This window comes from Carex rostrata, chromosome 14 (assembly GCF_964058835.1).
Source record: "Carex rostrata chromosome 14, lpCarRost1.2, whole genome shotgun sequence".
Lineage (NCBI taxonomy): Eukaryota > Viridiplantae > Streptophyta > Magnoliopsida > Poales > Cyperaceae > Carex > Carex rostrata.
The window spans coordinates 3010993-3124976 of record NC_135931.1 but is presented as its reverse complement, the minus strand read 5'-3'; the positions used below and the strand labels follow the sequence as shown (position 1 = coordinate 3124976).

The 113984-nt window shown below is 36.5% G+C and overlaps 13 protein-coding genes, 1 long non-coding RNA gene and 1 pseudogene across 20 annotated transcripts in view; 9 read left to right on the top strand and 6 right to left on the bottom strand.

The window, feature by feature from the left end:
• Nucleotides 1-4452: 4452 nt before the first annotated feature.
• LOC144565640 (uncharacterized) lies at nt 4453-5082 on the top strand. The gene is made up of 2 exons (XR_013514925.1): nt 4453-4644; nt 4806-5082. It is a non-coding gene; the product is annotated as an uncharacterized LOC144565640 (long non-coding RNA).
• A 647-nt stretch (nt 5083-5729) lies between these two features.
• Nucleotides 5730-6610, bottom strand: LOC144565351 (putative gamma-glutamylcyclotransferase At3g02910 pseudogene; annotated as a pseudogene). Its single transcript, XR_013514877.1, has one exon. The product of XR_013514877.1 is annotated as a putative gamma-glutamylcyclotransferase At3g02910 pseudogene (transcript).
• Nucleotides 6611-7493: 883 nt separating this feature from the next.
• Nucleotides 7494-10101, bottom strand: PCB2 (NAD(P)-binding Rossmann-fold superfamily protein). Its single transcript, XM_078315082.1, has 3 exons — nt 9490-10101; nt 8651-8943; nt 7494-8146 (listed from the first exon to the last, which is right to left on the bottom strand). Exons 1-3 carry the CDS (start codon nt 9941-9943, stop codon nt 7652-7654), a joined length of 1242 nt encoding a protein of 413 aa, XP_078171208.1. The 5' UTR covers nt 9944-10101; the 3' UTR covers nt 7494-7651.
• A 1245-nt stretch (nt 10102-11346) lies between these two features.
• On the bottom strand, nt 11347-13370 carry LOC144565349 (zinc finger protein CONSTANS-LIKE 13-like). Its single transcript, XM_078315080.1, has 4 exons — nt 12774-13370; nt 12371-12583; nt 11671-11945; nt 11347-11470 (listed from the first exon to the last, which is right to left on the bottom strand). Exons 1-4 carry the CDS (start codon nt 13284-13286, stop codon nt 11380-11382), a joined length of 1092 nt encoding a protein of 363 aa, XP_078171206.1. The 5' UTR covers nt 13287-13370; the 3' UTR covers nt 11347-11379.
• Nucleotides 13371-22063: 8693 nt separating this feature from the next.
• Nucleotides 22064-28453, top strand: LOC144565348 (Vps51/Vps67 family (components of vesicular transport) protein). Its single transcript, XM_078315079.1, has 18 exons — nt 22064-22375; nt 22502-22804; nt 22901-22999; nt 23083-23160; nt 23291-23368; nt 23562-23636; nt 23851-23951; nt 24058-24125; nt 24720-24793; nt 24876-24942; nt 25034-25149; nt 25262-25540; nt 25630-25746; nt 25864-25935; nt 26038-26088; nt 26630-26872; nt 27382-27561; nt 28088-28453. Exons 1-18 carry the CDS (start codon nt 22166-22168, stop codon nt 28205-28207), a joined length of 2331 nt encoding a protein of 776 aa, XP_078171205.1. The 5' UTR covers nt 22064-22165; the 3' UTR covers nt 28208-28453.
• A 2464-nt stretch (nt 28454-30917) lies between these two features.
• Nucleotides 30918-33890, bottom strand: LOC144565347 (BAT2 domain protein). The gene is made up of 9 exons (XM_078315078.1): nt 33549-33890; nt 33202-33375; nt 32943-33040; nt 32708-32798; nt 32416-32625; nt 31911-32170; nt 31729-31819; nt 31433-31652; nt 30918-31339 (listed from the first exon to the last, which is right to left on the bottom strand). Exons 1-9 carry the CDS (start codon nt 33735-33737, stop codon nt 31155-31157), a joined length of 1518 nt encoding a protein of 505 aa, XP_078171204.1. The 5' UTR covers nt 33738-33890; the 3' UTR covers nt 30918-31154.
• Nucleotides 33891-34218: 328 nt separating this feature from the next.
• On the top strand, nt 34219-38231 carry LOC144565158 (Transducin/WD40 repeat-like superfamily protein). Its single transcript, XM_078314831.1, has 12 exons — nt 34219-34534; nt 35034-35161; nt 35253-35326; nt 35421-35503; nt 35593-35699; nt 35782-35930; nt 36040-36087; nt 36198-36250; nt 36349-36433; nt 36524-36590; nt 37163-37282; nt 37875-38231. Exons 1-12 carry the CDS (start codon nt 34281-34283, stop codon nt 37931-37933), a joined length of 1227 nt encoding a protein of 408 aa, XP_078170957.1. The 5' UTR covers nt 34219-34280; the 3' UTR covers nt 37934-38231.
• Nucleotides 38232-39657: 1426 nt separating this feature from the next.
• Nucleotides 39658-42135, bottom strand: LOC144565338 (Pentatricopeptide repeat (PPR-like) superfamily protein). Its single transcript, XM_078315064.1, has one exon. The coding sequence runs from the start codon at nt 42066-42068 to the stop codon at nt 39813-39815; it is 2256 nt and encodes a 751-aa protein (XP_078171190.1). The 5' UTR covers nt 42069-42135; the 3' UTR covers nt 39658-39812.
• A 773-nt stretch (nt 42136-42908) lies between these two features.
• Nucleotides 42909-46765, top strand: LOC144565545 (uncharacterized). The gene is made up of 6 exons (XM_078315334.1): nt 42909-43615; nt 43687-44116; nt 44222-44474; nt 45052-45138; nt 45251-46210; nt 46260-46765. Exons 1-6 carry the CDS (start codon nt 42909-42911, stop codon nt 46763-46765), a joined length of 2943 nt encoding a protein of 980 aa, XP_078171460.1.
• Nucleotides 46766-53546: 6781 nt separating this feature from the next.
• LOC144565000 (uncharacterized) lies at nt 53547-68515 on the top strand. 6 transcript variants are annotated; one of them, XM_078314613.1, is made up of 19 exons: nt 53547-53886; nt 54026-58853; nt 58950-59138; nt 59227-59341; nt 59422-60466; nt 60642-61092; nt 61728-61781; nt 61862-64565; nt 64678-64791; nt 64931-65061; nt 65212-65304; nt 65419-65691; nt 65800-66262; nt 66449-66524; nt 66696-66832; nt 67494-67554; nt 67848-67969; nt 68142-68392; nt 68423-68515. In XM_078314613.1, exons 1-15 carry the CDS (start codon nt 53606-53608, stop codon nt 66793-66795), a joined length of 10917 nt encoding a protein of 3638 aa, XP_078170739.1. In that variant the 5' UTR covers nt 53547-53605; the 3' UTR covers nt 66796-66832; nt 67494-67554; nt 67848-67969; nt 68142-68392; nt 68423-68515. The 6 variants fall into 6 exon arrangements, with proteins under 6 accessions (XP_078170739.1, XP_078170735.1, XP_078170738.1 ...); XM_078314609.1 differs by having other exon boundaries at nt 67494-67608; XM_078314612.1 differs by having other exon boundaries at nt 67494-67608; nt 68083-68392.
• Nucleotides 68516-71708: 3193 nt separating this feature from the next.
• On the top strand, nt 71709-73517 carry LOC144565543 (uncharacterized; the record flags this gene model as incomplete). The annotated part of the gene is made up of 3 exons (XM_078315333.1): nt 71709-72221; nt 72633-73141; nt 73256-73517. Coding segments are annotated over 3 exons (1098 nt in total), but the record flags the coding sequence as incomplete, so codon positions are not given.
• A 1239-nt stretch (nt 73518-74756) lies between these two features.
• LOC144565311 (protein JINGUBANG-like) lies at nt 74757-76551 on the top strand. The gene has a single exon (XM_078315033.1). It carries the CDS (start codon nt 74882-74884, stop codon nt 76283-76285), a length of 1404 nt encoding a protein of 467 aa, XP_078171159.1. The 5' UTR covers nt 74757-74881; the 3' UTR covers nt 76286-76551.
• Nucleotides 76552-91059: 14508 nt separating this feature from the next.
• On the top strand, nt 91060-94037 carry LOC144565157 (BTB/POZ domain-containing protein At5g66560-like). The gene is made up of 4 exons (XM_078314830.1): nt 91060-91402; nt 91498-91567; nt 91709-93079; nt 93232-94037. The coding sequence occupies exons 1-4, from the start codon at nt 91362-91364 to the stop codon at nt 93781-93783; spliced, it is 2034 nt and encodes a 677-aa protein (XP_078170956.1). The 5' UTR covers nt 91060-91361; the 3' UTR covers nt 93784-94037.
• Nucleotides 94038-106859: 12822 nt separating this feature from the next.
• On the top strand, nt 106860-108683 carry LOC144565606 (uncharacterized). The gene is made up of 5 exons (XM_078315403.1): nt 106860-107505; nt 107629-107706; nt 107799-107898; nt 108023-108153; nt 108248-108683. The coding sequence occupies exons 1-5, from the start codon at nt 107158-107160 to the stop codon at nt 108464-108466; spliced, it is 876 nt and encodes a 291-aa protein (XP_078171529.1). The 5' UTR covers nt 106860-107157; the 3' UTR covers nt 108467-108683.
• A 5154-nt stretch (nt 108684-113837) lies between these two features.
• LOC144565156 (exocyst complex component SEC3A-like) overlaps nt 113838-113984 on the bottom strand; it is a 7224-nt gene continuing 7077 nt past the window's right edge. Inside the window, exon 23 of the mRNA XM_078314829.1 lies at nt 113838-113984. This exon is cut by the window's right edge and continues 625 nt beyond it. The gene's annotated coding sequence lies outside the window, so the exon portion shown is untranslated.

Below are 113984 nucleotides of genomic sequence, written 5' to 3'. Positions count from 1 at the left end.
AATATTGACAGAGTCAGTTTGACTTCATACAGTGCATTAGTTGTATCTTTTTATTATATTTTAATTAGTTGTGTGTTGCATAAAATAAAAATAGTTCTGTCAATTTCTTCATCTATATGAACCGAGGAAAAAAAATGACAATCCAAGCGTTCTTTCATTGCCATTAACCTTTCTCTCACATTATATCTGTGACAAAGAAAGCCATTGTCTTTTTATTGCTCTGTATATTCCCGTTGTCACATCGAAACGCTAATATACAAAGCAACATATTACACAAACCGTCAAATCTTAAGAATTAGGTTTCGGAAAATCGTCGCCTCGTCGGTATTTCTTCCAACGCGTCTTTGATTCTAATCGAAAGACATCATCTTTTGTAAGCAATGAGGAATCCAAATTGGTGACTTCAAAGAAAAGCTACCGAGAGGGTGCTGCGTGGCTCCTGGATGCTAATGTTAGGAGAAAAATAATTATCTTTTGACATAAAAAAAACAAGGGTAAATTTTCGGAGAGATCACTAAATTTTGTTATTTGTTACAAATTGGTCACTGAACTTTCATTTGTTCATCACTAGCCATTGTACTTTGAACTTATTCTAATTAAGTCCCTCTGTTACTTTTTCTATCCAAACGCTTAACGGAATCCAACGTGGACTCCAACTCACCATATATAATAACTTGTGTACATTTTTTTTAGACGTAAAATATTTTCATCCACAAACCCCGTTTTCTCTCTTGTGTTTTATTTTCTCCCACTCTTCGTTTCCTCTACCTCTCTTTCCTATTCATATAAGTTGCTCTTTTTTTTAGTAAACGACGGGCTCCCAAAGCCACAACACATTCAATTGACTTTCTTCATCAGCTTTGTCAGTTCATCTTTTTGCTATTTGTTTGTACAAATTAGTTGTTTGACTATCTTAATACTTTGTATTGTACCTACCAGCTGGTTAATATTGCTTAAAATAAAACCTCAATTAGCCTTGATCTCTGATAAAATACGAAATAATAAGTAAAGAATGATCCAAACTCTGTTGCATTAATTAAGGCTAGACTGGCTCAAGCAGTTTACACTTTGGATAACAATTAATTGGGAACATGGGGATAAATTATGGAGATAATTGCTAGAATAGAAGGAAATTAATATAGATTAATATGATGATCGGAGTTAGAAAATAGAGCTTGAATTATTTGACCATGCAAAATTTTCTGAATTCAAGGGTCTGAATAACAGGGAGGCATTAAACACTATTTATATTTTTATGTAATCCAAGAATAGTTTTTATTTTTGTTCTTTTCGTAGCAATCAGGTAGGTAGTTTTTACTGTTTTTTATTATGCTGTAATGTATTTTTTTTAATGCATATACCTACTGCTTTTAAAAAAATAAAAACAAAAAATGCAAACTCAAGTTTAATGAATATCCAAATCCTATTGACTTTTAAGTGCAATTTGAAATTTATTTTAAAACTCAAAATTAAATAATATTTATTTAAATATTAATGGTTTTTAACTGTATGATTTATAGAGCTAATTGTGAATTAATTCTTTTGATTCAGTTTCTACATAGATGCTCATTATTCCCTGCCTCAGAAAATCAAATACAATATATATTGGATATGAGCTGTGCTTGGCATCAATGCACTTTGCGCAAGCAATTAAATCATTTTCCGTTTGAGCTATGCATGATGACCATTCATTCCTCAAATTCAACAGTTCAATTTCTTTAATATATATAGAAACTGTAATAGAGAATGAATGGGTATTTTAATTATCATAAATGCACAGATTTATATGTGTTAATGTTATTTGTCTATAAATAACACATGATACTTGAAGAGCTTATCATCTAATAATCTATTCAATAATTTACATTCTCTTGCTCTTCATGTTAGCTCTATAATTCATAAATTCAATTTTTATTCTCCCACAAACAAATATTTTTTTTATAGAAAACATATTATTCTGCTATCATTATTGAAAGAAGCTACATCAATCTCTACCACGGTTGCGCCCGCAAGCAGAGGAATACTGGCGTAACTTGGGGGCAATCTTAACCGATTATTCATGCGCTTAGGACAGGAAGTTGTCTTAGATCTGCATTTTGCAGCTTAACGTTTTAATTATATTCTTGATTATATTTTTTTAATATAATTTTATTTATTGATTGATCAAAATTCAGATTTAAAACTAATTGGTTAGTTAATATTTTTCCAACAACTACTGATTTATATGTTTTGTGTTATGGCTTTGGAGGTCTGTTGTTTAAAAGAAAAAATGCAAGTTATTGGAAGAAAGAAACAGGGAAGAGAAGATAGAAGAAATGAAGAGTGGGAGAATGGAAAACGCAAGAGAGAGAGGGGTTTGGTGGATGAAAGTATTTTATGTCCCAAAAAAAATGTACACAAAATATTACGCATTATGAGTTGGAGTCCACGTCAAATTCCGTTAAGTTTTTGGATGAAAAAACTAACGGAGGGACTTAATTGGAACAAATACAAAGTTAAATGACAAGTGAAAGACAAATGAAAGTTGAGTAACCAATTCGTGACAAAGAACAAAGTTTAGTGACCTCTCAAGAAATTTACCTAAAAAACAATTACATAGGAGCATCTACATCCATGATACTATTAGAGTTTCTAATTTAATGTGATAGCTTTCAATTCATTTTCATAAATGTGGAAGAGTTTTTTATTTAAAAACTATGCAGTAAAGTTTCTTATTAAGAAATTATTTATAAACTCTATGCTAATCAAATAATTAGCTCAAATTATTTTTCTTTTTTAATTTGTTGCTGACGTGACTTAATAGAGACTTTAAAATTAATTTCAGAAATGTGAGAATTAGAAACTTTAGAGACCTTAATTTCTAAAAAATAATTAACAATTATTTAGAAACTCATTTGAATTGCTGAAATGTGGATATCTAGTTGTAAACATGTAATTAAAAAAAAAAACTATTTTTCCTTTCCTTTCGCAGTTACTCTCACAATAACTTGTAATACATGATGCCAAATCATTAAAATTTAGATTCGTCTTTAGGACAAGTTCTTATGAAAAATTTCCATTGTTTTAAATTTTAGTGACAATTAATATTATTTTAGTATTGAGTATTATCGGAAACGAACTGCGGGTTTAGTGAAGTAACACAAGTCTTCGTTTCTCTTCAGAGACACATGTTTAATTTTCAAAAATAGCATCTAAAAAATATTAGAGTTTATAAAAAAATGCTATAAAAAGTAGAACATTTGATTCCTATATAAATTAACAATTCTAATTAATTATTTTGGTAATTCAACCAATTCGTTGGTTGTTATCAACTAGCTTTTGGAGACTCATTCATGGAAAAATGTTTATGTTTATCTACTTATCTTTTAATGTACTTTGTATATTATTTATAATAAAAACGGTGGCATTTTTTCAAAATAATTTTAAAACAAACTCACATGTTGCTAATTGGTACTTAATTAGATCAAACAAAATGGCACCAACAATAAAAAGAAAATTAACATTATGACTGATTCCAAAACTAATAAGATAATTAACATCCTTATCATTGTCACTTTCACTTTCTAGAAAACTTGGTGCAAATAGGGATGTTCATCAGTTCGGTTCGGTTAAAACCAAACCGAACTAGGCAAACCAAAGTTATAATTATGTTTTAAAAATAGAACCGAACCGAACCGAATTAACATTGCAACTGAACCGAACCGAACCAAAGTTTTATTTCAGTTTGTTCGGTTCAAACCGAAATATATTAATTTGTTTATTTAAAACAATTGACTTATAATAAACCGAAGTATATTAAGAAATAAACCGGGGTATTAAGAAATAAATTAAGATATTAAGAAATAAACCGAAGTATTTAAAGCAATTGATTAAGAAATAAACCGGAGTATTAAGAAATAAACCGAGGCGGTCCGGATCAAATTCATAATATATAAAAGTTCGGTTATTTCGGTTTTGAAATTTTTCAAACCGAACCGAACAGAAGTTATAATTCAGTTTTAAAAAGAAAACCGAACCGAACCATTAAACCGAAAAAACCCAACCGTTTGATCCGAACTAATTCGGTTCAGTTCGGTTCAAAACTGAATAAACCGGACCCAATGAACACCCTAGGTGCAATTAGCTAATTTGAAATTAAAATGCATCTTAAAGTCTGTGCTTCAGCTCATACAATTTGATGTAATGCCCTTTCCCTGACAAGCATAATCATCCAATCTACTGTTAACACCTACTCAATTATAACTAGGGGCAAATTAGGACGCAATTAAGTACGACTATTAAGTAATTCTTCCCCATATGTTACCGACAAACAATTCAATATTCTAGAATGTGGATTGAGGGACAGGTAAGAAGATAAGATGCAGACACTTTTGGACTGTTAGTTGAATTCAAATACACATTTTTTATCACCTTCTATTTAAACCTCACACCTCATGAGTATCAGAGAGAATCAAAGCAAACTATTGTTACAAAATACTTGATTAGCAGAGAGACTGGTACAAAGAAAAAGAGCGAGAGAGAGAGAATGGGGCCAGGAGGACCAGGAGGACCTGGTGGTTGGGGTCCGGGACCAGGTGGACCTGGAGGACCTGGCGGTCCTGGTGGAATGGGACCTGGCGGCCCTTGCGGTTGCATTGGATCATGGTAAAGTTAAAAAAATAAATACAAAACAAATGTACATTTTTTTTTCTGATTAATTATTCTGTTACAGAACAAGTAGTTATAACAGTACTGTTATTCTCTCATGTGCATAATTTTAATTACTCAAATGTTATATTTCTCAGTGTTTTCTTTTTCTTTTTCAGCTGTCAGTTCTTGTGCTGCTGTTGGTTGTTCCAGGCTTGTTGTGGACCATGTTTTGGTGGAGGCCCACCAGGCCCATTTTAAAATAGGATTTGATCTGCTATAAAATTTCGTATTATACTAGGAGTATTTTTTTGCCGAAAAAATAAAATAAGTTTGGTCAGTGTTGATATGACTTGCTTAAATTCTGATTCAGAATAAATGTCTTGTGCTTGTTTGATGCCTTAAAATATTGTACTGTAAATTATATATACATTTTTTTTTTCTTTGTCGACTGTATATGTCAAAACCTGCATGAATATTAGTGGATTTCGTGAATTTTTTATTTAGACTGAATTGATCCGAATTTAAACTCAAAAATTAAGTTGTTGATTGACGCTAATCCTTCAGTGCCACTCAAAATACTCGCAAATGTCTATCCATTACAGCATCATTCATGCATAATCAATTAATCATATAGATCATGTTTGATTGCTGCTTAAATTTAATGAGGATCAAATTACTTAATCAATCTTATTTTTTATATTTTACATCTTAATAGTTTAAATCATAACTGAAATTAATTTGTCTGGAGTAACTCAGAGAGGTGAAACAACTTAAGATTAATTAAAATTCTCTATTTTACTTTTATTTTATTTTTTATTTGACAACTTATATGTACAGTAAAAAAATTATTTCTCTCCTAATCGACAACTAAACATGGAAAATAAATCTGTTGTAATCTCGTTGATTTTTTTCGAAATGCATGCATGAAAACTTATTTTTCCGATAACGTTTTTGAGATCCGTGCACGGAAAAGTTTGAACGATTGATATCGGAGATTTCAGGATCCTGTGATTCCGAGAGGAATTTCAGTAGATTTGGACTCCTAAACATGACCATAACTATTGCAAAGAACAGGAAAAGGTAATTTCAAAACCCAAATAGCAATTAACAGCACAGATTTTCTTAAAAGGACATTTTACCCTCTAATCTTTAGGAAGAATCAAGCAAGCATACGAGAAGAAAAAAAACAAATTGATTTGTTTATATCTGCCCTCGAATCATAGTTTTTTTTTTTTTTTTTTTTTTTTTTTTTTGAAACCAAATCATCAATCTGTCAAACCGAGAGAAGTTCGAATGATCTGTCCCAGAGTTCCAATGTCCTGCGTCCTATCCTCAGGCTTAACGTACTCCAGAGCCATCTCGCTCGTATACTCCCCAATTCCTTTCTCCCCGCTCCGCCTCCACATCACCTCCGCATAGCTCCTGTGCGCGAAATACGCCTCCACCTCCATATCCGCCCCATCCTTCGTTTTCACCGCCACAGGACGGCGTTCGTAGTGGCCAACGGATACCCCCTCTAAGTCGTCGAGGGCAGAGAGGGCGCGAGGGGAGACTGAGATGAGTTCGCCTGAAATGAAGTTGGATCCAGCGATGGAGGGGAGGGGGATGAGAAAGGGCACTGAGAGAGGGCCTATGATGAGAGGGTAAGGGATGGTGGTGGTGGCGGTGGATGGTGAAAGAAAGGAGACATCACCGGAGAGTATGAAGTCGGAGAAGATGTGGTAGTTAGGGAAACCCTTTTTCAAGGTGCCATAGATGAAGAGAATCGTTTGCTTCTGATGTCGATCTGTCTCCATTAGTATCCCTTTCTCTCTCCCTTCTCTCTCTCTTCTCTCTCTCCCTCTCTCAAGTTATCTCGACATAAGCAAGCAGCCCCAATTTGGGGGTGATTGGTTGGAATGGTTGCTCTGTCCCCCGCTGGGAAAGGAAATGAATGGTTTGTTTCCCGAATCCTAAAGCAGCCTAGGAGTGGGATTAAGTGTAACTTCTTTTTTTGGAGAGAGAGAACAGAGAGTTCAGATCCAGTGAAACCAAAAGTTGGGTTGCACCTAAACTGGTTTTTTTTTTTTTTTTTTTTTTTTTGGGAAATGATATTTACTAGCGTTGTATTTTGTCGGAATTTGTCTATCAATTCCTATTTTGATAACTACGAATTTTATATAAATGTTATATTTGTAGATAGTTTATATTTGCAGAGAGAGGCGACGAGGTGTGTTGAAGATCAACAAAATAAAACCACAAATTGATATGCTATTTTAAAAAAAAAATTTACACAAATTGAAAAGGATATTTATTATCTTCTAAACTTTACACTAAGAATCATGATGAAAATTGTCAGAACGATTATTAACTGGCCTCTTATTTTCTACATGTATCGGTCTCTTAGCAATACAAATACGAAAATAAATCTGCTGTAATTCTTGGGGAATTACAGACCCTGTAATCCCAATCCGAACCGTTAGTCTTTCTTGAGATTTATGCATGAAAACTTGTTTTTTTTAGATCTGTGCAGAAAATATTTGAACCGTTGATATTGGAATTTCAGGGCCATGTAATTCCAGAAGGAATTACTTCCGGAATTACAGCAGATTCGGACTCTACAAATACGGTTTCCATGTTCAAACTTGTTTAGTACCTGAGCTTGGTAGCTTGTCAGAAATTTGAAATTTTGATAAGATCTCTCAAAACGTGGTGGAGACGTTCAAATAAGTCCAAGTTGAGGCGCTTTTGGTATGGAGTATCAATCTATAATTTTACAGCTTAGTTTCATTTTTATTTTCTGTGTTATACTTATTTCAATCACTTGAAAACTGTTTAGGCTTCCATGTAATTAATACACATGAACCAGATTATATAAACTAGAGTTTCAAAAGTGGAAAGTTATCTACAGATATGCCAGTATGCACACTAAAGATGTTTTACACTTTACACAGTAGAAGTATAAAAACCGAAATTTTGCTCATCACTAAATTCAATTTTAATTTCTGGTGGTGGTGATACAATAATCAACCAAATTAAGCTGTTAAAAAATTGTTTGCTCTCCCAACTCTTGGCCAGCCATCCCTTCTCGTATAACCTTCGCAAAGAAGTCCTCTAATGTATCCTTCCCGTAACTCGGTGTTTTGTCAGCACTATACTCTCCTGTCACCGGGTCCCACACCAGCATACTTTCAGCTGCATAATACCTTCCAATGCGGCCAAACTCTGCTGCATCCTCCAAACCAGGAAATATCTTTGCAAGAAATTCAAATATACCAATAACAAAATCCATGATTTCAATTGGTACTTTCAGAAACTTTGGCTCTTTACCAAGGATTTGGAAGAGTAACTGTCCTTGTTCTAGTGGGGTTAAAGCTTTGCCGGGCCCACCAATTGGTAAGATTTTGCATGATTTATCTTCATCCATAACACAATCAGCAATGAAGGAGGCGAGGTCTTCTTCGCTTATGGGCTTGCACGCACATAGCTTCCCATCTCCGAACATAACATAGGGTTTTCCATCCTTAACGATCTCCACCTACAAAAACAAATGGCTTTGGAATTATTTTATCTTTTGTTCGGGTCTACCTCTGTTGAGAACCAATGGCTCTGAAATTTCAAGCTGTTTATGAAAATTTCTTCCTAATTTTCTACTTTCAATAATTACACACTCATATAACTTCCCACATTGCTGATAGCATAACTGTGAGAAAGTTGATTAGTAATATGAACTTGGTGGATTTGAATAATAAATTTCTCTTGTGCATTTATTCTAAACCCATGAGTTGCTTTACAAGCTCGTGTTCATTGTAGATTTTCCTTTTTTAGTATAATGCAGTGCACATAGTGTAGCAAGGTTAAACAATCTTCAACCAAAAAAAGAAGGTTAAAGCAATATGTCCATATTTTCAACCTCCCGTTGGTTTATTACTATATTGGGTCCATTCCTGCTTCAGGTACATTGATATCAATTAATTGTGCCTGAACCAGCTATATATAAATCCTTAAATTAATACAGGCATGATAAAGTAACGGCGTGTACCTGACCACCGAGGCTTTTGAAGAAAGCTGTAGGCCGAACAATACTGTATGTGAAACTCGGGTCAGCCTCAGATGTTGCTTGCAACTCCGCCTCGAATTTGAGCTTTGCACGCTGGAATTCAAGGAGGGGTTTTTGAACGCAGATTGCGGAGAGCAACACGAAATGGTTTGCTCCATTCTGCCGTGCCGCTGTTAACGTATTCTTAGTTGCCTCATAGTCGACTTTCCACGAGTCCTTGATGCCACCATTTCTGCTAGCGAGACAGCAGACAGTAGCATCAATATGGGAGATACCTGTAATTGTGTGAGTTTATCTTTAAGATTTAGTGATGTAAACAAACTATAATTATTCTTTTTCTATTGAAGGGCTCCGGTACACCCCCACCATCTTTTAGATGCTATTCTCGAGAATTGAACTTGTGTTTCTCTACGGAGAGATGGAGCTTGCGCCATTGCGCTAAGCCCTCGGTTCAAACAACTATAATTATTGTTTCATCATACTTCTTACTTTTGGTGATCTCCCCTCTCTAGGGACTTGTCAAGAATATGACTAAAGTGCTCACAGGAATCAAATAACGTATCAAGGAAAAGTATATCATATCTTAATCTTGCCTGGTCAGGTGCTCAGGCACATAGGGATAAACAAGAACTGGAATCCACCAGTAAAATCTATTTGCTTTAGTAGGGTCAACTTTTTTGTAAAAATACGTAATATGTGTCTTAATTAAATTACAGTTTATGATTTTAGTTTGTGCTTGATTTGGCATTTATTTTGCAATCCTACATTTAAACCAAAGCAAAAGCTGACAGATCAGAATAACACACTTGACAATTGGTTACCTTCTAGAGAGGCAAGGTCACGGCTAAGGGTATCCGGATCGGTAACATCAGAGAAACAAACTGTGGCGCCAGATAGGCGGCGAAGCGTGTCGTCACGGCTTTCACGGCCGCGGATGCCGCTTCGCTCGCGTGCGACAGCAATCACACGGTGGCCACGCCTGACAAGCTCACGAACGACAACGCGGCCAATGTAGCCGGTAGCGCCGGTGACGAGTACTGTAACTTCGTGGGGTGGTTTTGTTCGAAAGGAAGTGGAGGGCTGGGTTTGGGAGGAAGAAGAGGTGGAGCAGTGGATTGGGAAGTACGATGGTTTGGAATTGGAGCGGGATAGGGATAAGGATTTGAGGTTGTTGAGTTTTGATTTAGAGGGATGGAGGGAATGGGAAGGGGGGAGAGACCGTGGGGAAGGGGAGGGGAGGGTAAGGGAACGGGGGAGAAGGGAGGAGAAGGACATAGGAGGTGAATGTGGCGGTGCTGCTGTGGATGGATTGGTGAGGTGGTTCGCCGGAGTATGTGGGAGCAGAAGAGCTCTGGAGGTGGGAGAGTGAGGTGTTGTTATTTGTGTTTTGTGGTCGTTGTGGATTGAGAAAATCCGAGAAATCTCAAATCCGGTTCGTGCGGAGTGCGTATCCTCTGAGATAGCGCATGGGGCAGTATTATTTAAGCTTTGAGATTCGTTCAGAAGTATTTGAACGGTTGAGATTTTGCAAAAAGTCACGCAAAATTTGAGATATCTCAGAGGATGCGAATTCGTTCGTGCGTATAGTGGTAAAGATATTGACAGCGAAGGTTTGGCTTAATGCAGCGCACAAATAACTCTGTAACACAGGAAGCGGTTATGAAACATTTCTCCACTCCACCTCCAAATCTTTCAAAATTAACCATGCACGTTTCTAGAAAGAGGGGACATGTTTTTCAAATTTAAAAAGGGTATAAAAGGGGTAGATGATTAGGAAATTTAGGCAGAAGCTTTGAGAAGATGGCGAGATGAAGGTTCGCCCTCTTTATTATTTCCTCTTACTCTCTTTATCATTTTTTTTTCTGTCATAATAACTTGTTAAGTTTTTCTTAAATTGATTTGTTTGGATTGAAGTTTTTGTCGTGATCGATTGCATGCTACTTTGTATACTTGCTTTAATTTCGAATATATTCAGTCCGTCTAAACGTGGCCACGCCTAGAAGAGATCCACATAAGAATTGACATAAGCAAGCTTGCCAGAGATTCATTAATGATTATAACAACTTGGGATATTTAAGTCAATATTCGAAATAATGAGGCTTAAAAACTCCTGAAAAACCATTATTCGAATGCTACATACTTTAGCTTGAAACGGTGTTCACTAAGAGGATTGATTAAAACCTTAAAGGTATTATTTATCAATATAATTTGTAAAACAAGAATAATAAAAAAAGACTATTAGGCCATGATGACAGAACATTTGTTTAAAAAAATTACATGATCACATTCACCAACTCCAAAACACTATTACAACTCAACAAAAATATTTCGTCCACATAATACAAGCATATCTTGTATAAACTTATTTCTATCAACTATTTATACAAAAAAAAGGAACTTATAGCCAAAATAATACAACATGTACTACATATTTCTGTGGTAAAATATTACACAAAGAGTAGTATTTAAGGAGTTCAGATCCAGTGAAGTAACACAAATCTTTGGGTTTTAAATCGGGACCGTCCGATTCGAATCCGTGATAATCTATCTGAAGTGGAGCACACACATCCTAAGAGATGAATTTGAATCGCGAAGCAATCTCGAGCGACGGATTCAAATCGGACGGTCTCGATCCAAAACTCAAAGATTGGGTTACTTTAGGGATCCGGACCCGTATGTAAGTGCCTTTGGGATGTTATGCTCAACTTTTGTTACTTATCTGCTTTTGCAAACCTACCCTTTACCCTTAACCTGCCATCAGCACGAACCTTCCTCGACTCATACCGGACCAACTTATCATATCTGCAATATATTAAGTCAAATTATCAATAAAAATACACAAAGAAAGGTGCCACTTTAACAATAGTACAGAAACAGATGGTACCGGTAGTAACCATTCAATTCATAGTGGCACCAGGCATCATATTCCAACAGGTTATAAATCTGATGAGGAAGAAACATTGTGTAATTCAACTGGCAAACAAAATTTTTGTTGAACTCACCTTCTTGCCTTCCTCTTTTCTTTATACCGGGAAATAACAGAGTTCCGATCTGCACAAACAAAATTGGGGCCATTTTTGACCGGTAACACGTGTATAACCTCACTGCTAGTTTTCTGGGAGCTATTCTCCTGACTAGTACTCGGACAAATCTCTGCCATCTCAACAAAATTCGAAAGGTTAGCCTCAGGTGTGCTCACTAGATATTGTTCACAAGAAATCTCCATACTGTCTGTATCAATCGTGGCATTTGAATTGGTCGAAAACCATTTCTCGTCCTGCAAGGCAAACCGATGAATTTGTCTTCAACCAATGGTATCACATAATTGAAGATAAAATTCTTGAGTTTGACAAGAATTAGTTGCTGGACCTTATACTGGTAATGGTATGCAACGGCAGGTACCAGTAACAGCAGACAAGGACTGTATGACAGGTTTTTGTACAATTCTGGTTCAGTCCACACTCTACAAGGTAATATCTTTTCATGTTTGTTCTTAGATACTTATATGTTTAACTGTACCATGTAAGGGAAAATAGTACCAACTCAGTATGGAATTGAGGGTCAAGCAGTTACGGTTTCATAACTGAGATTGAGTTGAGAAAGATTAAATTCAACTAAAGCTTATTTACACAATCAACCAATAATTGGCTTCATGGAGGCTAATTTGAGAAAATTTGTTACATTGAGAAACCAGTATCCTACCTCACAGGAAGGAACTATGATGTTTGAATTGTCACGAGTTGTATCAGAACAAAAATTTTCCTCTAACTGAGAATAGTTCAGATCCCAGTTTAACATTTCAGGCAGCGGTTCTATGTCCTCACTGAAATCACCAACAAAGGTATCAGTATTGATTAATTCCCTCAACTGGCGAAAAATCTCAAGGTTGTGTCTTCCAACAGGTGAGTTTCGGTTCTGCATAAGAAAAAAAAGAAGAAGATATATACTAAGTTTAATTATCAAAATTAAATAACCAACGTGAAAGTTTAATTTGTGGTTATAGTTTGCTAAACTGACAATTACACACAACCTAAATTTAGACATTTCAAAGCAGGCAGTTAGAAAATTGGGGAAATAGATATGATAAAAATATTAAAATCAATACCTTAATCAAAGGAGCAGTCTCTAGAGCATGAAATCCATGGCAAGTAGTAGGAACAATCAAATCCTCAAGCCTAAACACCTTCTCCATCTCCCACCTACCCTCTGCCCCCACCAACCCCTTGTCTCTCCCCTTCTCACAATCCTCTATCCCAACACCAACAAGTGCTGCCATCTCAGCGGCCGAGGGACACCCCGCATACCCCTCCACCCCCCTCCTTTCATGTCCTACATAATCACCACCATGCCTATCAAAATCGCAGTTGGAGCAAAGGAAGCCAAGGCAAGAGCAAGCAACAGTTGCAGGGGCCGCAGAGCAAATGTTACAGAGGATCGAGCGGGTATGGCGAGACGAGACGGTGTTGGCTGTGTGCACTTCCCGGTCACAGCGGAGGCAGAGACTCGCCGTGTCGGCGCGGCAGTAGACTACCGCAAGTCTGTCGGTGCAGAAGTCACATGAGGTTTGCATTGGCTTTGATGGTGCAAGTGTACCAGGAGGTTCTTCTTCTTGACCCATTTTTCTTCTCTTATGTTTCTAATCTGTACTCTGTTTTTAGGGAAGAGGAGAGGTCAGAGGAGACGTGGTATTCGTATGAAAGTTGGGTTGGGAACTGGTGGTCCCGTGAGAAAAGTAATTGCGGGCCGAGAGGTAACGATCAAGTGACAGAGTCGGGGATTGGTTCCAGAAATGGGGAAGCGTATCCTCTGCGGAGGTTTTAAGCTGTGCGGTGATTTTGATCTGATCCGTTCGTTTCGAATCGGACGGACCAGATCAGATCTTGTCCGAATTTTAAAAAACTCAAAATTTAGTGAACCCTTAATCCAGACCGTCCGATCCGAAACGAACGGACCAGATCAAAACGACCGCACAGCTCCGCAGGTTAAACCTCCGCAGAGGATAGCGTTTCCCAGAAATGAAGAGGAGCGATAGCATAAGAGGTCCGTCTCCTCTACAATTCCTTCTGTAGTAGAATTAATGGTGCTAAATTTTCAAACTCAAAAAGGCCAGAGCCCAGAAGACCCTGAATTACTGGATAATGATATCCGTATACAACTTGTTAGAATACTAATATGATGTACTGTTATAATAAAATGTTATGGCAATTTGAAGGTGTTTTTTTAAGAAATTATAGAGGTTGGAAATTTTGTGATTATTATTAGATTTGGTTGTTGGGGTGAAAACAGAGTGGATACGGAGCGGATAGTGGTAAAATTATATTTATATTTTTTTTTTGAATACGGATACAGAGTGGATATTAGACAAACACAGATACGGATTCGGATTAGATCAGATATTTATTAAAATAATATAAAAATTTTAAAATTTCGTAATATTTATCTAATTATAATGATGAATAATATAATTTTTTCATAATATATATTAAAATATATGGTATATATTTACTATTTGAGTATGGATAATTGAAACGTAAAATCATATCAGTATTCTTATTCACACTAATATTTGAATATCAGATATTCACATTTAAGATTTTGAATACGGATCAGATATTATCCATACCGTTTTCACCCCTACTTGGTGGTCATGCAAGCTATGAAATGTGAATAAATTCAACGAATTTTTTAAAAAACTATAAATAAAAAATAAAAATTTATCAAATCAACTTAATTGCTTTGATTTCTATAAAAATCATAAAAAATCGAGATGCTATTTCAATCCGAAATTTTATTTTTTCAGGACCGAAATGTCATTTCGGCCCGAGTCATTTTCACATATTTTGTTGGGTAAAACTTGTGAAAACACCTCGAACCAAAATGACATATCAGTTTTGAAAAAAAAAAATCGGACCGAAATGACATTTCGGTTCTTATAGTTTTTGTAAAAACCAAAACAATCAAGTTAGTTTGGTAAAAAAAAAATTATTTATGGTTTATAAAAAAAATTATAATTCTAACTTGCCCCTCAAGTCACACTATAATGGCCTATTCTATTGGCCGAGTAACCAGATTGATTCTAGAGGAAAATCTGATTAAGGTGCCCTTGGCCGAGAATGAAGTGTGAACAGGCAGATACTGATGTACTTTTCAACTTAAAAACCATAAATTGCTTTGATAAATAGCACAAAAAGGACTGCTCAAAAGCACAACAAAGCTTCGTACATCGTGGGTCCTGCTGCCTCGACACGGGTAGGTTCTGATTCTCACTAAATTGTGTTGCCAAGCTGTGCAGATATTTATCAAATCAAAACAGTGACCGGAGGAGATATTTTCAGTATAGCGCCACTTTTTGAAGTCGGTGTTTTTTGTTTTTGTTTTTTCCACTAGTACCACGCGTGGATATTTTTTGTTTTTGCTACAGTGTCATTTAGATTTTTTTTTTTTTTTTTTTTTTGAGTAAAGATATTATTTTTCAGAATTGAAATTGTGTTTCTTTCAAGAGGGTTTCATTGTCTCTTATCTTTCATATTTCATCATATCCATATTTTATATTTTTATTTTTAAAATTTTAATTATCGATTCGAACCATTTAACATGATATCCATGTTAAAATATGATTAGAGATGAAATTTTTTACTATTTTTTAAGATAGAAAATTATTATTTTTTGAACGGTTCAAAAACAGTAATTTTGTACTTATCTTAAAATATAGTAAATAATTTCTAAAAAAATATAAAATTTAATCTCCATACATATTTTAGTATAAATATTATGTTGAGCGGCTTGAATCAACAATTTGAACTTTGAAAATAAAGATATAAAATATGAGATATGATGAGGTATGAAATATGAAGTATTGAAACCCTCCTCTTTCTTTATAAAGAGATAATAATTTGCACCACTATATTAAGCAAGAGCGGATCCATAATTATGAAGAAAAAAATAATAAATAGAATTCAAACAGTGAATTGATTTCAAACCTATTAACTAATTATCTAATTATGTATTAGATAAAAAATAATATTCTAATTTGCAATTTTTAATGTTTTGACTTTAATTTATTAATCAAAATTAAAAAAATTATTATAATTTTAATTTTAATTACAAATCAAAATTTCGGAATGAGACAAATAAAATTCTAAAAGGCAAAGTTGATCGGTAAGGTCACTGTTTTAGAACAACAGTTAATATATTTCAGTGAGATATGAACATGAGAAAGTTCAGCAATTATAAGGGAAATTTTAGATATATCTTTTGCGAATCTTAAAATTATATATTATTTTATTAAAAAACTAATAATAACATATTTAAACTTCTAAGTTTTAAAAACTCACAAACTTATTGAATTATTTTTTTTTAATAAAATTGAAAGTCAAGAAACCCAACTACTTAATATCCATAAATGATTATTCCTTTCGGATTTCAAACCTGCGACCTCTTACACAAAAAACTATTAAATTAACCTTTTTTTTATTAAAAGGTATTTAAATACGTGAAGTGCTAATTTTATCCTTTATTACAACTAAAAAATAAACGTAACATGTGTAAGAGAAATGTGTGGTTTTTTTTTTACTTAGTCAGTTTGTGAGAATAAATTGTTCATTTTGTTTACACACAAGAGTATGTCAAAATACTACTGTGTATGCATCTCACGTAGAAAATAAACTACTTGTCCGCACAAACTGATTAACTAAAAGACCTAACATTTCTCACACACATGCTACATATTAAATAAAGAATAACATGAGATAAATTTAAAATATGGTTTAATAGAAAAGACAGTAAATTAGATAAATTTGTGAGTGTTTTAAATTTTTATAGGTTAAATATATGAATTTTAGAAGAAGAAATATATAATTTTGAGATTTTTAAAAAAGAGAGGGATCCAATTACATCTTTTTGGTGATACCGAATTAAACTCTCCATTTTCAAAGTTTTCAAATTCCAAACAGTCGATCCAAACCGTTCAACATAATGGATATGTTAAAATGTGCTTGCAGATCAAATTTTACATTTTTTGAAATTTTTTTACTATTTATTAAGTATTTAACAAAATCGCTATATTCATACCGTTGAATTTTTGTACCCATCTTAATAAATAGTAAAAAAATTCTGAAAAATGTAAAATTTGATCTGCAAGCACATTTTAATATATCCATCAAGTTGAACGGTTTGGATCGACTGTTTGGACTTTGTAAATATAGGGTGTAATTCAGTGTCACCAAAAAAGAATATTATTGAATCTCTCTTCTTTAAAAAAATATACATGAAAATAGGTTGTTAATCCAACCAAACATACTCTTGGTGGCGACATATATAACGACATCGCTATCTATCGTGAAGAAGTGCATCGGGATATTAAAAAATACGCCAAACGGGAAGCATGCAGCACGAACTGTCAAAAGAGATGCTCCAAAGTCGAAAGCCTTCGAGTGGATGGTCTAAACTTCCTTTGTCCATAGTTTTGTTTACTTTATTATTTTATTCAGCCACTGAATGCATTACCGGCTAAAATTACAAAGAAAGCACCGTCTAATATTTTTTTAATAAACAGTAGAAAATAAAGACAAAAATGAAGACATCGAATCCTCCTCAATTTCTCATCAAGGAAAAAATTGTTACAAATTGTTAATTCTCTTGTTTGAAGACACAATACAAATTGTTACTTCGTGTTCATTTTCCAAAGATTTCAAATGTGCTTTTAATTCTCTTGTTATTTTTATTTTCTTTTAACTAATGCTCAACTGTTTTGAGCACGTTTCGGTTTCCTGTAATATGTAGGTACAAATCTTGTAGCTATAATTATCAATCAAATTCAAATGTGAACATGATCCATATTTTTCCTTAAAAAAAAGTTAGAATATGACCTATTGTAGATGGAAACACAAGGTGGAATAAGAGCAGTTTTAATGACAAATGAATAATTCGGATTTGGTTCGGTGGGGTTAAAAATTTGTGATTCGAGAATAATTTTGATATATTTCAGAAATAATTCGGTACCACAAAGAAGCAATAAAAAAAAACCCTAAAAATATTAAAAATATATTTTCATATTTATTCGCGAATAATTCATGGTTTGTGTTTTTATTTGCTTTTTATTTGGTGTTTGGTTCGAAAACATCGGAAAAACAAATTAAACGCGAATAATTCACGAATTAATTGCGTAGCTAGTTACTATTAGAACATCTTCATCCAGCTTGTAAATAAATTATAAATAATGATGCGGCACTTACAATTTCAATTACAGAAATACAAAACACTTACTAATCTAGTCATCTTGTTAATTTAACAATTTTGGATATATAATACATTATTTTACAATTGTTTTTGCAAATAGTGTAACTGTATGAGCATCTCAATTCCTACAAACAAAAAAATACCACTCTCCTTGCTAATTCCGAGAATTAATTATTTTTTGCCACGTCAAGAAAATTGAAATTATAAAGATGAAAAATATTTAAAAATATATATAAAAAAACACTAGATTATTGATATAACAAATCAATTTTATTTTTATAATGAGGAGTATTCAAATGTCTTCACTATTGGTGTCTTCAGTATACCTCTATTTTTTAAAATTTAATAACTTAAATGTCAAAAAAATCGTTAGATGTGATCTATATCATGTTCACATAAAAGGTTATGATATTTTAACTTTATTTTAATTGTTATCAAGAGTTTGAAAAATATATTGATGTTATTTATTTCTAAATATTGATTCTTCAACTTATTAATTTATATATAATATAAAATTGAAAGCAGTACTTTTATTTTTATGTGCAAAAACAATATACATTAAATCTAAATTTATTTTGACATTAAATTTTAGAAGCTCGATTTGAGACAGAGCCACCTCAACCAGTGAATTTTGCACCAATAACTTTTTGAGCTATCGCACGTCTTCTTGACTAGTCAAGGTGAGGACTGATTTGGCCGCCATTTTTATTAATACTCCAAAAAAAAAAAAAATTTAATGCTCCTGCCATCTATTTTTTTTCAAAACTGTCCCGACCATCAGACCCACGGACGGCCCAAATCCTCTAGCGGACCGCCCGAGCCAGGGGTGGTCCACTAGGGACCAGACTGCCTGGGGGTCGGGCGGTCCTTTTTTTTTTTTTTTTTTTTTAGAGATATCTATATTTTGATTTAAATAATTTTGTGAAGAAAAAATTTTCTTGTATGCCAAAAACCAAGACATTTGATATATTTATGAGTGAGATGTCGTAACTCTTCATAACTTTAATTTGATTTGTCAGTTGGATATCACAAGTCTAAAGATAACACTAATTAAGGACTTGGCCTTGATTCTTAATAATTTATTTTATTCAAATATACACAAGAAAATATGGTTAGATTGCATCAATAATGTCAACTTTTTTTTTTTAGAGAATAATTGGATTATTTGATTATTGTCAACATGTACCATTTGTTCGGAGATAGGCAAACCAACACAATAAATAGTAAATGCATCTTAAAATAATTATATGAATAATTCTTGAATAATCTTAGGCTTTTGACTAAACAAAATACCGATCGTTGTACGTCTACCGTGGAATGAAAACTTAAACATAGTTTTTGAGGCACTAAACGATTTTTTTTTGAAATTATGATGCTTCGAATACCCAGGGGTAACCCTCGGGGTGATATTCGGATTCGTCTCGTCCCCCCTTTCCGAAAAGTAGTCATACGCGCAAATTCGACTTTCCTAGCCAAAGTTATGGCTGTTTAAATTTTTTTCGAAAGCTAAACTTTGGAAATTCATAACTAACTGTAGAAAAATTCAAATAAATTGAAACTTATGTCAATTCTGTGTATTTTTGAATGCTCTACATACTGGTGTAATCACTTTTGCAGCTTGTGCATGGACAGAGGTCTGAAAATGCTATAGCTTTGACAGTCTGAAAACGCTATAGCGTGCTATTGAGTGTGGAATTTAGATCCTAGATACCTGAGGTTCAATTATAAAATCCGAATCATGTTTTTAACTTGGCAAGCATCTTGAAACAGACTCTTATATTTTCTTAAGACATTGAATTTATTTTAACTGAGAATTAATTTGGACAGTCTATATAAATTGCATCTCAGGTCCCATAAGATACGGATTCTTTGAGTGTGGTGTTCCGGTTTGCTCTTTTATTTTTTTGAGTGGTGATTTGATGAAAGTAAAACGTTGATTTGACAAAAGTTAAAACAATGCATGTGAGCTGCAGATTTGATTCACATGCGCATATCCTATATAAATCGTAGTAAAGAGTTACAACAGTTTAGATTGGTTTAACTTGTAAATGCATCACTTGCCAAGTAGATTGGTTCAATAGTTTAGATTACTAATGAGGTCATTTCGATAGATTTTGAAGTTAAGCTCACCTGTTCTTTAATGAGCTTAAAAAACACTTTAGTTGTACTCATATTTTATTATATATTCACAACATCAAAAATAATATATTTAATTAAAATTGTTAGATAACAATCTTTATTATTTTTCTAAATATAAATAACAGATTATAACATTTCAAATTCGTTTAGATGACAACGAAAACTTGTAAAAATTTAATGTGTGAATAATTGCAAGATGTTAATTTTTCAAATTATTATTTGCTGCATTGTAATTTTTTGTAATTTTGTGTACAAGTGACTAAGTGTACATAGACTAATTTTAATCACATCTTATAATTTTAATTCGAATTACTTTTATTAAAAATTTAAAATATAGAGGCATGATGAAAACATGAAAAAATAATAATAGATGAGGAGGGTTCAAATGCCTCCATTTTTTTTGCCTCCATCATGCCTCCATTTTTAAAAACTTAAATAACTCAAAATTTAAATTATAAATGTTAAAATAAAACCGTCAGATGCGATCTATGTTATTTTCTCTATATGCTCATAAAATATTATCACATTTCAATTTTGTTTTTATGTGAATTAATAAGTTGAAAAATCAACATCTAAAAATTATCCACATTAGTATATTTTTTTACAATTTTTTGATGACAACCAAAATAAAGTTGAAATGTCGTAATATTTTACATGTGCATAGATAAAATGATGTAGATCATATCCAACGGTTTTATTTTGATTTTTAAGTTTCAAATTTTTAATTATTAAAGTTTTTAAAAATATATGCATAATGAAGACAAAAAATAGAAGCATTTGAATCATCTCATAATAGATTATCCCATTACTACTTCTTGCGATTGTTTACATTTTTATCATGAATTGAAATTTCTGACACTGGATCAATCAAACCAAACTTAAAAGTTTAATTAGGTCGTACGTCTCATGTTTGTTTTTGCTCAAACAACCGTCAATAATGATAAAATCTTCGAGCATACAAATTTATATGTAGCTTATTTATTCTACATTGTCCAACTACAACCGCAATTAACTTTATCGTAAAAAATATATGTAGCGTAACAAATTATACTAGAACATGAAATTTCGTCAGAATAGTGTCAGTTTTTTTTTTTTGTAAATACCAGAAATAAAAAAGAGGAGAGTTAAAATGTATAATTGGTTTTGTAATCTAATTATATTTTATATTTTATCTTTGTTTTCAAAGTTTAAACAGTCGATTCCAATTGCTTAATATAATCTACATATTAAAATATATTTAGAGATCAAATTTTATATTTTTTGAAAATCTTTTTACTATTTATTTAGATAGATACAAAATCATTACTTTTGAACCATAAAAAAAATAATTTTGTACATATTTAAAAAATAGTAAAATAAATTAAAAAAAAAAGAAAATTTGATCTCTAAACACATTTAATATTAATACTGTATTAAATAATTTGAATTGAATGTTTTAATTTTAAAAATAAAAATAGAGATGTAAAATATAATTGAATACAAAACTAATACACATTAGCTCTATTCAATAAAAAATGAGTATCCGAGGGAATTCACATCTTCTCCAATATTGCATAGGGAAATCTGCACCATTCTTTTTAACTTTGCACGAATCTCAAACTCTAATAATACTGACTTTTGCACAAGCCCGAATCTCAAACCGTAAAATGAGGCCCATATTGGAGAGGAATCGAACCCATCCGACGGGGCGGTCAAATTAATTTATCGTCAGATAGAAATTAAAAAAGATGAAGATTAATTACCATACCAGAAGAAAAAAAAAAGAGAGCTCCGCGGGATCACGACCTCCCGAGACTATCTTCTCTGGAATGAAATCTGCTCCTTTTCTTGAGAAAAGGAGGACCCTCCTATTCTCCAATCCGAACCGTTTAAAATCGATCAAACGGCTTCAATTACATCTGATTAATTTGTGCTTTGAGATTCGTGCCATGTTAAAAAGAAATTGAAGCCGTTTAATCGATGTTGAACGGTTCGGATTAGAGAATAGGAGGGTCCTCCTTTTCTCAAGAAAAGGAGCAGATTGGCTTCCATCTTCTCTGATCTGCAGAGCAGTGCGAGGAAGACCGGACGAGTACGCCGATTAGACCCGAGAGAACTCCAGAAATTTAGCAAAAGAGACCAATGGCGGGAGTCAGTGCTCCTTCTCCAATGGACGAGAAAGCAAAGAGAACTCGGGATCTGCTTGCAAGCTTCTACACCAACAACAGCAATACTGGCTCCGGCGCTCTTTCCTCACCAGCGACGGCCTCTAACCTCACTCCTCGGACAGCCTCCTCCCTCGATTCCATCAACTCCTCTTCATTCGATCCTAGCTCCTACATGTCCCTCCTCGTTAGCAATTGCTTCCTCACTAAATTTTAATACAATAGCAAATTTCCAATTCCAATCCCAATTGCGTTTGCGTTTGCAGTTCCGATTATCTGCTGAGATCTACATTTAACTGTGATGAAAATGCAGGTTCAGAAGTCCAATTTGGAAAACCTCCTGCAGAAGCATGTTCAGATGGCGGCTGAGATCAAGAATCTTGATACGGACCTCCAGATGCTTGTCTATGAGAATTACAACAAGTTCATCAGCGCAACTGATACTATCAAGAGGATGAAATCTAACATTAATGGAATGGAGACCAATATGGAGCAGCTCCTTGCTAAGATCACATCTGTTCAGTCGAAAAGTGATTCGGTGAATACTTCCTTGTTTGAGAAGAGGGGGCATATTGAGAAGTTGCACAGGAGTAGAAATCTTCTCAGAAAAGTTCAAGTAAATTGCTTGATCTTTACTTAACATCCATTGCAAAAAACAGCTTTCTGTATTTGTGGAATCTTATATCAAATTCTCCCCTTTACAAAATTACAGTTCATCTATGACCTGCCATCTCGTTTGAACAAATGCATCAAGGCTGAAGCATATGCTGATGCAGTGAGGTTTTTCACTGGAGCAAAGCCAATTTTCGAGGTATTGATGTCTGCCAATTACAATTCACTAAGTGTTACTGTGAATTTATTTCATGGCTAATTTAGATCCAAATGACTTTAAAGGCATACGGCGATTCATCCTTCCAAGAATGCAAGAGAGCATCTGAGGAAGCAATTAATACAGTAATCCAGAACCTTCAGGTAATTTGAATAGTTGCATTGTCGTTGTTTCAAACAGCTGACCAATTCATCTTTTCACGCCTTGCTCGAGTAGTCAAAACTCTGTACTGTTCTGAACTTCGAGTTTAAAATGATCGCCTTCCTCTTGCAGGGAAAGCTCTATTCAGATTCTGAACCTATTGAAGCAAGGGCAGAAGCAGTAGTACTTCTCAAACAGCTCAACTTTCCGGTTTGTGTTCTTTTTTGCCCCTCTTAAAATCATAGAAGTTTGGAATTTTATTTGAAGGAGGTAATGATCAAAGACACATTTGGAAAGGAAATAAATAGGATATATATATATTTTCAAGGTAGCTCTTTCAACTGTAGCATAGAAATTCATAGATACAGGTTTTTTCTCTTGTGTGCTTTGTTTAAAAATTCAGGTCGACAATCTAAAGACAAGCTTATTGGAGAAGTTAGAAGACTGTCTCTTAAAACTAGAGGATGAGTCTAAAGATGTAAGACATACTATTATTAATCTGTTTTGTGTTTCACATAATTACTTTGTATCCTTTTTTTTTTTACTCTGTAAAAATATTAAGCAAGCCTTCGTAGAGACATAAATGCAAGAAATGGGCTACAACAGAGAGTTGGAAAATAAAATTCACTTATTTTCTGAAACAACTAATATTTGTTGCTGTTAACACATGCTGCTCTCTTGACATGGAATAGGTATCAGTTGGCGAGATTTCAAAGACGTTCCGTGCTTATCTTATAATATTCCCTGATTCAGAGCAAAGACTCATCGAACTTGCGCAGGGTTTGTTTTCCAGGTTATTTAATTAAATTTATACTTCTCTTCCTCCCCATCCTTAGCGATGTTCTCAGAACAAGGATTAAATCCTAATGCTGCGGTGTCTTTTCTTTTTGTGCTTAAAGGCGTTATGATGCAGCACGGGATCAATTAAAGAAAAGAATGCCATCGGTTGATCTGCTTGAATTGCTCAGTAAGTATTTTGTAATGTGACAAAACTGTTAGATATTTTATCTTTCCTCATTTCTGATTATTGTAATCAGTTCTCGAGGACAAAATAGTGCTTAGTATGATTGGAATATTGTTTCTTTCTTTCTTTTTCCTTAAGAAATTACACCCGAGATTTGACATCTATTCAGCTAATACCCAATATTTCTTGGTCATGCAACCAACTTTTAAACTTTTATAATGTGCAAATAACACCAAGCATTTAGATTATGATGAACAGAGTATATTCCATTGAATAAAGATCCTGAAAGTCAAACAAAGATGATTTATATGTTGATTTTCCGCTGTGTCTACTGGTTACAAATGTGGTTCATCAAGATGAAAATGTTAGGGGCATTTTTTTCATTTCTTAAGAACCTGATTTTGTTTAAGAGCTTGTTATTGCAAATAATTTTATGCATGTTGGTTAGATGGATGTGGGATTTTGCTTCGCAGATGCAGTAAAACTGTGGAAAGTACTTTGTAACCTGCAACAGATTCATCTTTGTTTGTTATTTTACTAACACAAAAGAAATAGATTGGACTTATGTTTTTCTTATTCCTTGTTGAATGAATCCAGGAACAATCTGGGAAGATGTGACTGCTATAGATCAAGTTCTTCCCGAGGCTGCTCTGCCAGCATTCTCTCTAGAGGTTTCATTGGCTCTCTCATTTTAGTCTCCCTTATTATTAGTTTCACAATGCTCTTAGTTAATTGGATGCTTTGCTATGTCAGTCTATGTGTAGCATCATCAAGCAGCATATTTTAATTGCATTCTCTCATCTTCAACATGAAATATCAGGTTCACTTTCCTATTCTTCTGTCAGTTTCTTGCTATTCCACTGAAACCTAGATCAAATTTATTTTGAAATCTTTCCTTTTTGACTGCGCAGATGCGGTGGCTGGAAGTCAGTCTAAGTCAAATGAAGGCAAGGAGGAGCGTGATCTGCAAATTGTATTAGAGAATGGCAAGAAAGTAGTAATGCAGGGTAGTTTGGATCTTTTAGTGGTATGTCTCTTTCTTTCTAAGAAGTTACTATTGATATCCTTGCTAATTTGAATCTCATCTGATACCTTTCCACTATTCTTGAATTTGTCATGGTTCTGTATATTAAAAATAGGAATTTCAGCAGTTCTTTGATGAGAAGCTGGAGTTGCTGCCGAAGTTAAAAGAGCTGATAACAGATTGGGTGCAAGAGGGTTTCCAAGAATTTTTTCAAAATCTTGAGAAGCATTTTCTTATACTTTCTGGTAGCAGCACCAATAATGGCCCTCTTGGAGAATCAAGTGCTTCCGACCACCTAACACAATCACCAGACAAGCTGCCAACTGGACTTGTACTGGTGATGTCTCAGCTTGCTGTTTTTATAGAACAAAATGTCATTCCTAAAATCACCGAGGTAAGTGGGTTCATCTTACATTGCTGATCATAAGAAGCATTGTTTTTTCCACGGAGTTGATATTCATATTTATTTGTTCTGGAATGCAGGAAATAGCTGCTTCATTTTCTGGTGGTGGTGTTCGTGCATATGAATATGGGCCAGCATTTATACCTGGAGAGATCTGCCGATTGTTCCGCTCTGCTGGCGAGAAACTCTTACATCTTGTATGCTATTTCTACTCCATAGTTCTTACACAAGAGTATTAGATGCATGCTGCGTTTTGTATGCCTGTACTTTTGATAAATTGTTTTCTTATTTTTTGTTTTCATTTTTTGGATCAGTATATAAATATGAAGACTCGGAAGATTTCGGTATTACTGAATAAAAGGTTCACTACTCCAAACTGGATCAAGGTACTTCGGCACTAATCTGAAGAACATTTTATTTCAACTCATACATTAACTTATTCTGTCATATTATTATTCGTTTTATATTACTATTCTCTTGACTCATAGCATAAGGAGCCACGGGAAGTCCACATGTTTGTTGATCTTCTGCTTCAAGAGGTAAGTATACCGGATGCATATTTCTTTAGTGAAACTTGATTTACTTTTGGGCTGTCTTGCAAGGGACATCTGACCTTTGCTATCTGCAGCTGACACTGAATATTTCTCATTCTTTGAAAGCTACTTGCAAATGTAATCTATCCTTCAGTTCAGATGATAGAATATCACTGAAATTTTAACATTTTTGGCCCTACTAAACACACTCACGATAAATAGAAATTTAGGTAAAATTAATGCACATGGTATTGTGGTGGGACAGTGAGTTATGAGTTTATTTGTTCCTTTCCAAGAGCAATTTGGTGAATTCAAATTTAGAAAAAATAAATCAAGGGCACTTTATTCATTTTTTTGTTTACTTGACTTTTATTTATTTAAACATCTTCTGGGATGCGCAAATAGCCAAGGTGTTAGCTGCAAATGTGAGGAATATTAGGTTATGGTCCGTTTTGCTATTGCAGTAAAACATTGCTTTGATTTTGTCATGTTTCTTTCTTATCTTTACTGTATTGGTTCTATCATATATGCCTGCTGCATTTTACAGTTGGAAGGTGTAGGAATTGAAGTAAAACAGATCCTTCCATGTGGTGTAGTAAAAAGGCATCGACACTCAGATAGCGCAGGTACAGCCAGCACCAACTCTTCACGTAGCCATCCCAATGTCACGCGTGAAGATAAGCTGGCAAGCTCAAACACACAGCGTGCCAGAAGCCAGTTTCTGGAAAATCACTTGGCCAAGTTGTTTGAGCAGAAAATGGAGATCTTCACCAAAGTTGAATACACACAGGCAAGTTGTTCAAAATGAAATGGCCATGATTTATTTGTCAAAGGACAAGGCCATCCATTCTTCTTTGTATAAAAGCTAACGATTTCTAATTTTTGTACATAATGAACATGGAATAATCTACGGAATGTTTTGCTTGAACAAATCATCCTTTTAAAAAGGCCATATACTTATTTATGATTTTCTCTTTAGGAAATTGAGGTTGAGTTTGTAAGTGATCCAGAGAATAAAAAATAGCTACAATGCAAGAAACTAAATTTAGAGGGAAAAGTCTTTCTTATCGGCCCCAACATGAAGTCTGAATGTGTTTGGAAATATTGAGATTGTCAAATGAGGAATAGTGATAGTCTTTTATTTTCCTTGGCTGCCAGTTAGTGCCAGTGGTTTTTACCAATATCCAAAATCACTAGTATTCTTTTGAAATACTGATCTATAGTTGGGTCTTTTAGAAGAGTATAATGTTGGTCACATTTTATAGGCTACACACCCTATACTAACAAATGCGCTTGCAGGAGTCTGTTATAGCGACGGTGATAAAATTATGCTTGAAGAGCTTACAAGAATTTGTGAGGCTACAAACATTGAACAGAAGTGGGTATCAACAGATCCAATTGGATATGGAGTTTCTCAAGGCACCTCTTAAGCAGCTTGTAGATGATGATGATGGCGCCATTGACTTTCTCCTCAAAGAGGCATGCATGCCCTTTTTAGTTTGACTCTTTTACGAGTTATTCTGGACGTTTTGCAAAATAATTCCCAGTATTTTCCAAATTTGCAGCAAACATGCTGCATGTTTCACCATCTGAAGTAACAACCAACCATTAAATTGATAGCCAAGTTAATAGATGACTTTTTATACTACTGAGTTTTCATTTTGCATCAACCAAAACAGTTTAATTATAAAATTCTTCCTCAGTTATAACCTTTAACCATAAGATATCTAAGCTTTGAAGCAAACATAGTGGACCATCCTTGTTTGATTTTAGATTAATTCATATTGAAGGGAAAAAAAATGGAAAAAGTGCAAGTTGCTGACACTTAAACAGAATGTACATTATTTCACGTAGATGTCGTTTGAGAAAATATGAAATAGAAAATCAGTTGCAAATGAAGAATGTTTGTTGCAATTTGCAAGGGGATCCCAGAATAGTTTATCCTTTTGTCTCATCAATCATTGATTTTTCATTAAAATTTGATCTTGTTTACTCATGTGCGCAGGTGAACAATGCTGCTCATGAGAGATGTCTAGACCCGATTCCTTTGGAAGCTCCTATATTAGACAAACTCATTAGTGCCAAGATGGCCAAGAACAGAGACCACTCAGCCATTCCACTCTAATTGCCCCACGTCATTAATTCTGTTTATTTGAAATTGTAATTTTTGTTTTTGTTTCTTCTTATATAATATAGTAATGTTCGCAGATGAGTTGCAAGATGAGGAATGCGTTAAATTGCTTTCTATTATTGCCTTTTGAGATGCCATACTAATATACTATACATGAAACGTGGTGTGTTCTTGTTCTTTTAAAAAAAATAGGTGGCATGTCTTGATTCAGGCACATAATATGACAGGATGTCATCAAAATATTTTGTTTTTATGTGTAATATGTCAAAAATGACGGAGAGAAGACACATCACGTCGTGATAATGTTGTGACGTGGCAATGTTAAATTGCTTATTGAAGAAGAAATATTAGAAAAAAAATATAAAAAATTGTCAAAAAGATTATGTGCTCCCCGCGAGTGTACCGATTTTTTTATTAATAGAAAAAAAATAAAATAAAACATCAAAATACGGAAGTATTGTTGAATTTTTTCGAAAAATATGTAGGATGGGTCGTGTTAACCCGTCCCACCGGACGGGTCCAATTAACCCGTCCGGGTTAATCCCCCTAATTCTCTCATAATCAAATTCCCGAAAAAAAAAAAAATGTCCGGACGGGTTTAGAGGACCCGTCCCACACTTTATTACCCCGTCCCCTCCCTCTTTCCTTTCGCTTTCGGATATTTTTTTTTTTTAAAGTGTGGGATGGGTCCTCTAAACCTGTCCGGGTTTTTTTTTTTTTTTTTTTTAAAGTGTGGGATGGGTTCTCTAAACCGTCCGGATTTTTCTTTTTTTTTTTTTTTTTGCGGGAATTTGACTAAGAGGAAATTAGGAGGGTTAATCCGGACGGGTTAATTGAACCCGTCCGGTGGGACGGGTTAACACGACCCATCCTACCTATTTTTTGAAAAATTCCAACAATACTCCCGTATTTCGATATTTTATTTATTTATTTTCTATTAATAAAAAAAATCGGCGCGAGTGTATGGGTCCAGATCCCCTAAAGTAACCCAATTTTTGAGTTTTAGATCGAGACTGTCTGATTTGAATCTGTCGCTTGAAATCACATCAAAATTCAGATTCATTGTTAGAATGTGTGCGCTTCACTTCAAATGAATTATCATAGATTCAAATCAGACAGTCCAGATCTAAAATCCAACTTTCGGGATACTTCCGAACTCGCGAGTGTATAGGATTGTCGCAACAGATGCACTGATTCTAATTTCTAAAAACAACAGTTAATTTAAAATCTATCATCGGATCAAGATCTGGATATTGTCAAGGGTATATTGTGACGTTTCACATGTGTTGTGACAAAATTACTTTTATAAATGCGATACGCGACTACCTGATGTCTCTCACTCTCACTCTCACGTGTCATTCCAATACTACAATGACTCGTTTGACAAGTCGGTTCAGCTGTCATGTCATTTTATTTTTTGTGCTAAAGAAAACACGTCATGCAAAATGATCCGATACACAAGTTAGATAACAAACATGAATATTGTGCCGTTTCGTGAGTAATCCGTCTTCTGAGTAGAACTGTAAATGTGACATGTTTACAGGCAGTGAATTGTAAATGTGCCATGTTGTGTACTTGTGTTATGTCGTTTTTTCAATCAGTATTATGTTCGAAAACACTGAGATTCAGCACAACATGTCTACGGACACAACACCTCTAAGCACGTTGTGTCATGCTCATCTCGGCCACCCCTCTCTCCTCTACGCCTCGTCCCCACCTGTCTTGTTCCGGCTCCCAAGACCGCAACACTCGCTCCCAACTCCACTCTTTTCTTCTCCCTTTCTCCTTTTTCCTATCTTTTACTTTTTTTTCTTGAGCTTTCCAAAAACAGGAGGGATACAACCTGAGAGTTCGGCTGAAAAATAAAATATGAAGTTTTTTAATTTAGCCTCTGACAAAAACATATTATCATCAAACATGAATTTTTTTTTTTTTTTTTTTTTTTTTTTTTTTTTTTTTTTTTTTTTTTACCGATTATACATTTATACTTAACTATTTTAATTTTCTTATAGACATGTCCTGTGTCCAAACGTGTTTAGTTCGATGTCTTAGACATGCCATGTTGTGTCGAGCTAAAATTCGCTAAAATTCACTAAAATAAACACAATCCTTGTTACAACACAGCACTGAAATGTCTTGACACGACAGTTCTAACACCATGTGTCATGTTCACTGTACTCGAGTTCGCGCATACAGTGCCATGTTTACATGTTTCGTACTTCTTGTTATTCACTATTACCCACAAGATCATCCTCTGAAATATCAAATAACTTTATAAATACTTCGTCGCATGGAATTTCAGGGAAAATGCTACTCCGGCCGCTAGCTTAACTGTATGTGTATGTCACAAGTTACACCCGTTCAACCAGAAGCGGACTTACATTGAATGTATGGGATCAATTGATTCCTTTATTATTATTTTTTTTTGTATTTTATATGATTTTTCTATGTAATTTAGAAAAAAAATGTCGAGCTATTGTAAAACTGATTCTCATTCACAGAGAAATTTTTATATGATTGACCCATATATATTTGATCAGCATATTACAAAAGTCTTGCTCCGTCCGTTCAAACTGAAAAGGATAGAGCCATTTTATAACTAAAACTTTAAATAACAAGCAGAGGTTCCAGCAGAGTATTGTAGCCAAAATTGAATTAGTTAATTGCACTACGTTTGTTATTAACTCTAGCAAAGCACTTCGTATTTGCCATGATACTTACAATGATCCTGCTTTCAAATAACACAACTTTGCAAACTGTCACTGTAATTGGAAAACCACATGTACAGTTCAGATACCTTTAAACAGAAATATGGCACAAAATACCCAAGTATTCCAAACACACGATTTCTTCACAAGATCACCTGGTGTTAGACAAGCTAGAAATTCAAACAAATAAGGACATATTGCTACTAATATACTATTGTAAAATTATCGAAAAATCAAGCAGGGGACATTGATGTTGAGAGGACAACAAAAGACAGATGGTGAAGCGCATCCTGGATCTTGCCAAGGGCATTGGTTTGGTCTGATCTCAGCTGATTCGAAATTTCATTTGCCTTGGTCTGTACTGCCTTCTGCTCAGGGTGCTCATTTGCTATATATCCCTCTATTATGTCAGAGATGACTGAAAGGAGACATTTTCAATAACAAAGAAAAGATACTAGATTGGCATTTTAGATAAATAAAATGAATAAAAATTAAGAGCTGGAGCCAGTACCAGTGATGAAGCTGGCAGAAACCTTCAAAACATCAGAAGACATGAACTGGGCCTTTGATCTAATTATCTTAGCTTTTGACACCAAATCCTCTGGCCATTCAATCTTGATATCTTCTTCGTCTGCTTCTTCAACCTTTGCTTTGTTTCCACTTTTTGATATAACTGATTTGCCCAACAATAGGAGTTGAGACACAGCAAGACAGCATAGTTCTGACAGCCGCTGCATGAGGACGAATTATATTAAAATGGCTAATTAATTTGAACTGCACAATTGAAACAAATCATCCACCACATACATGGACTCCCTCTGAGTGGATATTCTCTAGCTTATTAGTAGTTTTTTGAATAATTTCCTTTGCAGCAAGCCCACCTAGACCAGACGTGAACCTGCATAAAAACCAGGCTTTCACAAGTTAATTTGAAGGAAATCAAATGATTTGCACTTATATGAAGTGGAAATAAAGTACTAATCACCAACCCTGCAGCCATACTAGCAGCCTTGGTCACACTAGACTCACATAGTTTCCTAATCTCAATATCACCAATACTGTCAACAGCTTCAACCTTCTTCCCTTTACCAGTAGAGTCTTGTCCATTTCCCTCTATTTGCATCTCCAGATTGAAAACCTCTTGAATTTCTTTTAGTTTTGCCTCGTAAAATAGTTTCTGCTCAGATAATAGTTTGCCCTTCCTCCTGTTAAACAATACTGCATAGTGACTTGACAACGCTTCCAGTTCCTAGCATCACAAAATGGAAAAAAAATGTAACCATTTGACAAGGTTGAATATAAAAAATAACTGGTACCTCCTTTTGTAAATGTTTAAAAATATTTGATGCAGCAATGTCCCCTAATTAATAAAGGCAACTGACAACTGTGTGAAGAAGCTACTCTCTTGAAGTGAAAGAGGACACAGAAAGGTTGCGCATAAATTTCTTAGTTGTACAGTTTAGCATAAAAGAAATAAGATGGGGAGGGGGGGACCTCAAGCTGATCAGGACCACCATATATGTAGAAGCATCGGTCAAAAGTAACATCCTCCTCAAGTTGCTCTTCATCAATATGTGAATGATCAACCTCTCCTTCAGAGTTGTTCTCCACTTGAAGACCAGTTTCTTCAATAAGCAAATCCATTGTCTCTTTTCCAACCCGTTCCAACACTTCCATTCCCTTTGCTGTCAATGACTTCCCTGTCTGAAAACAAAATTCAAATTCAAATTTGACCTCAAGATACTGAAGGAAATTGAAAAGCATCATTTAATCAAGCAAACAGCACCTCAATGAGAGATGGTGCAAGTGTAGATGCGTTCACTGGGAGGCCTCCTTGTTGAATGTTTCCAGCAAGGTTTGAAGCTGAATCCTCCAATCTAATTGTTTAGAGAAAAAAAATAAGTGAACCATTTCTATGTCTTACACACATAGACAAAAAATAAAAAAAAGGTAGAAGTAGAACTAAGATATTAAATCAGAATAAATCAATGTGATAAAAAGCATGGTTGAAACAAGAGTACTTTTGGACAAGGAGGGTACTGCCCTTCCAGGCATTGCCTAGTGCAGTCCATGTTCCAGAGGCCAAGCTCTCCACTGAGGTATCGATTACTTTTAAGCCCTGCAGTTTGCATTTTTAATTAAATGAAGTGCATTTTCAAATTAAAGTAAGAATAGCATCAATCAAACAATGGATTCTATTATGTATACCTGATGCAGAGACATTGACTGCATCTTGCAATTGAACAAGTTGAAAAGCATATTTAAGAAAGATAAACATACCTGGCCAAGGATGGAATCCTGGCTAGCATTTTCCAGTTTTTCAAGAGCAGCCTTGCGAAGCCTATCCTTCTCTTCATCCGTTTCATCCTCTTCCTTGTCTTTCTCTTTCTCTTTCTTTGCTTCTGTAGTTTCTGTCTGGATCTCATCTATTGCACTCTTGGCAACTGCTACAGCCTGCTCCAAATCAATTGTCCCTTGTTACTTAATTAATTAACCACATCAAATAACTTGCAAAAAAACTGAAGGCCAATAACTTGTTCTACTGATCAAGCCAGATAGCCAAAGACGAGGAAAAGAATTATCAATGTATGTTTCAAAAACAACAGAAAGGTAACAAAGGGGTTTACATTGCGTGAGATCTCTTCCGCAGCTTTGTGGAGATCAGAGAAGATGGAGAAACCCCACCCTCCCCATCCTCCTCCTCCTGCCTCACTCTTCGCCTGAGGCTGAGGTGTCGCTTTGTCATCCACCTCTGCGCTACCATCGGCAGCATTTGAAAGATCGGGATTCGTTCTCTTCCCATCTCCTTCCTCCATTTTATGGTTTACTAGATCGGTCTACTTCCAATCTAAATCGGGTTGAGTGCTCCGGCAATCCTCGCCTGAGAAGTTTCAGATCTTCCCTTCAAAGTTCAATTTTCACTCTAACAGTCTAACCTAACATCCTTCACCACGTCGCAACAACTGGCCCAATCGCTTTACTTTAAGGCTTTAACTTGCAGGCTTCGTTAGTACTTTGAAGCCCATATTTAGGCCCAATACAATTCGAGCCCATTTGAACTTGGTCTGATATTCCCAAGCCTATAATCTATCTAGTTAGCCCGAAAGCAGAGGTCCCTTGCGAGTGCGTATCCCTGAGATATCTCATATTTTGCATGACCTACGTGTCTGGTGTCTATTCGGGGATAGCGCGGGGGCCAGTATTGTTTGAGCTTTGAGATTCGTGCATAACGGTTGAGATTTTCCAAAAAGTCACGCAAATTATGAGATATCTCAGAGGATGCGAATTCCTCCCTTGCTCCCTTCTTCTCTTCCTCAATATTGAGAGAGAGATTGGGTTTATGGTTTTTGCTATCAGCAATGGAGGAGGAGCAAACATCAATAGCAATAGAAACGGAAGAGAAGGAAGCCAGCGGGGACGAGAGCGTTGCGTTAACAGAAGAATCACCATTTAGGTTCGATGCGACACCTCTTCGTCTGTACCATTTCGCACATCAGTTCCGTAGCAGTGGGGCCAACAACAACAATAATTTTCTCAAAGGAGTGAAGTGGTCGCCTGATGGATCTTGCTTCCTCACCTGCTCGGATGATAACTCTCTCCGCCTCTTCTACCTGTTCGTATCTTTCTTTTCCTCTCTCTTTTCTTGTGCTTTGGCTAATAGAATTCTAACGTCTGTTATATTTGCAAAATGACGCCCAAAAGCTTTGGGGGTTTATGCAAATTATACCCAAATTCTAGGTTCCGGGTCTGCTTCTTCCCAATAGCTTCTTTCTCTTGCAAGAACTAAGATAGAATTTAGATATTCTAAAATGTTCATGAAATGGCATAGTTAAGCCTTGTGGACACACACACACAATTTGTTAGAGATATTTGACTGACTAATATTGAAAGCAAAGCGACGAAATTTAGAAGTTCGTGCTCCTGAATATTCCAGGGGCAATATAGTCATTTTGTTATAAGATAACTCAGCTTTGGTAGTTGAGTCACAACTGGATTAATGCCAATATAGGGTTTGCCATGCAAAGAAAGCACTTGCGTTCTTCATTTTGATCCTTCTCAATTAAACTTGCTAAATGTTGACCTCTCTGCTCTGTACCCTCTACTAAGGCTAGACCTGAAGATGCTTGTACCACTGAGCACACTTCAACAGCTTCCTCTGATTCCTATGGCGCTGGACTTATAGTAAATGAAGGTGAATCTGTTTATGACTACTGTTGGTACCCCTACATGTCGGCATCAGGTATGATCTTTATCCAAATAATTCACTTCTTGATTTTGTTCAAGTGTTCTACTACTTGAGAAGCATAATACGTTATTAAAATAATATGCAGACCCGACAGGTTGCGTCTTTGCAAGTACTAGCCGAGATCATCCTATTCATCTTTGGGATTGCATTACTGGTCAGGTTTGTCTACTGCTCTTATCTTCAACCTCTATTGAATGACTATCATATGTGCCAAACTGTCTGTTTTCTTTCTTAACGAAGTATAATGGTGCAGCTTAGGTGTACCTACAGGGCATATGATGCCGTTGACGAGATCACTGCTGCACTTTCTGTTTCATTCAACTCTTCTGCTACTAAGTACTAACCTTTCTTCCTCTTTCTCCTCGATTTTTACATTTGCCGTTTCATTGGTTTGATACCAAGTACATGTCTTTGTTGCTTGCTAGACTTTTTGCTGGATACAACAAAAAGATGAGAGTATTTGATGTGCACCGTCCTGGTAGAGAATATGCAGAGTATTCTTTGAGTAAAGATGAAGATGGTGCATCAGCAGGTCTGTACATTGGATGCTGTTGTGATAGCAGTTAATTTTTAAATTAGGAAACAATTATCAGAAAACTGTTTGTACCTGACAGGTTTGGTGTCATCAATCTGCTTTGCTCCTGCTCAGGCTCAGAGCAGTATGTTTGCACTAGGTTCATACAACCAGACAACTACTGTCTATGAAGAGAACTCCATGGAGCCTTTATATATACTACATGGCCAACAAGGTGGAGTTACCCAGGTTTGGTACTTTGATGTTTACAAGTAATAATGTGATCTGTCCTCGTGAATTATTTTGTTAGTTCCCTTAAAAAATCAGAACTGGACTTGCTAATGTTTTGAATTGTCAGGTTCTTTTCTCTAAAGATGGGAACTATTTATATACTGGAGGAAGAAAGGTATTTTGTAATTCTTTTTTGCTCCATGTTAATTCTGTGTTTGCAATAATTTAAGGCTATATTCAACCTTTAGAACCTGATAATGACATGACATCTCTTTTTCTCCCTAGGATCCATATATACTTTGTTGGGATATTCGAAACACAGGGACTATTCTCTATAAGTAAGTCTAATTCCTTTCAATTTTTCTATTGTTTATGCCACCTTGATTGGTGAATATGAGACTTGACCTTTAGTAACCTTGTAAATATGTACGAGTAGGTTGTACAGATCGTCAGAAAATACAAATCAGAGAATATCGTTTGATATTGAGCCTTCTGGGAGATACCTAGGCACTGGTGGTCAGGTACAAGTACTACCTTTTTGTTGCTGAAACTTTTTCCTATTTTGTTTCAATTTTGTTTTGAGTCTTAAGCTTGGTAATGCACAACAACAGGATGGTCTTGTCCACATATATGATCTTCAAACTGGTCAGTGGGTCTCTGGCATTCAAGCTGCAGCTGGTAATTTTTTAGGTTTTTCGAAAACTTTTTCCAATATGTTACCAGAATTTGCAAATTAACACCCAGCATTTGTCATATTTGAACGTAGCACCGTTCATCTTTGAATTGTTGCACAACCCCGATCAGTGAAACAAGTCTTTAGTAGAAAGAAGTGACTAATTGTTCGTACCATCTGGCAGTGACTCAACTTGTTCATGCAAATTCATGAAATTTGGAAACCGACATTTAAGTTCGCTCTGCTTGGTTTTTAGTTTAATTTGGCCTTGGAAAGAAATTGGTTGGGAAGGTATGGTGAATCATTTCATATTTAACTGGTTATTGTCACATGATATGTCTAGGCCAACAATTCCATGCTCATTGCAAGTATTTCAAAAATGTCGATTATCAGTGGCAGCTATTCTAACATTAGATGATTAGATACTGTTATTTTTTGTGTTGACTTTTATGAATTTGGAGGTACTATGGGATCACTGCTTTTCACAGAAACAAATATTAGTATAAGACACTTTTAATTTTTTATCACTACCCCCCTCCCTCCCCTCCCCCCCTTCCCCCTCTTCTGTCTTTTTCAGATACAGTCAATGGGTTGTCCTTCCACCCGTATCTGCCACTGGCAGCATCATCGTCCGGTCACAGAAGGTTTGGCACGACAGATGATGATGATGACTCTGAGGGAAGTTTCAGTTTAGCTGGTAAGAATATTTTTCCTTCTCTTGCATTATATTAACTGCAACCTATGTTTTATTCTCATCGAGTATTACTTTGCAGTTTCTAAAAAAAAGGAAAATATAAGTGACATTCCCCCTCCCCCCACAAAAGAAAAAAAAATCATTAGTATCTGCAAACCGTTCATGGTTTGTGGCTAACACAAAGTACCATTGTATCAAACTAACTAGCCAATAGGGGAAAAAATGTAGCACATTACCACTTTTGGCCAGAGTTCACTGAACTCAACGTGCTTTTAAATGTTTAGACTTTGTGAAGTTCTTCAAATTCCTTCCTTTTCTCTTGTTCTTCAATTATTTCTTTAAAACCCTAACCTTGATGAGAATAAACTTGTTTAAATTATTTTCAACAAAGATAATTGAACAGGCAAAATTGTCCAGGGAAGAGCTTTTTAGAAAAGAAAAATCGTCTCATTCATACTTGTCCATTCTAAAATGGGTCTCTTTTGCAAGTACCAAAACCATGCTTCTTCTGCCAAAGAATACTAATTCTGATTTTGTTCTTTTATGTATTTATTTTTGAAAAAAAAGGATCTAATGTTAGTGTGCCTAATGTTAGGTGATGAAAATTGTTGCTCTGTCTGGAGGTTTTCTTCCACCCAAGAAGTGTTGGGATGATGGCTTCATATAAGAATTAACAATTGGTTTTTATTCTACATTTAATTATTGGCAGCATTAGTGAATTACCTCCAAAAAGACTTTTGAGTGCACTTCAGGAATTAAATTGAAGTTCTTTTCTTCTAATCTTATTCAAATCTAATGCTATTGAAATCTGCCTTTTGCATTTCTTTTATAGAATTTAGGTGATTTTTTTTTTCAGATATGGCAATGTTAAAGCTCTTGCTTAGAGTTAGGATTGGTAAATTAGATATTTATCACCCAAAATTGTGCGCATGATATGTCTGCTACTAACAAATGTGGCAACAATGAAACTCTGGAAACAGATCACAGATGCACACAAACGAAGACAGAAGGATACAATATGGTTTTAAATGTTGTTCGGATAATTCTAACATATATCCAACTCTTATATTATATATATTTCTGAAAAATAAATTTATAGATGTGGTTTTAATTATTTAGATAACGTTCATCAAATTTGGCTCGTTGTGGAAAGACATTTAGTCTTTCTTCAAATGATTTAAAATTAATGATTTTATGATATAAAATAACTACTTCAATTTTAAATCAACTCAATTTAGTACATGTCGTATTTAAATAATAAAGAATGTATTTGCAATTTTATTAATTTAAAGTGTGAGGCTATGGTAATATGCATAATACGGAGTGACTCCTGTTATAAATTCATCTCTATATTTCAAGTTCAAACAGTCAATCCGATCCGTTAAACTTAAACATTATCTTCATATGAAAATGTACTTAGAGATCAAATTTACATTTTTCTATAAATAGACAGCAAATCACTACCTTTGGATAGTCCAAAATGTTTAGATCAAAAAATTTCTACCTATCTAAAAAAATTTACAAAAATCTTAAAAATATAAAATTTGGTCTCCAAGTACTTTTTAATATGAAAATAATTCATAGTACGGGTCTAATATGCATATTACCATAGCCTCACTCTGATTTAAATAATATTTTCCAAATATGCATACTACTAGGATTGAATATATCATAAAAGTTGAATGTACACTAAAATTACTTTCTTTTTATTTTTCATTCTTAAAACAAACTGACAAGTTCTAGAATAACTGCTGACACAATTGCAACCAACCGCATTACGAATATGCAGACGTTATCAGAAAATGACCAGTGCCTCCTTAGCAAAAAAGTAAATAAGTAGAATATAGAATTAAAAGGAGGATGTCTCAGCCAGCAAAAAAAAAAGAAAGGAGTAAATTACCACAGCACTACAGAGCATTTTCATGATGTACAATGAAAAATTAAAGTATAATTTAGCAGCAAATTTAGCATGAAAATGAAAAGGGAAAGGCAAAGACTTATATTGAATTTTAGCAGGGTATCCACAGAATTTCAACTCAAATAGGTTCTGTAGAAACTAAGCACAAATTGCAGTTTTTTTGTGAATATTCTTATCTCAGTACAAAATTTGGGCCGACATCATCTATGATCTAGAATCTTGGAGTTCCTAAAATGCCAAGCAGGTTATCTTATAATACAGAGAATTAAACAATGCACTATACTTCTACAATCTTTAGTTCTTAGCAAGTGAGGCAAATAGTGTAATTATGAGAATGGGGCGGTAGCGCAGTTGGCTAGGAAAAAGTCCCAAGACCATTACATACCTAAAGGCCGAGAGTTCGAGCCCCTCTCGCGAGTCTGCAGCCTCTGTGAAGCTTTTAAAAAAAAACAGAGGCAAATAGCCTAATTATTGTTGTTTCTAATCCAATTTATATGTCCAACAATAATACAACAATCTTACAGTGAGGTCATTTGTCAATTTGGCTATCCTCCCTGGTTATCCATTTCCTTTTCATTGGTTTACCTTTTGAGGTCTTTCCCTGAAGTATCAATGTCAATGACCTGTACTTGTTTTTCTCTGGTCACCCTCAGATTCTGAAAGGCAATCCTGCACTGTCTCATCAGAGAGCCCAAGGACTTGCTCTAAGTTTCCTTCACTATAATCAAAATCAACAAAGAAATTGTGGATCTCTTGTTCAGCCGCGAAACCAGCCTCTTTCATCTCTTCAAACAAGATTCTTGCCTCAGGAACTCTCTTCCTCCTTAGGAGGCCCATAATCAGCACATTGTAACCGCTCTCACTGAGCTTGAATCCTTTGTTTGTCATCTCAGCATGAAGATACCATGCCTCCTTCATGTTCCTTGACTTACAATGACCCCTGATCAATATTTCATAGGTATTCTCATCGGGTGCCACCCCTTCAGAGCACATCCCCCTGTAGATATCAGTTGCCTCCTTCATATTCTTTTGGATGCAATACTGCTTCATGAGAGAGTTGTAGGTAGTGGAGATTGGTTTTACGTGCTTATCTACCATCCATTCCAGGAGCCGTCTCCCATCTTCTACCATACCCAACAAGCAAAAGCCATTCATCAGGACATTAAATGTAACTATAGTAGGTTGAATTCCTTTCTCAAGCATTTCCTGCAGTAAACCATGGGCCTTCTTAATTTCTCCAAATTTACAATAAGTATCTATTACAGTAGTATAAGTGTAGACATCAGGTTTTATCCCTGCCATCTCCATGTCCCCCATTGTTTTCATCGCTTGTTCTAGGTTGCCAGATTTACAAAATCCATTGATCAATGAGTTATAGGTGCACGGGTTTAATGCAAGTCCCTTTCTGCACATCTCATGCAAAAGCTCATTTGCCGTGTCCAGCTCACCTTGCTTGCACAGCCCATCAGACAGAGCAGTGTATGTCACCACATTGGGCTGCACACCCATTTCGAGCATTTTATTGTGCATATTAAAGGCTTCTTGTAGCCTTCCTTGTTTGCAATAGCCATCAATAAGACATGTATAAGTAACCTCATCGGCAATCAGCCCCTTTCTATGCATTTCTTTAAGGAGATGAAGTGCACCATCCATCTTCCCTTGCAGACAAAACCCACGGATCAATGTGGTAAAGGTGACTGCATCAGGCTCTAGACTTTTGTTTTTCATATCATCGAGCATGTTATAGGCTGAATATAGGTCACCAATTTCACAAAATCCTTGAATTAAAGTGGTGTATACTACTACATCTGGAGTGATGCCCCAGTTTATCATACCCATGAGAATCTTCCTGGCATCAATCAGTCTTCCATTCTTGCAAAGGAGGTTCACGAAACTGGTATACGTGAAGGTGTTGGGCTTTAACCTCTTGTTAGACATTTCATCGAACAACTCATGGGCACTGCTTAGCTCACCAAGTGAGCAGTATCCATCAATGAGAGTGCTATAAGTAATGACATCTGGGAAAACCCCACCTTTCTTCTCCATATCAACAAACACTGTACGTGCATCAGCGACCTTCCCCGACCGGCATAGCCCGTGGATTACAATGTTATATGATTTGGTGTTCCATCGGAAGTCACTTGCCTCAGGGAGCTCCTTGAATAAACACAGCATTTTATCAATCGGAAGGCGGCAGAGAAGTGCATTGCAAGCATCGTTGGAGATGAGGATGTTATATTTAAGCAGCTGGTGAAAGAGCGCTTCCGCATGGTCAAGGTTTCCAGTGTCAACAAGAGCATGGAACAGGAGGTCAAACAACGAGGGATGGGAACACCAATTCTTGTATGTGTAAATAACGAGGTGGATGAAATGTGGGGGAGGAGGAAGGAGGTGAAGGCCCTGACGTAAGAGGCGTCGGGCCTCAGGAAGCTCGTGGTTAGTGAATGCAATACAGGCGGAGATGGCAATGGCTTCAGCTAGGGAGCGGTGGTAGTGGTGGTTGCGGCGGGGTCGTTTGAGAGAGCGAAACCAGTTGAGGAGGGAGAGCACAAGAGGGAGGTGGGACCGCAGTGAGGGGAGGACCCACAGGAGGTGATCGGCGCGGATTGTGGGGGCGAAAGGGGAAAGCACACAACCAAAGGAGGTTGGGTCGCTTGATGGATAGTGGTGATGCTGACGGAGGGCGGAGGTGAGGTCTTGGACGAACTCGGCGTCGCGCACGGAGGTGATCTTCTTTGGAGAGTAGTCAGGGAATGGCCTGATTGCACCGCTACTGATTTTGTCTCTAGATGGGGAATATGTAGAGAGCAAAACGGAAAGGGGGCGGGAGGAGTAGGAGCGGATCTTCTTCGCCGCGCTCAGAAATAGCATCGCACCATTGCGATGGCGTTGATAGTACGACTGTACGAGTCGCCGTAGTGGCTCTTTCAGCTGAATCAGGGATAGCCGGTCTACACTGAACCGCGAGTCCAGGCGTATAAGCGGATTCAAGGCTGATTTTTTTATTAATAGAAAATAAATAAATAAAATATCGAAATAGAGGATCTTTTCTGAATTTTTTTGAGATATAATTAAGTAGACCGGAATCAATTATCTCGTCTCTTAAATAGGATTAAATATCCTGTCTCGTTTAATCTTACGCCAAATCAACCTTAATCAATTTAGTGGCGGAAAAAAAAAACATAATTTGCAAGATAGTACTGTAGAGAATCTAAATTTATGGTATACAATATTGAGAATATTTGATAGAATTCTTGTGACAGATCTGTTGTGAGCTGTATAGGAAAGTAATTTAGGTTGAGAATATTTGATAGAATGATTAGGGAAAGATATATACGGTGACCAGCTTAGGAAAGGATGCTTGGGTATTTGTATAAATGATAAAGATTGTAATTGCGAAATAGACAGAAAAATTCAGAAAGTTATTTTCCATCTTTATGATTTTTTCATGGTATCAGAGCACAGAGTTGATTGGTTGTATTGATTGCTAATGGCTATGCCGAAGGTAATCTAAATACACCATCTATTCCGTTCTAGTTGTTGCGACAGCCGGTACAATCTTCTCCACCTTAGTACTTAGTATTGCGCAAGAATCCTAGGTTAGTTGTAGAGATGGATGAAACGGCAAAGAAAGACAAGACATAGCTACCTGTCAAGAAAATTATTGATAGTACCTCTCCTTTTTATCTCAATTCATCAGATAATCCAGGTATGATGATAAGCTCATATGTTTTAAAGGGAGAAAATTATGATATGTGGGTGAAGGCGATGAGAAACGCTTTGCGTGCCAAGAATAAGCTTGGGTTTATTGATGGTACAGTATCACAGCCAAAACTGGAAGAACCTGAAGCAGATTTATGGGAAATCTGCAATTCAATGTTGGTATCATGGATGTTTAATTCTATCGATTCTGCACTTCAACCAAGTGTGGCCTATTTTGAGACTGCAAAGGAGCTTTGGGACGATCTAAGAGAACATTTTTCTGTTGGTAACGCACCGCGTATCTATCAGTTGAAGGCTGATATTGCTGCAGCGAAACAACAGGGACAGTCAATTGTGGCTTATTATACACGTCTCAAGTCCATGTGGGACGAGCTCAGCAGCTACTCACGTGTTCCAGTTTGCAAGTGTGGCGGTTGCAAATGTAATGTGACCACTGAACTCTTCAAGCAAAGAGAAGATGAAAAGGTTCATCAATTTCTAATGGGTCTAGATGACTCGGTTTTTGGGACAGTGAGAACAAATATATTGAGTATGGATCCATTGCCAAATTTGAGTAAAATTTACTCAATGGTGGTGCAAGAGGAGCGGCACAGATCTGTGGCACGAGGTAAAGAAGAGAGAAGTGAGGCTGTAGGTTTTGTTGTGCATCTCAACAAGACCGAGTTCAGTCAACAGAAGGGCGGATCTGGTGAGAGGTACACATGTAAACACTGTGGAAAATCTGGACATGATGTGTCTCGGTGCTTTGAAATAATTGGGTATCCAGAAGGTTGGGGCCGCGGAGGACGCGGTGGTCGAGGAGGACGTGGCAGTGGTGGAGGAGGAAGAGGACGAGGCCGTGTATAGCAAATGCAGTGCAAGGAAGTGTTGCTGACTCACAGGATAACAATGGAATTGATTCTCGATCCCAACAAATACCAGGTTTATCAGAAGCACAAGTGCAGCAAATAATGACCATTTTAGCCAATTTTAGTGTCTCCAATTCAGGTGCTTCAAGTGAAAAATTGAATGGTAAGGTTTCTAATCTCAAATGGATACTTGACAGTGGTGCATCTCACCATATGACTGGTGACTTTGAGTGCTTATGGCACGTTTATAAAGTGCCACCATCATCCGTTGAACTCCCAAATGGGGCACGGACTATGGCTGAACAAGAAGGATTAGTGTTTTTGGAGGGAGGAATTTCTCTCAAAAGAGTATTATATGTGCCATCTTTAAATTGCAACCTTATCTCACTTAGTAAATTGATTAGAGATAGTGGTTGCTTTGTTACATTTACTAATGAGCTATGTATTATACAGGACCGCAATTCGAGGATGCTGATTGGTGTGGGTGAGTTAAGAGATGGAGTATACTACTATCATTCGGTGGCATCAGCACGAGCATGTCATATGAGTAAGAATGAAGATTTTGTGTTGTGGCACCAACGCATGGGGCATCCTTCGACTCAGATAACATCTCTTTTTTCTGGTGTTAAGTATGATAGTTGTGTTTTGAAAAGGGCATGTGATATTTGCTTGAAAGCTAAACAGACAAGAGATGTATTTCCTACAAGTTTGAATAAAACACTTGAACCTTTTGAATTGATACATTGTTATATTTGGGGTCCATATCGTGTTGCTTCCCATTGTGGTGCACATTATTTTTTAACAGTTGTTGATGATTTTACCCGTGTTGTTTGGGTGTATTTGATGGCACAGAAAAGTGAAACGGGTGATTTGCTAAAATCTTTTTGTAAAATGGTGAGGACTCAATATACAAAATCAGTCAAGTGCATTAGAAGTGATAATGGTTATGAATTCAAATCTAGTTTATTAAAACAGTTTTATGCTAAAAATGGAATTTTGCATCAAACCTCGTGTATGAGTACACCTCAACAAAATGGAAGAGTTGAGAGAAAACACCGTCATATCCTTAATATTGCACGAGCCCTACGATTTCAGTCACATCTGCCACTTGAGTTTTGGGGTGAATGTGTTCTCACTGCTGCCTATTTGATAAATAGAACACCCACTCCATTGCTAAAGAATAAAACTCCTTATGAATTGTTGTTTGGGAAACCCCCCCTCATATGCTCCTGTGCGGGTTTTTGGTTGTTTATGTTATGTTTCTCATAAGTCAGCAACTTTAGATAAGTTTGAAAGTAGGAGTAGGAAGGGTGTGTTTGTTGGATACCCGTTTGGGAAGAAAGGTTGGCGTGTTTATGACCTTGAGACTTGTGAGTTTATTGTTTCTCGAGATGTGGTGTTTTGTGAAAATGAGTTTCCTTTTTGCTCCAAAAAGATAACATGAAGCATCTGGTTCACCCCAGGTTTTTCAATGGGGTTTAGTAACTGGTGCACATGACACTGATGATGAAATTTATTGTCTTGGAAAGGATTGTAATTTGGAAGCAAGGGGGAGTGGTAGTGAGAACAGTAGCATGGATGGTAATAAGAATGGTGGAACCAGTGATATAGTAGATGTGATTGTAGAAGTACAAGGTGATGAGGATACCCAGATAACTGGCACTGTACCGGTCACCCAGGCAGAAATGCCTGAACTTGGAAAACGTTCAAGGCAGCCCCCAACCCGACTTCAAGACTACATATGCTACACTACTCGTTATGATACATCTCATACTCACCTCACATCAGTCAGCTCCTCAGGTACTCCCTATCCTATAGCTCATTATGTAAATTGTAATAATTTTTCTATGGCACATAGAAGATTTTTGGCTGCAGTGACTAAAGAAAAGGAGCCAGAGCATTTTGGAGAGGCCATAAAGAACACAAATTGGTGTGATGCAATGCAAGCTGAAATAGAAGCACTTGAAAGAAATAAAACATGGACCGTTGAGGAGTTGCTGCAAGGAAAAATAACAATTGGTTGTAAGTGGGTGTATCGTATCAAATACAATTCAGATGGAAGACTTGAACGATACAAAGCTCGTTTGGTTGCTCTTGGCAATTGTCAAGTTGAAGGAATCAATAACAATGAGACATTTGCTCCCATTGCAAAGATCGTCAGAGTGCGTACATTTCTAGCAGTTGTAGTTGCTAAAGGTTGGGAGTTGCATCAGATGGATGTGCATAATGCATTTTTGCATGGTGACTTGCATGAGGAAGTGTATATGCGGTTGCCACCAGGTTTTGCCTCATCTCATCCTGGAAAGGTGTGCCGACTCAGAAAATTGCTCTATGGGTTGTGTCAAGCTCCACGCATGTGGTTTTCGAAATTAACCGCAACACTTGAGGCTTATGGATTTGTTCAATCAAAGGCAGATTATTCTCTCTTTGCTTATAACAAAGGTGATGCTTTTCTTACCGTCTTAGTGTGTTGATGACTTAGTTATTGCAGGCAATGATGGTGCAGCAATAAAAAGATTCAAAGAATATTTGAGTAACACTTTTCACATGAAGGACTTGGGAGTGCTCAAATATTTTTTGGGTATCGAGATAGCAAGAGGACCAAATGGTTTGTTTCTAAGTCAGTGCAAATATACACTTGACATATTGGCCGAGTGTGGGCTTCTTGGTGCTAAACCTGCAGCAACTCCACTTGAGCAAAATCATCATTTGTCTACAGCAACTGGTGATTTGATGACGGATCCTGAGAAATATCGACGCTTAGTTGGGCGACTCATTTATCTGACTATCACACGGCTTGAGTTGTGTTATTCGGTACATATTTTGGCTCAGTTTATGCAAGCTCCACTTCAAGCGCATTATGATGCTGCACTTCGAGTCTTGAGGTTTTTGAAAGGCAATCCAGGTGTAGACACCCAAAATTGTACAATCTTGAAAGAAAATATTATATTCGCACCAAACACGAGTTCTAAAATCAATGATGAATCAAGGATATAATATTCATGCTTCTACAGAAATGTATGCTTTATAATTCAATTTTTAGTTAATATCTCAATCACATTTGGTTTGTTTATTTTTATCCATGGTCTTGAGGTGAATTCTAGTAGTAAATATATCATCTCATAAAATTAAGATAAAACCTAATGGGAAAAATATATTTAGTCTTTGCGAAAACTTCATGACACTACAATGCATATTTTATTTATGGTAATATCATACCAATATACTATAGTCACATTAATAAGAAAATTATAAATTGAGCTATAGTAATATCATATCTATTGCTGCAAGAAAATCGTTAGTTAAACTGCAATGACATTGTATCGGAATACTACAGTCACATTAATTATTCCACGCACTATATTGCACTACAATTCGTGAATTCAAAACAAACAAAAGTATGTCAAAATTGCTTGTTTCCAACTATGATGCAAAATTGAAAACTATAAAAATAATCTACCGTGATAACCATCAATATATATATAACGGATATGATGATTTGTAACACCTAGAATCAATTTTTTCAAGACAGTGGTATAGACGAAATTACTTCATATTGTAAACTTCAGATATTTATCTCAAGATCTCGTATAATAGGGGCATAGTATCAAGTCTCAACATTCACATGGAGTCAATAGACAAAATAGATAGATTGCAATGGTTTAGATGAAATCCACACGATACCTATTGTCATATTTTACTACATCTAAGTACTTGTGTAATTCATCCATGTGGTAATAGTGTATGAAACTATTCACCTACTATTCATGGAGAAACTATCCAAATTAGTAAAAATATGTGCAACTATTTACCTCATTCTCTTTTACCACATGGGACTTAAATATTATGTGTGAATCATGAGAATATGCACTAGTGGCCAACTATGGACTTCAATAAATGCATTGTTTCATGCTACACGGTGTTCTCTAGTCTCTATTCCCAAACTTGCATTCATGCTATGAACTACATTCATTTAAGTTGAGTTTGATCATGATATATTGAATCCAAGGCAATGCTTACACCTATTATCCGGGTCAATTTTTAATATAGCTAGACTCCATGTGAATTCTAATTATTTACTAAAATTTTAGATATATTTCATAATAAATAGATCAAGAGAAGAGGATGATTAGGGAAAAATTCTAGTTTTTTTAAGCTTTAGTGCACCAACACTCATTAAACAAACTACTAATATACCATATAACAATATATGTACTAATATATCACTACACGGTATATGGCCATATATACAACCATAGAGAATAAGCAACCTGACAACTTGATTCTTACTACAAACCATGTCAGGGCTTGAGTAAAACTTTAAGAAATGTGAATGCTATGAGAAAAGTGAAATCTTTGACTTTGTAGCAAATGGACAAAAATTACTTAGTTGGCATTTTCCTCCTTGTAAAAGTAAAAATGTATAGATGGCAGTAAAAAAACATGAAAATGCATGTAACTAAGCCTAAGTTGCATAAGCTCATAAAAATATATATATAATAAAATAATAATAATAATAATAATAAAAAGAGAGAGAGAGAGAGTTGAATATATTCTGATTAGATTTTCGGCAACAATTATTGTCAAAATAAGAAATTATTTTATTTTTCTAATGTTGTGCAAAACAAACTTGTAAGCAAAAACATATGAGTAACACATCCAATAGGAGCCTGATATATGTACGAAAGACAAAGCGTGCACTTCACTTGAAAATATACATGGTACAACAAAATGCATGACACCCCAAATATAGCAACTATTCAACGTCCATTTAGGATCATTTATGTACATGTGCATGAATGAATAGCCACTATAGTAACTATTGCATGCTAAAAATAAAATCAATCAAATCAGGTGGCGAGAATCTTGCTGCCATGTCCATTATTTGCATTTGCATTTTGAGATCATAAGTCCAAAGTTGGCTTAATATTAAGTTAAATCAATTAAAGCACCTGGAGACAAATTTATTTTATCTTTTAAGTATCACTTTATGAGACAACTAACATCCAAACTATGTTCAATGTAGGAGGGAAAACAAATATAAAGCATGTTGGAACGTTGGAAGCTACAGGAAGATATCAAGTAGCTATATATAGTCCTTCATATCCATACTTCAACTCGACGGCTGATAAGTGCAAAGAGAGCCTAGCAAAGAAAAAAAAATAAGTTGAAATCAGCCCCAAAAATAGAGTAACAAAAAAAAAAAAGTCAGATTTTTAGAAGCATTTTAGTAAAGAGCTTAGTGTCATGAGTTAAAAAAAAATGGGAGACATGATAAATATGTTTTCTCATTAATCAAGTCCTCAAATTGCAAAAAAAGGCAGCCATTCTGACAATTAAGACGATGATCTGCGCATCTTGAAAATTTCTATTTTTAATTCTCCTTTAGCTATTTCGACTTCTTTTTTCCTTGTTTTATTGTTATGTTTTGTTTACTTCATTTTGTAATTTGCACTATTGTGGAAATATATTTTTTGAAAGCTACAAATTAGTAAAGACCGGTTTTCTTGCTGGTGAGTGTGGTGCCTAACACCTTCCACATTCATAACCAAGACACGAACCCATTAGTCATAAGTTAAAATAACTTGTATTTCCCGTTTTCTAACGGGTGGCTACTCCGAGTAAAATTTATATTGAACTTAAGAGGTCGAGTTGAGCGTCAGTCTCGTAGCATGGTTGCTACACCAGGGCAAGGCATTCTCCTTCAAGCTGATAGTGATCTACAGTTATATGGATATTGTGACTCGGATTGGACTAGTTGTCCATTAACTCGACGATCCCTAACTGGGTATTTTGTGATTCTTGGTCGATCTCCTATCTCTTGGAAAACCAAGAAACAACATACAGTGTCCAGATCATCTGCAGAAGCAGAGTATCGGTCCATGGCAACTTTAGCATGTGAGTTAACCTGGCTCAAATCCTTTCTTCAGTTTCTTGGTGTTTCACATACACGACCCATACAGATGTTCTGTGATAGTCAAGCTGCTCTTTATATAGCAGCTAATCCTATGTTCCACGAGAGGACAAAGCATATTGAAGTAGACTGTCATTATGTACGTGATCAGATTCGTGCTGGTTACATTGCTACTTCTCATGTTCGATCCTCAGAACAATTGGCGGATATGTTTACAAAAGCTCTTGGTAAGCAGCAATTTGGTTATTTGCTGGGCAAGTTGGGCATTTGTGATTTGCATGCTCCAACTTGAGAGGGAGTGTAGAGAATCTAAATTTATGGTATACAATATTGAGAATATTTGATAGAATTCTTATGACATATCTATTGTGAGCTGTATAGGAAAGTAATTTAGGTTGAGAATATTTGATAGAATGATTAGGGAAAGATATATACGGTGACCAGCTTAGGAAAGGGTGCTTGGGTATTTGTATAAATGATGAAGATTGTAATTGCGAAATAAACAGAAAAATTCAGAAAGTTATTTTCCATCTTTATGATTTTTTCAGACTCGTCCGAAAAAAAAAAAAATTTGTGGGACGGTAAAAGAAATCCCGTTTCGCGGCTTAGACTGATGTTGCCATTTGGACTGCTCTTGCTGGTACACATTAATTTTCTTACATCGTAGGCTTTACAATTTCAAAGATGTTTGACCAGATGTGGTACTTGATTTTTGTAAACCAGGTGTCGGCCAGAGATGGGAGAGCTTGTGGAAATCCAATAAGTACCACAACCTAGTGCGCTGGTTTTTTTGTTTTTACCCTGGATGGGTATGCTTATACCGTCAGTTTTTTTTTTCACCGCTAACACAACAAGAATGAGACACTTTTCGCGAGGATAAAAAAGTGACTTTTTGCGACGGACTACTCTCATTGTTCAGCTTTTTCTTTTTGCGACGGTACTTTTTGCGACGGACGACCGTCGTAAAAGCGTTTTTTCTCTCGCAAAAAGTGTCTACTTTGTTGTAGTGTAAGTTGATTAAGGTGTAGATTATCAGCGATATAAATTGGATGGGATATTTAGTCTCGTCCCTTGGACGGAGTAATTACTCCTGGTCTATCTATATCTCGAAAAAATTCATAAACGATCTCCTAATTCGATATTTTATTTATTTATTTTCTATTATTAAAAAAATCGGGGAAGGATCCGATAAATCACAGGCCGCATCCCGAATGGAATGGTTTATCCCGTCCAGTTACAGTGTTCTGTAAGATGGTCATGTCGTGCGAATAGTCACATCACAAAACACGCGGGTCACATCACAGAACCAACACGTACACGTGATGTCCGTAACGTATTTGGTCATGGCGTGGTTTTTTATATCCTTAAACCCAAGCATATAAAATAAATAATTATCATTAAATTAAACTTGTGATATTTTTTCGTAAAGAAACGAAGCTCGTATCATGACACTACTATTACATGTATTCTCCGTAATACTATATTTTAGTTTGTTAGAGATATTTGTTGACGATGTCGCGAGCATGAAGTATGTATTGTTGTTATTTTCTGGTGATATATATATATTTTACTCTCCTTTTTGTTTTATTTATTTATTTTGCATAAGCATCCGCATTCCTTGCGTTTGGAACGTGATAGTAACCAAGATCAGATTTTTCAATCTTATTAATTTTTAGAAATGTCATATTTTGGAACAGAACGATGTTGTGCTGACAATGGATGCCGAGAGATTTGCACAAAATAAGGCATGTTGAAAACAGAGCTGGTAAGTTTTGCCGTGGGCGCAGTTTAGTGTAATCTTGGATTTATATTGCGTGCTAATAAATATTATAAAAAGTAGGGGTGTTAATGGAAGGATTTTATTATATATATTGTATTCGAAAAAAAATGAATATATATGGATAAGAATTATTATTTATTAGCTCATCAGGTATGGCGGTATGTAGCTTCATGGGTACTGATACGGATATCGGTATATATAGAAATTTAATATTTATACGGAATGAGGCATACGATTTTATCTATAATTCAATATGTATGATACAAACTTTGTTTTTTTTTTAATTTTTTTTTCTTCATTTCTCTTGCTTTGAAAATGTTTTATTGGAAGAACAAATAGAGATGTCAATAACATCATTTTATCTATTTATCCGATTTGTTTCATATTCGATAAGACATATATAAGTATAATCTTTTATCGTTAACTTATTAGGTATATGTATAAATAAAGATTTTTTTTTTCAATGGTTTATTAAGTATGAGTATCCACTTGATCTGTATCTTACTTATTGACGTTCCTACATAAAAGACATCCGTACCCTTGTTTCCCTGTGCGCAAGTAGTCGGACTGTTTTAGTTGCGGATTTAAATTGTTGCGATATTTTGATTTTAATCGAATTCAAATAAAACATTTATTTGGGATAAAACGTTCGATTTTTAAAATTATTTAGTTGAGTTTGATATAAATTATGGTAGTTTACTTCTAATTTTACGATTCTAGTCTGACCACTAAAAGATAAAAAAAAATGTAATGTAGGTAATACTAGACACATTATTATAAATTATCAACTTAGTATTGACATTATTAGTTACGAATTGAATTTTTTGTACCAAATATTATTTAACCGAATTAAAGTTTAGTTTATTCAATTAAAGTGTAAGTCGTTTGATTGGATTATTCATATTATTTGAGATATGTCTATGCAAATTAAATAAAAAGTTGGTTTAAATAATTTTTTAAATTCAGTACATCTGTACCAAATATAATAGAGTTTAAAAAATGAGGAGAGGCACTACATAAGAGTTATCTTTGACAATAAAAAAAAAATAAAAAATAAAGAAATAAAATGAGAGGTATGTTATTAGACACATAGCTAGTCTAACATTCAAATTTCATATATTTAAGCACTGTTTTTTATTTTTATTCTTTTTAAGCATGTATCAAGAATAATCAATTTCGGATCGCATAAGTTTGAAGATACTTGAAGTATTCTGAAATATATGTCAATTATTATTATATTCCATAAACACTCATGCGCAATAAAATTACATGATAGTTTAAAATAAACAAATAGTTGTCTTTCAAAAAAAAAATAGTTTCATTAACGTATAAAGAATTTGCTATGTGTTCACACAAAACTAATGTTAGAAATATTTTTTATTGAAAATAATTTATATTAAAATATACAGTTACACACGTTTTTTTGATAAATATATGTAGAAGTTACAAATATATTGTTAAAAACAAGTAACTTATAAAATAAACAAATCCGTTAAAGAAAACTAACAACTGAATGCATAAAACTTCAAGAATATGTTTGATTGCAAAATAAAAATAGCTAGAATAATTTTTTTTTTATAAAATAGACAAATTTAATTTTTTTGTAAGAATAAGTTATTCTAATAAAATAAAATTTTGAATTCCTACTTTATATATACGATCCCAATCAAACATATAACAAGGTTACTCGTCCGAATAACCTTGAATTTTTTTTTATAGATCATAATTAGAAAAAATATTTTTATGAAACTAACATGATTATTTTTTTTAACAAAAATCATAAGAACTGAAATGCCATCTCAATTCCGATATTTTTTTGGGACCGAAATGACAATTCAATCTCAGGTATTTTTATAATTTTTCAACATATTTTTTTCTCGAAATCTGTGAAATGACAATTTGATAAAAAAAAAAAACTAAAGTAACATTTTAATTCTTATGATTTATATATAAAAAAAAAGTGATCATGTTGTTTCATAATTTTTTTTTTCTAATTATGGTTTATAAAAAGAAATCAATAACCTATTATCACTACAACCAAATATGTTTGGGCCTGATGGGCCCCGATTGTCAGACGACGCCGTTCTCTATACCATCGGAGACAGCGACTTACGGAAAGAGAGCGGGATAGGACAACAGAACAATGCAAAAACCCCATCATCACCAGCACCACCTCCGGCACCCTCGTCCGCCGCACCAGCAACAGAACCTCCACCAACAGTTAGTTTCTCTTCTCTCCGCAGCCTCCGCAGTCGATTCAACCTCTGGTCCCTCAGCTGCGCACGAGGGGCCAGCGAGCGATGCTGCCAGAGTAGCGGCGCTCGAGTCTCTTCAACGCACCACCGCCTTCCCTCCGAACTCCCTCCTCCTACCTCCATCCGCTCCTTTCCTCGCGCAGGGCCTCTCCCCTCTCTTCTCGGACCAGTAAACACTTCTTTCTTGATTTCTTTAATTTTCGCTTTCAGCTACCATCATTTCGATGGTATGTATCTGCTAATGCACCTTTGTCTGAAAATAAATAACGGATAGTAGATGATTAATTTTGTAATGAATGGTTTGTCAGGTCGTATGCTGTCAGTCGTGCGGCTGTAGTAGCATATGGAACTTTGTGTGGTGTTTTGTGCTCTCCACTTGTCAATCAGGGCCAGCCATATCCGGCTGGAGGTGGACTCCCAGATGGATTTGTGGCATGGGCTCTTCCTTTGTTGCGGGACCCTGGTAATGCTCCAGTGGCTGAGCTGGCTTTGGAGGGCCTCAGAGCGATGCTCTCTGCTGGGGACCCTGCCGGATTGGACCGCTTCATCCATCCAATTGTCAGAGCTTGCCAAGATGTTCTCGAAGATGATAGAACCTCTCTTGGCTTACTGCGCCAGCTTCTTGGCTTTCTCTCCCTCTTATCTGTGAAATTTGTGCACAGCTTTCGGCCCCACTTTGCAGATATAGTTGACGTCCTCCTGGGGTGGGCATTCGTTCCTGACCTATCTGATTCTGACCGGGGCCTTATAATGGATACCTTCTTCCAGTTCCAGGGGCACTGGCTCAGTAGCCTCCCTTTCTCTCTTGGGCTTCTCTCCAAGTTTCTAGGAGATATGGAGGTACTTGGTGGGCCTAGCTCTTCCTCTGGGGCTAGATTGTTAGCTCTCTTGTCATGCTTCTCTACATTGCTTGGAGTCATGGCCTCTGCTGCAGTTACTGATGCCCGCCTACTTGATCAGATGGTGGGACCGCTCCAGAGCATAACTCCTCGCCTTTTGAGGTGCATGTCAGCGATGTTTGGTTCTGATGTGGTAGGGCGGTCCAAGTGGATGGCCGCGTCATGGCAATGTGTGATTCTGCTGGCACAAATACTGCGTGAAAGGTTTGCTGGGTTCTATGAAATGGCTGTAAATATTGTGTCCCATTGTTTGGCAGGAGCAGTTCCGTCATTTCAGCTGGAAGCGGTGCTCAAGAGCAACGTGCGTATTCTGTCCCTACAAGGCGTTGTGCTCCTCCCTTCTTCTGTAAAAGCACTGCTGCAGATTCATAGACCTATTTCTCAGCTGCGGCTGCATCCAAACAACTTAATTGTTTCTGGTTCTGTGACTACTTATCTTTTCTTTCTCCAGCATGGATCTGACGGGGTGGTTTCTCAGGCAATATCTTGCTTGTTGGAAGAGCTAGAACTGTTAAAGGAATTGCTTGATAAAATTTACGGTCGGTACAAAGATGTTGGTGCTCTTTCCTTGCAGATGAGCAAAGATAAACATAGCGACACAATTTATTCCGAGCAGGAGCTTCTTTCCTTAATTAATTTTGATTTGAAGATTTTGTTAACTTCTATCAACGTTGGTGCTGCTGAGAGCCTGCCTGACCAGATAACTATTGACATGATTAGGTATGCAAGAGCTACTAGGTTTGCATCGTTTCTTCTTGATAAGTTTACTCCATTTAGTATGCCGTTAAGTGGTTCCCCTGAACTGCAGTTGAACATTTTCAAAACACTGAGAAAGATTAGTGAGGTTGAGCTTTTAAGCAATTGCATGGTTTGTAAAGCCTCACAGAAGGGGGGTGCTACTGATGGAGCAAGTCCTAGGGAAGGAGCCTACATTGATCTGAGAAAGATATACATGGATAGATATGGAATATTTCTCGCTAATGCCCTTCATAGCTCTCAGCCGCTGGCTTTAAAACTGGAAGCTCTAGACTGGGTCCACTCAGTTGGTCCGCTGTTTTTAACCCTCAAAGAGAAGCTTCCTGGTACTTGTGAAACATGTGATAATCCTAGATTTCCTAGTCTTGGGCTCTTTGCAGTATTGGATTTGGCATATGATTTGGAAACCAAAGCAAGATACGAGGCTGCATCTTCATTAGAAGCTCTTTTGTTGTCAGGGCTTGTTAATCCTTCACTTTACCCTGCAACAGCGCAGGTTGCTCTTGATAAGCTTGGGGATCCAGATAGTTCCGTAAGAGATAAATTTCTAAAGGTGACGTCTATTGTTCTTCCTGCAACAGTTCATACCTGTGGTTTGCTTCACCAAACAGCTCAAAGCTTCGGCAGGAAAAGTTCATTAGTTAGTATGGTCCACCAGCACTGCATGAACTGGCGGCATGTTCTTGCCGTGAAGCAATCAACTAGGAATTTCCACTCGCAACAGTTTGTTACAATCTTGAGTTACATCGCTAACAGGTGGAAGCTGCCTCTCTCATCTTGGGTGCAGCGCACGGTATTCAGTTGCCGAGCCAGAAGTGATGTTCTCTTGAGCCAACAAGATGCAATTACAGATGCCAAAGCAAGTGAAGAACTCTTGCAGGATGCCAAGATGGTCTCTTCTATGATTGATAGAATATGTCCAGTTAGCAACTTGGCTGCAATTTGGTGGTGCATTCATGAGGCAGCCAGGCATTCCATTCATCTCCGTCTTCGAACTAACCTAGGTGGTCCTGCTCAGACTTTTGCAGCTTTTGAACGCATGCTCTTGGATGTGCCAAATTTGCTCAGCTTAGATGCTAATAAGCAAGCAGACACCAATTTAATTGGCTCAGCATCGGAGATTAGCTTGTTGCCGATGCGGCTTCTGCTGGATTTTGTGGAGTCTTTGAAGAAAAATATCTATAATGCTTATGAAGGGTCCTTTCTCCTGCCTAGCCCAGCCAAGCCAAGCACTGTGTTCTTTCGAGCAAACAAGAAGGTATGTGAGGAGTGGTTCTCCCGTATATGTGACCCAATGCTGAATGCGAGCTTGGTTTTGCATTGCAAAGATGCCACCTTTCATTACTGTGGTATAAAATTAACGGATATTAGAAACACAGTACTGTCTTCCTTCAAGGAAAAATCTCATGAGGGAATCTCCATTCTCAGAGACAACAGCAGGCTAGGGGCTGATGTGTTGAAGTTTTTGCGACATGCTGCATTGGCTTTGTGCCAGAGTCATGAGGCTGATGCTCTTTTTGGGCTTCAGAAATGGGCAGAAGTGTCCTTTTCATCTTTGTTTGGAATCGGTGTTAGCCCATTTTCATGGATTTCTGGGCTTGCATACCAGGCTGAGGGTCGGTACGAGATGGCTGCTGCATATTACTCCCACCTTCTCCAGTCAGAAGAGGTGCTCAGCTCCATTGACTCTGAAGGAATCCAGTTTATGGTTTCACGTGCGATCGAGTGTTATACATCCCTGTCTGATTGGAAGTGCCTTGAGAACTGGCTCACTGAGCTACAGACCCTCCGTTCTGTTCATGCTGGCAAACCCTATTCTGGTGCATTAACCACTGCTGGGAAAGAAATGAATGCCATCTATGCACTAGCACGTTTTGATGAGGAAGACTATACTGCAGCCTGGACTTACCTTGATCTGTTACCCAAGAGTAGCTCTGAGCTTACGCTTGATTCTAAGGTTGCACTGGAGAGGAGTGAACAGATGTTAATACGCTCAATGCTCCATGATAGTAGTGAAAGGGGTGGTAGTAAAGAGGATGTTATAGAAAAAGCCAGGCTGGTGTTGCATGAAGCCTTATCTGTGGCCCCACTTGATGGCATAACAACTGAGGCTGCTGCATATGCAGCCCAGCTTCATTGCATCTCTACCTTTGAGGAAGTCACCAAATCTGATGGCCAAAACAAACCTAATAACCAGCCAGCATCCATTGTAGGCTCAGTTAATCAGTTAATCTCAATGGAGCGGACACACCAGGAATGTGGAATGTGGATGAAGGTGCTAAGGGTTTACCGTTTTCTACAACCGACATCTCTGCCAACGCTTAATCTCAGCCAGAAGCTACTTGGATTGGCAAGGAAGCAGGGGAATTTCATGTTGGCTCATCGAATGAAAAACTACCTCCTAAATCATTCTTTGATGAGCTCCCAAGCTCAAGGGAAGGAGCAGGAATTGTTGCATTTGACCACACAGTATGAAAGCATCCTCCTAAATTATGCAGAAGGTAACAGTGGAGAGGCATTGACCCAACTCTGGTTGTTTGTCAGTCCTGACATGCTGTCAGGCATAGGCTGCTTAAATTCTTTTAGTTCAAGTACCACAGGTGCTGATGTGAAGGCTAAGGCCTGTCTGAAACTCTCTGCTTGGCTGTGCCAAGAGAGCTCCATCAACTTTACTAGCAGCATCCTTTCAAAGATAACTGAAGATTACAATGCTTCATCCGGTCTTGTGCCTGAAGCACGAAAACTGTTTCCCGACAATTTGAATTGCCATGCGATATTACAAGAAGTAAGTGGTATTGCGGCCAAAACTGCCACCCGCCTCTGTCCCACATTGGGAAAGACTTGGCTTTCTTATGCATCCTGGTGTTTTGCACTTGCTAGAAGCTCCTGTTCTGCTCCTGGTCCTGTTTTATCTGCTTGTTCTTTGTCTCCTGTTCTTGAACCAGAGCTTTCCTTGGCTAGTCATCACTTGACAGAGGAAGAGGTGTTTAAGGTTGAGACCATAGTACGAAAGATTCACAGAGAGACAGTTCAGCCAGTTAGTTTGTTGGTTATGCAAGTAGTTTCTCTATTGCAACGTGTGGCAGGAGCTCCTGGGTGTGAAGCCCGTGACAGTGGAGAAACCCTCTCTTCTTTGCTATCTTCTCAGCTACGAGCTCTTTTTTGTACTGTCAACTCTTCAGTTGAGAAAGATGAGATGTTAGGTTCTGTGGTTCATGAGCTTGTTGAAATATGGTGGTCTCTGAGGCAAAGGAGGGTCTCACTATTTAGGCACGCTGCCAGTGGATACTTTCAGTACCTCTCTTATTCCTCTGTGAAACCTGATTCTATTAATGAACAGGAAGACTTCTCGAGGGGAAAAGCTAAAAGCAACACTCTCACGGCTGTACTCAACCTTCTACACATAATTCTAAACTATGGGTTGGAGTTGAGAGAAGCACTCGGTTCTGGTCTTTCAACTGTTCCGATACTTCCTTGGCAGGTATGTCTAATGTCTTCTTTTCCATTTGCTTAATAATTAAATTTGTAGACGAAGAGAATATTGATAATTTATTTTGCTATTTATTTACCGGGACAGGAAATAATACCTCAGCTATTTGCTCGTCTAAGGTCGCATCCAGAAACAGTGGTGAGGAAACAGCTCAAGGGACTGTTGATGATGCTAGGCAAGCTGTCTCCTTGTTCTATTGTGTATCCTACTTTGGTTAATATTAATTCTTCTGAAGGGAACCCAACTGATGAGCTTCAACACATATTGGATTTGCTGGTATATTAACGTGTCCTATTGTATTCCCAAAGTCCAGTGCTTAATATTTGTTTTGGTTATAATTCTTGGCGTCTGAATTCTATTGCAGGTGAAGCATTATCCCAAATTGGTTGAAGATGTTAGACTTGTGATTGATGAGCTTGGGATGATAACTGTCCTTTGGGAGGAACAGTGGCTAAGCACTCTTCAGGATCTTCATTCAGGTATGATTAGTTTATAAAAATAAAATTTTCCGCTTAATTTGTTAAAACCAATAGCTATTTCTGTTAATAATCCATTGCAGATGTGATGAGGCGAATCAATGTGTTAAAGGAGGAAGCTGCACGTATTGCTGCAAATCCTACCCTTAGCCTCGCTGAAAAGAGCAAGATAAACACAGCCAAGTACTCGGCTATGATGGCTCCTGTGATTGTGGCATTAGAACGTCGCCTGGCAACCACTTCTCGTGAACCAAGGACCCCTCATGAAGCATGGTTTCGTAAAGAGTATGGAGAGCAGTTGGCTTTGGCAATCTCAGCGCTAAAAGCCCCGCCTTCTTCCTCAACAGCATTGGGAGAGGTCTGGCGGCAATTCGAGGCTATTACCACTTCTCTTATGACTCATCACCGCAAGTCATCTGTCTCAATGAGTGCAGTTGCCCCAAATCTGAAACATATATCCTCCTCGGAGATTCCAATGCCTGGCTTTGAGAAGCAAATTACAACGGATGCCCCTAGTACTGTTACAGTCGCTTCCTTCTGTGAGCAGGTCATAGTGCTATCGACTAAGACAAAGCCTAAGAAGCTTGTTCTGCAAGGATCAGATGGTCAGAAATATACATACCTTCTGAAAGGCCGTGAGGATCTGCGCCTTGATGCGCGCATAATGCAGTTGTTAGAAGCTATAAACAACTTTCTGGGCTCATTCCGGGAAACATGTAGCAGGTCTCTTGCAATCCGGTATTACTCAGTTACACCAATCAGCGGGAGAGCTGGGTTGATACAGTGGGTAGAAAATGTAAGCAGCATATACAGTGTATACAAGTCATGGCAGAAACGTACACAGCTGGCCCAAGCACAGCTCTCTGCAGTAGGTGGTGGATCTGGCAATACAAATAATGAGGCGTCGGTCCCTCCTGTTCCCCGTCCCAGCGACATGTTCTATGGAAAAATAATACCTGCTTTGAAGGAGAAAGGTATAAGGAGAGTAATTTCAAGGAGGGATTGGCCGCATGATGTAAAGAGGAAAGTGTTCCTTGAGCTTAGGGAAGAGACTCCCCGCCAGCTTCTCTGGCAGGAGATGTGGTGTTCTAGTGAAGGTTTCAGGTCCTTTAATCTTAAAATAAAGAGGTTTGTTTACTCTAATTACTTCCCTAGTTTGCTTTTTGTCATTCTAGTTGTTGAGCTTGATATCTACTTTTGCTAATTTGTTATTGCATTAGTGTTGTCAATAATTGATTGATTTTCCAACCTGGCTAGAGCAACATTGATTTCTGACACTACTGTTCTTTTCTTTATGTTTTAGGTTTTCTGGTAGTGTAGCAGCAATGAGTATGGTGGGCCATATTCTAGGCCTTGGGGACAGGCATTTGGATAACATATTAATGGACTTGTACACCGGTGACATAGTTCATATTGACTACAATATATGCTTTGACAAAGGGAAGAGGTTGAAAATCCCTGAAATAGTGCCATTCCGGCTGACTCAAATAATGGAGGCTGCCTTAGGATTGAGTGGAATAGAAGGCACATTCAGGGCAAGCTGTGAAGCGGTAATGACTGCGCTGCAGAGAAACAAGGATGTAATATTAATGCTGCTAGAGGTATTTGTGTGGGAACCATTGATGGAGTGGACACGTGGCGGTAACACAGAGGATGAGGCGGTGCTAGTTGGTGAGGAGAAGAAAGGGATGGATCTGGCTGTTAGTTTGAGTCTGTTCTCCTCCCGGCTTCAGGAGATTCGTGTTCCTTTACAGGTCTTTTATATGCCTTTACATTTTACTCTTATTCTGTCAACAATAGCTCTTGTTTTTCTTTTTCTTCAATAAAACCAATTTTGTTAATTGTTATCATGTTTGCAAAACACATCCAACATTCTCATTCTTGCAAGTAGGTCCCTACAATTTTGCGAGACTCTATTGTAAATATTTTTCCTTGTTTAATGAAAAATATTGGTAGGCAATTGCCTGCCAATTAAAAACAAATTGCAGCACTCACAGGTAACACCTCAACTGTGTCACTTTGATGCTATAGAATATTCTGTTAAATATTAATAAGTTTATTACCCTTGCCTATAGCAATATTTTTGTAAAAGCCCTAATCGAACCAGATGTTCCAACAATCCAGTGATCTTGTCGAGTTACACTTAAGCATTTTTGGGAAATAACCCTGAATGCTTGATGTCAGATGAAAATATGGGAATTTTGGGGGCACCATTTGTTAACAAGTGGGTGTTATTTGCAAAAGAACCCTTCTAATCATGTCAGATCTTTTTATCTCTTATTTTATTTTGGAAAAGATTAGACAGATATGTTTTATTTTTGTATGATCTAATTTGAGTTTAATATATACTATTATGTTTGCAAATTATTTATACTTTTAATATGTACAGGAGCATCATGATCTTTTGATCGTGACCTTACCAGCCGCAGAATCTGCTTTGAAGGTACTAACTATAACTAAAGAACTTCTCCTTAGCAACCTCTCCCTAAAGACTGTAGATTAATCTGCTGCTTGTGTTTACAGAGCTTCCTAGATGAATTTGTCCAGTATGAAGTGAGATCTACTATGTATAGTCATGCTGAAAAAGAGAGGTCGACTCTTGTGCAGCAGGAGTCTTCGATAAAGTCAATGTTAGCTGAAGCCACCGCCCTCTCTGAAAATTCTCGTGCTACCTTTGAACTTCATTCTCGTGATTTGGCCCAGGCCAAATCTGCAGCAGCAGATAAGGCCCAGGAGTTGGTCACATGGGTTGATCTCCATGCGCAAGTCCTCGATTCCTTGAGAGAGGGGTCCATCCCTACTAGCACAACCCAGTTGGTAGAAAATGCAGAGGATTTGAGCCTTATCTCGGCTGTTCTGGTGTCAGGTGTCCCTCTCTCAGTTGTTCCTGAGCCTACAAAATCGCTGTGTGCTGATTTGGATAAGGATGTTTCTATTCTGATAGCTGAACTGAATGCTGGCATTTCTAATGCTACAAATTCTCTAAAGAAGTACGCCCTGGTGCTGAGAAGAGTTCTTCCCTCGAATTACATTACAACCAGCCCAATAAGTAGTTGGGGACAGATTTTGCAGCTATCGGTCAATAACCTCTCAGCTGATATGCTTTCTCTTGCCAAAAGGGAGGCTTCCGAGCTCCTGTCCAAGGCACAGGGGGAAGGTGGCCTTGGCTTCAGTGTTGGTGACGAGTTGGTTAAACAAAGATACCTCAAGTTGATCAACAAGATAGAGAGCCATATAGCTGATATGGGAAGGCTTGATTCAGAGTGCTCTGAGTTGATGAAATCTATTGAATCTGACAAGGAGATGCAATCGAGAGAGCGGTTATTTGCAGCAACTGTCAAGTATGTGCAATCACCAGGCAACACCTGCAATGAAGAGAAGAGGGCCAAAGTACTCCTAGTTCTAGGAATGGCTGTCAGGGAGATCTATATGGATGTGAGAAACAGGGTTCTTGACCTCTCCAGTACATCATTCTGGTTTGATGGATTGATAGGAGGAGATCCGGGTGGTAGTCCCAAGATTGGATATAGGACTGGATTTCGGGATTTCCGAGGACAGATTGAAAAATGTGTTCTGGTTTCAGATTTTGTTGACCAAGTTGAGGAAGCAATTAGCATCAGGTTATCTGGTCCTTCTTCCTCAGAGCAATGGGCTTCAACTTTCCAGGGTATTCTGAACGCAACCAATCACATAATTGAGAAAATTAGCGAAGTTGCTGCTCCGGAGATAGTACAGCAGTTTTTTTCGCACAAGTCAGCGGTCATGGAGTTGTTTGCTTCCCTCTCTCAAATCTGTGATACTGTCAATTCGGCAATAGGGAAGCTGGTAGAGGTTGAGCTTGAGAAGGCCTCTATGGCAGAGCTTGAACAGAACTACTTTGCAAAGGCTGGACTCATAAAGGAGCGACAATTAGCCCTGGAAGAGGCAGCTGCCAGGGGAAGAGACCATCTCTCATGGGAAGAGGCGGATGAACTGGCATCCCAGGAAGAGTCATGTAGAGCCCAGCTTGAGCAGCTCCATCTTACCTGGGACCAAAAGGACATGCGCCTTTTGTCTCTTAGGAACATGGAAACCAGTTTAATCAACTCACTAGTCTCCTCTGAGCAATACTTGTCTTCGTTGCTAGCAACAAGCACTCAAGAGGGGGGAAGAAGCAACTTTGTTCTTCTTCTTGCCAGCTTAATAGAACCTTTTTCTGAGCTTGAATCTCTTGATCTTTTGCTTCCTTCAGAATTTGGTGGATCTGTGGCATTTGCACCGGATATGGTTTCATCGGGTTCTTTATCTGAGATGGCGTGGGTGTTATCTGGCTTGCTAAGAGATCATGCTTTCTTTGCCTGGAAGGTTGGTCTGGTGGGTTCTATTCTTGACTTGTGCTTGCATGAGATCTCTTCTACTGATCATAACTTTGGTATTGATCAACTTTACGGGTCCCTTAAAAGAAAACTCATGGCTCTTTTACATGAACATGCACAACAATACCTGAAGGAGAGAGTAACTCCTTCCCTTGTGCTTCAGTTAGATAAAGAGATAGGTAGCTTACAAACCAGGGGCTCATCTGATGTGGGAAGCAAAGATCACGTGGGGGCTGTGAATAGAGTGGTAAATATGCTGGAGGAGTACTATAGTGCACATGAGACCACCAGAGCTGCCAAGTCTTCCATTGCTATTATGAAAAGGCAGGTCAGTTACCTAACTGATGCATTAGGCAATGCAGTGCTTGAAACAGCTCAGCTTGAGTGGCTGCATGATATCTCAGCTCCATATGCTATCAAGAGCAACCTGTTATCACAGAACATTTTTGGGAATGACGAGGCCTTCTCCTTAATTCTAAACATGAGTAGAAAAAAGCTGTTAGATGAGATGCAATCATCGGTCTCTTTGATAGTGAGGTCTCTAGAAGGCTTACGGGGATGTGAAAGGGCATCATTGCCTATTGAGGGACAGCTGGAGAGGGCCATGGGGTGGGCCTGTGCGGGACCAAGCAGCATGGTTCCTTCTGAATTCCATGACCATTTGTTGAGGAGGCATCGCTTGCTTTCAGCGGTAGGGGATCAGGCATCTGGTCTGGTGGAGATTTGTACATCTGTCATAGATATTGAGGCCTCCAGAGGCGGTCCTTTTTTGGCATCAGATGCAAGTAATTCTTACACTGAGAAGGGCAGGATGGGGCAGATACTGTCAACTTATCTGACACAATTAAACGACGCTTATTTCTCATTTACATGTGTGTTTGAACCTTCCACTTTTTTTGTTTTAGTTTCTCTGATAGGGAGAATTACTAGTCTTAAATGTGGATTCTGCTATAAATTTTTGCTGGAATTTGTTTTCTCAATTAGGTGCTGAACAAGAGTGGAAGCTTGCTCAGTGCAACATAGAGGATGCCACAGAAAAATTGTTAGCAGTTTCAAGTCAACTCTCTACGGTCTCTGCCAAGACAAAGTCTTCTTTAGGTTTGACCTTAATCATTTGAACTTGTCCTGCAGATATGATCGGCAACCATTAAAATTTTCTTTCCTTTCTTGAATATCAATGTTTCTATTTCAACATGAAGGTGCTTTAGCTCATTTATATTTATTTTGTATTTTTCAGCTGATATTCAGGAAACACTTGGCTTGATGAGGGCACGTGCTCGTGAAGCACTTGAAGCACTTTCTGCTTTTAGCCGTGTTTCTAAAGGTCATTCTGCTTTGACTTCTGAAAGTGGTTCTTTAATTGAGGAGGTAAGAACCTTCTGAATGTGGCTGCTGCTAATTTGTCCATTTTTTCTGTTTTTAACCTTTAAATGGAAGAACTAAGTCGAGCACCTTCTAGGTTGGACTTGTACCTTTTTTAACACTAAACATTTTCTGGTTTTTTTGTACAAATTGCAGGTTTTGGCCATTACAGAGGGTTTGCATGACATATACAGCTTAGGAAAGGAAGCTTCTACAGCACATAGTGCACTCATGACTGATCTCTCTAAGGTTGGTGATTTTTAGAAATTCTGTCTGATACCACTGGGACTAGCATCTCAGGGGAGAATGAGTGCAAAGTTGAACACATTTAACTTTTACTTGGTTTGTAAAATATCTTGGCAGGCTAACAGCATCCTACTTCCACTGGAAGCTTCACTAGCTAATGATTTGGCTGATGCATTATATCATGAAAATGATAGTAACAACAGTCTTGGTAGTAGATCTCTATTTGTTCAGGGGAAGACACTGTATCAGTCTTATAACTTAAAAGTAAGGGAGGCTTGCCGAGCTTTAGCACCTCTTGTTTCTTCACTCACATTGCATGCCACGCATTTGCATTCTTTGTTAATCAAGCTCGGTCGCACCTCAAGTCTACATGCTGGAAACCTTCACAAGGTGCAATTCTCTTTTATCAAGTCTAATAATGTACCATTTTTTGTAAGTGCATTTTCTTTCAAATTGACATCAGATAAAGTTTGTAATGAAATGCTTTTAAATTATTAGGCTCTTGAAGGAATAGGAGAAAGCCAAGGAGTGAGGTCTGAGGAACTATCGTTGTCAAAGTCAGTGGTCACTTTACAGGAGGCTGACAGTTCAGCTGAGAGGGAAAAGGACGAAGCAACTACTGAAGAGTCAAGTGTTATATGTGCAGAGACGACAGCACTCCAAGATGAGTACTGGATCTCTCCCCCTCTTGGCTCTTACACAAGCAGCAGCAACAGTTCAAGCTCTTCTGATGTAGTTGAAACCGTAGATATTGAAAGCTCAGAAGTTGAAGTACACCAAGATGATTTAAGTGTGACAACAGGTGCTGGTGAAGTACAACAACTAAATATGGTGGATAAGGACACATCTATTGAAGCCAAACCTTCTGAGACCAAAATTGATGATTCTCATGCTGAAGCGCAGGCATCTACTACTGGTGACCAGAAGCCAATCTCAGCAGGTTCCAGCAGACCAATGCAGGGTAAGATACTAAGATATGGAAAATAAAAATAAAAATAAAATAAAATAAAATAAAAAATCACTAGATTAGCAACATGATCTTGCATGCTCCTTCCGTCGTGTCTAGCTTTTATGTTGCATAAAGTTGAGGGTTGATAATTTGGTTATGACTTATTAGTCTGTAATAAATGTTGTTACCGCTTTACAGGTAAGAATGAATTTGCTTTGTCAATTCTGAAGCAAGTTGAGCAGAAGATTCAGGGTAGAGATCTCCATGGCACCAGGTATGTATTATTATTTTTATTTTTTTGTAGTTAGTAACATTTTAAGAATTTTGAACTTTATGATTTTGGAAGTTATTATTGTTATTATTATTATTATTATTATTATTATTATTATTATTATTATTATTATTATTACTGTTGTAATGGATCTGTGGTGATTGTGCGTAAAAGGTCCATGGGGATATCAGAGCTAGTAGAGCATCTGGTGAAGCAAGCTACAAGCATTGACAATTTGAGCAACATGTATGAAGGATGGACCCCCTGGATCTGATTCAATTACCATTTTATCCCTCTCAATTCCTTTTTTGGTAAGTTCCTTCCTCTATTGCCTTCAACTTATCCACATCTGCTCACATTTAAAAAAAAAAAAGGTTAAGCAGTTTAGCTGAAACAAGTTTTTTACATATATAAAAAACTGTACTTGTATCTACCCTTTTCCAAAGCCTATACCCCCTGAATCAAAACAAATACCGGGAAAATAACACCCCATCCGTCTGACAGAACTAATTGCTCACTTGTTAGGCATCTTATAAAAGTGACTGACTTCATCTATTTCCCGACAAAATCTCAGAATATTATGCATACCCGTTAAGGAATGAGGATAACCAGCAATTATTAAAAAAAACACCCAAAATAGTCTGTATTCAAGGACAAGAACCAAGAAAGATGGAAAACTTAGCTGCTCTTTTTTAATAGTGGGAACTGTATAAGAAGAAACCTGATGTATGGATCGTTTTGCTATGTTTGGATGCGGGAGAAACAAGTATTCACTTGGGATTTTTTTAAAGAAGTAGCTGAGGGGGGAACATGAGCTGCATGTTTTTAGAGTTGTGCTTTCTTAGTTTGCCAGTGTATACTTGTATCTTTTGATTTTTTGGGAACAAATTATATTTTTTTAATCATAGTAAAACATAGTTGCTTTTACATCTAACAAAAAGGCACTACTAAGTGGGCACTTCTGTGTCACAGGTGTAAAATCATCTGATACTGCAATGATCTTCTTGTCGTGAACCAGAGCCAACTAAAGCTTGTAATGTGCGTACATAAATTTAAATGGTATTTTACTATTCTGGTGCTTTGGGAGGTGTACCTGTTTACTCCATCAAATAGTTTTTTTTTCCTGAAAAGAAGAGATTTTGTTCTCATTTGAATTTAGACTGCCTGTGCTGTTTTAAAATAAACTAGTGCCTTTACATAAAACTCTAGTGTAAACCTGTTAACTAAAAAACAACCTTTATCTAGTAAATGGATGGTGATGTGCCTCAGAAACCAAAGATCTACTTAAGTTGGAAGAACTTCAATTTAATTAATGTTCATTTGCAGGGTTAAATGTATCTGAGAAAGAGAAGGATCTAGCTTTAATTAGACAGATCATTGGCAGATGCTATAATTCAAGTAATATTTTGAGGCCCACAATCGATCTATGGGTTTCTTACATGGATCAGGTATGTAGATGTTGCCCCCCTTCATCTTATCAAAAAGTTGCAATTACACTACTCATGTATTCTAGGCAGAGTAACCTTGGTTTCTCATATTTTGTTTCCTTCTCATAGAATAGTTAGTAAATATGCTCCTGCTCATAGTGTGCTAATAATTTTAACAATGGCTGATTGACAGCGCAAGCATTGGTTCATTCCAATTGGTTCATCTGAAGGACAATAAGAGAAGGCTACTGGAATTTCTAATTGTGGAACGTAGGAGATGCACTGCCTAAGCCATATCACCAATAATTTTGCTTTTTTTCTCTCTTATCGTTGCGTTTTTATTTTTTTGCTCTCCTTTTCTTATGAATATTTGTAGCTGTAAATTGCAACTCTTTACCATACGCTTCCTTTGAGTTTGTCTCTGTGCTGTTTAGTAAATTGTAGGTTGCCTTTGTGTTGTTTAGTAAATTGTAGGTTGCGGTATTGACTTTAGTTTAGTCATGTATTTCTCTCAGAATAACAATATATTTGTATCATACTCGACCATTTTAAGATTGCCAGCATTCATTGTATTTTGTTGTCTCTCTGCCCTCTGAAGCTTTTGTTTAGTATAGTCATGTATTTTATATTAATTATTGGGATTTGTCTGTGTTTTATATACATGATTATTTCTCTCTAATAACAATATATTTATATCATAATCGACCAATTTAAGATTGCCAGCATTCATTGTATTTTGTTTTCTTTCTGCCCTCGGAAGCTTTTGTTTTCCAAAAACCATAAACTTAATTTGGTTCAAAAGTATTCGTATAATGGATACCATTTACCACTGATAAAATAATTGTGATAGCTGATAACTTAATCTGCAGCAAGTATAACATATATATGAATAATTCTCGAGTGAGTCTATGGTACTATGCATATTACGATTTGGTCCGTAATACGGCTTAATATTCAACTTTTCGAAATCCTAACGGTCGATCTGAACCGTTCATCTTGTTCTCTATATTAATATGTGTTTGGAACCAAATTTTACATTTTTTGAAAATCTTTTACTATTTTTTTAGATTTATTGAAAATCACTGTTTTTGGATGGTCCAGAATTTTCAGATCAAGTGATTTTCTAAATATCTAAAAAAGTAGTAAAAAAAAATTTCAAAAAATATAAATTTTTTTCTCCAAACACATATTAATATGGAGAACAAGATGAACGGTTCGGATCGACCATTAGGATTTTGAAAAGTCGAATATTGAGCCGTATTACGGACCAACCCGTGATATGCATAGTACCATAGACTCGCTCATAATTCTCTGCATAAATCTAAAAGCTGGTGTGATAAATATAAAATATATTATATCAACGCAAGACTAGGAGACTTGTGAAGTTGTATGGTTCCCGAGTTTGGAAATGATATTTCACAACAGCAGAAATAATCATGCCAATGAAAAACAGGTCAGTTTTTTTACTCTTTTTTTTTTGTTATATTCATTTGTTTGAAAGACACGGACAGAGCTGGCAAACATGTTTGTCTTTAGATGTTTTTGGGTCAAAATATTGAATTTTCTTTTTTGGAAGTAGCAAGCAAAGTGAATTTTTTTTTTTTTTTTGGTGTGTTCAAATGGACAAATGGCACTAAAAGAGGGAAACCTAAGTTAAATTAGAGCGTAAAAATAAATGAGCCTGTTAGTTTAATTGGTGGAGAAAACTTAAAATTCATTTCTTATCAGTGATATGCACGTCTTACGTTAGGACAGAAAAGGGAACTACACTACATATGGCAAAACAATTTAAAAAGAGGGGGGAATTTCATGTATATCCCTCAAAAGTTTCAATATTACGTATTTATCCCTCTAAAATCTATAATTACATATTTATCCTTAAAAATTATAGAAACTCACATATTTGTCCAATCTAATTCTATTATATATCAAATATGTCTAAATATAATTAAATAATATTTTTTAAACATTAAAATTTATTTTACAATATTAATTAATATGGTAATGACCATTGTACCCTTCTTCCTCTCTCTCTTTAATCTGTTGAGTTTGGAAGCGCCAAAACCTCCCGCCTCCTCTCCAAACACGCTAACATTCTCCCTCCTGTTCTCTCTGATTTCTCTTCCCGCCTCTTTTCTTATCGCCTCCCCTCTCGATTTCTCTCACCCCTGCGTTAATTCTTCCCTCTTCATCTCTCCCCTATTCAATATGGCATCGGATGTTGAATCGCCCCTCCCTCTAGACTTGACTGCCAAAGATTACTCGAGACCTAGATGGGAGAACATGGCTGAGTCGCCCACTATCGAGTAAGTTCTGAAACTTAGATTTTGTGTTAATTTTGTTTGACTTAGAAATTTATTTGAGAATTCCTGATTAAGCACTTTGGAGAGTACATGAGTAAGTTCTGATTAGTTTTGAGTCGGTACTAGAGGTACCGATACTACCAGTTAATTCTAATTTTACTGGTATGGTACCAGTCCGTACCAGTGGTATTGGCCCATGAATAGTGGTTCTGGTAAACACTAATTGGAGGCAAGAATGGTACCAACTAGACCCAGGCAAATTTCTGATAGGAACTGGTGCACAGGCGCACCAAACAGCACCAAAAAATTCTTGATTTGGAATTTTCTGTGATTTTTGGTGAGTATTTGAAGTCCATATCCTGAAAATGGGGCTGGTTCAGAAAAAAAAACTGCTATCAGCCTAGAATTTGTCAGTTAGAAAATCACTGGTTCATAATAGTTCCTGAACCATGAAAATTCTGAAATTAATTAGGCATAAAGTTCAAGTATTGCTTGTCATTTCCATATAAAGAACTTCTAATTTGGCCAAGTTAATTGGTCACAGTAAAATTATGAAATCAGGTTGTCAGAACAATGGACAGCATCTAAAAATTAAATTTCCAGCAAATAATTTATTTTGCTAGTTCAACATTGTCTTTTGTTATTTTCAGGCATTCATCCAAGTACAAATTAAGATTGAAATATGGAGGTTTCTTCCGAATAATCAAGAACTCTTGCAGGAGAAAATATTGTTTTGGCTCTCAAAAAAGCATCTATGTGGATAGTTGCTCGTACAACTTGAATGAACTAATTGAAGAGGTGATGAAGCATTATCCATTAAGGGGCGATCTAGTTTTCTCCATACTCTTTATTGACAAGAATGCCAAACAACAATCTTTCATTGAACTTGATTCCGATGACAACTTTATGGTGATGCTTAACATGTATGAGAAGGAGAAAGAAGTTACCATCTATGTGACGACTGAGAAAAATATTAATACAAATGTGTTACAACAAAGGTATATATTCATTTTGAGATAACTAATTACTATATAAATCATGCATTATGTATTTACCACTGAAATGTTTAAGTTCATATTTTGGTACAGTGAGGAAGATGAAGTTTTTAATGAACCACATGGAGAGGATGATTCAGACTATTGCCCCACTGAAGAAAGCTATCATAGTCATTACAGTACTGATAGTGAAATTGAGTTGCCTATTTATGAAGATGAAACTTATGAATATAGCAAGAAAAGTTCAATTATAGAAGTAAACTCGAAGTTTCTAAATGCAGTTCATTTTAGAAGGTCTCTAAATCATCATGCATTGATGAATGAGTTTGAGTACTTCATTGAGAAAAGTGACTTGACACGATTCACGGCAAGATGTGTAAGTAGAGATTGTGAATGGCGGATTCATGCTTCTGTCCTACAAGATGGTGTTACTTTTGAAGTAAGTATTTTTTGTATCAAGGGTTAGAAGCAATTGGAACACCAGATGGTCTTGTTATCTCATCCGACATGCAGAAAGGATTAGAAGCAGCTATCGGGTTAGTTTATCCCAGTATTGAGCACAGAGAATGCATGAGGCACTTGTTAGGTAATTTCAAGAAAAAATTTCACGGTGACTTCTTCATGAAAAAGATGTGGGGTGCAGCAAAAACCTATTGTCCCCATGAGCATGACAAATTACTAGGTGAAATTGCTAAAAAACAGGCAGATGCAATTACATTCCTTAATGAGAACCATGAAAAGATATGGAGTCGAAGCAAGTTTGGTACAGCAGCCAAGTGTGATTACATTACGAACAATATCTCTGAAACATTTAACTCTTGGATAGGTGATGTGCGATATCAACCTGTGCTTGATCTCCTTGATGCCATTAGAGAAAAGATTATGGTACTATTTGATAAGAAGAGGAGAAATGTGAGAAAATGGAAGGGCATATTAGTTCCTAAAGTTAAAAATTACCTCAACAAAATCACCAAGGTATGTATATTTGTGAGATTTTTACTTCAGCCAACAATCTCCCCAACAAACACTGTGTTGTTACCAGAAAAGGCATATTCTATTTATTTGTGAGATTTTTAGTACATCAGCCAAGTGTAGATTTCTATTTATGAATATAATTGGTACCAGAAAAGGATTAATTTAGTACATCAACCAAGTGTAGATTTTTAGTACATCAACGCATTAAGAATAAAGCATTAATCATAAAAGCTAAACCGAACTACTTGAGAGAAAAGAAAACATCATGGTAAGGATAAAACAGTCACAATTAGATTAAATATAAATTAAAATAAATAATTACACTTCTTCCCTCGGTGTATATTCTTGAAACAAGCAACTCCATTAAAAATCTTTTATGTATTTTTTGTACTTTATGTACTTTTTATGTAGAACTTGGGTGAATATGAAGTTTGTAGAAGTAGTGACAATCGAGCTGAAGTCAAGTGCAAGGGAAAACGTTGGGAGGTTATATTAGATGAGAAAAAATGCTCATGTCGGGTTTGGCAAGTTAAAGGTCTTCCATGTGTACATGCAGCCGCCTTTATTGCTTTCACAAGGGATGCTAATTGGGAAAAGTATGTGGATCCATACTTCACAATCGAAAAATGCAAAGCCGCCTATGCCATGGACATTGCTCCAATGCCGGGAAAGGATCAATGGGTGCATGTAGCAACAGAGGATAAGATATATCCACCTACCATCAAACGTCCGCCTGGACGGCCTAAAAAGAACAGATATGTTTCATCCGATGAACCGACAAGAAAACACAAGTGTCGGCGTTGTGGCATGTACGGACATCATCAAAAGACTTGCAAGAACCCGGCACCTCTCATGACTACATCTCAAATATCTGAATCTGGTACCTCTCAAAATGTATCTCAACCTACGACTGGTAAAAGGTTATCAAACTTATTTATGTTCTCATTTGGTTAATTTTTTAGAAATTCAATCTCAATATTTATGAATTCCCTTATAGATTTTTAATTGCTGACAATAATATTTTTTCAAATCAGGGTACGAGGAAAGAATTCACAAGCACATAGGAGTAAGAAGTCGATGCCGTGTGATGCCATGCATTTGACTGTCTAATAGTTGTGATGTGGTCTAATATTTTGTTTTGATTATGGTTACTTGCATTTTGTATGTTTATAATCTTATTAGATACTGCAATAGTGTGTTTTTTGGAACTTACTGTACCAACTATTAAAAACTTGTTGGTGCAATATAATATTGCAATGATTCTTTTGGAAAAGAACAAAGTTTTTGTTTTTGTCTAATGCTGATTATGATTATGGTGTCATAATTTAATTATTATACTAATGGCCACTAAAAGTTTCATAATGTTATAATTTTGGAATATACTGTTATTTTTTCTTTGTGCAACCAAGGTGTTTAATACAACAAAATGAAAACATATTGTAGTGACTGGTATTGGTATGGTACGGTTCAGTACTGGTACGGTACGGTTCAGTACTGGTACTGTACGGTTCAGTATTGGTACTGGTACAGTACGGTTCAGTGCTGGTACGGTACGGTTCAGTACTGGTACGAGGAAAGCACAAGACAGTGAAATACTGAGAAAATACTTCAAAAAAAGCTAACTAATTTTATTTATAATTAGTTACAGAGCAGTTTAATTTTTATGTACGTGAAGATAGAGGAACTAAGAAATCTTTTGGCAAAATATGAGATAGCAGGGCATCACTGCCATGAAGGAGATTTATGGAAGATTGGTAGGAAGAAAATATATTATTTCTTCTTGCTCACTGGGATAGAAAAGAAAAAAGAAAAAAAAAAAAGTAAAGCAAAAGAAGATTTGGATGCTTTTGCTCAAAAATTTTAACTGGTACGGTTATGTAAATCACAGAGCCATAAAAGCTGAACTGAACAAATTATATATTAACTTAACTAATTAATTGAAACCATAAAAGATACTTTAGTCAGGCTACAAAGTCCTGTTGAGGAATAAATTAGTTAGGCAAAGAAGGTACTGGTACGGTTATATATTGGTACTGTTTTCTAACATTGGTCTTAGAATGGAACATAAAAGAAGGGTAAAATGGGAATACATAGAAAATTAATGTTAAATATAATGGATTGGACAAATATGTGAGTTTCTATAATTTTTAAGGATAAATATGTAATTATAGATTTTAGAGGGATAAATACGTAATATTGAAACTTTTGAGGGATATACATGAAATTCCCCCTAAAAAGATAAATTTTTTAAAAAGAACACAGCGAAGGTATTTTGTTGGAGGGAAAAACCACCTTAAAACTTGGGCTATAATCAGTGATAGGCACGTCAGATAATAAGGAATTGACAAAAAAGAAAACCAACCACTAGATTTAAGAGTATAAAAAAAGCAAATTATGGGTTGGCAGTGACAGTTGAGTTGAATGGATGGAAGCGCTCAAAGGACGGGGCATCAACACAACTGACATGTCGTCTCTCCACGGTTCCACCCCCCCCTCAATAACCCCCCATTACGTGCCTAGCTATCATTTGTCTCTCTCAATAATTTTTTCTCTCAACTCGTGAATTTCTCACACAAATTATCCAACATTGTTTGCATGGGATATTGATCTAACTATTCGACCTTCCGAACGACAACAATAGAGGTGCGAGATATTGCAACATGTATGCAGATACGAGCAACGGGAGCAGCAGCCATCGGATGCCACAGCAAGGCAAATACCCACCGATGCTGCATTCCGACCCCGTGTATCAATCTGCTCCTCATTCCATGGCAGAGGATCCTGACTTAATGACCCGTCACAGCAGCTCGTCCAATGCACCTGGCTATAGCTCTGAGTACACCAGCAGTATCAGTGGTGAATGCTCCCCTTATGCCATGTCCCCTTGGAACCAGACAACCGCCTCACCCTGGGCTTATCATGACGACTCCAATGGCGATAGCTTTGCCAATGGCAGTTCTGGTGCTGGCGGTACCACTCTCATTGGGTCACTGGTACGAGAGGAAGGCCACATTTATTCATTAGCCGCTGTGGGTGACCTTCTCTACACGGGCTCTGATAGTAAGAATATCAGGGTGTGGAAGAAGCAGCAGGATTTGGCCGGGTTCAAGTCCAGCAGCGGCCTTGTCAAGTCCATTGTAATTGCGGGTGAGCGCATTTTCACTGGACACCAGGATGGCAAGATCAGGGTTTGGAAGGCATCTGTAAAAAATCCACAAGTGCACAAGCGTATCGGCAGCCTTCCTCGTCTCAGGGATGTTTTACGTAGCTCTCTCAATCCATCAAACTATGTAGAGGTGAAACGTCACAAGAATTCTCTCTGGATCAAGCACTGTGATGCCATCTCTTGCCTTGGTCCCACCGAAGATGGGTCCCTCCTCTACTCAGGGTCATGGGACAAGACCTTCAAGGTCTGGCGCATTTCCGACTCGAAATGCCTCGAATCTGTTGTTGCTCATGACGATGCAGTCAATGCTGTGGTTGCTGCATTCAACTCCCTGGTGTTCACTGGTTCGGCAGATGGCACGGTTAAGGTATGGAAGAGAGAACTCCAGGGCAAAGGCATAAAGCATGCTCCTGTGCAGACATTGTTGAAACAGGAATCTGCCGTGACGGCATTAGCTGTGAGTCCAACGGCACCTATTGTGTATTGCGGTTCATCAGACGGGTTGATCAATTTCTGGGAGGGAGAGCATCACCATGCCTTTGGTGGGACCTTGCAGGGACACAAGATGGCCGTGCTCTGCCTTGTTGCTGCCGGAGCTCTAGTGATCAGTGGATCAGCAGACAAGACCATATATGTGTGGCGCAGAGAGGGTGGGTTCCATTCATGCCTCTCTGTGCTTACTGGCCATACAGGTCCCGTCAAGTGCCTTGCTATTGTGCCTGACCAAGACGAAGAGGGCGGGTTGAAAGCAGGCGCCAACACAAGTAGGTGGATCGTGTACAGTGGCAGCCTCGACAAGTCGGTGAAGGTGTGGCGCGTGTCAGAAGACCCACCAGATGCCCTATTACGTGGGCCACAGCACGTGCCGGTGGACCAGGGCGCCATGTATATGAGATGAGATATGGATCAAATTACTACATGTTGAGAGTGATTCTAAGTAAGAAGCGCTTTCATGAGCACTGTTCATTTTGTTCTATTTTGTTGACAGGAGCCCTGGAATTCATTAATTAGGCCATGCACTGTGCTCTAAGAATAGGTTGCCATATGAAAATTAAGCATTGTAATAAGTATATAGATCTTGTTATTTGTTCTCGCGTCTTGTTTCTAATCAGAACTCTTTGATATTTTCATTGTTTAATAGCAATTTAATTGATTATTTTTCTCGGTAATTAGTATTTTGAAACACCCCTTATTAATTAGGGAAAGCAAAATAACAATCCAGTCTATGCAGATACGAGTGATTCTTTTATTGGGCTTAATAGATGATTTAAATAGGCTCAATATTGGAGCGGAGCTCAACACTGTAGACACAATAAATTATGTTTTATTAATGGGCTCTTTATATTGCTATTGCATGTGGTATGGAGCTCCATTCCGTGTTGCCTGTTGGGCTGGTATCTGCTGATGTTTCTATTTCAAATTTTTTTGTAATAAAAAACGACTGTTTAGCTGATTAATTGACCGATTAGTCATTGACGGCGATTAAATTGTGACGAATTTTTCCGACTAATTGACAGATTATTTTCAATTATGACTAATTATTCTTAATTATTCTTGATTAATTTTTTGGCGATGATTAATTGTTTGACGGTATTCTGTCTGTCCGATGAACGCATACTGTATACCGTTATTTACAAGATTTCCAATCTAATATTGTATAGTCTTATAAAATTCTCCACTTTCCTTTTGCATCTTGCTAGGATGGTTCAGAGCGAATGGGTATTCCCTGAATTAACTCAAAATGGAATCTTTTGAGTTAATGAATCTCATTCGTGTGATTTTAAACGGAATTAATTCAGTTTCTGTTTAGAACTTAGGGTGTCTTTAATATTAATGCAGATCTAGTCAGTACGAATCTTAAAACAAATTGAATGGTTGAGATTCATCACTCGAAAGATTCTCTTTTGAGTTAATGCAGAGGATACGAATTCGTTCGGAGCCCGCACCTACCGGGGCAATTTTGTGCTTGGAGACAAAAAGAACGCTGTATTATTACATGCAATTAAAATTTGAACTTTTGAAATTTGGTAAAAGTGGAGTCTGAAGCTCCTGTCGGTGTTTGGCAAACATTATTGGCTCTGATTAGAAACTCCGGCCGTAATTTTACAATTCCTTCTTTTTTAAAGTAGAAGCCTAGAAGGTGAAGTACCAACAATAATTTCGATAATTAAAAAGAGATCATGTCAGAGTAATTAATAATTTCAAAGACCGAAGTTTCAAGATCTAATTTTTCGATATTTTTCTGGTTATTTAATGTGAATCCGCCTCCGATTAAATGAACGGGTTTTTGTGTTAAAAGTTTAAACTTATAAACTAGGGGTGTCAATGGTAGTGTATTGAAAAAAAATCAGACGATTCAGGACTAGATCGGACAAACCGTGGACCGGGGTTCAAATCCGTGGTGGACCAGACCGTTGCTAAATACGGGTCTAGCACGGTTTTTGGTCGGCTTTTTCTGCTAGACCCGGACTAGACCGGACAAGTCTTGATTCATGGACTGTGGCAACACGTACCGTGGTAAAACCGGACTAGACCGGAGAAAACTGTAGCAACCTGGACCAAAAACCGTATGAACCGGACCAAAACCGTGGGAACTGGACCAAAACCGTGTAGATCCGGACCAAAACCGTAGGAACCAGGGCAAAACCGTGTGAACCCGTGCTAGACCCGCCCAAAACTGAGGCAAAACCGTGCGGACCCACTGTAAACCGTGTGAACCCGTGTTATATTGGCCTGAAAACCATGTGAACCGGGTGAATTTTGAAAATTATGAGAATTGAGCTGCGGTCTCAAAATTTTTTGAAATTGAGCTGTTAAGCATTAAACCGTGTGAATATCCATTGCATTCCGATATATGTAGTCACTTAATTTTTTCTTTTTACAATTTAACCTGTTTAAAAAAAAAAAAAAAAAAATTTGTGGATCGGACCGGACTGGACCGTGTGAATTTGGACCATAATTTTAGCACAGATTTGGATCAACTATTTCAAGTTGGATCTGTTGGACACGCTCCGTGTAGATCCGTAAACTGTGGAAACCGTGGACCAACCGGGTCCGAATTGGATCAGACCATTTGCAATACACTAGTCAATGGTGCCCTTTTTCATACCGTATCCGATAAGACGAATATGATTAAGATTTTTTTTTTATATAAACTTCTCGGATTGAAACGAATTAAGTCCAATGATCTACATTAACTGCTAAAATATGGGGAACTGAGCACGACCACTACAAATATTTTATAAATTCGGATTAAATATGGTACCTCACTTCATGATGTTCGAATTGTTTAATATAAATTTGCATGAATTTTAAATTTCGACTCCCTTATATTTTAATAACCCAATTGTTTTTTTAAATTGACTTTAACTAACCTCATAAAGATCAGATACTACAAAAAATATTTTTAACTAAATTTCTACGCGAGCACGGTCTGGTTCATCTAATTCAAACAGAGAACAGAACTAGACTTTCAAACTATGAGAATCAAATAAAAAAATTTCTATAAAAAAATAAGAATCAGTTTGACAATACCAAATCATTTTACTCTAAATTATATCAAAAATTAAAACAAAAATAAAAATTAATTGACCCCATTCTCTCTTCTTACCTCCGCCATTGAATCCAGAGTACCTAATAATACTATCTGAGCCGCAAAAAATTCTAATTAACTTGACCTATTCAAAAAGGAATTTTTGACGTAAACAGCAAACCTAATACATTCGCCAACTTAAAAAGAACAATAACTTGATGACAAACATACTCATCTAAATTCTAACCCAACAATATTACTTAAAAAATTTCTTCAACAACATGCAACATGATCAGCTTTAAATTGATTTTGATGTGATCCCATTGATTCCAACCGAATAATTAAAACCTAAACTATAGTCCTAAGATCGATTTAAAACATTTAATTTGAGTTCAGGATGACTCAAGCCGAAATTTTTATTTATAGCATAATAGAAAAAATAAATCAAATCACTCCAGATTTTCAAAATTTCAATAATTACTCAAGCCGCCAAACAATTTAGCGGTTCCAAAGACTGGGGCCGCCCAATGCCTCTGCGGCTTCTAGGCTGGAGTCGCAGCGGCATTGGACGGCCTCTAGTCTTTGAGACCGCTAAACGCCTTGGCGGCCTGGGTATATGTCGAATTCCCCAAAAACTGAAGTGTTTTGATTTTTTTTTTTTTTCAATTTTTCACTCCTAAATCATATCTTAAAATTAGAGACAATTCAAATAGGTAAATTTTGAGTTGCAGGATGAGAAAAGAAAACATAATTTTGATTCCCCTCGGCTCTTCCCATCTCCTCTTTTTTAATTTTTATCTTTGTTAAATTTGTAAAAGTCATGTAATTAGAAAATTATTTTAGATAAATATTATATATGCTTTTGTTTCGGTCTAAATTGTCTAATTAAAATAAGCATGACCATCAAATAGATTTATGTGATTAAAAGTTTATTCTAAATAAATTTAGCATATCAATCTAATATGTTCATTTTAATTGAGACAATATGTAGTTGAAATAATTTAAAATTTGTTATGCGCAGGCTTTTGTTTGAAATCTTAAACACTGTAGATTTTGACATTAAACCTTTATTACCTCTCAAATAATTTAAAATTAACTTGTAAGATTTAACATGTAACATGAAAAGTTTTAGTAACGTAAATGCAATCAAGGGCGGACCCACACACAATTAGAGGGGCAGCTCTACCTCCCTATCTGGATTTTGAAATTTAGTGAAAAAATACAGGCCCGGTATCACTTTGTCTCTTTCTGAATATTATTTTGTCCCTCTCTGAAGCTGGAAAGCTCGCTAGATCAATCCAAAAGCACTGTTAATAAGAAACTCTGTTGCTTTTATAATTTTTTTATATAAATTTACAAATGCGGACCAACTTTGTTGTTTTCTAATATGTAAAATGATATTATTTTGTTGTTTTTTTATTATATAAGACTATACTATTTTTATTGTTTTTATTATATTAATTTTTTTTATGTAGTACCTAATTAGTTAATATTTTTGAATTCAATAAACTATTTTATGTTACTTCCCGACGAAAATTCTACAACCGCCCTTAATGCAATGATTATGTTTTATGGTATAAAAGGGGGTTCGATATCAATGAGTTATGACTTATGAGTCTACTAACTTTTGAAAAGAGAAATTTATGTTACTTGTTGACAAAGACGGTCAAAATTCATTCATGAATAAACAAGAATAGTGCACTAGAGCAGGACCACGTGATGACATGCATGATGTGTGATTGATGTTCTCCATTATTACATAATTCATTTATGTTCGAGATAGATTCAATCATCTAAATCATGTTTTTCGGTTTGATTATTCAAATATAACGAGGATTTAAATATCTTTATTTTATGTGTAGAGATTTTTTGTATCTCTATTATGATTTTATTTCAAAAAAATTAATAAATCAGAATTAAAAATAAGTATCAAAATAAAATTGGTAGATATTATCTAAGTATAAAAATTAAGACATTTTGACTTTATTTGGTTGATATTAAAAAAAAAAAGATGTGAATAATTTTATAAATGTTTTTTTTTTAATTATTGTTTCCGATCAAAATAAAATTTAATTTCAGAATTTTTAATGTACATGTAAATGAAATAATATAGATAATGTGTAATGTTTTCATTTTTTATCATTTGAGTTTTAAAATTTCACAGTTAAGAATTTTAAAATGGAGTAAATTAACGAACTCTCTTTTCTGGTTTGAAATGGCCAGAAGGGTTAATAAGATCCTGACAAAATATAAGAGAACAGCAAGCGTATTAAAATTTCAAAATAAATAGTAATGGCATTTAGTGCGCTTGAATGAGGGACTGAAAGACCAACTGCCCCATTGATCATGAAGCTTATTTTAATATTTATCAATAGTGACATCAAAATCAGAATCTGAATGAACTACAGTGACGCTGACACTTAACCAATCAAAAAGGCATTATATAATTTATTTGGATTTATATAGAGAAAAATAGGAATCAAGTCCTGCTTTAAAATCTCCCAAACTATTGTTGTTTTTTATACAATTGGCATAATTATATTTTTTTTATCAGATAGTGTTGTGATTGTACTTCTCCAATTTAAATTGATTCAGTCGAATTTTAAACATACAACTTCTCATGCGAATAACATTATTTTAATTACTATAAATTCGTCTATAAATTCGCTATCCAGCGCTCTAAATTGGGTGTTACCCCGAATGCGAAATCTTGTTCGACTTTTTTTGTTTTCAGAATAAACATGAAATAATTTTATTACAAGCTTACTATAATTCATAAGTAATTTTTTTTTAATAAATTTGAGTTGGGAGGACTATGATGTCACTTCGAACAATATATATATATTTTTCAATAAAGGCCTTTGTAAGTCCCCTTATTATCGATATATGAAAGAAATTAAGCGGTTAAAAACATATTGTTAAATATAAGATAATACTGAAAATGACCTAAATGCATGAAAACAATGAATCATAATGAAATTGAGTCTATATTTCTCAGGTCTGGGTTGATTTTACTTTTTACTTCGAGTTCTTCGGTTCAGTTTGCTTTGGATTTCAGATTGTTTCAATTGCTTTTGTATTTTTTTATCGTAGAGTGGAAAAAAAGGTGTCGAGGAGTCAAATTGAGAGCAGGGAAAACCAAGCTCAAAGAGAATTAGTCCATATCTCTCAACACTGTGATATCATGCTGTGTTGTGTTGTGATTAATATGCCGTAATTTTGATTTTTAATACAGTGATATCATGTTGTGTTGTGTTGTGATTAATATGTTGTAATTTTGATTTCGTGCTGTGATCAAGTTAATTTTTTACGTGCTATGTATTATCGTGATTAAAATGTCAACGGATAGTCACGTTGTGTTCAAACGTGCCGTGATCAAACATGACTCATGTGATTATTTTATCATAATTTAAGTTAGTTTATTCAAGATTTATCATTTGATTAAGATCTAATTGTCATAATTGCATGTGACCATGTGTCGTACTGTGACTAGATATTCCATGTGACGTGTCGTGCCGTACTAAATTTAAAAAAAAATAGTCACAGCACACGAATGATCAGAACACGAAACATGCGAGTCACGACACATAACCGACACGCATGCTGTACCGTTTCGTAACAGAGTCGGTTCCGCCATGCTATTTTTCCCACTCTATATAAATGTCAGGCCAAAATTCCTTTTCCATCCTCTGCGTTAGCGCATAGTTTGAGTTTTGAGTCCAGACCGCCGATCAAAATTGGACCAACTAGGGGTGCAAACGGATCGGATATTATCCGTCCGGATCCAAATCCGTATCCGTATCCGATTTTTTGTTGATACGGATAATTTGTGGATACAAATATTACCTATTTGGATACGGATACAGTTTTAGTTTTCAGAAACGGATATGCATCGGATAATTCGTAACTTTTATTTTAACGGATATTCGTATACTAACCTGGTAAAATTCTTTTCGAAATCAGAATTTTCAACTTCTGTAAATTCTATTTCTCCGCGACAGTTCGACTTCTTCTCTCATTGTGGCGGAGCGAAACTCAAAATTTCCACGAATTATTCTTGAATTGCTGCTTCAATTAACTGAATTTGGCGACTTCCTCTCTCAACAATACTTCTCTCAAGTTTTTCAAGTTTTTCTTAGTAACGACCTAAGGTACAGACCTATGGTAATTTGATTTTGATTATTATTGCTGTATTATTACTCGTCCCACTGAATTTTGAACTGTTGTTGTTGGATTCTAGTTTTGATTCACTAAATTTCTACTATTTTTGTCAGATTTTTTGATTTGCGGTCTTATGATCTTGTCTTTTAGTGAGGTTTTAAACTAAATATTAAGAATATTTCTGAAACTTGATAATGTTCAATGTAATAAATATATATATATGATAGTTAAGTGCTATTTGACAATGATACAATTTCAAAGGCATTATACTTTTAGAGAGCATATTTTTTGTCTTGTTATATTTCAACTAAAATTATAGTTATATTAGTGAATTTTAGTTAATTAAATATGGTCGGTGAATTTTAATTATAGCTATATATTTTGAATTAGAAATTTGAATTATATTTGTATTCGTATCCGAAAAAGATTCGATTCGTATCCATTTAATATCCGATCCGTATCTGTATCCGAAAAAAAATACAGATACGAATATGGTTTTAGCACTATCCGATCCGTATCCGATCCGTTTGCACCCCTAGGACCATCGGTGATATGAATTCGTTACACGCTAGGGCAATTATATCCGTGTATTAAAGAATCTTAATTAAGTGATACCCATCTTGGTTACTGAGCAGATCTACTTTTGCTACGTACAGATAGGCTGTGCTAGCTTTTATTAACACTTTCTTCCTAAAGTGGTTTGTGCAAGTAGGTTGTTGAGTGCTTGGTGACCCAGCAACTCAATATGGTGTTACTACCGGTTATAAGCTTTGTTACCCGAATTTTTTTTGTTACCATCTTCTAAAAATAAATAAACTTGACAGATTTTAAAATAATTTTTTTTTACCAGGAATGCAAAGTAAATGAAAGAGCACATTTAATCTGCGCAGATTAAATTTGATTCCCTCTATTTTTTATTTTTTTACTTCTCAAACTAAATTAATAATATAGTTGGAGCATGCACGGTTATTTTTTTTTTGTTGACCTTGTAATTTTTATAATATTGTTACTCAATTTTAAAATATTTATTGTTGTAAAATAAAATTCCTTGATGAATAATTAATGGATTGTAGGATAAAAAACTTAAACTGAATTTTTGAGTCCCTAAACAATATATTTATATATATATTTTGCAATTCTAATTGCGTCGACTTCTTGGCTATCTAGGGGTTTTATCCCCAGTCACTCCCTCGTCTCTTCGCTAGCTTTTCAAATTGAGGTTTAACGATTAAATCAGAGTTTTCTATCAAAAGTTATGGTTATTTAAAGTTTGGAAACAATGCATCAATGTTTCATTGTAAAAACATCGATGAAACGCAAATGTTATATACCCTATTTAATCCCAGCAGTGGTATATCGATGTTTCATTGCAAAAATATTGATATTTAATTACAAAAATATGAATGAAGCGCCCATGCAAAAGAATTCGTATCATTCTCTCTCAATACAAAAGCTAGGATAGGAATACAAATTAAAAAGAAAAATAATAGAGGCACAAATTTAATCTGGATCCCTGGTTAAAATGTGATGCAGATTAAATATGTGCTCATGATAAAAATATATATTTTTTCAAATCTGTCAATTGTATTTATTTATTTTTAGGAGATGATAACAAAAAAAATTGAGCTCTGTTTCTGTTGTAAACTGTATAAAGAAAAAAAGAAAAAGAAAAAGTACATGACCGGTTGCACTTGCAAACCAAACTTTTTATTATTATAAAACCATTTTTTTTAAAGAACCAGAATGTTGGAATATTTTAAATATTCAATCCCCTAAAAAGAACCATATATCAGTTATAAGTTCCTTCCAGCGAAAACTGCAACAATTCTGCAATTTCTTAGCAAATGTCTGAAGAAACCATACTATTTACGAGAACGAATCTTCTGCATTAACTCAAAAAGGAATCTTTTGAATTTATTATATCTCGGCTGTCTGATTAGGATCGGAGCCAATCCGGTCCACACCTATAACGCACGGATCCTTTGATATTAGTATAGATCTCTATCGGACGGTCAAGATCTATTAACACACGTTCCTTTATTGCAGAAGATATGAATTCACTATTTACACGGTTTCTTCTATGATATCTATATCTATATATATTTTTTTTCATCTTTCTGATTCTTTAGAAAGATATTTTTTTTGGAAAAATATAAAAAAAATCCGGCCTTGCAAAATAATATAAAAATAGAATTACCAGAAAAAAAAATAGAATATAATTACAAGAAAGTTACCAAAAGAAAGGAACATAATAATTCCTAACCAAAAATAATCTAAAAATAATATGAAAGTAAGTTATGAAGACATCAGACCATTTTCAAATGAAATAGAACAATTATATTTGAAAGAAAATAATCGGCTTTTCGTACGAAAACACTCAGATTCCCATCTTGTGTTTTCTTAGAAAGTCAGATTCTCAAGTCTGGAACTTTTTTTTTCAAAATTTTCAAATTTAGTTTTCCATTTTCTTATAATTTCTTTAATAAAAATTCAATATAAAACTAAAACATATATAAAGATATTCAGGGGAGTGACTACATAGTTCTGGGGCCAGTCTTGAATTTTGAGTTTTAGTAGAGATAGTAACGTTCTGATTGACTGTCTCCCTCTGAAATTTTTTTTCTCCTTCTGAATGTTTGATTTGTAATTTGGGTTAAAATTTAAATAAATTTCTTGAATTATGATTGGTAATTATAATTATAGGTTAGAGAATTATAAATTACAAGTCAGAGTATCGGAAATTATAAGTTAAAACATTGTTTTCTATCGAGTACCTAATTAGTTAATGAGTTTAAACCTAATTAGCTATTTAAATCCGATTCAATATTTTTTTACCCCCGACGAAAATATTGAATCCGCCCGTGAAGATATCACAATATTTTCTAATATAATAAACTAATAATAATTAGAAGACAATATATAATTAATTCTCTCAACAGATGAAGTATGTGAAATTTCATACGAATAGAGGATTTTTTTTAAAATAGCACTAAACTTAAGTATTTCAATCAAACAAGCACATTGAATTTGATTTTTATAAAAAAAACAGCTCCACCGATCCAGTAAAAGCCAAATCCAGCGTACTTGTTTGATTGAAATATTTAAATTTGATTCTATTTAACAAAACAATAAATCCGAATAGAGTGATAATGCATCTGAGTCCTTATCCTTCTACTGTTATTCACGTTAAAATGAATTGTCATGCTGACTGCTGAGTACCAGTATTAGAGAATAAGTATGATTTTTCTAATACAATAAACTATTTATGTGAAGTTTCACACAGTACACGTCCCTTTAACGCGCGCCGTATAGAAAGGTAAACGACAACTCATTTATGAGGTCTCAACTACCCTCATGTATAGAATTTTTTTTTTTTTTGAATGCCATGTAGTAGCTACACAGCTGTATAGAATTTATAAAATGTGAAATATAGATAGACCTGAAGAAGAAGATAGACTATCACTGTCACCCTCTGTTTTTTCATATCTTTATCAAAATTAGAATAACCAAGGAATTAGGTAGGATCCGTTAAGAAAGAGTTAATTTGTCAATTTTTATAATCTGCCTAAGTAAATTCAAGTACATTGTCCATTTTATGTAGGGCTGCAAACGAATCGAATTTAACTTCGAACCAATTTCGAGCTGAACTAGTTCGAAATTGAAATAGGATTTCGAACTGAAAAGAAGAGTTCGAATTTGATTCGATGCGATTCGAACCAGTTTCGAACTGAACTGGTTCGAAATTAAAACCATAAGAGTTTCAAACTGAGCCAGACTCAGTTCGAGTTCGATTCGAACCAATTTTGAACTGAATTGGGTTTGATTAGTTTCAGAACCGAGCTAATTTGATTTGTTTTGAACCAATTTTTTTTCGAATCAAACTCAATCGAATCACGAGCCATAAGCTTTTTGTGCGCCCCTAATTTTATGGAAGGAAAATAATGTTTACTAGTTTTTCAAAGTGAAAATTTTAAATCTTTTAGAATCTTAGGTGCAAAATATAATTATTTTTTGTTTTTTTGGTGCAAAACAATATGCAATGATTCTTTCTTTAAATTTACAGTTAGTTGATTATTTAATGAAATAAAATAAGGAGGTAGAGGAAAGGGAATGACTCAGGCTTGGGTGTGGACTATGGAGGCGCCATAATTAATGTTGCTCCTACCATCTCAGCTATTTGATGCTTTTTAATAATTGCTTGTGTGTTTGCTTTGAAGTTATTTTAGTTTTTGCATATTTCAGACTAGTTTTCTCTTTGATACTGGTACGTGATATACCACTAGTTTTATTTTGGGGTTCGTATCCCCTTTAAGTACATCTGGTGCAATAGAGAAACAACGGTCCTGATTTAATTCTAATCGGGTCAAAATAATTTGGTGTCTATTTAGAAATTTTAGATATGGAGGTTCGCTTTAAGATTTGTGCAACAGTTAATTAAAGAACAGTCTGCTTTTCCCTATTGCATCCTTAAGGGTTTAGGGTTTCTTGCTCTTTCCATTCTACTCCATCACTTCTTGTAGTCTTCATTTTTGACACAAATCTCTCCCCTCTCACGGTTCTACCTTCTCGAACGGAGAGGAGAATGAGAGAGGGGAGGAACTAGAGTCGAGCGGAGCCGATCGGAGCCAGGAGTGCGGTATCGTCGGAACTCAGAGCGTAGAGTTCATATCTTCATAAGAACGCGGTGGTGAGTAGATTCGATCATCATCGGAGCGCGGCGGTGGTCGAAGAAGCGGATCCGGTTGTGGAGCGAGATAGCATTAGGGTGATCAACATCTCGATTGGAGCTCGACGGTAAGTAGATCCGGTCGTTGTCGGAGCGCGGCGGCAGTCAAAGAAGCGGATCCAGTCGTGAAGTGAGATGGAGATTAATGTATTACGGTGATCAACATCTCGGTTGGAGCGCGACGGTAAGTAGATCCGGTTGCCATTGGATTGCGGCAGTGGTCGAAAAAGCGGATCCGATCATGAAGCGAGATGAGGATTAGAATACTATATTATATTTTATGAGAATAAAGAAGTAAATTTAAAAATTACGGTCATTTGACTCATTGTAAATACATTTTTTATTAATGAAATTGTTAGTTGATATAAAAACCACTAACCTTCAAAAAAAAAAAAAGTAACTTGAGGGGATATGACTTATTTATTATTTTGAGTCTGCATCTCCTAAGATACTTGAGGAGGCAATAGAGAAAGAACGGTCCTGATTTAAATTCAGCTGAAGGAATTTGGTGTCTATAGAGAGAATTTTGATGATGTTTGGCGGCTTTGGCCCGTGAGACAATTAAACAATGTGTTATATTCAATTATTTTTAATTTCTTAATGCAACTAGTATTTAGAAGAAAATGTAAACTTGATCTTTAAGCTTATTTTAAAGTGAAGATCACATTAATTAGATGACTTATAACTAATATCATTACGGCACATTCAACTTCTCACCGCATGTCATAAGAAAAGAATAAAGCTAACGTGTGCTATGCTCATTAAGAAAACTTGATGAGTATAACTCTAAAATCTATCATAATTTCAAACGATGAATCTCAGCCGTTGAAATCAATTACTTTACGAGTGATTTGTGTACATGCAAAATTTTGAAATATTCAAATTCATTAAGTACAAAATTATAAGGTCAAGAAATGATGAAAATCAATGCATTAAACTAACTTAAAAATCTTCATTTTTTTTTCCTTTTTTTTACCGCTTGACTTTGTACTTAATGTATTTGAAACATTGAAAACTTTGCATATCCACACGTAACTCATGAAGTAGATAGGTTTCAACAGTCTAGATTGTCGTTTGTAGCCAATCTAATAGATTTTGAAATTATATTTATCAAACTCTCTTGATGAACATAGCACACGCTAGTTTACTCTCATAAGAAATATGAAAAATTAAGTGAAGTTCAATGACTATTTTGTAACCTTGTGTAATTAACTAATTATTGGACAAAGTATAATCAAACTTATTTCCCAAATTTGAAACTTTCTTTGATATGGTTTTTAAAATATAGTCAAAAATCACCTTGATAGGAAATTAATACGAACGTTTTTAATAATCTCTAAAATATTACAATTAAAATTATAAGATTTGTTTATAAAAAAATATAATTGATTATATTTAGTTTTCTGGCTTTGTCAAAATTACTTTTCAAGTTTTTCATTGAAGATTTCTTCAAAAATATAGACGATGCGTTGTTATGGTAAATCTAGTTAAAATCAAAACATGTATTACATTTCCTTGACTTTGAAAACTGTGTCTAAATTGGTAGCTACTACCAAGTTTTCAAAAAAAAAAAAAAAACTGTGTCTAAATAGGTTAATTTAATTTAAATCCCGAGGGCCTGCTTTCGGGAAATTTTTTTTGGTAGTAATTAGTAGAAAAGAAGAGAGAGAAACAGAAAGAGTATAGTTTTTTTTATATGGGTAGTAAGATTGGTACTATTCATACTGATCCTAACTTTTTTTTTTTTTTTTGCAAAGTTAGGATCTGTATTGATTCAAACTTTGCAAAAAAAAAGAAGAAGTTAGGATCGGTATGAACAGTACCGATCCTAACTTTGCAAAAAAAAAAAAGAAGTTAGGATCGGTATGAACAGTACCGATCCTAACTTTGCAAAAAAAAAAAAGTTAGGATCGGTATGAACAATACCGATCCTAACTTTGCAAAAAAAAGAAGAAGTTAGAATCAGTATAAACAGTACCGATCTTACTACCCATATAAAAAACACTGTACTCTTTCTGTTTCTCTATCTTCTTTTCTACTAATTACTACCAAAAAAAATTCCCCTGCTCTCAAGTTTGGAAGACAATGCAAGGAAAGGGAAAAGAAAATAAAGGAAAGAAAAATGAGAAGGTTCCTTCAAATTGAGAGAAAATAAAATTTGAATAAATAAATAGATTGATTCTTGTCTTTAACCTTTTATAATTTTAATTTAAAAACACAACCTTAATTTCTTTTGTATATTTTATTATAAGATAACTAACCCTGCTACTGCTACTTGATTGATGCAATTTTCTTTCACTTAATAATTTCTACACTATTGTAGTTAATTGAATAGTCTCTTCTTCAATTAAGGACAATGGCATTGTAGTTGGCAAATTTTGTATCTATAGAAATTATAAAATTCAGACATACAAAGTAGAAAGAGTGCTTTGTTTATATAAAAAATAGTAAGATATATTCATAGAAATTATAAAATCCAGACATACAAAAATAAAAAGAGTGCCTCGTTTCTATTAAATATAGTAAGATCAGATTCATTGAGTCTGAACCGTTTTTTTTTAAATCTGCACAGAAAAATTTGCCAAAAAAAATTATGGATTGAACTCAATGAAGCTGATCCATAATATTTTTTTACAAATTTTTCTGTGGCACAAAACCCTTTGTATCTGTATAGAGGTTTGGTGCCACAAAAATCAATTAGAAAATTTATGAAACTTGAATCATTGAGTCCGGTCTATAGATTTTTCATTTTTCCTAAACCGCAGTTAAAAAAATTTAATGAATCCGATTTTACTATATCAAATATAGAAACAAGACACTCTTTTTATTTCTGCATGTCCGAATTTTATAATTCTATGAATAAAAATTTCATTGTAGTTGATTGACTAGTTCAAGTTCCGGAGAAAAATCGAACACACAAGGAAAATAAAATAAAAATAAGGGGGCCTAAAACAAATCAGTTAAAACAGTTCCTTTTTCTTTTCAGTGATGGCTGAGAAGGTACGAGATAAAATTTACCTGGAAAGTGGCAATAATTGATGATTTTATATTTATGGGTTCACTTTTGGAGCATGGAAACATGGGCAATTCAAATAATTCCTCTAAAATTATTGCAGAATTGGAACTTTCCCTTTCCCAATCACGCTATTTCTCTGAGAGCCATAACTACCGAATCCGTTTCCGTATGTGTGACATAGTGAAATAAAAGTATCATTTTCTTTTATTTTCTTTTATTTTCTTTTATTTTCTTTCTGCTTTAAAAAAGAAAAAACTGACAAAAGCGGTGAAGAAATTGACTCTTCTTTCTATTACCGATGCAACTTTCTCTCTCTTCTTCTTCTTTTTTTACTTGGCACCGGATTGGTACCATTTAATGAGAAAGCGGTCAATAAATTGCCTTCAGGAAGTAATTGCTTGGTGAGCCCATGATGGGGTTTCATCGTTGCAATCTCCCCTTCATCGTTTCATGAGCACCTCTGTTTTGTTATTTCCGGGAGCAAGAGCTTAATTTTGAGGCTTCTACGGCTATCTCTTCATCTCCTTCACCCACTTATAATGTCTGGACCTAGTAAACCTAGTTCAAGAGGGCAGGCTTGGTTGGTTTCTTTCTGGGTCTCTGTTTTTCCCCCAATTTGATTTGATTTGGTTTTTGATAATTTGACCACGAATTTTGTTAAATTGATTACTGCAGGTTCTGTACGACAGGGCTACCCAGTGATGTTGTCTTTGAAGTAGGAGATATGACCTTCCACCTCCACAGGGTAAATTTTTTTTTTTTTAATCACTAGGTTACTTTTTATTGCCACTTTCTGTCTCACTTTTTCTTGGCCCCAGAAAGAGATTCCTTTTGTGTTTGTTGAAATTCCTCTGTGCTAACCTTCAAGCTTTCCATCTTGAGGCAGTTTCCTCTCATGTCCAAGTGTGGGAAGATTCACCGGCTTGTGGCAGAACAAGATTTAAGTCGCAATCTGTCACGGGCGAGAGAGAGACAATCACGTACCGATAAAAAGAACGAACCAATTGAATCAGAGGAGGAAGAGGTTGAGATAGTAGAAGAATTGGATGAACAAGAGGAAGAAGCCGAGGAAGGGGACGAAACAGAGAATGACCAAAAGCATGTTTATCACATCTCACTGGTTAATTTTCCTGGTGGACCCAGCACTTTTGAGACGGCAGCTAAGTTTTGTTACGGTGTGAAGATTGAGCTAACATCTTGGAACATAGTGCCGCTACGCTGTGCTGCCGAGTACCTGGAAATGTCAGAGGATTTAGCTGAGGATAACCTCATATCATGTACAGAGAGGTATCTAAACAAATCTGTTCTGCGCCACCTCAGTGAGGCTTCGAAGGCCCTCAAATCCTGCGAAGACCTCCTCCTCTTAGCAGAAAATCTTGGCCTAGTGCAGCGCTGTGTTGACTGCATTGCCACTCGTGTATCAAATTCTGATCCTTTGCTTCTTTTCGGCTGGCCGATGCATGAAAGCAGTGGCAATATAAATAGTACTCCCTCCAGGCCTGTCATGTGGAACGGGATTGACACTGGGACCCGTCGCCGGAGCAGACGCAGATCGTTTCCCTCTGCAGATTCATGGTTGGACGATGTATCATTTCTCGGGTTGTCTATGTACAAACGTGTAATTGAAGCGATGATTGCACGTGGTGCGACGCCAGAGGTCATTGAGGGCTCTCTTGTTGCATATGCAAACCGCTGTATACCTGGTCTCTCCCGATTATCACGGCAGCATGCGTCTGCACCAGTGGTGTCAGAAAAGGAGCAGAGAGAGCTCCTTGAAACTGTTATTGGTAACCTACCGCCAGAGAAATCTTCGGGAATGGCCAGTACCAAATTCCTCTTTGGGCTACTACGGACTGCCAGTATCCTCCGGGTGCCAGAAGCTTCTAGAACAATACTGGAACGAAAGATTGGCTCGCAGCTTGAGCAAGCAACATTGTATGATCTCTTGATTCCAAACTATTCTCATGTGATGGAGATGTTGTATGATGTGGAGTGTATAGAGAGGATCTTTAAGTACTTTCTGATTCAGACAGAGAGATCTGCTGAACCAGTATACGAGGAAGAGCAAAATGAGACCACCCCAGCTCATATCAGGACATTAACCAGAGTAGGGAAGCTTCTAGATAGCTACTTGGCAGAGGTTGCCTCGGATGCCAACTTAAAGTCAGACAAGTTCTGTGAGCTCGCGCTTGTGCTCCCTGATCATGCTCGTGTCTACGATGATGGCCTTTACCGTGCTGTTGATGTTTATCTCAAGGTACTTCATATTCTCTACTCAATGTCTCAATTGTTTAGTTACATTTTACCCCCCTTCAGAACTGTTGCCATACCTAATTTTTTTCTTATTTGGTAAAAAAAGAGAGTTAGTTATGGAGGTTTAATTTTAGAATTTAATTAATTGGCATACAGGCACATGATAATTTGAGGGGGGAAGAGAAGGAAAGAGTTTGTGGGGTGGTTGATTGTAGGAAGCTAACAATGGAAGCATGCACACACGCAGCTCAAAACGAAAGGCTTCCACTAAGGGCCGTCCTACAGGTGCTCTTTTTTGAACAGTTGCAATTGCGCCATGCGATTGCGGGCACTCTGGTACTGCCAGAGCGGAGACCGAGACCACATCGGCCACTGCAATCGACATATGGAAGGGAGGGGGACCACACATGGCAATCGGCTGTGACAGAGAACCAGGTACTAAGGCTGGATATGGATAGCATGAGGAACAGGATGCATCAGCTGGAGCGCGAATGCTCTACTATGAAGAAAGCTATACGGCAAATCGATGACCAGGAGGGCTCCCATGCAAAAGATACCGATAAAGAAAGTAACAAAGGCAGTGACACAAGTAGCAGTAGGAGGAGGAAGGGGATGCTTGGATGTAGGTTCAGCACACAGGTGTGCGATTCACATGAACGGAATGTGGTCGAGTCGAGAGCAGCCACCAGAGTCGAATTGAGCCCGTAGAAGCTGCATCTTCCAAATCAACAATTCATTGATCACCTCCAATGCTTGCATTTTGCTTCGATTTCTTTTCTTTTGTGGTGGTTTGTCAGTTGCTTTTTTTTTTTTTTTTTTTTTTGTAGTCATTGTTTGTTAGTTTTTTTTTTTTAACGGCCATATAATTTATGTTTTTGGAGTATTGGATGTTTACATACCGGCACTTAAAAATTATTCTACAGCAAATAGGATATAGATGAAAGAAAATTATTCAATTTCAATTTAAAAATTTCTGATGTTGAAATTGAAGCACGTGTATATGAACTCCAAACTCATTTTATTTTCTAATGTTTCTCTTATGGTTCTGTTAAAAAATAAGAAAAAGTAAATTTTGATATTTTGCCCAACTCAAATTAGGTTCGTTTAAAGAATGGGGACCTCTTATTTCATTCATTTGCAGGTTTAAGATTGTTGACTGCAGCGAAAAAGACAAACCCAGCTAGCATGTGAAGAAAATAGACAAGGCCAGGCCCACTTTCAGGCCCATCAATCATTTGATTCATTGTTTTAAACCAGCCACCAGGAAATAATGAAAGAAGAAAGTTTTGATATCACATCCATCCGATTTAGTAATCCATTAGATTAGAAGCTTCGGTCTATTTGATTTATTGTTTTATGGACATAAATTTTATAATTCAAAAGTTCAAACATATTATAATATTTCTGCAAGTAAGATCTATATAAAACCGTCTCTCTTTTAAAAGAAAAAAAAAACTTACGGAAAGGAAAGACAAATCAAGAATTTATTCTTTGTATAAAAGTTAAATTATTACGGAGTGATATTTTGTCAATTGAAAGTTCAAAACATATACTTAAATATTTGGAATAAATTTTGTATGTGATCTAAATTATTTTAGACGGTTCAATTACATGAAAAGAAAAATACAAATAATTTAAGTAGAAATTTATTAGACGCTGACAAGACATATTCTTAAAAAAAAATTGTAAATCAAGCACAAAATATTTTAAACATTGAACTTGTTTTACTCGTCAGAATTAAAAGAATAGAATAAAACTCGTATTAACTCAACATGAAATTTCATGTACATTCAAAATTTTAGTTATGCTCTGAGATTTGTGCAACCGCGACGTCAACACGTGCGATTCGATGTGGTTATTCTGCGGACTCGATTGTGCAGAGGGATAGGAGCCTAGGAGAGCTTTTTGGCCGTAGATTTGATCTTAGAAACTTGCAACATCAAATTCTACATGGTATAATGCATTTAAGATCCCTGAAAAGAAGTTCGGAGAAATTCAGAAGAAAAATCGCCGAGTGGAGACAAAAATCACTATGCATGCTAACTAGGGGTGTCAATGACACCCGTTTACCCGTTTATCCTACCCATATCGTATTCGATAAGACGGGTATGGATAAGGTTTTTTTTTCGTTAGTTTATTGGGTATGGGTAAAGATTTTTTTTCATTAGATAAACGGGTATGGGTACGGATAAAGGTTATTTCGTACCCGTTTGATAATGGGTAATTATATGAAATATATTATATATAAATATATCAATATTATATCCAATTTATTTATTTTTCTTCTTTTCATATTGTTGTATGCCTGTATAACCGCTAGAGACATATATATCAACGAATTCATTTTCTTGTTTTCTTTCTTATTCATCGTTATTGTCTTTTTCTCAATTCTACAAATGAAAATATTTTATGTTTCAAAGAAAATATATCCTCACCTTATTTTCTGGCAATAATGTATTGTTTGGTCTAAATAAGTAATCCATTAATGTCAGTTTTCTCAAAGTTATACTATGAATATATATATTTAATAATTGAACGAGATGGAATGAAATGTTAGAAGAAAGAATGTAACAAATGACAAAATTGACCATATGCTGTTCGAACCATTATATTGGTATTTTCGTTATTCGCCCACTACCGTTTCGTTATCCGTTAATCATAACGGGTATGGGTAGGGTAGGGTAAGACAAATTCTTAACGGGTATGGGTAGGGTATGGGTAAGGTCAATTCTTAGTGGGTATGGGTATGAAAATAGTTCCACCCTCCCCGTATCGTACCCATTGACACCCCTAATGCTAACTAAGCAAATGTAATGCCAGGTTTACCTTATTAGTTAGGGAAAATTGGTTATTTGTCACTCTAAAATTTTAAAATTTGAAAAATGTCATTTCGAAATTAAAAATTATTCCAATACCACTCTAAATTTAGTTAATTTTTAATTTTACCACTTCAAATAATTAATGACTAAAATATCTTCCCCATCTTTTTTCCCCTCTATCTTTCTTTGAATTTTGTTTGATTGTTGATGAAATTTATTGTTTTCAGTGTCAGATTGTGTCTCTTTTGCTAGATAAGGGAGCCGAGGTGAACTCAAGGAATTACTGTGGTCAGGTGTGTTTTGCCTAACCTTGAATTCTCTCTCATTTTGCTAATTTTGATACTTCATTTGAAATTTTAGCACAAATTGGAGTTCAAAATTGATCTCAGTGAATTGATTCTTCATTTCTCTTAACTTTTCAACTGGTAAAGATTGATCCTTTATTTGAAATTTTAGCACAAATTGAGTGGAAGAACAGCTCTTTACTTTGCAGCACATGAAGGCCATGTCAGGTGTATCAGGCTCGTTGATAAGCCGAAATTGTATCTATTGAAACCTAGGGTTTGTTATGTAAATTAAGCCAAGTTTTGATTAAATTAGGTTTGATTAGGTTAGAAATGTCTAAAAGTTCAAGTTACTGCCCTAGTTATGTTTATTTTGCAGGTAATCAAGTGCTTGGAGCTTAACGGAGCAAAACGGGTGATCTGTAGCAAGTCAACACGAAATTTGGAGCATCTTTCACATTTATTACGGACCGAAATAAAGTTATTGCGGGCCGCAACATTATCAGACAGATCAAGCTTCCAGACAGCATTTTCCGAACCTTTATTGCGGCCCGCAAGGACCTTTATTACGGCCCGCAATTAGGTCGGTTCAGAGCCCGAATTTGCTATTTTTGATTGGTTATTTCTGGATTTTTGAGTGGGGTATATATAGGAACCTGTAGAACAGATGGGGGACGTTTTTTTTAGGCAGAATTTCTAGGGTTTTAACAAGGAAAAGCAAGGAATAGCAAGAAGAGAGAAGAAGGGAGGAGAGATCATTGATCAACCAGTTTTATTATTTTCTTTTCTTCCTTTGGAACTCTTTTATTCTTTTGATTTCATTTGTGCCTTAGCCATGGCTGGCTAAGGGCTTTTCTAGGGTTGATTAGGGTTGTACTTGAAACTTTTGTTATGATTTAGTTGGTTTTATTTTATATATTCTTGATCTTCTTTATGATTTATTCTTTATTTTAATTGATTGTGAGGACTTAATCGAAATCACATGAAACCCTAGGATTTGGTATTTGCAATTGAGAAATTGAATATTAGGTCCAGACCATAAGGAATGGGGTATTTGATAGGCTAAGTACCGAGAGGTGACGCTTGTCTTATACGGGTTTTACCTAATGGTTTAGAGAATTGTGCCAAGTACCGAGAGGTGAAAGATTGTTTTCTAGATTTATTGGGACAGTAAGAACTTAATGACTTTAGATTAGGGTAGCCAAGTACCGAGAGGTGACGTTTATTCTAATTTAAAGATGGTATTAATATAGAGATATCCCTTTGTACCTACAACACCCAACTGTGCCTTCATAACCAAAAGAACAAATTTAATAAACCAGTCATAACACTAGTGGATAGGAACCCTAAGAAACCCTCATTTCTCATACTTGTTATAAACCGAATTTAGCTTTAAGACTTTAGTTTAATTCAATTTAATCACAACCAAACCAACCTTTGAACAAACAAATTCCTTTTTTTTTACTTTCTTTTACTAAATTAAATTGATTAGGTTAGAGTTAATATTCCGACTTATCCCTGTGGAGACGATCCCTAAGTACTCCTCGATAAGGTTGTACACTTGCAACCAAATTGAGTGCAATTTAGGATTTATTACTTGCATTGCATAATTCACATCACTCGTGCTCACCGACTTTGTACCGAGTGTTCCCTTGGAAGACGGCTCTTTGTGTACTGATTTTGGAGATGCTGATCGAAACAGCCCCAGCTCTTCCCTTGTGAGGGTATTTTAGTTATTAATTATTTGGAGTGGCAAAATTAAAAATTAACTAAGTTTAGAGTGGCATTAGGATGATTTCTAATTTCGGGTGGTGCTTTTCAAATTTTAAAGTTTTGGAGTAACAAATAACCAATTTTTCCTACTAGTTATTATATGCCTAAGAGCGACCAGTCAGGTGCATTAGTTCCTTTAATCCTTGCGTGGATTAAAAAACACGAACTTGAGATTATCTGTAACTGTATCCTGTCCCCCCAAAGCATCCATAGCCCTCCGGACCGGCCGAGTGCCAATACGATGCAGTGGCTTTGGAGAGCAAGATGAGGTAGGATTCTTTTGGATTTTTGGAGCGAGCATTTGGTTTCACTGATAAAGGCTATTTACGCCTTTGTTGCCTGGAGGGTACGATCCATGAATTGATGTTTCCGTGGACCTCCGACCCCATGGCAATTCTAAGATAAAATATTCATATTTGAGTTGGGAGTTTGGCCTTTGGCACCCCCGTTGATCTCCTCTTTATCGCCTGCTCGGCATCGGTTGGAGTAGACCGTTGGTTCATTTCTTGGTACGTTGATTGAAAGTGGTTTGAACCTTCCAATTCAGCTCTGTTTGTGCCACTGTTTGATGACCCTGTTTCTGTGTATGGGATTAATGATAACAGGCCTTGTTCATTTTGGCCTTGTGGAGGGTAAGGCTGAAATGACCTTACTATTTGTTGGTGGCCTTGTGGAATTCCTCTTTGGTGAATTGTTTGGTTTGGGTCTGTATTGTTGTAAGGTACATGGTGGGTTGTGTTTGGGTTAATGGGTTGGTTTGGGTGGTGTTGTTAATCCATGTGCCTACTTTTGGGTCAGTGCTTGTTTGCATTCCGGGGCGATCCCGATATCTCGGGTCCGACTTTAATCTTTTCATTCTAATACGGTCTGGACAGTTGTCTATTTCATGACCAATTTTGGCGCAGAAAAAATACATACGGTTCAACCTCTCGTAAGACACGTAAATAGATAGCACTCCTAGAATTGGATGTGTGGCCTGTACCATCTGTTTCAGCTTGGCCACAATTGGTAATTTATTTTTTACTCTATAAAATTTATTACCTCCTGCGTAGCTTTCCAGTACATCTGTAGTTGGGGTTCCTATTTGGCATGTCATTTGTCGAATGTCTTCTCTGTTCATTGAGTGTGGTGGTATTTTATGCATTTGAGTTCAGATTTTCATATCCGGAACCTGTAGATTGGTGATATCCTCTGAACCGTTAATTCTTTTTAGCGCCACTACCTCGGCTCTATAGCTATCACTGTTGCAGTACTGTAGCGGACTCCTTCAGGATTATATATATATATATATATATAATAGATTTATTAGATGCTGACAAGACATTCTTAAAAAAAATAGTAAATCAAGCACATAGTATTTTAAACATTGAACTTATTTTACTCGTCAGAACAACAAAAAGAATGCAGTAAAACTCGATATTTTTATTAATACAAAAAAATAAAATGAAATTACCGAATTTATTCATTTTTTGAATGAATTTCAAAAAATACTCCTTCCGATTATTAGATAACCGGACTAAGACTACCTTTACAGTAATTTAGTCACCGGACTCATGAAAAATATCCGGTTATCCAGTAACCGGAAATGTAATTATATTCATGAATTCATCTATAATGGGAAAATGAAAAAGAATTCGCTAGCTCTTGCCATTTGTGAAATTAGACAGAGTGAAAGATACAATAGCGTGGTAAAAAAAGATAAAAATGAAGGCGTGGGTCCCACCTTCATAAAAATATTCACTTTTCAATTTCATAAAGCAACCCAATTAATTAGATGAATAATTAAAGATGAAGAAAAAAAAATACGGCCCCTATATTTCATATTAAGATTTTGATCTATATTAACTAACTTGAAAATTATTACACAATCTATATTGACTTAATTTTAAGTAACTTGAAAATTATTACACAAATTTTAAGTAACTTAATTATAACTTAACTGTGATAGGGCTAGGAGAGCTTTTCGGCCGTATATTTGATCTTAAGAACTTGCAACACCAAATTATATATGGTATAATACACTTAAGATCCCTGAAAAGTAGTTCGGAGAAATTCAGAAGAAAAATCGCTGAGAGGGAGAGAGAGCTCCAACCGAGCGGCCATTTTTATTAATATCCCTAAAAATAATAAAATTTTTAAAAATGCCCCTGTCAATTTTTTTTTTTTATAACTGCCCTGACCGCCTGGATTTCGGGCGGCCCAAAAAGACCCAGGGAGGCGCCAGCCCGCCAGGCGGCCCACAACGCTAATGAGGCGCCATAGGCTGGGGCGCTCCATGAGCCAAGTGAGGCGCCATGCGCCCGGGCGCCCCATGCCCCATATACAAACCCAGCACAGAAGCGCCTCTCCCCCCTCTCCCCCATTCTGCCCCGCCTCCAGACCAGAAAAAAGAGAAAAAGAGAGAAGGAAACGCCCCTGCCCTGCCCTGCCCCGCCGGTCGACGCCTCACCACCCGCTCCCGACCGCAACATTGTCATCTCCCCCGCTCCCTCCTCGGTTGAAGGTATGTTTTTTCATTGCGATTCGATTAGTTTAATTTAGGGTTAGGGTTTAATTGTGAATGTGATTCAATTCGATTCGATTTGATTCGATTAGATTAAATTGATTGTTAAATGTGATTAAATTGATTGTTGATTGTAATTTGATTCGATTCGATTCGATTCAGGGTTTATGGATGTGAAAAATTGGTTGAATGTGATATGGTTGAATGTAGGGTTTATGGATGTCAAATGTGAATTGCTTATATTTAGATTTGTATACTTAAATTTAGGATTTATGGTTGTGAATTACTTATAATTTATGGTTCAATTTAGGATTATAATTTACGGTTCAATTTAGGATTATAATTTATGGTTCAATTGGTTGAAATGTTTTAAAAAAAATGCATGTACATGCAAAATTAATTTTGTAAACAAATTGCATATACACTAAAAAAATAAATTTTTGTAAAAAAAAAAAAATGCATATGCATGCAATTTACTTACATGCAAAGTGTAAATTAATTGTATATACATGCAAATGCATATGCATGCAACAAAATTAATTGTATATGCATGTATATGATTTTCAATAAATCTACAAAAAATAACCCATAATTGTATGTAAATTGCATGTATACGCATTTTTTTATTTAACAATCAATTTTGTTTTTTTTTGTAAAATTAATTTGTTTACCAAAAATGTATATGCATGTACATGCAAAATTAATTTTGTAAACAAATTGCATATACACCCAAAAAAAAATGTATATGCATGTACATGCAAAATTACTTTTGTAAACAAATTGCATATACACCCAAAAAAATTGTATATGCATTTTCTTTTCTTTTTTGTAAAGTTTATTTATTTTCAACAAAATTAATTTTTGTAAAAAAAAAATGCATATACATGCAATTTACTTACATGCAAAGTGTAAATTAATTGTATATACATGCAATTTATTTACCTACAATTATTTTGGGAAAATATACATGCAATTCTTATTAAAAAAATTTATATAAATTGTACGTTTTGATTAATATTTTTTGGCAAATGTAGTATGCCTAGAGTTAGACGGTGGGGAGTACGAGCTGAGCCTGCAGAGGGTGCAGAGGCTGTGGATCCGAGTGGACCTGGCACGTCCTCGGTGGATCCGAGAGGAGCTGGCACTTCCTCCGTGGATCCGACTGGAGAGGGCCCGTCGTCGTATGATGATACGACTGGCAGGGGTTTTGAGGATCCGACTGGAGCGGATCCGTCGTCTCAGGCCGATTTTCCAGATGGAGCCAGCATTTCGTCATGCAGTACAACTGGGCTCGACATCCGGAGCAGCACTTATGGAGCCCGCCAGATACTACATCGTTGGGTGCTGGTCCCGGGGATCTGAGATATGTCGTATGGTACCAGAGATGGGGCATGCCGTCAGTCTACCTGACAGGCCATTATGGCGAGACCCTACGACGTAGGCTGATGGATTCATCCAGCAATTATATGCCCTGGGGTCCGATCAATGCTCGCGCGGTAAGTAAAACCGAAACATACTTTAATTTTAAAGTGCAAATCCAGATTACTTACTGTAGGCATAATCATGTTGTGTGCAGCTGTTGACCGCTATGAGAGAAGTTGGACACAGCTTGGCGTGCATGGCGAAGGATGCTTGGCGATATATAGGATGCCAGATGCTCGAGCACACTGCACCAATCGTGGAGACAGGCGGTTTTGAAGGCCGCCTCGTTGGCATGCTGCGCGATGCTGGGGAGAACATCAATTGGCGGGAGATACAGTCTGCACCGCGAAATCCAGATTATCAACGAGTCCCTGTCTACGGCGATGAGATGCCGCAAGCTCCTGCAGGTAATTACAAGTTAATATTAAAAGTACGACACACACAATATTCTTTGTAATTACAAGTTAATATTAAAATTTTTTAAATATTTTTTGTAATTATTTTTTAAATATTTCTTTTAATTATTTTTAAAATATTTATTTCAATTATTTTTTATATATTTTCTAATTATTTTCTAATTAGCCGTTGATTACTGTACAGTTAGTATTTAATTACGCACATAATTAGCCTTCCTAATCAATTGCTGTCACTTGAAACCCTAGTTATAATGGCACCCAAAGTTGGAAAAAATAGAGGAAGAACTGAAACCGAACGCGAAGCAAAAAGAGCACTCATTAATAATTTTTGGACGGCTGAAGCCTACGCGATGAGGAATTTGGAAAGATTATTTTCACCCAAAAATAATGAAGAATTTCTGAGCACTCTTGATCCATCAATTAGAAAAATGCTGATGGAAGGCTGGGTGGACAGGGTCCCTCCACCTGGATGGGGACAGTGCTGCTTATGTGAGCTGAACGGAGATATGGTGGATATGTTCTTCTGTTATAAATGTGGCAAAGCTGTTCATCCCAATTGCATGGACCCGCATGCAGATCTGCTGAATGACGCTCGTCTCACTACGTGGGAGTGTCCTGCGTGCGTCCGTCGGGCTGAGGAAAAAAAGGGAGCAAGCTCCTCATCTCGTAAGGCTTAGACCCGAACTGTATGTTGTTGTAGTATTTTATGTTTTAAATGTAACGGTTTGTATAATTGCTATTTGAACTGGTTGTTGCTGTATGAATTTTATGTTACCTTATTCTATGGACTCGACGGTACTGTATTATTTAGTAATGTATCTGGATTTTATGAATTTTAAATTCCTGCTATTTAGGTTGAACATGGACTGCATTATTTTTGAATATGATAGAAATAACTACAGTTCTAAAATAGTATCTGGATTTTATTTTTTGACATACACATACACATATACATAAACTAAACACTATTTTAAACAAAATTATTCAAATCAAAATCCTATTTCTCAAAAAAAAAAAAAAAAAAAAAAAACCAAATACCAGTGAGGCGCCCCAGGGAGTGGCGCCTCACTGGGGATATGGAGCGCCACTAGGTGGGGCGCCTCACTGGCTGTTTTGGGCCGCCCCAGGCCCAGGCGTTTAGGGCATTTTTAATAAAAAATGAGGAATCGGGGCATTTTTAAAAATTTTATTTTTTTTAGGGATATTAATAAAAATGGCCGCCAACCGAGTAACCGCCGAAATTTTTAAAAATACCATTTTTTTTAAATTATTAAACCAAAACACCAATTTTGGCTGGAAATTATATTTTTCGCATGGCCGCTTCCCGGAGAAGCGGGCACTTGGAACTGGGCCGCTTCGGGGGGAAGCGGGCACTTATTTGGGCCGCTTCGGGGGGAAGCGGGCACTTATTTGGGCCGCTTTGGGGGCCAGCGGCCACCTTGATTTTTTTTTTTTTTTGTATTAAAATATTAGAAATGTTGAATATATTTCTTTGAAAATAGATGAAATACAATATAATTTGATTTATTAGAAAGACTGCAACAAATAACTCGGATCAATATTTTTCAGGCCGGACCTTTCTAGTACATTTAATTTATAAAAAGTTGTATCTATTTTTGAAAAAAATCAAAATCTTTATTTTATTTAATTATTGTTTTTCAAAAAGAACTATTAAAATAGATACAACTTTTTATAAATTAAATATACTAGAAATGTCACAATATTTTCTGGATTACCTAGAAGTGACTTTTGAACCGGGATCAATAACTTAGAATCTAATTATTATTTTTTTTTTCCAATAACACATAAAGAAATATATTAATTTTTCTTACAGTCGCGAAAAATCCGATCTGAAAAATATTGATCCGGGTTATTTGCTGCAGTCTTTCTAATAAATCAAATTATATTGTATTTCATCTATTTTCAAAGAAATATATTCAACATTTCTAATATTTTAATACAAAAACAAAATTTCTGTTTTCTAAAAAAAAAAAAAAAAAGCGCAGTTCATTCTTAAGGTTCAAATTTCATCTTGAATTAAAAATGTATTTCTCGATATTTTAATAATAAAAAAGGATGGGGATTAGTTGACAATACATCAAAATACACCCTTTAAAATGTGATCTATACTATATTTATATGATGCACATGAAAATGATAGAATTTGATGCAAGTTTTACTGTTCATCAAATGTCTTAAAACTTGCAAGATGACACTAAAATAGCATGAAATAATACACAAGCAATGCCCAGCAATAGTCGATAATTATTTTTCTATTTTTTAAAATTATTTTAGAAACACATTATCAACTGACATTTTTATTTTTACCCAATTAAAAAATTATTTTAATAATAATAACCAAGGTTTATCAAAAATTTTAAAACTACCCAACCCGTGAAATTTTAATTCCCACCCGTGGAAAAATTTCATGGGCCCAACTTTTAAAAAAAAAAAAAAAAAAAAAAAAATTTGTATTTATTTTTTATTTTTTGTATTGAAATATTAGAAATATTGGATATTTTTTTTTGAAAATAGATGGAATACAATATAATTTGATTTATTAGAAAGACTGCAACAAATAACCCGGATCAATATTTTTCAGGTCGGATTTTTCGCGGCTGTAAGAAAAATTAATATATTTCTTTATGTGTTATTGAAAAAAAATAAAAATGCTTAGATTCCGAGTTATTGATCCCGGTTCAAAAGTCACTTCTATGTAATCTAGAAAATATTATGATCTTTCTAGTACATTTAATTTATTAAAAGTTTTATCTATTTTGAGAATTATTTTTGAATAATAATCATTAAATAAATTAAAGTTTTTATAAATTAAATATACCAGAAAGGTCACAATATTTTCTGGATTACCTAGAAGTGACTTTTGAACCGGGATCAATAACTCAGAATCTAATTATTTTTATTTTTTTCCAATAACACATAAAGAAATATATTAATTTTTCTTACAGCCGCGAAAAATCCGGCCTGAAAAATATTGATCCGGGTTATTTGTTGCAGTCTTTCTAATAAATCAAATTATATTGTATTTCATCTATTTTCAAAGAAATATATTCAACATTTCTAATATTTTAATACAAAAAAACAAAAAAAAATCAAGGTGGCCGCTGGCCCCCAAAGCGGCCCAGCCCGCTGGGCCCAGAAGCGGCCCAAATAAGTGCCCGCTTCCCCCGAAGCGGCCCGGTTCCAAGTGCCCGCTTCCCCGGGAAGCGGCCATGCGAAAAATATAATTTCCAGCCAAAATTGGTGTTTTGGTTTAATAATTTTAAAAAAATGGTATTTTTAAAAATTTCGGTAACAGTATGCACTTTTTTCACTCTCAAAAAAATAGTATGCATTTTTTTTTTTTTTTGTTTTGACTCCAGCAGGCAGAATAGTATGCACTATGCATGCTAACTTAGCAAATGTAACGCCAGGTTTACCTTATTAGTTATTACTAAGCAGATGTGTGTGTTTGTGTGTTTGTGTTGTACTTTATTTAATAATAACTAGTAGCTAGTCCATTTGTAACGTTAATTAAGCCCTTATTTTGGTGAATAACAACTTTCGCTTTAATGTTATCTGTACACTGTACTTTTACTTAAATATATTCATTTATTTTACTTTAAAGTATTTATATTTGCTGACAAAATTGTTTATTATTGTTTTTTTTTACTTGTGCAATAAAGTAATTTTGAATTTTTTTTTATGTTTATAAATAATGTGACGACCATTTTAATATTAAATAACAAATCTTGTAAATTGTGAATTAAAATACAATAATTTACTATTTTAGTCAACTTAAAATTAGGCATGGGCTAACGCTTAGATTTCGCCTTCACGTTTCTTGAATTACAAATTCGTATACACACTCACACATTATCCACAGCTTATGAACATCTAATTTAGTATCGCCCAAATTCTTATTAGCATACATAGTGACAATATACACGCGTTTAATTCGCGAATAATTTGCGTATTAAATGTTTTTTTGACGTTTTTGAACTAAACTCCGTATAAATCGCAAAAAAAATGTATAATACGTTTTATTTGCGAATAAAACACGAATAAACCGCGAGTTACGAATTATTCGCGAGTTGCGAATTTTTTATTTTTTTTAACTTCTTTATTGTACCAAATTATTTTCGAATTATATCTAAATTATATCTAAATCACGAATTTTTAACGACTAAACTAAAAGAACTATTCGTTGAAATACCATACAGCTCGCAGATGCGGTTTGATTTCATAATTGTGATGAAAAGAGATGGCATAATAAGGTAAAAAAATGTCAACCAGAATTGGCTAGCACGTGGCTGGAGGCGCAAAAGTGCATTCCAAGTTTCTGTTGAAACTTGGAAACCGAACGAGCGGCTCATGTTTCTCTTGCGGTACAACTTGGCAGCTTCAGAGCTCCGTTAGCGACCGAAGAAACGAGGTTTTGTACACACGCGCGTCTAAAAAGAGAAGCGGAAAAGGAAAACAACGCCTGGTATAGTGCCACGGTGTATACTCTGTTTTTGTTTCTTTCGTTCTTTCTTACTTTTATTTCCCTTCGTTGAATGCTCTCTCTAGAAATATTTCTTTATGCGAAGAATCTACCGTTGCTCATATCTGCCCTGTTCTAAGAAATTTCCTTTGCTGTCCCCTTTACTTGTCTACCTTTTTAACCTAATAAATTGAACCTCGCTGCTTGACAAAAAGCTGCATTGACGGTTGATAGCTCTTTGATTTGGTTCGTCAAATCTCTTAGCTACTACGGTAGAGAGAATTAAAAGAAAAGAATCTCTCTCTACATATATATAGAAAGGGTCCCCATAAACAAGGCACAAGGGGAGAGAGCGTGAGAGGTAGCTCAACTCAAAAACAAAATGGCAGGGGTAGTTAACAGAGTACTCCGAGCAAAAACACCTCTGCAACGGGACCTCCTGACATCATCATCATCATCTCCATGCCATCTTCCATCTGTAAGATCCTCGTTACAACACGGATTCAGCGGAGGCCTTGCATCGCAAAACAGAGCTGATGGAAGATGCTATCTTCAACGGGGTAAAACTGTGCTGATGCCGGTGCCTGAGAATAAGTGGCAACCTTCTCTAGAAGGAGGCAAATGTAATCCCTTCATCACTTATCTTCACAATTTGTCTCAATCGATTTTTACGCTTTTCCGACCATGGCGATATTGTTGGGTTGAAGCTCTTGAAATTCTCTTTGAGAAGGTAAGATACATTCACATTTATTGATATAATTTTAATCCCTTTTAAGTGATGATCTGGTCTGTTAAGTTTGTCTCAAAACTAATTAGATTTATTCTATTGCTTTGTTGAAAACAAATAAAACAGGGTATCATAGGGTCCCAATCTTTTGCACTCATAGCTGTTGCAGGATCTCTTATTGGTTCCATCTTGTGCTTTGTTGAGGTAATCTAATTGTAATTCAAAGATTCATAGATAATTTGATGGTATTCATTGACTGGAATAAACCTAATAAATAGGAAATGAATCATTTGTAGGGTTGTTTCCTTGTTCTAAAATCCTCGACTGAGTATTTTCACTTTATGTCTTCAAAAATCGATCAAGCCCTTATCGTGAAGCTCCTTGTCGAAGCAATAGGTAAAGTACATGCAATTTTTCATATACTTACATCTTTTGGTAACATACCAATTTCATTTTTCCAGCAATTCCAAATCATGGATGCATATATTAATTATGTGATTGTGCTGCCATTGTTGAACAGACATGTTTCTAATTGGAACTGCTTTGCTTACCTTTGGAATGGCTTTATACGTCATGTTTGTGGGCTCAAATGATTCACAATGGAGAGGATCTCACACTTCCGAATCTGACTTCGGCTCATTTAACCTCAAGGTCAGAATTTATCAGTACTAGTTAATTTCGAGTCATTTCTACGCATTGTCTCGCTTCTAAGCGTTATAACCTTGATTTTGTTACATATTGACAGAAGCTAAAACAAGGAATGGAGGCGCAGTCAGTTGGACGAGCAAAAACAAAAGTTGGTCATGCCGTGCTGTTACTACTGCAAGCAGGGGTGATGGAGAAATTTACAGATGTGCCCCTTGTTAGCTGTGTTGATCTGGCTTGTTTTGCAGGAGCAGTACTGGCCTCCTCTGCTAGCGTCTTCCTTCTGTCTAAACTCATCATCCATCCAAACCAGAAATGAAGCATGCTTGTACATAGAACCGGACTTTTCCCCCCATTTTGTATCTGATTTAATACATTTATAGCACTATTATAATGTTTTATTATCACATGAGATGAAATAGATAGAATTAATATATAGCTTCCTTTGTATATTTTCTTGTGTACTCTTATCCTAACATAGATAGTCTTACACTTTTTATTTAATCTTGCGAATCTGAATAACGAGATTATCATTATACAGTTGCTATTTTTGGTAGCTTTCAAAAAATTTCCTTCTTTGTTGTATGTTTAGTTATGAGCAAGCTTTTTTTGCCTGTAGTTGGGTGCATCAACAGTAGATCATGCTAATGCTGGTACCAAATGACGCTTTATACCTTTCAAAGGATTAATAAATAAAAAGGAAGATTAAAAAACAGATACAATATAGATATTATATGCTAAGTTAAACACTTTTCCTAACAGTTAGAGACACTGGCAAAGTGTTGAGATTTATTGTATGTTTTCGGTATTTTGGATTTTATAGGGTCCTTTTGGTAAAAAGGATTATAGAAAAGTTTAGAGACTTGAATGAAAGATGTAACGCCTATATAGGCTTGTATGAGAACAAAGAAAAATACAATTCATTTTTTCCTAGAAATCTACTTGGTATCAGAGCCGACCTAACCCTAACCCTAGCTGCTACAGTACCCGCGCTGCTACAGTACCGGATCGCTACAGTACCCGCGCCTCTACAGTCCCGGGTCGCTACAGTACCCCCGCCGCTACAGTACCGGATCGCTACAGTACCCGCGCCGCTTGGTGCTCTCTTCTTCTAAAGTCGGCCGGCCACCAAAGGTAGCTTCTTTGTGTTGTTTTGGCCGGCGTGGGGGGCCTCTACCCCACGATACCCGAGAAGCGGGTTTGGATTGAGATTTGATCGGGTTTTGAACTCGAATCTTGATGAGATAGATCAAGATCGGGTCAAGGAGAAGAAGAAGAAGAGGGGGAGATAATGTGGATCTCGTCTTGAGGGATCAAGATCGGGTCAAGAAAAAGAAGAAGAAAGGGGGAGATAATATGGATCTCGATCTTAACAGTGTAAGATCGGGTCTAAGAGAGTAATAGGAGGGATTCGGACTCGGATCAATGTCAGAGGAGGAGACTGGTAATGCGTTTGCGAAGGCTTGCGCGAAGCTGACCTCTGATGAGATGGCTGTCATGGTGCGACGAGCGTTGGCTGTGTACCAAGCTTCTGTTGAGAGCAAGCTGAAGGAGAAAAAGGTTGAGCTGCCACCTATCGACATGAGACTCGAAGGGCCAGCTACGTACTTGACTGAGGAGGAGAGCCGGATTAGGCTACAGGCTGGGGCAGCAGGACTTCCAGGGGTGAAGTCAGCACTAGTGGTCTCCAACTCAAGTCACATAGGTAACACAGGGTTCAGAGGCGAGCCTCGACGATGTTACAAATGCGGTGAGGTAGATCACCTGAAGCAGGCTTGCCCTAAGCCACCAAAGGAGAGAGATACAGGTAGGAGGGGGCAGTCTGAGAACTGTGAACGCGGCCGTGAGGGCCGAAGAGGTGAAAGAGGAGGCAACTGGGCAAATCTGATGGTTGCAAAGGAAGCGAAAGAAGCTATTGTGGGGTTATCCGAGGAGGATCTGATTTTGGAGATAGTCAAGAGGAGGCAGAAAGGAGCAAGTGAGGGGAAGAGTGTGGTCGCTGACACACTTGCTCTTGCCTCTAAACCCACTACTAGATCACCAGATTGGATAGTAGACTCTGGTGCATCTCGCCATGTGACTGGTGCTGTTAAGGAGTTTTCTTCCTATACTCACCTAGCAGTCCCAGATAGCATTCAGATAGCCGATGGTACTGTCCGGCCCGTGGTTGGTAAGGGTACTGTGAGATGTACCGATTCAGTGACTCTGACAAATGTGTTGCATGCTCCTTCCTTTCCCGTAAACCTGGTGTCCATTAGTGCTATTATTCGTGAGCAGAAATGCATTGTGACCTTTGATATTCCAAAGATGGTCTTTCAGGAGAAGGGGACAGGTCGAATACTTGGAACTGGCACATGGCGTGATGGGTTGTGGTACATGGATAGAAAAGGTATGGACACAGCGCTGGCATCTGTGGTCGATAGAGTGGAGGCAGGAGGATCTGGGGTGAGTGTGGAGGATGAGTTGCTTCTGATTCATCGACGGATGGGGCACTCTTCCTTCAGCCTACTGGAACATTTGTATCCATCAAAGTATGAGAAAGCTAACAAACAGAAACTTGTGTGTGATGGATGTGAGTTTGGGAAGCACACAAGGAGTTCGTATGCAAGCTCAGGAAGTAGGAGTTCTCATGCCTTTGATCTGGTACACTCGGATGTGTGGGGGCCTTGCTCAACAACTTCGATAAATGGGTATAGATTTTTTGTGACTTTCATCGATTGTTATTCTCATGTCACATAGTTGTACTTGATGAAAAACAAGAATGATGTACTTGCTTGCTTCAAGGATTTTCATAAGGCGGCACAGACTCAGTTCGGTGCTGTGGTGAAGGCACTGAGATCCGATAATGGGACCGAATATACAAACAAGGCATTCGAGGAGTATTTGTCAGTTCATGGGATACATCATCAGACCACGTGCCCTTACACACCAGCACAAAATGGAGTGGCAGAGAGGAAGAATAGACACTTGTTGGAGGTAGCCCGGTGCATGATGATCTCCATGAATGTTCCGAAACATTTGTGGGGACAAGCAGTCATGACAGCCGCACAATTGATCAACAGAATGCCATCTAGAGTGTTGGACTGGCAGACTCCGTGTGTGATGTTGAAAGGAGATAATGGGGGTATTATTTCTCCAAAGGTATTTGGCTGTGTGTGCTTTGTGAAAGACAACAGACCAACAGTGGGAAAGTTGGATCCCAGAGCGGTGAAATGCATCTTTGTGGGTTACTCTGGTACTCAAAAGGGTTATGTGTGCTGGAGTCCAGTAGAGAGGATATTGTTTGTGAGTATGGATGTTACATTTCGTGAGCTCGAACCTTACTACTCCTCAGAGACTACATCACCCTTTGGAGACTCGCTCGATACAAGAGGTATGAGGCGAGAGGGGGAGAGTAGTAGTGATGGTGAGAGGAGGATGGTGAGTATGAGTGGTATTCCTTGCCCACTGATGGATTCGACTAGGATTGAGCCGGAAAAGCAGGATTCGGCTAGGGTTGAGCCGGAAAATGAGGATTCGGCTGTGGGTGAGCCGGAAGTTGAGAGAAATGAGCCCGAAGGTGGTAGCACTCAGGCTCAGGGGGAGTCGAGATACCGTGAGGTGTATGTGAGAAGAAATAAGCAGAGTGAGGGAGTCGTGCCTACAGTGCCACCTGTGCCAAGTCCCTTGTCCATGCCTACTTCGACTCCTGCGGCACTTACACCATCCACCTCAGATTCAGAGTACTCAGGTGATATAATTCCTCTTGATTCTCCTCCCACTCCGATGTCATTGAGACGGACCTCTCGGTCCAATGCGGGACATCCTCCTGATCGCTATGGTTTTCCACATGACATTGCCCAGTTTGTCTCTTACTCTAGCATATCACCAGCACATGGAGCATTTATTGCATCGTTGGACTCTGTTATTTTACCCAAGTGTTGGCAGGTTGCTAAGGAGGATCCAAAGTGGAAAGCAGCCATGCTAGAAGAGCTCGAGGCTCTCGCTAAGAACAAAACCTGGAAGCTTGTGTCACTACCACCAGACAAGAAGGCAGTTGGATGCAAGTGGGTCTTTACTGTGAAGCAAAGCCCAGAGGGTTGGGTTGAGCGTTACAAGGCCCGATTGGTGGCGAAGGGGTACAGTCAGACTTATGGTATCGACTATGATGAGACCTTTGCACCCGTGGCGAAGATGAGCACAGTACGGACACTTGTTTCCTTAGCAGCGAATGGGGGGTGGAAGTTGCACCAGCTCGATGTGAAGAATGCCTTCCTTCACGGTGATTTGCTGGAGGAGGTATACATGGAGGTCCCACCGGGTTTTGACACAAAACAAATGGAGGGTAAGGTGTGCAGGCTCAAGAAATCTCTTTATGGGCTGAAGCAGTCCCCTCGGGCCTGGTTTGATAGATTCAGGATGGCTATGGTAGGTATGGGCTATCAGCAGATCAATGCCGACCACACGGTGTTCTTTCGACAACATGGTGGTCACATTACTATGCTGGCTGTGTATGTCGACGATATGATCATTACCGGGGATGATGAGGGGGAGATTGCACAGTTGAAGGCAAAATTGGGGAAGGAATTCGAGGTAAAAGATCTGGGACAACTTAGGTACTTCCTTGGGATTGAGGTGGCTCGCGGAGCAGAGGGGATTGTTCTATCTCAGAGGAAGTATGTTCTGGACTTACTCAGTGAGACAGGCATGTTGGGGTGCAGGCCTGCAGTTTCTCCAATTGATGTGAAGGCCAAGATGAGTGCAGAGGCAGGAGAACAGGTTGATCGTGAAAGGTACCAGAGACTGGTAGGCAGATTGATCTATTTGGGTCACACTCGTCCTGATATCTCATTTGCAGTAAGCGTGGTGAGCCGCTACATGCATGACCCTAGGAAGGGCCATATGGACGCAGTGTATCATATCCTAAGGTACCTGAAGAGTGCACCGGGGAAGGGCTTGATCTTCAGGCAGAATGGGCACATGAACATTGAGGGCTATTGTGACTCTGACTGGGCTAGTTGCCAAGATGACAGGAGGTCCACATCTGGCTACTGCATGTTTGTAGGGGGCAACCTGGTCTCCTGGAGGAGCAAGAAGCAGCCGGTTGTTGCGAGATCGACAGCAGAAGCTGAGTACAGGGCTATGGCATTGGGAGTTGCCGAGATGCTGTGGCTGAAGAGGTTACTGGAAGATCTCAAGGTGAATCACGGAGCCAAAATGAAGTTGTGGTGTGATAGCAAATCAGCGATCAGCATTGCCAACAATCCTGTGCAGCATGACAGAACCAAGCATGTGGAGATCGATAGGTTCTTCATAAAGGAAAAGCTGGAAAGTGGACTATTGGAGCTGAGCCATGTAGCTACGGGAGATCAAGTAGCTGACTGCCTCACGAAAGGACTTAGCTCGATAGATCTAGCTAGGTTATGTGACAAGATGGGCTTGATGGATATTTTTTACCCATCTTGAGGGGGAGTGTTGAGATTTATTGTATGTTTTCGGTATTTTGGGTTTTATAGGGTCCTTTTGGTAAAAAGGATTATAGAAAAGTTTAGGGACTTGAATGAAAGATGTAACGCCTATATAGGCTTGTATGAGAACAAAGAAAAATACAATTCATGTTTTCCTAGAAATCTACTCAAAGTACAAGGAATGACCTGTAGAATAATTGAATTCCTTGACACTGAATTTAATTAAACTTTCACATTTCTGACATCTTATATCTGAACCTAACACAAACATTAATAAATTACATAAATAAGTAATGAAATAGTTCGGTTACCGTTAATTAGGATTCTTTTGTGATGGCATCATTGAGGTGCCAATCCACATTCATGTTAAATATGCCCGTATTAGGCTTA

Bases quoted from the DNA above. Each gene is read 5' to 3' on its own strand.
- PCB2 (XM_078315082.1), bottom strand. From the start codon at position 9,943: ATGTCCTTCTCCTCCCTTCTCCCCCGTTCCCTTACCCTCCCCTCCCCT. The intron at 8,944-9,489 runs GTAACCAATTGT...ACACAATTACAG, and splicing joins TGACCTTGCCTCTCTAGAAG to GTATCTCCCATATTGATGCT. The intron at 8,147-8,650 runs GTACACGCCGTT...TTGTTTTTGTAG, and splicing joins TCAAAAGCCTCGGTGGTCAG to GTGGAGATCGTTAAGGATGG.
- LOC144565349 (XM_078315080.1), bottom strand. From the start codon at position 13,286: ATGGGTCAAGAAGAAGAACCTCCTGGTACACTTGCACCATCAAAGCCA. The intron at 12,584-12,773 runs GTATTGATTTTA...TTTCTTATGCAG, and splicing joins AGACTGCTCCTTTGATTAAG to AACCGAAACTCACCTGTTGG. The intron at 11,471-11,670 runs GTGAGTTCAACA...AATATATTGCAG, and splicing joins GAAAAGAGGAAGGCAAGAAG to ATATGATAAGTTGGTCCGGT.
- LOC144565348 (XM_078315079.1), top strand. From the start codon at position 22,166: ATGGCGGGAGTCAGTGCTCCTTCTCCAATGGACGAGAAAGCAAAGAGA. The intron at 22,376-22,501 runs GTTAGCAATTGC...ATGAAAATGCAG, and splicing joins GCTCCTACATGTCCCTCCTC to GTTCAGAAGTCCAATTTGGA. The intron at 23,161-23,290 runs GTAATTTGAATA...TTCCTCTTGCAG, and splicing joins CAGTAATCCAGAACCTTCAG to GGAAAGCTCTATTCAGATTC.
- LOC144565347 (XM_078315078.1), bottom strand. From the start codon at position 33,737: ATGGAGGAAGGAGATGGGAAGAGAACGAATCCCGATCTTTCAAATGCT. The intron at 32,171-32,415 runs GTCCCCCCCTCC...TTGTGATGCTAG, and splicing joins GTGGTCCTGATCAGCTTGAG to GAACTGGAAGCGTTGTCAAG. The intron at 31,340-31,432 runs GTACTGGCTCCA...GTCTCCTTTCAG, and splicing joins TTCTGCCAGCTTCATCACTG to TCATCTCTGACATAATAGAG.
- LOC144565158 (XM_078314831.1), top strand. From the start codon at position 34,281: ATGGAGGAGGAGCAAACATCAATAGCAATAGAAACGGAAGAGAAGGAA. The intron at 35,327-35,420 runs GTTTGTCTACTG...ATAATGGTGCAG, and splicing joins GGGATTGCATTACTGGTCAG to CTTAGGTGTACCTACAGGGC. The intron at 35,700-35,781 runs GTCTGTACATTG...TGTACCTGACAG, and splicing joins TGAAGATGGTGCATCAGCAG to GTTTGGTGTCATCAATCTGC.
- LOC144565338 (XM_078315064.1), bottom strand. From the start codon at position 42,068: ATGCTATTTCTGAGCGCGGCGAAGAAGATCCGCTCCTACTCCTCCCGC.
- LOC144565545 (XM_078315334.1), top strand. From the start codon at position 42,909: ATGATGATAAGCTCATATGTTTTAAAGGGAGAAAATTATGATATGTGG. The intron at 44,475-45,051 runs GTTTGAATAAAA...CAGCAACTTTAG, and splicing joins AAGAGATGTATTTCCTACAA to ATAAGTTTGAAAGTAGGAGT. The intron at 45,139-45,250 runs GTGAGTTTATTG...AATGGGGTTTAG, and splicing joins TGTTTATGACCTTGAGACTT to TAACTGGTGCACATGACACT.
- LOC144565000 (XM_078314614.1), top strand. From the start codon at position 53,606: ATGCAAAAACCCCATCATCACCAGCACCACCTCCGGCACCCTCGTCCG. The intron at 65,062-65,211 runs GTAAGAACCTTC...TACAAATTGCAG, and splicing joins GTGGTTCTTTAATTGAGGAG to GTTTTGGCCATTACAGAGGG. The intron at 66,525-66,695 runs GTATGTATTATT...TGTGCGTAAAAG, and splicing joins AGAGATCTCCATGGCACCAG to GTCCATGGGGATATCAGAGC.
- LOC144565311 (XM_078315033.1), top strand. From the start codon at position 74,882: ATGTATGCAGATACGAGCAACGGGAGCAGCAGCCATCGGATGCCACAG.
- LOC144565157 (XM_078314830.1), top strand. From the start codon at position 91,362: ATGTCTGGACCTAGTAAACCTAGTTCAAGAGGGCAGGCTTG. The intron at 91,403-91,497 runs GTTGGTTTCTTT...TGATTACTGCAG, and splicing joins AGTTCAAGAGGGCAGGCTTG to GTTCTGTACGACAGGGCTAC. The intron at 93,080-93,231 runs GTACTTCATATT...ATTGGCATACAG, and splicing joins CTGTTGATGTTTATCTCAAG to GCACATGATAATTTGAGGGG.
- LOC144565606 (XM_078315403.1), top strand. From the start codon at position 107,158: ATGGCAGGGGTAGTTAACAGAGTACTCCGAGCAAAAACACCTCTGCAA. The intron at 107,506-107,628 runs GTAAGATACATT...CAAATAAAACAG, and splicing joins TTGAAATTCTCTTTGAGAAG to GGTATCATAGGGTCCCAATC. The intron at 107,899-108,022 runs GTAAAGTACATG...ATTGTTGAACAG, and splicing joins GCTCCTTGTCGAAGCAATAG to ACATGTTTCTAATTGGAACT.